The sequence below is a fragment of the Boleophthalmus pectinirostris genome, unplaced genomic scaffold (assembly GCF_026225935.1).
Source record: "Boleophthalmus pectinirostris isolate CB_2022bp ecotype Guang Dong unplaced genomic scaffold, ASM2622593v1 HiC_scaffold_5, whole genome shotgun sequence".
NCBI classification, from domain to species: domain Eukaryota; kingdom Metazoa; phylum Chordata; class Actinopteri; order Gobiiformes; family Gobiidae; genus Boleophthalmus; species Boleophthalmus pectinirostris.
This window is the reverse complement of record NW_026571404.1, coordinates 31,838,496-31,982,674: the sequence shown is the minus strand read 5'-3', so window position 1 is coordinate 31,982,674 and position 144,179 is coordinate 31,838,496. Positions and strand designations below refer to the sequence as shown.

Below are 144,179 nucleotides of genomic sequence, written 5' to 3'. Positions count from 1 at the left end.
CAGGGAGACTGGGGAGGGGGGTCTATTATTGGATCTGAGCTCAAAGGTCTGGACCGGAGACAGGGACAGGGAGGAGACACGGGGAGGAAATGACTTTTACACTGCTTAAATAGACTACGAGCAATGGTGGGGATTATCTTTCATTATCTCTTGTGAAACGAAATGGGAGTGTTTTCTGTCGACAAAATGTGCATAAAAGACCAAAGTTTTCAATCCCATGTGCAAATAAGTGTTTATAAGTGTTTCAAAATTACACTTAAACGTCCAAAATTGACTCTTGTGAGCTTTGAGCCATGTTAGAATGTTGTTACTTCATCAAAAACTTGGAGTTGCGTTTTGTTTCATTCATCTGTGTTTCAGTAATCCTAGCTACTGTTTACCTTCAGTTCAGTGAAAATGGGAAATTCCAGCGCTGAAAATGATCCAAATAATTCTAGAGAAGCTGTACGGAGTTTAAAAAACACAGTGGAGCACTCAAGATTTTTTTTTTTCTCCATGTATTTGTGTAAAGTTTGTCAAAGCAGCTCTGTGTACTTTCTGCATCTGATCATGAAGCCTTTTATTTTTTGGTCCAATAATCAGGAAGTACATAGTTAGCATGCTAGTTGTTGTGTCTTTTATTTATTTTTACTTTTTTTTTTTATTATTGTTATTCTGTGTTTTTTGCTCTTATTTTAATTTACTGGGTTTATTGTTTTAAGACTTATGCACTGCAAATTTCTCTGATCTGGTGAAGATTTTAAAACGTATATCAGGTTATTCATCTTGTTTTCAGATTTATTATCTACTTACTAGTTCTGTGACTGCTTCATTCTAGTCTAGAGGTAGTTTATTTTAAGATAAGTCATCAAGTAAAATGATCTGTCCCTGCAGCAAGATCATTTCACTATTTTTAAGTCATTTTCTGATAGATTTAAATGTTTATATCTTACGATTTTTTGCAGTGTATGATTACATTTGAGCGTTTATTTTTTCATTTTATTATAATTGTTGTTATTACTTTGTGTTTGTACAGCACTGTGGAAATGGTTTGTTAATGAAATGTGCTATAGAAATAAAGTTGATTGGACAGTGGGGACAAAAGTCTAGCCTGACTCATCAGCCGGTTTCACTTCGTGGAAACCATCTGACCACGCAGCATTAGAATTCATTCTCTCAACAGTAGGTGGGTACTTTTTTTATTTAACCAATCGCTGCTATGCGATGTGTATGTAATGCGCCAAATTCCGTAGGAAGAAGGCCAGTTATGTCTTTCCCCTTGATAAAATTCACCAAACATTCTCTTTGTTCCCGCTTTAAATCCTCGATCTCAGGAACTGTTGCCAACACAGAATGTCTGGCTTCGTCTACATCCATCTCAACCATTTTGTTTACTGTTGTGCTGTACCAAAAAAGGGACCCAGACAGATTCTTAAGTTTGATGTCATGGCTTCACAGCTCTTCGCTGATTGGCTCGTGAGCGGTCTACAACTTCCGACTAGTGTATTCTGATTCCTGACCTAGTCGTTGGAGAGAAATTAAATTGAGTGGAGGCACTTGGTGGACTTTGGACTTTGGACCACTGCAAACTGTTTAAAATGAAGAATTTCTGTTTTTCATGTATTTAAGTCAGTAGAAACCAGGTACAGTGCATTAAAAAGACTTATGCTATTTTCTGATTTATGTTATAATGTTATCTCCTCTAAAACATAGACTTGTGTTTTCTTTCATTCACACATGTTTAACATGCTCCACTGAAGAAAAAGGGAGGAATATTCAAGTGGTGGTCAGATGCAGGTAAGGAAAATGTTACTAAAGACTGATCCTAAAATAGTGGTAGTGCTTTCTCCCATTGAGTAAGTGAGATTTTTGGATACATACATCCATACACCTTCACCAGAAGCATTTGGATGGTTTCAGGCCTGGATTTTCCCGTCTCTACTGAAAGAAGATCTCGACAGACTAAGAGAGTAACTAAGGGTTACTCAAACATGTGTGAATGAAACAACCCCAACTCCTGGTCTGTTTTTGAGGAGGTAACAACATTATAACATGGCTTAAAGCTCACAAGAATACATTTTGCATAATGTAGGACCTTCACATCTGAAAACACCTCAGTATTGCATGGAAAAAATTACAAATGTTGACAAAAATTTCTGAATGAACTGTTGTATGTCAGTAGAAGATTATGTCAGGTACATAAAGATCACATAGAGAGTGAAATAGAAGCCAGCGTTGCATTAGCACTGTCCTGGACTCAGAATCACCAAACTCAAACTCAAATAAACCCGAAACGAAATAACAGTAAACTAAAATAAAGCGAAACTAAAAGAGGAGCGGGGGCTGTGGCGTGTGTCTGTGCTCTCAGACAGATGCTCGGGCAGATGGTGAGAATTAACCGAAGATGGAGACGAAGAAATGAGAACGGCTCAAACGGGCCCACGGAGGACTCACTAGGAACTGTGTGAATGTGTGTGTGTGTGTTTAAGTGTGTGTGTGAGAAGATAGAGAGGGGGAAGTGTGAAAGAAAGCAGGAGAGAAGTGAGAGTGAGAGAAAAAGAGAAAGCGAGGCGAGAGAAAGGGTAAGTGATGGGAGACCATAGACTGTATAAAGAAGTGGACTAAAAGAATTTGGCATCAGCATAGTGTTCAGCTCCAGTCAAATGAAGCTCATTGAGGCCCCAATTATAGAGGTTAATTTGGAGCTGAGTTTCATATTACCATACCAACTTTATTTATAAAGCACTTTAAAAACTTTACAGCTGACCAAAGTGCTGTAGACAGGCTGGCACCACCTAGTGCCTCCGTTCAATTTCATTTCTGTTCAGCATCTAGATCAGGAATCAAAATACACTAGACAGTTTGTAAAAACCCCAGAAGTGCAAGTTCGAGCACCAGCCAATCAACAAAGAATGATATATTCAGTGTTGTCAACAATTCCAGAGATAGAGGATTTACAGATGCAACAAAGAGAATGTTTGCTGAATTTTATCAAGGGGAAATTATTGTCCTTCTTCCTACGGGATTTAGGAAGAGCTTAATATAGCAGTTAACCCTGTTAGCGGTGCATTACATACGTCACAACCAAATAGCAGCGATTGGTTAAATGAAAAAAAGTACCCGCCTACCATCGAGCAAATGAAATCTAATGCTGTGAAAGTGTCAAGTGAAACGAAGTCAAACCGGCTGATGAATCAGGCTAAGTGCTGTACACTAACACAGAACAGAAAAGGACAATCGCAGTACAACACTATACACCAGGGGTCTCCAAACTTTTTCCTCCAGTGAGCTACTTTTACAAAATGAAACTGCCAAATAGCTTCTAGTTTTAGCAGTAACAAGAAACTGTGCATACATAAGAGCAACAGCGAGCCTTAGTTGAGGTACAGTTAGGCTGCGTTCAGACTGCAGCCTGAAGTGACCCAAATCCAATTTTTTGGCCCCTATGTGACCTGTAACTGATCTTTTAATGACAGTCTGACCGACACAGAGCCGATTTTTTCAAATGCAACCCAGGACACTTGGATATGTGCTCCTGAAACCGATACATATCCAATCTTTTGACATGCGACTTCAGTCTGAACGGTCAAAGCGCATGAATCCGACCCACACGTTATCAACAAGCCACAAACATCACTATTCTGCGCTGAAGTAGGCGAAAATTGTTAATGAACTCCGTGTCACTGAAGCGAAGCACATCACCACTCACCACTCTTGGCTACGTCTCCACATCCACACGTTCCTTTCAACAGACGTCGCTGCCGCTGCCCCACAAAACACCACAACCAAAAACCTCGTCCTTCTCCTTCTCAATCTCCTCCTTAAAACAAGTAAGTTGTTCATTTTCTGGCTCCGGTACGAGATAAACTTTAAAATCTCCAGGTGCTCAATGCTCACATCCATGTCTGGACAACTTCCGTAAACACAGAGCACGCTCGCTGTGGATGACGTCATCGTGTCCTCCAGTGTGCATGCGGGACACTTTCGGGCCATTTACCGTTCATACTGGAGTCACATACAAGTCGCATTTAATTGGAAATGTGAACCACCTAAAAACGACCAAAGAACGACCAAAAACATCGGATTTCACAAAAGAATTGGAATTGAGCATTAAAGGTTGTATAGAGGATTTTCCAAGGGACGAGAAATCCAGCGATTTGTCCTTTTTCAAATGTTGTGCATGCGTGAAACCACCCCCCCTCCCCCACAGCTCCTACGTAGAAACGCCTCCTCCCGCCTCCTCCTTACGCCAGAAACAGGTTTGTTTACAGCCGGTGCGCTGCACATGACTTGTAAACAACTAACTACAGTGTTGGTTAGGCAAGACGGAGAAGTGAGGAGCGGGTGTGCGGACATTTCGTGCTCGGACGAGAAGTGAGGAGCAGGAGAAGAGCGGAGCAGGGAGCAGGGAGAGGCGAGAGGAGAGGGGAGCGGTGCGCGGAGATTCCGTGCCCGGAGAAGTGAGGAGCAGGGGGAAGAGCGGAACGGGCAGCGGGGACAGGAGTAGGAAAGGGGAGCAGAGAAGTTTGCGCGGAGATTCAGTGTGAATGAACTAGCTACAACACGCAGCAGCAAGTGGACTCTTTCTTTGCCTTGAAAATTAGTTTTCAGACATAGGATATCGCTTTCGTGTCCTGAAAAACGTTTGTCTCGCTCTTGGAAATAAAGTACGTTTTCATAATAAGCAGAAGTGACCTGTCCAGGAGTAATTTGGCGACCACTGCGTCAGTCTTTAGACCCTGCGTCTGCTTCAGTTGCACCATCGCTGGAATGAATCTACAAGAATCACCTTAGTTTGGCTTCGCTGCTTTTCCCCTTGTCTTCTTCTTTCAGCAATCTCAAAAATGGACTTTCTTTTGGGGCTAACTGCTCCTGGATTCTTGTCGCCATTGCAACAAACTTTGTGCTAACTGCGAGGAAGATATAGGTCAAAAAAAGCTGCTAAGAACTGTTGCGTTGGTGGAGTAAACAGCGTCTGTGCGGCTTGCGTCTGTGGACTGCGTGACAGGCGTACGTAAACCACGTACCGGCGGCGTGCAGGCAAGTCAGTTACGCTAGAAACGTAGGGAGTTTGATTGACAGCCTGTCAGCTCACAGATAACGAGGCAGTGTCGTTATCTATTGGCAAATGTTTAGCCCCACCACGTCCAGAGTTGATGAATTTTTATTCTCTTTTTTTTGGTCATCATAACTACAAGGCTGCTGCACCTCTATAATGCTATCACTGACAATTTGAAACAAAAAAAATCCTCCATACAACCTTTAAGCCCTGCAGTCTGAACATAGCCTTAGATGCCTATAAAACATCAACCATTATCCATTTATTAGTGCACAAAGTTGGGCATCAAAATGATACATGTACAATGGTAAAAGGCATTTAATCCATAAAATTTTACTTATTCAGCACAATACGTGTAATTCAGAAATCGCTTGGTGAGCTACTTGGAAGGGGGTGGAGAGCGACTACTGCTACTGCAATACACAATACAAACACAATATAACTACTAAAAACATGGAAAACATTAAGATACTCAACAACAACAAATTCACCTGTTAAAAGCCAGTGAAAAAGGTGCATTTTAAGCAAACCAAAATAGGTAGAGATTTTGCCTGTCTAATCTCTAATGGCAACTGGTTCTACGGTCATGGGGCGGCAACAGAAAACACACGGTCCCCACAAAGCTCAAGTTTAGTCTCTGGGACGGTGAGCTAGAGCTGGTGTGCTGACCTGAGAGTGTAAGACGAGGCATGAGGGTGGATCAGGTCAGCGAGGTAGGAGGGCACTATACTGTACAAACACTTAAACTAAAACTCTAAAACACAAGAGCCAATGGAGAGAGTGTAAAATAGGTGAGATTCTCTCGTGTTTCCGGCTCCTATATGAGGAGTAGGAATTGATTTACAGACACAATATTGAAATAAAAACACCAGGCTCATGTAGAGTGGGTTCATATGAACATTTTAAAACGGAAATGAGGAGCCTGACAGAAGAAGTTACAGAGAGAGGAGCGACGTTTTTTTAATACAAAGTGAGTTGAAGCCAGAAACGATGGAGACAAGATCACAACCATTATCACTTCCTATTTGAAACACTACAGCAGGTTGGCAATATCCATTTATAAATACAGTCGAATGGGAGAGACAGATTGAAAGATAAAAAGGGGGTGAGAGAAAGAGGAGAGAGAAAAGGGGGAAAAGAGAGAGTGGAGATATAGAGATAGAGAGAGAGAGAGAGACATCGAGAGACAAAGTGGAGGGGGGGGGGGGGGATGAAGGGGGAGAGAGAAACATAGAGAGAGAAAGAGAAGGAGAGAAAGAAATAAAAAGTTGATGAAAGGAGAGACAGAGAGAGAGAGAGACAGTGAGAGAAAGGGAGAGAGAGGAAGGTGATGAAGAGAGAGAGAGAAAGAAAGAAAAAGTTGATGAAAGGAGAGAGAGAAACACAGCAAGAGAAAGAGGGGGAGAGAGAGAAGGATGAGGAAGAGAGACATAGAGAGAGAAAGAGGAGGGGAGAAAGGAAGAAAAAGTTGATGAAAGGAGAGAGAGAGAAAGCGAGAGAAAGAGGAAGGGAGAGAGAGAGAGAAAGATGACGAAGAGAGAAAGAGAGACATAGAGAGAGAAAGAGGAGGGGAGAAAGAGATTTTTAAAAAAGTTGATAAAGGGAGAGAGAGAGAGATCGCAAGAGAAAGAGGAAGTAAGAGAGAAAGAAAGATGATGAACGGAGAGAGACATAAAGAGAGACGGAGGAGGGGAGACAGAGAGAAAAGCTGATGAAAGGAGAGATGGAGACAGAGAGAGAAAGAGGAGAGGAGACAGAGGGAAAGATGATGAAGGGCAAGAGAGAGACATAGAGAGAAAGAGGACAGGAGAGAAAGAAAGAAAGAAAGAAAGAAAGAGGAGAGAGATAGAGGAGGGGAGACAGAGAGAGAGGGAAAGATGATGAAGGGAGAGAGACACAGAGAGAGGAAGAGGAGGGGAGAAAAAAAGAAAAAGTTGATGAAATGTGAGAGAAAGAGACAGTGAGAGAAAGAGGAAGGGAGCGTGAGAGGGTGAGAGAGAGAGACTTAGAGAGAGATAGAAAGAGAAAGATGATGAAGGGAGAGAGAAGGTCATAGAGAGAGAAAGAGGAGGGGAGAAAGAGAGAAAAAAGTTGATGAAAGCAGAGAGAAAAAAGAGATAGCGAGAGAAGGAGGAAGGGAGAGAGAGAAAGATGATGAAAGGTGAGAGAGAGAGAGACATAGAGAGGGAGAGAGAAAGATGATGAAGGGAGAGAGAGACATAGAGAGGGAAAGAGGAGGGGAGAAAAAAAGAAAGTTAATGAAAGGAGAGAGAAACAGTGAGAGAAAGAGGAAGGGAGAGAGAGAAAGAAAAAGTTGATGAAAGGAGAGAGAAAGAGACAGCGAGAGAAGGAGGAAGGGAGAGAGAGAAAGATGATGAAAGGAGAGAGAGAGAGACATAGAGAGGGAGAGAGAAAGATGATGAAGGGAGAGAGAGACATAGAGAGGGAAAGAGGAGGGGAGAAAAAAAGAAAGTTAATGAAAGGAGAGAGAAACAGTGAGAGAAGGAGGAAGGGGTAGAGAGAGAAAGATGATGAAGGGAGAGAGAAAGCCATAGAGAGGGGGAGAGAGAGAAAGATGATGAACAGAGAAAGAGAGAGAGACATACAGAGAGATAGAGGAGGAGAGAAAGAAAGAAAAAGTTGAGGAAAGGAGAGAGAGAGAGAGAGACAGAGAGAGAGAGAAAGATGATGAAGGGAAAGAGAAGAGAGAGAAACAGAGAGTATAAGAGCAAGGGAGAGAGAAGAGAAAGGGAGACATAAAAAAAGAAAGATGGAGAGAGAGACATAAAGAGAAATGACGGGAAAGAGAGAAGAGAGGGAGAGATAGAAAGAGAAAGACGAGGAGAGAGAGAGAGAGAGAAAAGGAGAAAGGAGGAGAGCTCGGTCCAGGCGCTCACCCCCTCAGCTGGGAGGACTAAAGAGGATGGGTGGAGGGCGGCTCTCGGAGATGGAGCTCGCGATAATAATCACAGGCGTGAAATTACAACGCTGATATTTGTAGCACCCATGGGTGTGGTGTGGGTGGGGCCAGAGCTCGCCCGGTCCACACATCACCACAGGCCTGAGATATGTTTCAGTAAGAGGCAGACAAGCAAACACATCTGCAAATACTAATAATATTACAATGAGAAATGGGGAAATCTACAATGGATTAATCGATTTTATTTATGCAGTTGCGCCCTTGGGTCCTTCAGAAGTTGGTCAAGAGTATTTAGTTCATGGAGATCAGAGCACCCATAAGAAACACTGCACCCAAGGGCCCAAGGATGAAGGCGGTAGAGCAGTTTCCATTAGTTTGCTTTAAATATTCCACAATACAGAATTAAACTTAACTTAAATCTGTCATATATTTGGTCATTATAAGTGTTTATTTGCTCTTCAGAAACACAGTCAAAAGCATGAATTGTTACATTAAGAGAGGGCTCGCCTGTCCACAGATCTGACCTGTAACTTTGTGTAATGGCATCACCTGCTTGTCACCATGGATATGTACATTTAATGCCAGTGGTGTAGTGGGGATTTTTTTCAGAATCACCTACAGAACGTAAATCACAGACTACAACACATGAACCAGGACTGAACTAGTACTAAACCAGGACTAAACCAGAACTGAACCAGGACTGAACCAGAACTGAACCAGGACTAAACCAGGACTGAACCAGGACTGAACTAGTACTAAACCAGGAGTAAACCAGGACTGAACCAAGACTGAACCAGGATTAAACCAGGAGTAAACCAGGACTGAACCAAGACTGAACCAGGACTAAAACAGGACTGAACCAAGACTGAACCAGGATTAAACCAGGACTAAACCAGGACTGAACCAAGACTGAACCAGGACTAAACCAGGACTGAACCAGGTCTAAACCAGGACTAAAACAAGACTAAACCAGGTCTAAACCAGGACTGAACCAAGACTGAACCAGGACTAAACCAAGACTGAACCAGGACTAAACCAGGACTGAACCAGGTCTAAACCAGGACTAAAACAAGACTAAACCAGGACTAAACTACGACTAAACCAAGACTGAACCAGGACTAAACCACGACTAAACCACGACTAAACCAAGACTGAACAAGGACTAAACCATGACTAAACCACGACTAAACCAAGACTGAACAAGGACTAAACCACGACTAAACCAAGACTGAACCAGGACTAAACCAGGACTAAATCAGGTCTAAACCAGGTGTAATTCATGACTAAACCAGAACGGAACCAGGACTGAACCAGGTCTAAACCAGGACTAAAACAAGACTAAACCAGGTCTAAACCGGGACTGAACAGGGACTACACCCACACCCACTACACCCCTGTTTAATGCCCTACTGTGGAATATTCCAGACAAAGCAATAACATTTGTTGACAAGTAAGTGCCAGACTCTAGTAGAAAAACTACAAACTGCACCTTTAAATCTAATAATTTCATTAAGATCTCATATCAGATTAACTGATACTAGATACGTTTGTTTAATGCCACACTTTGGAACATTCCAGACACACTTGTTCTTGCATATCGGTGTGGACTTCGTGACAGGCAGTTGGACAGTGACACCACACGTCCACTGTGCTCTGGTGAAAGCAGCTCATTTTCATGTCCATCATCTGCCCGGGCCTCTGAAGACCCCAGCGCCCTCTCTTCTTTTCCCTTCCTCCTCCTCCTCTTCCTCACCGCTGTGGGACCAAAGTGAAAAGTCGGAGTGTTGTCAGGCCCAGTTGAGAATGGCCACTGAGTGATCCCAATTGCTCTGTTTTCAGTTCCTGTACCCCCCTCTTTCTCTTTCTCTCGCTCTTTCTCTATCTCCACTTCTCTCTCACCCCTTCATATCGGCCTCACTGGAGCCCACTGACAGTCCGGACAGAGGAAAGTGCAGAGGATTGTCATATGAAGGTTCATGACATGGCAGTGTGGTACAGAGACTTTTTATGCATTTATCAGAAAGTTGGAACCCAAAATTACGACAAAATGGCCTTAATTTTAGAAAAGCAGCTGTATTCTCAATGGTACCAGGACTTTTTCACCAGTCAAAAGTGGGATATGTGGTTTTAAATACTTCATTGTCATGGCAAAGGTTCTTTTTTATATCCCATGACAATGTTCAGTCCTATTTGCCCTGTTTGGCTTTATTAGACACGAAATTAAAACACAAGGTCTAAACTAGGACTGAACCAGGACTAAAACATTAAACCAGGTCTAAACCAGAACTGAACCAGGTCTAAACCAGGACTAAAACACTAAACCAGAACTGAACCAGGTCTAAACCAGAACTGAACCAGGTCTAAACCAGGACTGAACCAGGTCTAAACCAGGACTAAACCAGGTCTAAACCAGGACTAAAACACTAAACCAGAACTGAACCAAGGTCTAAACCAGAACTGAACCAGGTCTAAACCAGGACTGAACCAGGTCTAAACCAGAACTGAACCAGGTCTAAACCAGGACTAAAAACTAAACCAGAGCTGAACCAGGTCTAAACAAGAACTGAACCAGGACTAAATCTGGACTAAACCAGGTGTAATTCAGGACTAAACAAGAACTGAACCAGGACTGAACCAGGACTACGCCCACACCCACTACACCCCTGTTCAATGTCATACTGTGGAATATTCCAGACAAAGCAATAACATTTGTTAAATTAAATAATTATTAATAATTATTATTAATTTGTTAAATGAAAGCACAAACTGTAGCTGTTAATGTCATGTTTTGTGTGAGAAAGGTGGTTTGTTCCAGCCAGGCTGGTCCCACCTAGTGCCTCTGCTCAAGTTCATTTCTCTCCAGCGACTAGGTCAGGAATCAGAATAAACTAAACGGTTTGCAACAGTGAAAGTGCGGAACACAGAGAATGTTTGGTGAATTTAATCCCTACGGGATTTGGGAAAAGCTTAATATACCAGTTACATATGTCACGACCAAAGAGCAGCGATTGGTCAAACAAAAAAGTACCCACCTACCATCGAGCGAATGAATTCTAATGCTGTGAGGTCAGACAGTTTCCACAAAGTGAAACCGGCTGATGAATCAGGTTTGGACAGAGGACCCTTGGCAGAGACTTATTAAATTTAAGCTTATTTTTATACCTTGTCTTTGCCTTTCTGTTTGGTCCACTTCAGAGTTCATGACATGGCAGTGTGGTATGGAGACTTTTTATGCATTTATCAGAAATTAGGCTGTTTTCTTACTAATATTGTCAAGTTGGAACCCAAAAGTACTACAAAATGCCCTTTAATTTTAGAAAAATAACTGTATTCTGAGTACTATCAAGACTTTTCACCAGTCAGAAGTCAGGATATTTTGTTTTAAATTGTTAATTGTCTTATTTGTCTTTATTTTTTTCTTATTGTTGGCTTTATTAGACAGGAAATTAAAACACAAACTATATCTGTTTAGTCATGTTTTGCATGAGAAAGGTGGTTTGCTTCAATTCAAATCAAATAAATAAAGAAAGAAAAAAATTAAGTTAAATACAAATAAAATAAAAATAAATGTATTATATATAAATACATCTGAATAAAGATTAGTGATTAAAGGTGCACTTATTCACCTGCTTGTTTCTATGGATATGTCATTGCTCTGCCTGAAATGTTCCACAGTGTGACATTAAACAGCTCTACTATACATTTATTCAGTTTATAGCTCAAAAACACCTCATAAAAACAGCCATTTAGATTTTTTTGCCACATTATTAGAACTCCAAAAGTGATCAAACAGAATTTATATGGACAGATTTAAAAAAAAAATTTTTTTTTATTATGTACCAGTCCGCAGAACTTCAGTCCAAAACATGACACATTTATCCACGAAAAACACAAGATAACAAAAAAACGCTACTATTTTCCTCCTATGACCTCATCCTTTTGCATGTATCATTCGAAAAACTGAGCTCATTCTATTGGCAACACTTCACTAACATCACTTCAGATTCTCTTTACTCCCTTTTCTACTACTTTATTCTTCTGTTATGGATTCCTAACAGTAATGAGAAAGTACCGCAGTGTAGCAGAGTGGTTATCATCTGACACTGGCCGGTTTCACTGAGGTATAATGAGTGAGGGACAGCTCCAGTCAACGCCAACGGGGCAAAGTGAAGGTCGTCGGAATGTCACGGAGAGTTTGAGCGCCGGTCTGGAAGTTCTGTGAGGGGAGGAGAGGAGCGAGAGGTGGAGGGGGAGAGGAAAAAGGAGGGGACGGGTGGGGGGGCGTGTTGACAGATAGGAAGGAGGAGGAGGGAGGTAAAGTTAGAAAGTTATTGGATTTGTCCCATAAAAGAGAATTCAGTAGATAAAATTGTATTAAAATGGGAGTGAGTACAAGCTATGGAATTCCACTTTTGTTTTGATTCTGAGTGAATAGAATGACTAAATAGTTTTTGTACAGTTGAAATATGGCGTACATAAAAAAATAAAAATAAAAAAATCACTTCAAATTCACACAATGTATACTTGGTCAGAAATGGGACAATTACTAGATTTTCATAACAACACTAAGCCAATTGTAACGTTGATCTTATTTTCTAGATTTTCGTCCAATTTAAGTTAACTTAAAGCCCAACCGTGTAACTTTTTTTGATTTTGTTTGTTTTTAATAGCACTGGTAAACATAAACATTAAAAAAAAACAAAAAAAAAAACAGGCATCCTCACTTTAATCTGGCTTGCATCTCCACAATCGTAACTCTTATTTGACTTGGAGAAGGGCTTTCTTTTGCTTGTCTCCATGGGAATTTGATTACTTTGGATAAAATGTTCCACAGTATATGGTTTGAAACCCTTTCTATCTCCATGGAGAATGTCCCCAAGTGTGGTCTGAACTTTCTGTTTCCATTAAAGACCCATTTGTCCCATGCTTTTGGGCTGAATATGTCACACTCCAGTACAGATATATTGCATAAGCATTTGTTGAGGTCAGAATAAGTCAGCTGCGTACTGCCTACATCTTATTATAAAGTGTTTTGTTATCCGATAATCAGGAAGTGCGAGTTAGCATGCTAGATTTATGTTATTAGGATCTTTTTTCAAACCAAAGCTTTGTTTTCATACCTGACAGTTTCGACTGCTCACTAGTAGCTCATTATCAGAAGACTAAATGAACCTCATCGGACGAGCACGCTAGATGTTGTTAGTTTTACTGTTAACCTCCGCTCTGGTCTCTTAAAGTTGTGAAAAGTGCTTATAAACTCATCACTATGAATAATTAGGATGCTCTGAGTGCTCTGAGGAACTAGTTCTGTTTTTCACACTTTTAAGACAGTAAAAATCAGGTACAGCACTTTTAACTAGCCTCATTTCATCGGGGCCTAATAATATTAATAAAGTAAACAAGATTTATTTTTCACATACAGTGCAAATATAGGGTGTCCCAAAAAATCTGATGTGATTTCACAAGCCAATAATTTTTGAAATTCTTGTTAAAATAACCTCAAATTTTCATGGAATGCGTGGAGACAGATCAAGATTTTATATTTGTTCTGTTTTCAGGTTGAGTCATTCCGTTCACTCCCAAAGAGAAGTCATTTTGCATCTTGGAATCTGCTCGCACACAGTCACCCAAGACTGTGCAGCCTTCTATGCAAAAACTTCATCAACTGGCAAACAAATTTGGACTTGGTGCCAAAAATATAAAGAGGAAGGCTTGCAGGGCTAAAGAACTTGGTAGACCATCATCAACATCAGAAGAGAAGGTCAAGCAAGTTCCTGAAAAAGCTTTTGCAAAGCCCCAAGAAGACAAGTTAAGGAAAACAAGTCTGGAAACCCAGATTCCTCCAATGACGGTTTGGTATAGCAAATCCTTTAGCCCTGCATAAGCAATCTTCTTCTTTAAATTTTTGGTACCAAGTCCAAGTTAGTGACGTTTTTCTAAATTTTCCAAAAAGGCTGCATATTCTTGGGTGACTGTGTGTGAGCAAATTCCAAGACGCAAAATGACTTCTCTTCAGTAGTGAACAACATGGACCTAGATAACCTGAAACCAGAACAAAAACTAGAAAAGCACTCAGAGAGCGCAGACCTCCGCCAAGGACTACCCCCATTTTTTATATAAATTGCGATAAAATCAGTCTTCTGGATCAGATCCGGATCAGCCTTTGGAATATGAAAGAGGATCCCATTGTCCATCCCTGAGTCAAATTTCATGGGGTTTGGTCAATAATTAACCGAGATATTGAGAAACAAAATTTTTGGCCCCATTTACCACAATGTTAACTAAAATTTTCAAAGTGATCCAGAATCCAGGATTTCTTCCGGATCAAACCCAAAATGAAATCAGTTCTTCCTTTTAACATTTCCAACAAATCCTGAAAATTTCATCAAAATCGGTCCATAACTTTTTGAGTTATGTTGCTAACAGACAAACAAACAAACAAACAAACAAACAAACAAACAGACAAATGCCGGCAAAAACATAACCTCCTTGGCGGAGGTAATAAAACATTAAATCTAAAATCTTGATATGTTTCTATACATTCTGTGACAATTTGAGGTTATTTCAACAAGAATTGCCAAAATTACTGGCTTTCGAAATGATGTAAATTTTTTGGGACACCCTGTATATAGCACCAAAATAGTAAGAGTTAGTTTGGGTGCCATTTTTTAGTGAAGAGCACTCCACCGTACAAAACTTACCAAAACATCCAAGAATAAAACATAAATCACAGAAAACATATGCGCAACTGCCATCCAAGAGGGCGCTATGGCAACCGAAATCACCTCATGTGTAAAAAATAAAGCCGTATTACGTCGCTTACGCACAAATATCCCACAATATGTTTCTCTACAGCGCATAATACATCTGCTGCCTGTTAGCTTCCCCATAGAGACGCAATGGTAAAGACAGGAATATATCTCAGATGCTGGCCCCCATCCCCACGGACTCCCCGCTCGGAAATTGCAGTTTTTACATTCCGCCATTGTTCTCCCAAAAGGAATACAGATAACAAATGAAATATTCAAGCCCTATTGTCTGATTTATTCTTTTTATTATGTACAAATTTGGGAAGGAAAAGGGGAAGGCAGCACCCAAGGGACCCTGACAGCCTATCAAACCGTCGCCGGGGTAAACAGGTTAGGATCAGAGCGGCGTTCACATGTGCTATAAACACAAATCGAAAATTACTGGAGAAAAACGTCCCAGTGGTGTATGTACGGAGAGGAGGAGAGGGGCATGTCTGTGAGCGCGATTCTGGAAATGTTGGTGCCGTGTGTGAAATGTGATTCGTTAAAGACGGGGTATTACTGCGGTGGGGTAATAATTGCAAACACGTAACATATTTAGGTCACCATGTTGGCTTTTGTTTTGCTGTATTCATTGAAAACAACGTATTAAATTGCATTTAATACGTTTAGTTTAGTTTTTGAGTCCTCGTTCTATTTGCTCTCAATGTTAAGTCACTCCCCCTTCAGAGCTCTATCATCATTACAATCAGCATGCATCCCGCTGATAAAACTACTGAAACACATCGCGTCGGGTTTGTGAAGTTGTAATGTATTGTTTTGTATTGTTTCATGCTTTTGTCAGCTAACTGTAAAGAAGGTTCAAATAGAAAGAGATCGCTAAATTACTCAAAAACGCATGAATGACATATATGACCCCACTCACCTCTCCACAGATCTGACCTGTAAATGTCATCTATTTGTCTCTGAATATAGAGAAGTGTAAAGACTTACTGTAGAACATTCATGGACAAAGTCATAGACTCTTCACAGAGACTTGCAGGTGGTGGACCTTCATCAGAAATGTTACACAATGCACCTTTAAATCCCCACTGCATAACTTTAGAGCCTAAAGACAGACTTAAATAAAAGTATATATTTTTATTAAGGATGGTTCACATACAATTTGTTCTTTTGAATTTCAATCAGGAATGAAAATCAATAAAATGAGAAAACAGTTAATTTCATTAATCTGTGTTAGTGTCAAAAAAAAAAAAAAAAAACAGATTTCCAATATTTAATTTAAAGGTTATTTCAAATAATACCAATCAAAAAACAGTTTTGATATTTTATTCTCTCTGGTTTATTTGCCCCAGATGTTCTGCCGCTTAGAGTGCCACGTGTGAATTCAGAATCTACTGAACAAAGGAGAGTTTATCGCTGCTACCTGTTTCTCATCATGGAGTTCAACAATTACTTTGTAAAACACAAAAGTATGTTTGTCCAAAAAATGAACCCATTACAGCTTTTTCCACTCTGCATCGGTAACAAATCCTTTGTGTCTTACACTGTATTTTCCACAAAATCTTCAAATACTCATTTCTGAGAACATTCTAATTCCATTTTGCTTCAGTGTGGCGAAAATGTCCACATGTGTCTTGCCTGCTCCAAACACTCTGTGATGTATTTAGTATGATGGCAGCCATGGCCTATAACATCCACTGACACAGACTGATGCATCCAAAAACTTACAAATACTCACTAGGCAGCATAGCAGAATCAAAACTGAAATAGGCACAATGACTGATGATGATGATGATGTTTTTAAATAAACTTTAAATTAAATTTTGGAAATAGAACTTTTTTGTTTGACACTAAAACAGAATAATAAAATAACAAATAGTTTTCCCATGTTATTGTTTTTTTAATGGTACGAATGATACACGGACCATGGACATTTTTCATGCACATAAAAAACACTAGAAAGACTTGTGTTCTTACTGTGAGTGGGCTTGCAGCTCCACAAACTTAAACCTGGCCTGGAAGAGGGCCTCCACCTGCTCGTTGCCATGGAAACTGAATTGTCTTTGGGTTCCAAAATGCATAAAACATAAGTATCTCTATGGAGAACATTCTGTTTTGAACATTATTTTCTCATTGAAAAGTTACAAAATAGATTATTTCCTGTAATTTTTAATCAAATTTGTAGTCACAAAGTCAAGTCATAATGAATAGATATTTTCTTATTGAAATATGATTTATAACTGATATTCTTTCATACACTTTACTTCTATAAGTAAATGTACATTTACTTCGTACAAAGATGAGTCATTCCAAACACCAGAAATCCCTCAGATATTTGTTCTACTACTACATACTTTTCATGACCATTTCCAGACCATCATATTGTGTTCCATTCACATCCAAATTGCTCTTTCCTTTCAGAATTGTCCGTAAAATAAAGAGACTTCACCCACATTATCCGCACAAAAGACTAAATTAGCATGTGATTTCAGACACACATGTGCTAGCTAGCCGCCATTTGTTTGCGTCCCTCCAAACGCCAGAGTCACAGATGCCCATTTACGGCGACCCTGGCCCCAAAATGAGCTCCATCACATATTAGTAATTGACCATTAATGAAGTAGCCATAATAGCCCACTGAGGAATTGGCACCCGGGGGACTATATAGCATTAGCATTAGCATAGTCCCAGAGCTACAAGAGCCTTTTCAATGGCCAATCAATAAAGAGCATTAGTTGGTGATGGCCTCCCAGGGACCCCGAGGTGTCTGCTGTGTGTGTATTCAGGGGCCGGACAAAGGGCCCCGCGGTGATCCTGTGCATAATGAATGTGAGAGCACAAACATAAGCTCAAGAGTCTGTCTGTCAATGAGCTGTTTGTCATATGGAACAATACAGGGTTTAACATGGAGAGGTGTGAGGGGGTGAGGACGGACGAGCCAGGGCCCGGGGCAAGGGTTTATACAGATTTATTTACTGCAAAATTGTGAGACATATTCATTCCAGATTTAGAGGATAAACATTTGACAAGAAAATGCAGTTTTCAGAATTGCGTGTCCTGTAGAATGAAATTTATGGCCTTTAGATTTTAAGTTTAAAGCTCCACCGTGGAATATTTTACCCCCAAAATAGACTACATTTAAAGCAGGTTTTTATTATTATCATCATTACTTTTATTATTATCAGAGGCGGTGCTACCATTAGGCAACAGTAAGCAGCCGTCTAGGGCCCCCAAACCTGGAGGGGCCCCTAATTTTCTCTCAATATGACTTAAATGAGAGTAGTTAACTTAAAAAAAAAAAAAAAAAAAAAAAAAACACCATTAAAATAGTGTCTGACTGTCAAATGTATTTTAACTGTCAAAGCATTCCCACTTGATTATTTAGTAGACTGCCTAAATAATAAGTTTCTAATCTACCCTATTTCAAATAGAGACATGCGTGTCTCAAGAAGAATGGGGGAAAACAGACAATAAATATTAAAAAAAAAAAAAAAAAAAAAGCAGAACATTATAATGAGGGCCCCAAAGTCAAGTTCGCCTAGGGCCCCCAAATTGCTAACTCCACCACAGCAGTAGTGTAAGTCCTTATTGTGAGTGGGCTTGCATCTCTATAAACCTGACTCTTATTTGATGACCCTTCCTGTTTGTCTCCATACAAATGTGAATTTGGCTATAATATTCCACAGTATGGCATAACACGTATCTATGTCCATGGAGTATGTCAAGAAGTATGTTTTTTTTATATCCATAGAATCATGCAGGTGACACACCATCTCCACAAACTTTATGTAACTTTTTAGTGGAGGGTTCACCAACTGCTTGTCTCCATAGAGTTGTTATCGCATTGCCTGTATTAGAATGTTCCACAGTATGGCATTAGACATACCTGTGTTTATGGAGACAAGCAGATTACACTGCAGGTATAGATTGTTTGTTTATTAAAAAAAAAAATGAAAAATCACTTTCAGTACAAACAAAGGTGCCATCCCAATAAAAATCATTAATTCTTGTTATCATTATGTCATGTTATCATCATACAGAATCATGTTATTAACATTAACGCTGTTAATCACTTACAGAACATAAATCATAGACCACAACACATGAACCAGGACTGAACCAAGGACTAAACTAGGACTAAACCAAGACTAAACTAGGACTAAACCAGGTCTAAATCAGGACTAATCTTAGACTTGAGACTTAAGAGAGAGAGAACTCCGAGGCCATGGATCAGGGTGTCCGCAAAATGCATTCGGTCAACGGCTGCACTTAGCTCCGTGGGGTGTGGAGCTCTGCACTGGTCCTTTCGCCTGTGGTCACCCGACGGTCTATACGGGCCTGTCCCGACACTCAGTCCTGTTTCAGTCCTGTTTTAGTCCTGGTCCCTCATGTCTCAGGTCACTATAGGACAGTAGTGCAGATATCATGCGCCTATGCAGGTTGTTTTCATCATTGCCAATAGCTCATGTTTCACATTTAAGTTGTAGCTATTTTATATTTGTTTATTGGTTTTTGTTTTTATATATCTCACATCGTGGACAGGTGGATGGTGTACCCCCACGTACCACACCCACTACACCCTTGATTGTGACCCATTTTAGTTTGGTTTAAACTACCCACAGCCTCAGACAACAGAAAACTCACACAAGCTGAAAATATGTCAATAAAAGAAGTAAGCGCTTTTTTCTTATCCCAAGAACGTTGTTGATTTCAAATTGTATTTTTATAGATGTTCCTAATAAACCCCAAATTTTTTAATATTCCATTTACACCACAACTACTTTGTTAAAACTTGGTGAAAGGCCCTGGTTTCTCAGTTCAATTAACCAACAAAATCATAACTTAAAATTGGTCAAATGCAAGGACACATGTCTCTATAATAGTTTCATTTTTCCACTCGCAAATCACCGTTCAGCTTTCACTTCAATGCCAGTTTTTGTTTTATTCTCCTATCCTTGAATTCACCCTTCACTTTGCTCGTAGTCAAACAGTCCTGTAGCTTTACATATATTAAAACCGATTTCAAAAAACCTCTCTTGTAGTTTGGAATCCAAGTCAACATTTTAAGCGCCTGTATAAAACCAAGGACATCACAAATATCAGCTGACATTTACTGTACGTATTCTATTAGCCCGCTCTGAATGCGGCCCCTACCTGCGCATACCCTTAATTTTCTCATTTGCGTTATACGGCCCCAATGAAACGGATATCATTACATAGAATAGCACTATCATACAAATACCGCAACCGAGTGTCCTTGAAAGCAACGTAATAAATGATTCATCGTGGAGAAACCAAATGGCAATGTGAATTTATGGCACTGATACCCCCCTCATCATCGCCGCAAAGTACTCGGTAAAATTTCATTGTAACTTGGGTAGAAATAAATAAATTTGGCCCCCCGACCTTGAGTGGTAGTCACCCCTCCTCCTCCTCTTCTCGTGTTCCTCTCGTAGTTATGTCTTTCCTGGTGTGTAAGCTAAAGATAGAAGGTGGAGATGGTTCTATTGTGATTTGTGCTTCTTTGGGGGGTCCGTGGAGACGAGGGGTCCCAGAAGAGAGAGGGAGGAAGACATGAAATGAAGAAGAGGTGTACAGGTGCGAAGGAGAAATCGTGAATGAATAAAATGAAATGAATTTTGGGGTTAAAGAAGAGCAATGCGTATATAAAATGTAGTTACAACACAGATTTGTTTCATGGACGAGCCCCCTAATGTGTTAGTGGCGCAGTTGGTTGAGTGTTTACCCACCAGCCAGAGGAACACGGGTTCGAAAGATCTATCCTTGGTCAATTAGACATTTTACCCACCTTAGAAAAGAGTTGAAAAACTGTACAACTCACCCTTATGTAATATAATACTCCCTACAACTGTACAACTCACCCTCATGTAATATAATACTCCCTAAAACTGTACAACAACTCACCCTTATGTAATATAATACTCCATACAGCTGTACATTTCACCATTATGTAAAACTTAATCTTATGTAATATAATACTCTGTAACAACTTATGAACTACTCCTACAACTCACATGTAATACATACAACTCACCCCATACAACGATAATACTCCCTACAACTGTACAATAACTCACCCTTATGTAATATAATACTCCATACAACTGCACATCTCAACCTTATGTAATATAATACTCCCTACAACTCTACAACAACTCACCATTATGTAAACGATAATACTCCCTACAACAACTCACTCTTATGCAACAGATAATACTTCTTACAACTGCATAACAACTCACCCTTATGTAATATAATACTCCCTACAACTGTACAACAACTCAATCTTATTCAATATAATACTCCCTACAATTGTACAACTCAATCTAATGTAATATAATGCTCCTTACAACTGTACAACAACTCGCCCTTATGTAACAAATAATACTCCCTACAACTGTACAAGAACTCACCCTTATGTAACAGATAATACTCCCTACAACTGTACAACAACTCACCCTTATGTAACAGATAATACTCCCTACAACTGTACAAGCAACTCACCCTTATGTAACAGATAATACTCCCTACAACTGTACAACAACTCACCCTTATGTAACAGATAATACTCCCTACAACTGTACAACAACTCACCCTTATGTAACAGATAATACTCCCTACAACTGTACAACAACTCACCCTTATGTAACAGATAATACTCCCTACAACTGTACAACAACTCACCCTTATGTAACAGATAATACTCCCTACAACTGTACAACAACACCCTTATGTAACAGATAATACTCCCTACAACTGTACAACAACTCACCCTTATGTAACAGATAATACTCCCTACAACTGTACAACAACTCACCCTTATGTAAACAGATAATACTCCCTACAACTGTACAACAACTCATCCTTATGCAACAGAGAACCCTATGTCCTGTCCATCATCATATCATCTTTATTTCTATATTTTATTTTATTTATTTTTTATGTATAATTATGCCTTATTGAATCCAGTCTCTTGCTATTTTTTGCTACTTATTTAGAATTGATTATCATACATATATTTTTTGTTCTTTGTTATTATATTTACTGTGATGTGTGAGCTACTGTGTCCAAGTCATTTCCCTTGTGGGTCAATAAAGTTTGTCTGAGTCTAAGTAATAGAGAGCGCTCATATATGGATGTTAGCAGTGTCTAACAGATACCCAGCCTGTGTGAAGTGTTGTCAGCGGCCGATATCTCCTCTGCTAATCTTCCCCGCCATAAAATTAGAATAGCAAATACCTGAGTGACAGAGATGCATGTCCTCTCTCTCCCGTGCCCCCCATAAAAACTCCGCGAACTTCAATTTAAATTTACTGCGCTGCAAAAGGAGAAGTGATATGCATTCAAAAATTTTAATAACCTATTACGTTATGACTTCAATTTCCTTTTATGAATATTTTCCTTGGGGAGAGCAGCCATCAGCGGAGAGAGACAGAAAGTTAAAAAAGATAAATAGTCCCATTAATCTATAACATTTCGCTGCCATAATTCCCCAGAATGAGAAGTTATTTTTGCTCAGATCGTCACATAATTAGCTCCTTACAGTCGACTCACGGGCCAGAAAATCGCTACAGAACAATGCGAGCTCTGTCATGTGGCGGAGACTAAAAATCATCATTTGTCTTAATAGGTTTCCGCGGTGACAAGCCGTATTTGAAGTTGATTAGGTTTCAGTGGCTTTATTAATAACAATTGGTACATTAGAGCGACTGGTGGAGGGGCTGAATCGAGCACGTGGCAGTGGTCAGTCAGGACTCAGGGGAAAGGTATAGTAACAGATACAGTTATTGTACTTGTTATACTGCGTACAAGTGGTACATGTTCACAAATGGAGATTATTACTAAAGGCTTTCTCAGTCTGTTGAAAGTATAAAAAGTTTAGACTACTAATACTAAATAGATGAATGTTCAAACTGTCAGAAAGAAGTGTCTCTTGCACTTATATAGTCCCTAAATTTTGTCTGGGTTGAGAAGTATTCCATTTCAGAACCCAGCACTACTTTCTGTATTTTTGTACTTTTCTTTTCAACTTTTTTTTACTACAAACTGCAACTTAACTGATCTTAAGTCCCTATATTGGAGGTGCCAAAGGGAAGAGCACCCTGCAGACACTAAACAATACACACTGGAGGCACCAAACTATGCCAGTGTGGACGCAATGCAGGATACTGAAGTGGAGATATAGAAGGTACTAGAGGATATCGAATCTGAGACACCACAGGTACCAGACATACAGAGGGAGAGACATGGACATGGACACTAGATGCGTCAAGAGGTGAATGTTTAAAACGAGAATATTTATCTGTGGAAACTACTATTTTACTTACTATAGAACATACAGAGCACAACATATCCCAAAAGAGATAAATGCAAACAGGAACATATATCTGTGAAATCTATGAGCACAAGAAAGTAATTCCATAATGCAATATATCACAAAGGGTAAGAATTAGGGCTGCAAGACTAATCTCAAGTGAACTGAAATTGCAATTTGAATATTCATAATTAACAAATTGAAAAGATTGCAATTGTGCAAGTAACAAATTTCTCTGCAAACAAAAATATCCTGTCTTACTATGCAAGTAAATTCAGACCTCTGTTAATGCTCCTGGACGTCTTTAAAATGTGAACTTTGAACAGAATCCTGTTATCTCAACATAAATTGCAAATTGAACTGTAATTACAATGCTTGTCAGAAAAAGCTTGAGTGTCTGATAATGTCGTCTCTTTATGTTTTATATTATCACTTATCATGGCCTTGATTACACTAAAAAATACATTAGAAAATATTTCAACTTTACCACATGAAATATTGTATGTTATACTTTGGTAAAGTTTTTGTTTTTTGTGTGTTACATTCTCTTTATAATTTCTTGATATTGATTGATTGAATTATAAAGTTGACTGTGAAATAATTAGTAAGTAAGTAATGATAAAAATAGATAAATAAATAGACAAATGTTTGAACTGCCAGACAGGTACCAGATAATACAGGGGGACAGACACTACAGGTACCATGAGATATTGAAGGTGGAAGTTGAAGGTCTAAAGTTTTGTCTAAAGTCTTAAGATGAAGGTCCAAAGTTCTGTACGATTTATGAAAATCTATAAATAAAATTAGGGGGGAAAAAAGAATATACTGAGGTGGAGACAACGGAGGTACCAAACTACTATATCAAATAGATAAGATTTTTTTTTAATTGTTAACGTAAGAGGTTTGTATCTCGGACATTTTCCAACTATGGCCATGTGTAAAAAAAATAAATAAATAAAATCTTTCTCAACTTTCTCCAAAGATAACTAAAGGCAACATTTGAACAACAGGATACTGAGAAAGAGACACCGCAGATACCACAGAGGACCAAAAAGACACAGCAGGTAAGAGACAATACCAGTGTGCAAGGTTCAGAACTAGACAAGAGAGACTTCCGTTTCCAATGGTTACCAAAGTAGAGACACCACAGGTACTAAAAAACTGATTATGATTTGATAACTGTACAACAACTCACCCTTATGTAACAGATAATACTCCTTACAACTGTACAACTACTCTCCCTTATGTAACGAAAGATACTCCCTACAACTGCACAACAATTCAACCTTGTGTAACAGATAATACTCCCTACAACCATACAACAACTCATCCTTATGTAAACTAATACTCCATACAACTGTACAGCAACTCACCCTTATTTAACAGATAATACTCCCTACAAGTGCACAACAACTCACCCTTATGTAACAGATAATACTCCCTACAACTGCACAACAACTCACACTTATGTAACAGATAACACTCCCTACAAGTGTACAGCAACTTACCTTTATGTAACAGATAATACTCCCTACAATTGTACAACTCACACTTATGTAACACTCCCTTCAACTGTACAACAACTCACCCTTATGTAAACTAATACTCGATAAAACTGTACAACAGCTCACTCTTATGTAACAGATAATACTCCCTACAACTGTACAACAATTCATCCTTTTTTGTTACTTATTTAGAATTTATTATTACCATTTCTAGATATTTTTTTCTTTTTGTTATTATAATATATTGTAATGTGTGAGCTTCTGTGTCCAAATCATTTCTCTTGTCGGTCAATAAAGTTTGTCTAAATCTAAGTTGTCTCAGACTTGTGTTTTGTTTGAGTATCCAATAATTGTGCGATAAATAGAGCAGAAACCAAAAATTCCTCTCTAAATACATAAACAGACTGGTGTGTTATAGCATTTATTTTTAACACTCATCATATTAAGAAAGCACCGTGTATTTTTAAACGCACAAACACCACTATAGCGTACAGCCTGTCCCAGTCCCGGGCCTTACTGTACCATCCATCCCCAGCCTCCATTAGCAGCTCCCTCGCTCAGAGCCTAACAGGTTTTGCGGCACCAAACTATTACCCCAAGTCATCACAAGTGCACTTCGGCGAGGCTGGATGTGCCAGTGCAGCGGGCCATAATGGCTTTAATCTGCCTGTTGTTTGTCTCATGGGCATTAAACACCATCTTGATATGAGCCAGACTACAGTGCACCCATCGGGGGGCCCTCATAATATTTAATAGGTCATCAAAGAGAATGGGGGGTAGACCGCTGACATTCGCCTGGATAGTTAGAAGAAAACCCCAGGAGTTGTCAGATGACTCATTACTAGAGCACACTCCACTTGGTTGCATCATCGTTCAAAAAACTGTCTGATGAAAAAAAAAAAAAATTATAATAATGAAATAAAATAATTCTAGGGCGATCCGTGCCGCAATAGCCCCATTAAACTGGCATGAGATTTTGATTTCCGAAAATACAGGCTAATCAGTTAATAAAGTCTATTAGCACCACTGTGAATGAGATTGTGGCAGCCATTATGGAGAAAATGATATGGATTGGAAGGGAGTCAAGGCGGTTTAAATGGAGGGCCAAAAATACAAAGGAAGATGGATGACAGCTTGTGATATTTAAGCGTCTCAGCATCACTAGCCAGTACTGTTCAAAGACTGTAACTGCAGCTAATAGTTTTTTCATAAAGAGAAAAATATGGGTAAATTGTTGGATCTGTGTGTGTGTGTTACGTGTTGTTCCAAAGCATTTTAAAGGTTCTATATTACACAAAATGGACTCTTATGAGATTTAAGACATGTTATAATGTGAATACCTCATCAAAAACACACCCGGAGTTGTGTTTTGTTTCATTCATAAATGTGATGTCAAGAAGTGGAATAAAAAATGAAGACGCGATGCCACTTTTGCATCTTCTGTTCCGACCGTCATCATATAAACGTGGCCTACAAACACAATGGAGCACTTCCAGTATAACTACATGACATCACAATGTGGAACGGATTGTTTTTGAGTGAAGAACTCTGTTGCTGTTACGAAACAAGTTAGCTCCATCAGAACAAAAAATAAAAAGATAAAACATAAAAAAATAATCTTTAAGGCTGTATATATATATATATATATATATATATAGGAAATAGGCAGTATGGGCACGATTTGGCTCCACTGACTCTAGATCTAATTGACTTTACATTGAAAAATTGGCACCTCTCTCTCTGGAACTGCTGCAGTGAGCCTCATTATTTTGGTCTTAAAATTTTTGTATTCAACCACTCTACATGATCCTGGTGTTTTTATTTAGCTTTTTAACCCTCTCCAGGCAGGCGTTGCAGATTTGCAACAGCTAAATTCCAATTACCTACTTACTCCACATCCATATTATATGAGCTTTTTTTACTCAGGAGCCTTTTTTCCCATCCATGCTGATAAACGTGGGCGATGCAGACTGTGCAAGAATGGACTATACGCAAACGGCCTGCCAGAAGTGCAAAATACTTTTTTTGTTTACAAAGGATAAAAAAGTCTGAATTGTATATTACTAACCCATATTATAATTTTCCCCAAATATCAGATTTTTCCTGATACTAAAAATGTATTTGAGCCTGAGAGGGATAATAAATTCCTTATAAGTTCTATTCACTCTTACATCACAAACCAGGGAAACGTTTGGGAAGATGCGATCACAACTTCCCAGGCCCAATTTTCTTCATCTATGGGCCTGTTTACACGAGAACGGTTACGGGTAAAAACGACAGATTATCATAAGTGGATTTCGTTTAGACGGTGACGGCGTTTTGGGGCTTAAAAACGCAAAAATCTGAAACCACCCTCCAGAGTGGAAAAGTTGAATACTCTCCACTGTAGTGTTTCCGTCTACACTGTCCAAGACGCAAAACTCTGGTCAGATCTGCTCACGTCACGTACGTGTTTACATCGCATACACACAGTACACAGAAACAAATGTCCTAACAAATGTACAGAATATGCAGAGATACTATTAGTGAACAGAGAAGGATCTGCAATCACCTCTTTCAAATTCTGGATGCACCAGTTCGTCGCAGGTGAGCCAGACGCTATGGCCAAGACCTGGGAGAACCAGTCGATGGTGGGAAAACTTTGTGGAAGGAGGAGCTGATGAAAATGCGTGGTGTGAAAACTTCTGTATGTCCAAAGATGCCCTTGTTGCTTTAAGTGAATACTGCCTGGCATGCATACACAATTAAATTCCACACACTTTTGAGTCACAATATGCATGCAGATTTCCTTCTGAAAATGCTCGTCTAAACGCGGAATAAAAACTGAAGACGCAACGCCACTTTTGCATCTTCAATCAACAATTACAACCATACCTCGGTTTTTATAATTTCCCAACTGACGCATAACTCCAAGAGCACTGGGTACATGCGATTAGAAGAGATGAGAGCGTCAAATTCAAGATGATTCCAAACAGAACATACATATGCAGTCTTCATTTTACAGCTGATCACATTTACTTTCATAGTCGGTCGGTGATCCCAGTGTCGGTAACTACACCAGAAGTTGTAATCGCATCTTTCGAAACATCTTCTTGGTTTGTGACGTAAAGAAAGTGGAGCCTTTATGAAACTCAGATCAAAATTCATCCCTGTAACTGCATGCCTCAGTGAGCTTCATTTGACTGGAGCCAAACTACAGCCTATGAGTACTAAACAAGATAGTTCCACAGACAAGGACACGGTAAAATAAATGTACTTCATAATTTGGTCTGCCAAGCGTTTTCACTCAGTCCGAATGTCGAGGGCCACTTTTTTTTACGAAGATGATTTCATCGGTCCATTATATCTTCTCTTATTTCCTCCCCAAAATAGCCTGACATTTCAAAAACCCACGATTTCTGCTGTCAAAAATCTGTCCCCTCAACTTTTAGACAACTCCCAGCGCCCTCTTCTCTTCTCCCTCCTCCTCTTCCTCCTCCTCCTCTTCCTCCAAACACAACAAAAACACTGGTGCTCTTCCATGCCCCTCTCACATTGATTCCCATCCCGAGGGCCCCAACCAATTTCTCTTGTTTTGCGCGTGCCTTTTCTGTGAAGCTTGAACCTGCAGTGGCCATCTCAGACATCCATCCAAGGGCCCGCCTGACTATGACTGATCTGAGCAACAAACGATCAATTTGTATCTCTCTCTCCTCCCCTCTTCATCTTTCTCTGTCTCTCTCCGCCGTTGCCCCCCCCTTCTGGTCTTCACCCCGTACCCGCCGTTGTTTTGTTGATGTGCAGAATATGATGAAAAAGTGACTGTGTGGGTCACTTTGACACTGGGAGTAACAATGCAATCGCTACTTGACCTTGGGAGGGGGCCTAATTCATATGTTCATCTATCTATATTCTTGACAGGTATAACATTTTATTCGAGCGCGTTGGAGGTCCACAAATCATTCACAGAAAACAGACAATGATAATTCTTTACCCACCGAGTTCGATCCATTTTGATCTTTGACTTACAGAAGGGATGTTGGCGAAACGTGAGTTACGATGGAAAAGAATGTGTTTGGAATTGTTGAATCTCTGAATATAGCTAATTAGAAATGTTTGGAAGTGGAACCTGATATCATCTCGGCTTTATTATTTGGTTGATTTATTGACTATTTTTAAAAAATGTATTATTTAATTGTTTATACAGGGGACATCCTTAAGAACAGGCGCTCATTTGCAAGCTCGCCCTGTTAACATAAAGAAATACAAGATAAGACAAGATACAAAGATGCACAAGGATTAAACAAAAGCTCTTCTACTTGTCAGGAGCAAAACAGTAGAAGGTCTAGAACATCTTTCCAATCTCCCAGTCTAATCTGCATTTGTGGGCGAGTCTGATAGTTCATACATTTAACATTAACGATTAGGGGTGTAATGATATCCAAGTGTCATAATATGATATTGTCACGGTATGAACCTCACAGTACGATATTTATTGCGATGTCATGGGAAAGCTCACGATATGGTGTGGAGGCTCACGATTAGGGATGTAACAATATCCAAATTCCTCGGTACGATATTTTCACGATATACATCTCACTGTACGATATTTATTGTCTTAAAATGCCTTGACAAAACTTAATCTAAAGAACTAAGACTTAAAAGTGCTTAAAACTGTTATTTCTTCATGTAGTCTGCACAGAAATGGAGCAAAGGATCATGGTCTGTGTAGTTTTCTCTCTGTCTTTTTTGAGCTCTTGCTGCACTATAACTCTTAATTTAAGCAAAGAGACTTGTAATTCGATATATTGTGATGGTCCATGATATTATTGTGAGAACTTTGTGATTACAATATCACCATATTTTGGTTATTGTTACAACCGTAGTAATGATAAATAAAACAAGTTTAGAGACGTTTACCACATAAGGCAGTATAAATAAACAAAACCCAGTGTTGTTCTCTGCAAACTGCTAAAAATGGCCAGTCAACGTTCTGATACAGAATATTGATAATACTACATGATAACGACTGAGATTATAAAGTGCAGAGAAACGTAAATGAGAAGCTTTTAAGTGTAGAGGAACTACTGTATGTAAATGACTCTATAATCAAATATGGACATAATCAATGACTGCACAAAATACGTCCTACTACAGTATGAAAGGGAAAACATATCTATAAAAAAAACTGATAATTATAAAAAAAAAAAAAAAGAAGGATTTCATTTGACTAACACAATATGGAGGGAGGAGTTTAATGCCATATTCTAGAACATTCCAAGCAAAACAAAGATATGAAGACAAGCAGATGAGAAAGGTTACACACTTTTAAATCCTAAATGTTTGTTTTTTTTTTTTTTTTTTAGATGAAGACGAGGTAGAGCACTTCACTGGGTCATAAAACGTCAAAAGCAGCAGTGCAAGTGTTCTATGAGGGTTAACTTGAAATATTAACAAAACGTAGCCCTTACTAAAAAATGTAAAAGTGGGCAAAGTACAAACCCGAGGCACACCGACTGAATATATTAAAAGTCCTTTATTGCATGGAGGGACACCCTGCGTTTGTACCTTACCCACTTTTACATTTTTTAGTAAGATCTTCATTTTGTTTTTTAAAATCAAGACATGTGTTAATATTTGATTTTTGACCCAAAGGCCTAATATTTTCTTATTAGGGTTACAGCTCTAAATCAGTTTGTACTGTTTTACACTTTTACAACATCATGGGACAATAAAGGTAATAAAAGATCATTGTACTTTTGAATTGTCTTAAACATTGCAAATCATATTTCGAATAACATTTTTTTTCTGTTTTGTTTTTAGTTTTTTTCACACTGGATACTGAATTCCAAAGAGTTTTCAAAAGAACTTTATTTGACTGTATTAAAAAGCAGACCAAAAAATGCATCAATTGTCACACTTAATTTGCCTTTCCCCTCAAGACCAAATCTATTTCAATCCAGCCCATATCTCACGAGTTTATTTTCTGTCTTTAATTGAATTCTCTATTTGAATCTTTCACCATTATCCCACATTTAGCACAATCCCAAACTCCTCTCCGGTCTCTGCTGTACTCACTCCTCACGCTCTTCATTCATTAAACTATAATTGGACATAATTCTCTTTGCAGTGAAAAAACCCAACCTCAGATTCCTCCAAGGCATCCGCGGTGATCATGACGCCATGTTTGGGAGCGCGCCGTTAATCGTTCTTGTAATTCCGTGGCGAGCAGACGGCTGGGTGGCCCGTGTCTGTGAGGGAGGGGAAAAAAAGCAACAAAAAAAAAAAGAAACATTCGTCACCAGGAACAATAGAAGACGTAATTTATTTGGGTACGGACACCTTTGCCGCACATATGCTCTCTTTTGTAAACGGAGTCAATAGCCTATGTGGGGTGCAGCGGCGTCGCGTTCGCTTGCACGTGGGGGGGTTGTACTTCGAGCTATTCAGAGACAATTTGTAAGGCCGGCTGTTAAATCTGAAAAGCTCGCGGAACAGCTGGAGCCGACCCAATGATTGATAAACGTGTAGAAAAAGAGAGAGAGAGAAACGGAGAACTTTCGACGACGCGCCCCCCACACCTGCCCCTCCACGCCGCACCGCCCCCCCACACCTGCCCCTCCACAGCAGTTCCCCCGTCACAACCGCCCTCTTCACCACCGGCCCCACAACCGTTCACCACACAACCGGCCCCCACAGCCATACCCCATGTAACCAGCTCCTTCACAACCAGTTCCCACCACCGTTCCCCACACAACCGTCTCTTTCACAACTGTTTCCCACAACCATTCCCCATGCAACCGGCCCCTTTACAACCGGCCCCCTCACAGCCGGCCCCCACAACCATTCTCCAAACAACTGGCCCCTTCACAACCAGCTCCTACAACCATTCCCCACACAACTGGCTCCCACAACCGTTCCCCACACAACTGGCCCCACAACCATTTTCCACACAACCGGGTCCCACAACCGTTCCCCACACAACCGGCCCCCTCACAGCCGGCCCCCACAACCATTCTCCAAACTGGCCCCTTCACAACCAGCTCCTACAACCATTCCCCACACAACTGGCCCCCACAACCATTCCCCACACAACCGGGTCCCACAACCATTCCCCACACAACTGGCTCCCACAACCATTCCCCACACAACCAGGTCCCACAACCGTTCCCCACACAACTGGGTCCCACAACCATTCCCCACACAACCGGGTCCCACAACCATTCCCCACACAACCGGGTACCACAACCATTCCCCACACAACCGGCCCCCACAACCATTCCCCATGAAACAGGCTCCTTCACAACCGGTTCCCACAACCGTTCCCCACACAACTGGCCCCTTCACAACCAGCCCCCACAACCATTCCTCATACAACCGGCTCCTTCACAACCGGCAATCACAACCGTTCACCACACAACCAGCCCCTCACAAACGGCTTCCACAACCGCTCCCCAAACAATCAGTCCCTACAACCATTCCCCAAACAACCGGCTCCTTCACAACCGGCCCCACAACCATTCCCCGCACCCGTTCGCCACACAACCGGCCCCCACAATAGCTCCCCAAATAATCAGCCCCTACAACCATTCCCCACACAACCGGCCCCCACAACCTCTCCCCAAACAATCGGCCCCTACAACCAGTCTCCACACAAACGGCCCCCAAAGCCGTTCCTCACACAAACGGCCCAAAACACAACCAGCCCCTTCATAATCGTTCCCCACACAACCAGCCCCTTCACAACCGCCCCCCACAACCATTCCCCACAACTGACTCATACAAGTGACCCCCACAACCAACCCCATCTTAGTAGCACTAGTAAAGACAACAGTCCCCCCACAGCTGACCCCCATAACTGATATGTCATTGCTCTGCCTATAGCTCAAAATATCTTTTAAAAATAGATTTTTTAAAAAACCAATACAGACTGAGGGGGGTTGTCTCTCCCCAGATCTGACCTGTAACTTGGCCTGGTTTGGTCTCGGTGAAGATTCTGACATGTCATTTCATTTATTTATGTATGTATTTATTTCAGGATGTATGCGTGTATCTAGCACACTTAATGTACATTTCATATACATATTTATAGTGTTTTCATATCACGTAACATGATTTGGAGGGTTGTTAGCCTTTCTCTAATTCCCTGGCTCTTTGGGAATCTGCAAATCTGCTAAACTATAAATGGAATATTTCTGGATACATTCTTTAATAAATGAAAACTGAAAATCAAAATCAGGTTTATTTTTGGTCAAGTTACAATTTGATAGAAGACTCAGCAAATTCAAAATACTAATATTTTTTACTTAGCCTATCTGGGTTTAATTTTTTGTTATATCCATATTAGATTTCATGGAGAAAAGCATTTGAGGGACTCTATTCTGGAAAAGTTACAGAATGCACCTATACGACACAACCGCCACTACAACTGTCCCCCACAACCGATCCCGTCCTACTACAGCGACCAAGAATGAAGACAAAAGCCCTTACAGACGCGAGGGCCAAGCGTGGGGTGTAGGGGAAGTGTGCCGTGGAGCTCAGCTGGGGGAGCAGAGGTGCCAGGAGGGAGGTCAGGACCCAGACTAATTAGCATTTTATGACAAAACGGCGCTTTTGTGGTCGTTATATAATTGATTTACCTTTCACGGGGAGATCATTATGAAGTGGCTCTGGGAGACTGGGATTAGACAGAGGGCTAAAGGGATCAGTTTCACTTGTACATGTGCTGAGGGAGATGCTAGCAGGGGTAAAAATAGGCGATCACAGCAGACAGCGTCAATGCTAATCTTACATGTTGGGTTATTAGCGTTGTTGTGATGGATGTGTGGCTAATAGGCTGGGTTTATGTTGTAGAATTGAGTTATTGGATTATAATTAAAACTTTAGATTCAAGATATGGGCCTGTTTATGAGCGGTGCAGTTTCATACGAGAGAAATTTGCAGTTTCGAACCTCATTTTTATTAGTGATTTAGTACAAAAACTCACTATACTGTATGAATTTTGTATGTTAAAAAGCAGTTAAAGATCCACAATTGAATAATATGTCCACTTTCAGACACTGTGGTGAAAAATATATATATTTAAAAGACATATTAAATGCAGGTATCTGATTGTAACCTAAAAGTATAGTTCATTTTAACTGTCAAATGTATTCCTTACTTTGTTAATGCATTCCTATAGCATACAAATTACTCACAGCTTTGAGTTTATAAGTGCTTTTTTAAGAACTTTCAGTGTCACGCCAATGCTGACAAGCACTAGCATGCAAACAGTGCACCAGCCATACTTCACGGAGAATAAAAGTGCTTTAAAATTTAAATTATTCACAGAGCGGTCAGATTTTTTGAAGAGCCGCTCATATATCATATATCTGTGGGGCTAAACAAATGTACTTTATTATATGAAAAGAAATCAGGTTTAAACTTTATATTTAAAAAAAATTCTCATATGGATATAACAAAAAATGAAACCCAGATAGGCCAAGTAAAAAATATTTGCATTTTGAATTTGCTGAGTTTTCTATCAAATTGTAACTTGACCAAAAATAAACCTGAATTTTGATTTTCAGTTTTCATTTATTAAAGAATGTATCCAATTATATTCCATTTATAGTTTGGTGCAGATTCGCAAAGAGCTAAGGAATCAGAAAATGGTGAAGTTGACTGAGCTAACAACCCTCCAACGTGATATAAACTATAAATATGTATATGAAATGTACATTAAGTGTGCTAGATACACGCATACATCTTGAAATGAATACATAAATAAATAAATGAAATGACATGTCAGAATCGCCACAGAAAATCTATACTCTTGTAACTCGGTGGACGTTCCCATTGGTGTGAGGAGAAGGTGGAGGAGGAGGAAGGGGGGCTGCCCTGACGATGAGGACCACTGGAAATAGGGCTAAGTGTGGGGTCATGCATTCCTCTTCCAACATACCTGCCCCACTGATCCATGAAGACCTTTATGGACGAAGCCGTGCCAATCAAAAGCATTAACTGTGCATAAGAACCACTCTGGAATCCACTGTGTTACGGCAACATTTTATACTTTCACATTTATGTAAAGAAAAATTTGGATGACGAGACCCAAAATTACAACTTTTAAATGAACAGTTGGTATATAGGTTAGAGATCGAGCTGTATGTTTTGTTTTGTTTGTTTGTTTTTATGGCCAATGCCGAAACCAGTTATTCGATTATTTCAATATTAATTTTTGTAACTTTTTGGTTGGGGGTCCATCACCTACTTGTTTCTATAGATGTGTCATTGCTTTGTCTGGAATGTTCCACAGTATGACATTAAACAGCTCTAACTTACATTTATTCAACTACTTATGGTTTTACTGCTCAAAAATACCTAGAAAAATAGACATTCTGATTGTGAGAGGGATTGCCTGTCCACAGATCTGACCTGTAACTTGGTCTGGTTTGGTTTCCATGAAGATAGAAAGGTTTAATGCCATACTGTGAAACATTCCAGACAAAAGCAATAACGTCTCTGTGGACAAAAACATTTGACGGACCCTCCATCAGAAAATGTACACAATGCACCTTTAAGGCCAAATGATTTGCTAAAAAGTGCAAATATATATCTCTAATATTGGTAACACAAATTACAATAAAATATCAACATTATTTCTATAACATGTTCTCTTCTATGAGCATTTAATCAACAAATGTAACTGTAACTGAGACAGATATAAGGCAGAGGTCTCAGAAGCTCCCTGAAGAGAACTGAAGAAGCTGCTTGGATGAGCGGTGTCGTGGTTTACTGAGCTGTTTACAAAATGTCTTCACTCTAAAACTTTTGCCCACTTCACACAATTGAACTGTTCTTTTGCTTTGTAATTAAGATGATAAAAAATAACCCTAAATCAAAAACAGAGAAATTCATAGGCTACTATAGGACTGGTTCAGTGTGGTAACTTTGTTCGGTCTGGTGGGATTTTGAAGATTTGAAATATGGACTTCCACAATTTATTATGATTTTTTATTTTTTTTTAATGTAGATGTGTATTCATTGTTATAATATTAAAAAAAAATTAAAAATTACGAATAAAAAACATCAAGGACTCAAACGCAAAGACACAAACTTAAACAGTTGCACACACAAAAAATTATATATGCCACTGTCCGATCACAAATATATTTCTGTTTAATATACTTGATGGATTAGCCCTTAAAGGTGCACCTTCTAGTCAAAAGTTCACACCCGCTTGTCTCTATGCATTTATAATTGCTTTGCCTGGAATGTTCCACAGTATGGAATTAAGTGTATTGTTTTTGCATTTACTCACTTGTCGGATTTTATTGTTTATTGTTGTACTGTATTATATTATTTTATTGTAAATGAGATTCACCACTCCACAGATCTGACCTGTAACTTGGGCTGGTTGCGTCACCAGCTTGTCGACATGGAGACTGATGTTTAAAACTGTACTGCGGAACATTTCAGGCAAAGCAGCCACACCTCCACAGAGACAAGGAATTGCATGTATAAGAGCTAATTTAAAGCAATAAAAATACAATTAAATTACATTAATAACACAACAATAACAAATCAATATTCAATCAAAAAGATGTTTATGGTTGAGCAGTGGCATATTTTTGGTAAGTTTTTGTTTTTAAGTCTTTGCTTTTGAGTTCTTTGTCCTCATTATTTTTATTTTTATTTCATGGTATTATCAAAATTAAGCATTTAATTAACAAAAATGTAAAAAATTTTGAAAGTCTTTACCACCCCTTTCGAATCTTCAAACTCCCACCAGCTTACCCTGCATCAGTCGCTCATGAGCCAACATAAACGCTGTGGTGTCGTATTGATCCTGAACATATCACTATATTTACCGGCTGTGTGGGGTTAACAAAGAGGCGTTCAAGGGTCCGCTGCTTCCTTGTCATAAACTTGAGTCTAGTTTGTGACCCATGCCGGACCAGGTCACTGATTCATTTTAGGACCAGCTTTGTCACAGTCACACGGAGCTATAATCGCCAGAGCGGTGGCCAGGAAGCACCCAACCAAGGCCTCCACAGCACCGGGACCGACCGACGAAGGGTCCAAGGGGATGCGCCCAGATCCAATAGTTAATGTGATGTTACTGATTGTGTTTGCGCAAATGTCAATATTGTTTTTTCATGTTGAATTTATCATGTGTTTACTGTGTACAGAGTAGATCGCAATTGTTTTTAGATTACTGAACGTGACGATGGCCTAGTCACAGATTGTGTCTAGAAAAAATACTGTCAGATATCGAGATGCAACATATTCATTTGCTCCAACATGTTTTATTTCAATCATATTTTGGCCAAGATTACAATTTCCACATGTTTTGACTATATTTAAAGGGCCCATATGACGCTATTTTCTGATCTACTAGTTGGGCTGAGTATCATTAAGAAGTTGCCGATGCGATACATACCTCGATACATAGGCCACGATATGATACATATTTCGATACAGTGCACCTTTGATTCGATATAATCTTTTTCAAATCAATTCAATATGGTTCAATAAAAAATATTGGCTAAATGTACATGGCTGTGATACTAAAAGTCTTTGTTAAACCACTTCTTGTGCAAAGTTCATATGAAACGCAAACATTTTAATCGTCAAAACAGTGAAAATGTCAAATGTGTCGCATAAACGAGTTTTCTTTGACTAAACAAACAACGAAACTGTAGCACTGTAATGTAATGTAAAAGAATAATCCATCTCTCTGTAAAGCGTCTTTGTGACATATGTCTGTGAAAATATAAATAAAGACTTACTTACACTGTAACAAAATGATTGAGTAAAATATGCCAAAAAAAAATACTCTTGGCGATATATTGATACAGCAGCTCACAATATCAATACTGTATCATCACATTAAACGATACGATGCATCAATATTTTTGGACACCTCTGTCTACTAGTATGTTATCATTTCTTCATTACAAACATACCTGGAGTTGTGTTTTGTTTCATTCACACATTTAACATACAAACCTGCATATTTAGGCTACGTTCTTCTCTCAAACAAAAACACCGTTCCACCTTGTGATGTCATGTGGAAGTGCATGGAAGTGTCTCTAAACTCTTTGCACGTTGAATTACTTTGTGTACGAATTGTGCTATACAAATAAACTTGCCTTGCCTTGCCTACACATTTACTAATTATTTGGATGATTTCAGCTTTGGAATTGCCCATGTCTACAAAGCTAAAGGTAGTTGTTAACATGAAAACATGACATCACAAAGTGGAACAGAGCTTTTGGAGCTGTAGACAGACATAATGCAGGATTACTCAAACGTGTGAATGAAGCAAAACACAACTCCGGGTATGTTTTTTAAGGAGGTAACAATATTCTAACCCGCCTTAAAGCTCATAAGAGTCAATTTTGTGTAATATACAGTAGGACCTTTAAAATCAGCACACATTTGTTTAACTGATTGGTTATTAAGTCTTATTCACTGATGTTTTCTCTCCAAATAAAGTACACTATGACATCACATGCCTCGACTTTCCTTATAAGGTCATTTACACTTTAAACTATCCTCACTGTTAAAAACAATTACCCCCTCTGATTACACGTGCTCCTGTGTGGAGCTCACTGCAGCCTGCACACATCCATCCTTGACCTATTTAATGGCTGGGTTTGTTGAGGACACGGCGCACAAATTGAAAAGTTTTCAGTCGCTAAGTGAAATGTATGACTCTGCCTCCACTCTCGGATAGAAAAAAACCCACATTGTTCTATTTTAATTCCCGTTCCAGACAACCCCGCGTACGACAAAGTGAATTCTAACCTCATCTATTGCCGGGTAGATTCAAGCTGCCAAAACCTACGATGAATGAGTGAATATTGATGAAGACCAAAGATGAATTTACACCATTTTTTTGCGTTATTGTCAAGTGGAGGTGGGGGAGACAGCAGGCGCCCCACAGGTCCCCGGGGAGTGCGCTAGCCCCCTTCATATTCTCAATATTCCCAGTGAAGTTCAGAAAAAGATATCAATCTCACTTTGAGTCTACGCGCCGTCATTTGTTTGTGAGAGCTGCTGCGCGCTGCTTAGATGACTGTGCCAATTCTTCAAATCCCACTTACAGTATACAAGGCGCGCATCTGCCACTTTGCCCGGGCCTGCGAGTGAGTATGTGTGTGCGCGGTGGGAGGAGGAGGTGGAGGAGTCGGCTAGGGGAGAGGGAAGCCAGCTCTTGATTGAGGAAGCTGTGTCGCGGCGCGGAGTTAGGAATAAAAAATCTGGTCGGTGCGCTTGTTTGGGCAGGAGCTGAGTGGAGATGGGGTAAAGGGGGTAGTTTTTCAAAGTCCTGTTGCCTGCTCGGAGAACGTGCAGGTGTGTGGATGGAACAGTGAGGCGGATAAGTCAATCAAGGCAAACCCGCCCTATGTGCTTCTAACAGAGATAAGCTGTACTCACTTTTACATCAAATTGTACTTTTCACACACAGTACTTTTACTTCTGCTTGAGTATTAGCTTTTAAAGTGTAACAAGATAGAAAGGGGCACAAAGTTATCTGGACAGCTTTTGAAATCAAGATGTTTTTTCTCTGTTTGGGAGCAGGACTTACTGAACTCAGAGCAGTAGAAGTGCCTCAAACCAGTATTGAAAACAGCTTCTGGATGGGAGATGAAACTCTTGATTTCAAAAACAGTCTTGATGACCTCTGAAACCTTTTCTGCCCTGGAACCCTATTGAATGGATGAGGGCTCACACTGTCTTGTTTATAGTGGAACTGTACTCTTAAGCGTCGAAAAACGTGCTGGACGCTTCTAGTTGGACGTCTTTGCATTTGAGTTCAGACGCCTCCGAGGAGCATCAGAGAAAAATACTCGACACCTGTTCGGGGGCGTCCGTGGCGGTCAGCGAGTGTCTTATTGTCCCGGTCTCTTTGTGAAGATGATAAAGCAGGAGAGAGAGCGGCTTTAGCGTATTTATAACATGAATCCTTCAGCGGAGGCGATCGCAGTACATATATATATATATATATTTATACTCCTCTAATGACACTGCGTAGATTTTCTTGTTATGGTGTTTGTGCCTTCCAGATCTTTCTCTTTCTTCTCCTTCTTCCCGATAATAACGTCTCTACGCCACCGGAGAGTGATCCCTGATAGGCTGACGCATTGCCTGAAGTGCTGCAAAAACGTAGGACGGCCCAGATGCATGTCTACATAGAATTCGCACATAAACTGGACTCCCTGACCGTGCAAGTCTGAACGCAGTTTTGCTTGAGTAAATGTGGCAACAGTGGCTCAGCGGTTAGAGCAGTCGTCTTTAGGCAAGACACTTCATCCATGTTGCCTAGTGATATTGGTGTGCGTGTGTGTGTGTGTGTGTGTGTGTGTTGGCTGGAGGGAACGACGGCGTATATTGGCAGCCTCACCCTAGGGCAGCTGTGGCTACAATAGTAACAGCATGGGTGAATAAATTTACTAAGCTGTGGTGCATAATAGTGAAGATTTCTATTTGCACTTGATGGTATTGATTGTGACTAAATAGAATTGTACTGATTTGAAATGTTTTAAAGTAACTACCAGTGTTGATATATTGTCTGGAAAAGGGAAAAGGAGGCAGATAACATAAGATGACTCTTCTTTCAGCTCCTTTTCATTCATTTCTTGTGTGTTTAATGTTGTGACACTGTTAATGTCTTTTTATACTTTATGAATGAAATAAATAAACAAATCAATAAATCGAAAGTACTGCTCTGTAAATGTAAACGCTTTGAGTGTCTTGAAATGCACAATATAAATCCAATGCATTTATTACTATTATTATTAAATGTTTTGGTTATTCTGCACACTATCTCAGTTCAATGCACCTTGGTAACCCACAACAAATAAGAAAAACAAGCAGACTGTGAAAGCGGAAATATCCAGGATGTTCCGAATAGTAAGTTGGATAATAGTGAGCTTTGTATTGCAGATTTTCTAGCGGCATCACCTGTGTCTCGTGCCCACAGGTTAGCCCTTGTATGGGACTGTGTATTTACCCCCTTGCCCCCCTCCTGCAGCCTGCGCCGTCTCGGTCCGGCCTGGCCCAGTCTGCTTTGGTCAGCCAATGGTCCATGCAGGCCTCTCCTCCTCTGTGGGCCCCTGCTTTACCCACACTATTGATGGCCGCTGATGTTCTGGAGAGAGTCCAGCTGACCTCGGTGGAGAGCGAGATGCATCATTGTCCAGAGAGGAACCTCAGGAGAGCGCACAGGAGCTAAGCACAACCTGACATGGTCCAACCTCACATCTGTCAACACGCGCCAGCCTCATTAGCATACACCTGATAGCAACACGGTCCCAACAGGAAGCACATGGACGAGAGGATACGGCCATTTAGACTGTCTGATGATCAGGGCTGAAAGGTGGGATGTTCTGGTGTATTCTGGTTTGGGACACGTTTGTATTTTGCTTTTTCTATTTTAAAATCACGCATAACAATTTTTTAATGTTTTTCCTGCTTTTTGAAAACTTCATTATGAGAAGTTTAATGTTTTGTGTTTTTTAGCAACTGCAGAAAATTAAGTGTGCTGAAATGGAAATTATGTTAGCAGATTATTTTTTCATTTTACGATTTTTTTATTTTTAATTTTTTTTCAGAAAAGTGTGCCGCTATCTTCTCTTGTTTCAAGTATTGTGGCACACGCATCTCTGTGATCTGGATTATCACAGATTTAAGGCTGGTTAGGTTATTTACCGTATTTTTCGGACTATAAGGTGCACCTGACTATAAGGCGCAATATCAATAATGTTGAATTCTCTCGTCTATTTTCATCCATAAGATGCACCGGGTTATAAGGTGCATTAAGCAAAACAAACGGACGACACTTGAGACTGATCCCTTAGTCCAGGTATCCACGATCCATTGGCAGATCGTGGCGTAATTTGCCCACCGTTGCCTCCCTGTCTCAGTGAATGTGGATTATGAATGTGAATGTGGGATGGATCATTTAAGTTTGTTTTTTTATTTCCTTCAAGGAGAACTCAAATATACATTGATAATAATGCGTTTAATGGAGGTTTGCGCACATTTGTTTATGTTTTACAGAAACTAAACTTAAAACCACATGGCTAATTTGCATAAACTATAATCTCACTCCTTGTGCACTGTGGTCAGCTTTTGTCAGACTAAAGAACACGACTAAGTGGAATATATGTAAAAACTGGTTCAAGATCAGTAAGCACAACCACAATTACTACATAAGGCGCACTGGATTATAAGGCATACTATCAATTTGTGAGAAAATTAAGGGATTTTAAGTGCGCCTTATAGTCCAAAAAATAAAGCACTTATATTAAAGTTCCTATAATATACAAAATTCACTCTTGAGAAGTATACGCCATTTTAGAATGTTGTAACCTCATCAAAAGCCAAAATACCTGGAGTTGTGTTTTGATTCATTCACACATTTTAGCGCAATCCTGCATTCTGTTTACATCCCCAAAGCTCAAAATGCTCTGTTCCACTTTGTGATGTCATGAAATGGTAGTTTTCAAGTTAACAGCTACCTTTTAACTTTTGTTCAGTGGAGATAGGTCATTTTAGGGCAGAAATTATCGAAATGATTCTATTGATGGTGTATGGAGTTTAAAAACACAGTGGAGCAGGGTGGCATAGGCTTCTGGAAAGAGCACTGGAGCATCTTAGAGCTAATCGTGGTTGAAATCAGGCCTGGGAGAGATCGCTAAATTACTGAAACATGCATGGATGACATCTCAAACCTCTTTGGGGATGTTTTTGATGATGGAACAAGGTTATAATTTTATTTTGCAAAGTGCCGCCTCTTTAAAGCTCCAGTATAGACCATGAATCTTGTGGTATTACGTCCTGTACTGTAATAAACTCTTTAACAAGACACCCAAAGTGAGAGTGAAGGAAGATCTATGGGAGGGGCCGAGTCGCTTGGCAGATTGAATTAATTACGCCATATTAAAATGTTTGTTTACAGAAGTGAGCAGCTACAAGAGGTCCCATGTTAATTAATTTAAGGCGTACTTCCCCGGCTTCAGCCATGTGTCACGAGTCGAACGTGCAGAAGAAGAAACTGCTCACTCTCATTGGATATCGCTCAGAGGCTCGGAGGTGTGAGAGAGCACAGGAGACGCACAAATCACAGCCACTGTTAACATCACGGTGCATTAGGGTCTGTATAATTATCAGAGGTGGGATAGGAAGGAGTTATATTTGCCAGAGCAACTTTTTTGAGGGTACTTTTAATTGTATTTGAGTTGCAGAAGTTTGAAGTAGTCAGAAGACTTAGGTGTTGTGAGTAATAAAAATCTGGTATAAATTGATACTAAAACCAGAATCAAAACTAAATATTAATTTGTACAAGTATTGATACTTTGCATAAATTTCATAAATAGGACAGCATTTTCCATAACAGTTTAAGAATGAAGGATGAAGTGTTATCAGAACTAGTAAAGATCACATAGTGACATAAAGAAAGTACAATTATTTCTTATCAATATAGTTTATTGTCCAAAAATACTGGTTTGTGGTGTCAAAATTGGTATTGAGTCTATTTGGTAGTATTGAAATCTAGTTTGAAATTTTTGAATTGTGAAAACACTAGTTTGTGTTCTCACATATCCTGGTTTGGTCTTGGTTTGGTCCTGTTTTCGTCTTGCTGTAGACTTGATTTGGTCGTGTCCTAGTCCTGGTCTAGTCAAGTTTCGTCCCAATTTTAATGTGGTAAATGTGAACACTAGCCGGGCTGGCGCCGCCTAGTGCCTCCATTCAATTTCATTTCTCTCCAGCAACTAGGTCAGGAATCGGAATACGCTAGATGGTTTGCAAGAACTCTGGAAGTTGTAAACCGCGCACTGGCCAATCAGCGAAGAGCTGTGACGCCATGATGTCAAACTCAAGCATCTGTCTGGGTCCCTTTTGTGGTCCAGCACAACAGTAAACAAAGGGGTCGAGATGGATGTAGACAAAGCCAGACATTCTGTGTTTGCAACGATTTCCGAGATCGAGGATTTAAAGCCGGAACAAAGAGAATGTTTGGTGAATTGTATCAACAGAAAAAACGTTATTGCCCTTCTTCCTACGGGATTTGGGAAAAGCTTAATATATCAATTAGCCCTGTTAGCGGCGCAATACATACATCACGACCAAATAGCAGTGATTGGTTATATTTAAAAAAGTACCCACATACCGTCGAGGAAAGGAATCCTAATGCTGCAAGGTCAGACGGTTTCCACGAAATGAAACCAGCTGATGAATCAGGCTATGTGAACACAAGCTTGGGACAAAATCTTAATGCTGCTTATAATATAGGAAGTAAGTAAAATATTTTTACTTCAAAGAGTTATCTGGTCTAGAAATTTGTCAAATAACTTGAAAAATATCGCTCCATGACATCACAAGGTGCAACAGAGCATTTTGAGTTTTGGAGATGTGACAGTAATAATAAAGGGTTACTCAAACATGTGTGAATGAAACAAAACACAACTCCAGGTAAATTTCTGAGGAGGTAACAGTATTATAACACGGCTTAAAGCTCACAAGAGTTATGTTTGTGTAATGTAGCACCTCTAAATCTAAATAGTTGAAAGTTTTCCTGTTCTTTCTTCACCCTGAGCTGTACTTTCCTCTCTCAGCGTGTCTATAATGGACAGGAGTGCTCAGGTAATGCGCCTCTTAAACCTCAGCCTCTCTCCGCTTCACTGTGTCATATTATAATCCTTGTAGCTCCTTTTTGACAAGACAAGAAGCATGACAGGCCCCCGAATCCAGCTCACACGCACACGCTGAAAGATGTAAGGAGCAAATGTTAGTTGGCACTTGTGAGGAATGGACCAATAAATCTTACATTGCACCAGTCCTGCCCCTTTAATAGCTTCTGGGTTGTGGCTGTGAGAGAACAAAAAGAGACCCGGGCCTCCTGGGCGTCATGAGCTACTGCAATGAATAATGTTTGCTCTGACAGATAGTCGGCAGAGTGTGTTTGTGACACCCAATATACTGGACTGGTCCTCCAACTGTGTCTCACTCTAAAACCCCACTCTACAGCCCACTCCACAGCTCACTCTACAGCCCACTCCACAGCTCACTCTACAACTCACTCTACAGCCCACTCCACAGCTCACTCTACAGCCCACTCCACAGCTCACTCTACAGCCCACTCCAAAACACACTCTACAACTCACTCCACAACACACTCCACAGCTCACTCTACAGCCCACTCCAAAACACACTCTACAACTCACTCCACAACACACTACACAGCCCACTCTACAGCCCACGCCACAGCTCACTCTACAACTCACTCCAAAACACACTCTACAGCTCACTCCACAACACACTACACAGCCCACTACACAGCTCACTCTGCATCTCACTCTACAACACACTACACAGTCCACTCTACAGCCCACTCCAAAACACACTCCACAGCTCACTCTACATCTCACTCTACAACACACTACACAGTCCACTCTACAGCCCACTCCGTAACACACTCTACAGCTCACTCTACATCTCACTCTACAACACACTACACAGTCCACTCTACAGCCCACTCCGTAACACACTCTACAGCTCACTCTACAACTCACTCTACAACACACTACACAGTCCACTCTACAGCTCACTCCACAGCTCACTAAAGAGCTCACTCCATAGCTTGCTTCAAAATACACTCCACAACACACTCTACAGCTCGCTCCACAACTCACTTCACAAGTTACTCCACAACACACTACACAGCCCACTCTACAGCTCACTCCACAGCTCACTCCATAGCTTGCTTCAAAACACACTCAACTCACTCTACAGCTCACTCCACAGCTCACTCCATAGCTTGCTTCAAAACACACTCAACTCACTCTACAGCTCACTCCACAACTCACTCCACCGCTTACTCTAAAGTCCTCTCTAAAACACACTCCAAAACACACTCCACTGCTCACTCCACAACTCACTCCACAACACACTACACAGCTCACTCCACAGCCCACTCCACAGCGCACTTCAAACCGCAATCCACGGCCCACTCCAAAACTCACTCCAAACCACAATCCACAACTCACTACACAACACACTCTACAGCTCACATTACAACTCACTCTACAGCCCACTCCACAGCTTACACCAAACCACACTCCACGGCCCACTCCACAACATACTACACAGCCCACTCCACAGCTCACTCCACAACTCACTTCACAACACACTTCACAACACACTCCGCCGCTCACTGCACCGCTTACTCTAAAGCCCACTCTAAAACACACTCCGCAACTCACTCTACAACTCACTCGACAACACACTGTACAGCCCACTCCACTGCTCACTCCAAACCACCACCTTTACATCTCACTCCAAAGCACAACTCACTCCAAAACACACTTCACAACTCACTCCACAACACATTCCACAACTCACTTCACAACTCACTGCACAGCTCACTGCTAAACCTCACTTCACAGCTCACTCTACAACTCACTTTACATCTCACTCCAAAACACAACTCACTCCAAAACTCTCTTCACAACCCACTCCAAAACACACTCCTCAACATACTCCACAGCCTACACTGCAACCCACCACAACGTGACAAGCTTTAGACTAAGTTGTGGACTGGGTCTGGGTCTGGAACACAGAGGAGAAGAAAGAAGGAAAGAGCAAAATGAACAAAATAAATTATGTGTCTGTTATTATCCTGATGAGAATATTCAGATGATGATATGGAAGTAAATGGTAATGGTAAATGGTCACATTTTTCTATAGCGCTTTTCCACCTTCAAGGCACTCAAAGTCTGTGCTAAAACATGCCGGTAAATGTTTTGATTGAGGTTCAAGTATATTGAGTAACCAACATAAAACAAGTGCAGAAATATCACAGTAGACCCTTCTTTGAAAGACTGCACAGCATGATTTTGTTATTTTTGAAAGCCATTTTGTCTATAGTTATATAGGCAAATTTGTTGTCAGTGGGGGTCCCATTTCCAGATTTACAAACACGGTGAAAAACATGCACACCGCCACTGTGCAAATGTTCTGTAGTGTACATAGTGTCTGTGCTCCATGTGAACAGTCACGCAAAACAACACATTTAGGAATGCACCGATCCGATACTGCGATCAGATATTGGTGCCGATATTGAAAAATTAGCTGTATCTGTATTCAAATATTAGTTGGTTGGACATATAAACAAATGTACTGGCCATAGTCGACCAGAAATTCTCAAAATGTTTGAATTTTTATTTATACAAAGTTGTTTTGTGGTTACTTCCAGATTAATAACACATTTGGATCAATTTTGTCTTTCTTTATTTTTATTTTAATGAAATAAATTCTGTTTCCTGTCTCTGCACTGGTATCGGTTGATATGGGTATCGACTTATACTTAAAGCTATAGTATTGGAATTGGTATCGGAACTGAAAAAGCTGGATTTGTGCATAATTGTAATAACAATTTTCTGATTTTGATGAATTCCTCACAAACGTTAAGGAGCGAACGAAAGTAAAACAAAAGCAAAACCTACACTGATGTATTTGTCTTACAGAGATCTTCAAAGACACTGGTGATGGAGAAGAGGAGACGCTGAAGAGGCTGATCCAAACTCATCAGCCTGACGCTTTTAAAAACAGATTAACAAAGTAGAGCTTAAATAAAAGTCTATAAAACAAAAACACTCATTCTCTGTGGATGGCTACATTAGACTAGCCCTGCTCCAAATGGATTAAAATTATTTGGCAAGATTTCACTTCCCAGATTTCCAAAACACGTGCCTGTAAATCCCTTTAAATTATCTACAGTGGCTAGTTTTGCATTTCTAAAAAATAAAAAAAAATAAAAAAAAAGTAGGACAGTGGGATTTTTGTAGTTTATGGAAAGATGACGGGAGAGAAGAGAGAGAGAAACAGGGAGAGATTTCCAAAACACTTGCCTGTAAATCCCTTTAAATTATCTACAGTGGCTAGTTTTTGCATTTCTAAAAAAAAAAAAGAAAAAAGAAAAAAACAGAATAGAGAATGGAGGACAGATTTTTGTAGTTTATGTAAATTCGCCTCTGCTGGGACCGGGGCTGCCTCCTCAAGGGGCATCAGTGCACAGGTAAGCTGCTTTGGAGGGGCTCATGTAAATCCTATAGTCCAAAAAGTCAATTACGGGGCCATGTCAAGCGTGCGTTAACCAAAAACTCTTGATGTTTTATTGAAGAGAGGCCTTTTAATTCTGCGGCGGACGAGCTCGGGTCCCTTTCATTCGGGAGAGGAGGAGGAGGGAGGGAGAGGAGGAGAGGAGAGGAGGAAAAGGAGGAGGGAGGAGGGGGGTCAGTGTCATGTTTCAGAGGCGTAGATGGCGAGAGGGAGACGGGGAGATAAAGGGAGAGAAGGAGAGGGAACGGTAGAAAAGCTGAGAGGGAGAAAGGGAAAAGAGACTGGGGGTTGAGAGGAGAGAGAAAGGGGGAGGAAGATGGGAAGACGGAGAGATAGAGGGAGATGAAGAAAGGGGGAAAACAGAGAGATTGAGAGAGAGAGGGGGACATAAAGAAAGGAGGAGAGAGGTAGATGGAGAAACGGAGAAAGAGAGGGAGGAAGAGGACGAAAGAGAGGGGGAGAAAAAAAAGGAAGAGAGAGTGAAAGAGGGGAGATGAGGGAGAGATGAAAAAAAGGGGAGATATAATGGGAGAAAAAGGGAGATGAAGAAAGGGAGAGAGTGAGAACACAATACAAAGAGAGGGGAGAGAGAGAGGGGGGGAAGAGGGCGAAAGCGAGAGGGGGAAGAGAGGGAGAGAAAAGGAAGAGAGAGTGAAAGAGAGGAGGTGAGGCAAAGAGAAGAAGGAAGGAGAAAGGGAGAGATGATGAAAGGGGAGATATAATGGGAGAGAAAGAGAGAGAGATGAAGAAGGGGGGAGAGAGAGGGAGAGAGCGAGAACAAGGGAGAAAGAGAGAGGGGAAGAGGGTGAAAGGGGGAGGGAAAAGGAAGAGAGAGTGAAAGAAAGGAGGTCAGGCAAAAAGAGAGAGGAAGAAGGAGAAAGGGAGAGATGATGAAAGGGGAGATATAATGGGACAGAAAGAGAGAGAGAGAGAGAGAGAGGAAGATAAAGAAAGGCAGGGAGAGAGGAAGAAGGAGGGAGGGAGAGATGAAAAAAGGGGAGAGAGAGGGAGATGGAGAAAGAACGAGAACAAGGGAGGAAGAGAGGGAGAGAGAGGAAGAGGGTGAAAGCAAGTGGGGGAAAGGGAGGGAGAGAGATAAAGAAAGGTAGAGAAAGAGAGAGGAGGAGAGGCAAAGAGAGATGGAGAAACGGAGAGAGCGAGAATAAGGGAGAAAGAGGGGGGAGAGAGAGGAAGAGGGCGAAAGTGAGAGGGGGAAAGGGAGTGAGAGAAAAAAAGAAAGGTAGAGAAAGAGAGGAGGAGAGGCGAAGAAAGAGGAAGAAGGAGAAAAGGAGGGAGATGAAGAAAGGGGAAAGAAGAGAGAGACGGAAATGAGGAAAGGCTGAGAGAGAGGGAGATGGAGAAAGGGAGAGAGAGGAGAGAGAAAGCAATAGGGGGAAATAGAGGGAGAGTAAAGAAAGAGAGAATGAAAGAGAGGAGGTGAGGCAAAGAGAGAGGAAGAAGGAGAAAGGGAGGGAGGTGAAGAAAGGGGGAGAGAGAAGGAGATGAGAAAGGCGGAGAGGAAGAAGGCGAAAGCAGGAGGGAGAGAGAAAAGAAGGTAGGCAAAGAGAGAGGAAGAAGGAGAGATGAAGAAAGGGGAGAGAGATAACATGAGCGAGAGAGAGAGAAAGAAAGGGAGAGAGGGAGGACGAGGAAGAAAGGGACAGAGGGAAGGGGAGAGGGAGCGGGCGGGCGGACGGGTGGACGGACGGGGAGTTGGGGGGTGCACTAATGCCCAAAAACAACTCTCAGGTGGTCCTCTCCAGTCGAGTGCCCACACCATTACCCCTCCACACTGACAGGGCCGCGCTCTCGGACCACACAGGCTCAGTCCACACACACACACACGCACACACGCACACACACACACACACACACACACACACTGCTTCATTCTACTGCTGGAGCCTCACATGTGTCTATTAGAAGCATAAAGACTGTTCCCTTGGTGTTTCGCATTGAGGAGTTGTTGTGAAGAATGTTGTGTCCTTATTCTACTTTTTACAGTGGGAATGGTGCGGGGGGCTTTAAAGGGCAGGTAATGTGTGAAATGGACATTTATACGTTTTTAACCATGTTGTAACAGTGTCCCCCCTTTCGACTGATTGATTCCTGCGAGTTTGAGCGATCCCGTGTATTACATTTGAGGCTAGAGTGCTCAGAAAATAGCCGTTTTCATCTACCCCCTAGCTCCACCTACAGCTCTATATTATTTAAAAGGAAAAAAAAAAACTCAAACATAACGCATTCCAGGCACTCCAAACAAGTAGAAAAAGTTAACACATCGCACGAGGAAAAAGGCCTTTATTTGAATGGCCAAAACCGACATGTTTCGACCTTAACTGAAAAAAAATAAACTTTGGCTGTGTTTGAATGTCCACCATTGTCCCTAACCCGTCATTCACTCCATAGTCCTTTCACTTTCACTCTTTCTCATTTACAGAGAGATTCGGACTTGATTCTGGCATCTGTGTAAATAAAACCTGATTTCTGTCTTAAATAATGATGAGATCAGAGTGGCACACAAGTGTTCATGGACTAATAATAATCATTCAAGATTTTGTCAAGCTGGGTTTAACGTAAACGAACTGGAGTATTTGCTTTTTGTCAGAGATATGGAAATGATCGATCTTTAAAAAGCTTGATTTAAGGTCTAATGCTCGCACCTTTACACCATTGTTTCACAAAGACTGGGTCACGATCCTCAGAGATTTTTTGGGGTTGCCTTGTCACGATCTGCATGTAGATCTGCAATACACAGTTCTGACACTGATACGTGTGTTGCTCTCTCCTCCTGGACTGGAACACAGTACAAAAACGCAGACAGGCCCACCTATCTCATTAGAAAAGGTGAAATATTAAGACATGTTTTGTAAAATTTCTAATCTTTTTGTAATTATTTTATTGACTATTTTGTTCCAATATTGCTGGTTTAATTGAATGTTGAAAATAAAAAGAAATGGGCTACATTTAATGTCCAAATAGGCGACTTATGGATCCTTTTATTGCTGCTTCAATCACTGTTTTTCATTGTTTAAACCTCACTAACTATTCAGAGACATGATCACTCAGTCAACAATAAAATATCCTCATTAATGTTCAGTAATGCTCAAATCTTCCATTATTTTGTGATTTGCGAATAATATCTATTGACTTGGGTCACGAAGGTTTGTGACTTTTAAAATATGGGTCCCAAGAAACACAACCTTTACACCATAATGCTTTATTTAAGAGTGTTTTATTCAGATTCAAAATAAAGAGTGCAATAAACCAGCTCTTCTATCTGCTTGTGTCCAGTTAAAGACCTGTCGCTGTCCACTGTTGTTTTCCCGACACTTGCAGTGCATTGTGGTCTACACTGACCGATCTAGTGACCACTGGTGCTCACTAATTTTCAAGGTGCATTGTGGGAAATTTTGAATAGACTACATTTTCACTCGCAGGACATTCGGACACCAAAAAAATGGTGTGAGCCCTAAATAGTTATCCTGATTCATCAGCCGGTTTCACTTTGTGGAAACTGTCTGACCTCACAGCATTAGGATTCATTTGCTCGACGGTAGACTTTTTTATCACTGCTATTCAGCTTTAAATCTTCGATATCGGGAATCGTTGCAGAATGTCTGGCTTCGTCTACATCCATCTCGACCTCTTTGTTTACTTGTGTTGTACCACAAAGGGACCCAGACAGACGCTTGAGTTTGACGTCATGGCTTCACAGCTCTTCTCTGATTGGCCGGTGCGCAGTCTACAATTTCCGGGGTTCTTGCAAACCGTCTAGTGTATTCTGATTTCTGACCAAGTCACTGGAGAGAAATTAAATTGAATGGAGGCACTAGGTGGCACCAGCCTGGCTACTAAATAGTGCCTTAAGTGCAGAATAGTGTGAACATTTGGACACAGCTGTCGATTTTACATGAAGGGTTCAAAAATGTCACCTGAAGAGGCAGGGTTGATCATTTCTGCAGTTTTGAACAGAAAGTCAATGGTTCTGATTCTGTTTTTGAGTCCTTTTAGATCAAAAATATAAAATAATGATGTGCATGTATTTAGAATGTGTATCATTTTTGTATTGAAAAAAAGCGAGTTTGTAAATCAGTGTTAATCTCCTCCAAACTAAACGAACGCATTTTGGGAGGGAATAGTTTCTCATTGCACTTTCTTACACTAACTCCAAGTGTAACTCAGAATTAACTAGACACATATCTATGGAGCTGTGAGGGCCCATTTGTTCTCATGTGTCAGATAATAAAAACAATGTGCATGCTCAGTGTGAGGGGTGAGCACGTCTCCTCAGAGCAGCTGTTATTAGCACAGAGGAGGCTTCAGCGCTGGAGTGTCACGTCGTCTCTGACTCCTTCTCTCTTTTCTCTCTCCGCACGCTCATTTGCCCCGATCTGAAGTGGAGGGGAAGAAAGAAGGGGGGCTGTGCAGTCATTTCCTGTCTGATGATCACGGGAAACGGGCAAACTAACAGGGCAACATCACAGGGGCAGGTGGGGGGCGGGTTGTGGCAGGGTGGGGCAGGTTGGACTCTGTGGGATGGGGTGGGTGGTGATGGTGCCTGTGCGTTTGGACCAAGCGTGCAGCAAAACTACACACAAAAACTAAAACATAAACAACTCAACTCAAACAGAAACTCACACAAACTACACACAAAACAAACAACAGACAAAAAAGTACAAACTAACTAAACGCAAACATTCAAACTACACGCAAACAACTCAAAAACTAAATAAACTATGTACAAACTTGTACAAAACAAACACACATATTCATATAAACCAGCGGTCCTCAATTTTTTCTCTTGTAAAGATTGATAATAGTTGTAAAAAAAAATTTCAGGGACTGGTGGAGGAAGGCAAGGCAAGTAATAACAGCTCAAAATGCATAAAACTCGAAACCATAATTTGAAAAAAGTCTAAACACTCATGTCTGCTATTTATGTAAATTTGTATGATATTTGGTGGTAGACAAAAAAAGAAGAAGTAAAAAGTAAAGCTAGTTTTTTTGTTTTTTTTTTTTGGGTGGGCCCCAACCACTGGGCTAATATAAACAAAATAAAACAAGGGCTGGTAGTGTTGAGACACTGTATTTTTCAAACTATAAGTTGGACATTTTTTTGATGCGATGCCACTTATATCTTAAAATTTTCACACTGACCACCACGAGAGGCTCTAGGCTTGCGTACTCCTGTCCTGTCACTTCACACTTTACTGCGCATGTCGGCTGCAGAATAAAGAGAAAGAGCCTCTGTCCTGTCTGCATCATATCAGTCGATCGCACCATTACTTCTGTATTACTGACAATTTAAAATTTAAGACAACTGAAACCATCCTGTCGAGATTCAGAAAAGCCGGAATAATTCTAACTGGAACTGATTCTGAGTTTGACGACAGCTACACAGAAGAGGAAGTGGCGCTCCGTTTACCTCTGGAGGTCGTGGAGTTGCTCAGAAGTGACACCGAGGATGAAGACTTCAATGGATTTAATGATTTGGAGTGAGATGGAGAGTTTGGTAAACTTGTTCTGTTCTGTTGTTTATGTTATAGTTATCTGAAGAACTGTTCATATGTGATGTTAACAGCCTGTTGTTCTCTGTTCTGTTTTTGCTATAACTTGCCTTTCAAGATGAAATGTCAGTTCCTAGTATCTGATTTTATAAAATAAATTTCCCAAAAAAGTGTGACTTATAGTCCGGTGTGACTTATATGTTTTTGTCTTCTTCATTAGGCATTTTTTGGCTGATGTGACTTATACTCCGGAGCGACTTATAGTCCGAAAAATACAGTACACAAAACTACACACACACCTCTTAAAAACCAAATAAATTACACACAAATTACACACTCATTAAAAAAAAAAAAAATAAAAATAAAAAATACTCCAACTTCCTATGAAACAGTCAGACTAGGGCTGATGATGCAGACGCTTTCAATGTGGTTACACCAAGAATGTGGGACAAAACTATACACAAATGACTCAAAAACGAAATAAACTACACACAAACTAAACAAACTACTCACAAAATAAACTACACACTCATAAACTACCAAAACTATTTCCTCCAACTTTCAGCCTAAGAAACAGTCAAACCGTTTCTATGTGGTTAGCCCAAGAGCATGGTACTACACAAAACTACTCCAAAACTAAAAAACTACACCAAACTATACATAAAGTAAAAAACACACACAAAACAAAGTCCACGCTCATATGAACTACAACAACAACAACAAAATCCTTGAACTTTCCACCTATGGAACCGAGACGGACCCAACTTTCCTCTAACAAATGGTCAAACAAGGTCAAACTAAACAAACTACCCACAAAATAAACTACGCACTCATATAAACTACCAAAAAAATCTTCCAACTTTCCCCCTAAGAAAGTTGGAGTGAAACAAGGTCTGGTGGTGCGACCAATTTCTATGTGGTTAGCCCAAGAGTGTGGCACTGGTACTCCAATCCTAAATAAACTACACACAAACTATACATGAACTAAACAAACTACACACAAAGCAAACTTTTGAACTTTTCTCCTAAGAAACGGTCAAATGGTTTCTATGTGGTTAGGCCAAGAGTGTGGCACTTACACAAAACTACTGAAAAAATAAATAAACTACACACAAAACAAACTACACACTCAAATAAACTACAAAAAAAAAAAAGAAATCCTTGAACCAAGACGGACCAAGAATGTGGGGCTTATACTTTCCTCCAACTTTCCTCTAACAAATGGTCAAACAAGGTCAAACTAAACAAACTACTTACGAAATAAACTACGCACTCATATAAACTACCCAAAAAAACTTCCTCCAACTTTCTCCCTAAGAAACAGTCAAACGAGGCCTGGTGGTGCGTTCAGTTTCTAAGAGTGTGGCACTTACACAAAACTACTCCAAAACTAAATAAACTACGTGCAAACTATACACAAAGTAAACAAACTACACACAAAGCAAACTACACGCTCATATGAACTACAACAACAACAACAAAATCCTCCTACGGAACCAAGACGGACCAAAAATGTGGGACTTATACTTTCCCCCAACTTTCCTCTAACAAATGGTTAAACGAGGTCAAACTAAACAAACTACTCATAAAATAAACTACACACTACCAAACTACTATACTCCCAAAGTTCTACCAAACTACTACTACTATAAACTACTACTACTTTCCTCCTACAGAACCAAGAAGAACCAAGAATGTGGGATTTATACTTTCCCCAACTTTCCTCTAACGAACAATCAAACGAGGTCAAACTAAACAAACTACTCACAATATAAACTACACAGTCATATAAACTACCAAAAAAAATTCCTCTAACTTTCCACCTAAGAAACGGTCCAATAAGGCCTGGTGGTGTGATCAGTTTCTATGTGGTTAGCCCAAGAGTGCACACAAAACTACTCTAAAACAAAATAAACTACACGCAAACTATACATGAACTAAACAAATTACACACTTATATAAACGTCCTCGAACTTTCCTCCTGAGGAACCAAGAAGGACCAAGAATTGTAAAGGACCAAGACTTATACTTTCCCCCAACTTTCCTCTCTAAGAAACGGTCAAACGAGGCCTGTTGGTGCCGATGTTTTCCGTGTGGTTAGCCCAGGCTTCCGGCGCACACACACAAATGGAAATGTGCTCCGTCCCTCTCTCTTTTTCTCTCTCTCTCCCGCTCTCCTCCTCCCATCTGTCAAGACAATACATCTGAATCTTTAATCCATGAGCAGCCATTGAGTACGAGCGAATTGGCGATTACAGATGTTTTAGTGTGTTTTGTGTGTCTGTCTCTGTTTGGGCCCTTCAGCTACCTGCTCTATCTCTCCCCCTACTCCCTCGCCCCTCGCTCGCCCTCTCTCTCTTTCTCTCTCTCTCTCTCTCTCTCTCCGCCCTGTGCCATCGTGCCACCATATGACACTGGCATCATTTTCTACACCTACTGGCCTGTAAAATTACTGTGTGTATTTAACGTCTACAATCTTATCTTTTGTTAACTTTTGGATAATGTGCCAGTTTTGTGCCATGTAAGGTGAGCCTCGTTAATATTACGTTTATCTCTATATTCCAGCGTCTTTTCCTCAATGCTGACACGCGAAATAACTCAATAACTGGGGCAAAAACTACGTGCGTAAAAGTTTTATCCGGATTTCCAAAGTCTCAAAAACACTGCAAAACATCACTTGTATATTAGCTGCTATTTAGTGCCTGGAAATCCTTAAAGGGACAGTCTGGAATTTTGGACATAGGACCTCATTTCCTAGTGAACCAGAGTGTTGGAGACGTGTGGAGACGCTTTTTTAAATATTCCATCCAGTCCTTGTATTTGCAGAGGTCACTGGTGCTAGGCTAGTGCATGTCAATGGCCATAGTTATCCTGCCACTAAAAACAGTCTTACCCACTCCACAAAACAGCCAAAACAAAACAATTATTAGGACAGACTATTAATGTAAATGTTTTTGTTGATAGAATAATGTTTGAATCGCCTAATCATTGCATGTTGAGGAACTATTTTCTCAGCAGCAACGGAATTTTACTTTGCCGGTAAGATATGTGCTAGGTGATATCAGAGCCTATTTACACGAGAATGCTTGCGGGTGAAACTGACAAAATATTTTAAGTGCCTTTTGTTTAGACAGTGATGGAGTTTTTGGGCTTAAAAACACAAAAATCTGAAACCACCCTGCAGAGTGGGAAAGTTGAATACGCTCCGTAGTAGCTTTTCTGTCTACACTGCCCAAGACGCAAAACTCTGGTTAGATCTGCTCACGTCACGTACACATTTACGTCACATACATCACTACCTAGGCGCCTGGCATGTATACCCAGTCAAATTCCACACACTTTTGCGTCACCGTCTTCACGCAGATTTCCTCCCTCGTCTGAAGTGAAGTGAAGACGCGACGGCCACTTTTGTGTCTTTTGTTCAGACCGTCATCATATAAACGTTGCCTCAGTCCACCGCTGCCAAGCTTTCTATCAGGAAGTACAACTCGCTGCTGCTCAGACATAAATCCTTCAAATGCAAGGATGGCTTTACTTCTAAAATTATCTTATCTATACAGACATTTACATCAATAATCTGGCGTAACAATAGATTTTCTTCGGGTGTTTTGTGGAGTGGGTAAGCCTGTTTTTAGTGGCAGGCTAACTATGGCCATTGACATGCACTAGCCTAGCACCAGCAAACTCTGCAAATACAAGGACTGGATGAAATATTTAAAACAATGTCTCCACACGTCTCCAACACTCTGGCTCACTAGGAAATGAGGTCCTATGTCCAAAATTCCGGAGTGTCTTTTTAAGGTTTTCTATCTTCATGGAGACCAAACCAGACCAAGTTACAGGTCAGATCTGTAAAGAGATTTTTTTTTTTTTTTTTTAGATATTTTTGAGCTAAATGTAAGATAGAGCTGTTTAAAGTCATACTGTGGAACATTCCGGGCAGAGCAATGACATATCCAAAGAAACAAGCAGGTGATGGACCGCCACCAAAAACTTGAATAGCGCACCTTTAACTTCCTACATCTTTTATGCTTTTACTCTTTTCTTCTTTGATTTTTCACCTTTTTTCTTTTTTTAACTCTTTATCACTGCCTAGTTCATTGCTCTCTCTCTTCCTCCCTGCTCCCTCCCTCTCTCCCCCACACTCCCTCCCTCCGCCCAACAAACAAGCGGCACAGCTCTCGACACAGCGCGTTCTGTGCCATCATGCCACCATATGACACTGCCATCATTTGGTAATTAAACCCTCGCTGGCTTTAAATATGAAAAGCTGGCACGAGCTGATGATGATGATACTGGCTGTCGCTCAGACTGGGCCCGCGCGCCACACACGGGCACCAGCATATTGTGCACTTCTGCTCCGCTATGGACAGACGCACCATCACAAATACACACAAATCACACATGCAAACTGTTTTTAGTCAACTACACAAGCGCTCACAAATTACGCCCAAATTCACCACAAATAAAGTATGAACTAAATTCACACAACCTCTCACAAACTGTACACAAACTCAACAAAACAAAACACATGCTTTTACTTTTTTAACATTTTTTTTGACATACATTCATTCAACATACTATTTTGTGTGTCATTAGTATTATCATTAGTCCGAGTTTGTATGACCATAAATGAAAAAATAAATAAATAAATAAAAAAACTGGCATCTTTAAAAAATAAAGATAAGAACTTAGAAAAAAAAGTGATTGTATTTCTATTCGAGGGGGTAGCATATGGAACAATCTGAGTGATGATTTAAAGAAGAAAGTCTAACACAGTAGAAGCCTTTAAAAAAAAAGAGTATAAAGAATTATGTTTTTTAAAGATATAGAGCTCCGGAATGAAAGAATTATGCATTCAGTTTTGTTTGTTTTAATTTATATTTTGTCTCTTATATACAATAAGTTGTAAGTGAAATTGTAAATGGAAACTTTTTGTTCATACGCCATTTTCTTTCTTGGAATTCTGTTATTGTTTAATAGGGTTACAAGGCGTTACAAGTACTTTTTACTTCAGGGTTGTAGTCCATGTTTTGTTTTGTAGTGCTGCAAAATGACTGAATAAACTACTACTACTACTACTACTACTACTACTACTACTACTACTACTACTACTACTACTACTACTACTACTACTACTACTACTACTATTACTACTACTACTACATCAAAACCTACTACTTATTATGCAAAATAATACTATATAATAATCATTAAAAATATACATGTGCTTTATTTATTTATTAGTTGATTTAACATGGACCATGTAAATTAATAAACATTTCTGTAAATGTTCCAAAATTTGTTTAAATGGTTATTTTCATCATCACCATCACCACTGGACAGTGTTTAAAAGTTGCCCTGAAACTAAAGATAATTTTAAAATGCATACAATATAAACAGAAATACAGATATTAAGATATTAAAGATTTTTAAAATAAACATTTTTTAAAAACATAATAGGGCAAACATGGCACAAATACATTACCTGGAATGCTGACAGGTTTGGTTATTAAAACTCTACTTCCTGAGGTGTACTTGTGCCATATGTGGCCACCTCCCTGATGATCACAAGTACAGAGTGTCACTTTCGGTGTCACTCTCACTGTGATAGGTTTCATTCACATATGTTTCAGTAATCCTTTATTATTAGTCTGTCTACATCTCCAAAGCTCAAAAAACCTCCACAGCTCTGTTCCAAAGAGGTAACGAAGAGGTAGTTTTCAAGATAACAGCTCCTTTTACCTTCTATTCTAGAAGAGATTGGCATTTACAGGGTTGATGGTCCAAATAATTCAAGTGAAGGTGTATGGAATTTAAAAACACAGTGAACACACTCGTCAAATCACACATCAAAAACAAAATCTACTACTACTGCTACTCGTAAACTCAAGAAAATACACATAACATGGCACAAACTTTGATTAAAATACACACTAACTAAACACAAACAGACTCACTCACATGTACCATGCACAAAGGAATTAACTAAACTATTACCAAACTCACACTCACACAAACGAAATACAATGCACATTAACTACTCAAAAAACAAAATACAATCAACTTACTTACAACACAAACAACACACCATCTAAACAAACTACAGAACAACCACAGACTATACTGGGAATTGGTGGTAATGGGACTCAGCATCAAATTCTCCCCTATAATTGGCAGCCTCAATGAGCTTCATTTGACTGGAGCCAAAAGCTATGAGTGACGTCAAAACCTTTAGTCCACTTCTTTATGCAGTCACAAACTAAACAAAACAAAGTAGAAACAAACTACTCACAAACTACACATAAAACAGACCCTACAACTTTTAACCAGAGGACCGGTCAAACACAAAAGTAAAGCATCTCCAGCTCAGGCGGATTTGTTTCTCATCCATAAACGTGTGACCTTGGGCAGAGCTGGGTGTTGGCTGTGAGAGGAGCTTGTTTTTGCCAGATCTGAACTGGAGTTTATGATCCAACATGACATAATGTATTAATAATAAACATGCCTCTATTTTCCACTCATGAAATTCAACATGATTTACGCCTTCCAACTGTACCACAGCACTGTATTCTGATTAATAGAGACAGGTTAAATTACTAAGTCTTGCAAAGATGATCTAAAACATGACTTACTGTTTTTTTTATTTTTTTTATTTATAACAGATTAACAAACTTTTTATCTTGTTTAGTTTACTCAGATAGAGTGTTACTTTTGTTTTCTCATTTTGTTAAGTTAACCTACTTCAAAATGCAAAATGTGTGAAGCAATGTCTTAGTTCATGGTCTCTGTTTTGCATAGGCTCTATTCACACTTACGTCACAAACCAAGAAGACATTTGGAAACATGTGATGACAACTTCCAGTGGGACCTGCTCACAGTAGTAAGTAGTAGTAGTAAATGAGAAAATGGCCCAGTTTTCTTCATCTGCATGTCACTGTAGATTCAAGATGATTCCAAACAGTCACATGCAGTCTTGCTTACTGTTGATCGCATTTACTTCAGTGGGTTTTATCACAGTCGGTCGGTGAGCCCAGTGTCGGGAACTGCAATGGAAGTAGTCATTGCATGTTTCCAAACATCTTCTTGGTTTGTGACGTAATTGGGAATAGAGCCTATTGTGTTTGTTCAAGGTCCTATATTATACAAAATTGACTTTTGTGAGATTTTAGTCACTTTAGAATGGTGTTACCTCTTCAAAAACATACCTTAGGGTTCCCACGGTCATGGAAATCCTGGAAAAGTAATGGAATGTAATTTTCCAGGCATGAAAAAGTCAAGGAAGTTTGAAAGTTTTGGAAAAGTCATGCATTTTTAGTATCTCTTTCACGCAACTACAGCGTTCTGTTAAGTTATCATTAGACTATTATGATTATTTCCAAATGTATGTGCCTTTTGTTTAAAAAAGATGCCAATAAATGCACTGACAGTATTTTGAATGTTAAACTAAAACACCAAACCATAAGGTGAGTGGAAAGGATTTCATATTTAGCCCTAAAAGTATTTTCAATTCTATACATGTAAGGTGTAGTAAAGTCACAGCAAATTCACTTTAGGTCATGAAAAAGTTATAGAAATGTTTGGTAGTTTTTAAAAAGAGTGGGAATCCTGATACCTGGAGTTGTGTTTTGTTTCATTCACGCATGTTTGAGTAATCTTACATTAATATATGTCTGCATTTCCAAAGCTCAAAAAGTTCTGTTCCATTTTGTGATGTCATGTAGTGGTTGTTTTCAAGGTAACAGCTACTTTTTTACCCTTTAGTTGAGTGGAGATTGGCAATTCAGGATCTGAAATTATCCAAATGATTCTAGTGAAGGTGTATGGAGTTTAATAACACAGTGGAGCACTTGCTGTATTACCACACAAGATCACAAATGGTGTTTTCTGTTTTAGAGAAGAACTCAGCCAAAATATGCAGGATTTGTGTGTTAAACATGTGTAAATGAAACAAAACACAACTCCAGGTCTGTTTGTGATGAAGAAACAACATTATAACATAGGGTAGATCAGAAAATAGCAAAATATTGGCCTTTTACCGTAGACTTCCAACAACATTTGCATGAGCCTAATTATCCTGTGCTACTTTGATAAATGACAACACATCCAGTGGCCTGCCCGGAAGAACAGAGCAGGCCAAAATAGACTCAGCGAAAGATAGAGAGAACGGGGGAAAGAGAGAAAGAGGGGATGAGGATGGGGGTTGGTGGGTCATGGGAGGAGGGGAGCGGCCCGGGACACTCGGAGGGACAGGGGAGGTGTACTTAATGTTCACTCCATGAGCAAGTAGGGCACTATTTTTACTGAGGGCCTGGATGGAAGGGCAGGTGAAAAGTTAGCGTTGGCGTAGCAGCAGGGGAGGCGGCCGGTTCGGATACCTCAACCTTTATCCCACCCAGCCCCCGGCAATATCTGGTAACCATGGTGACCAATCTAATGGAAAAAACAATGATAAAAAGGGTAGACCATAATTGTTTGTGGGACATTTTAAATAATCGTGATAATTGCCAACAAAGATTACCAACACAAATAAAAAAATAAAAAAAAAACATTATCTATGATTTTCTCTTCTGTGTCATTATTGTTTTCACATATAAGAAAATACTATATTCTAACAGTTCAAATATGGAACCTATTCATAACATTTAAAATTATTCATATCCCTAACATTTTTGAAACTATTAGCAACTTTAACCTTTGTGCACTCCCTTAAAATTTTTTGCAGGACAGATTTTTGTCCTCCTTTTTTATATCAATGTTTTATTTATTTATTCCTGCCCAAATCATACATTCTAAATAATTCTAAATAAAAAATATATTTTTCTATATCTTTCAAGTAATTTTTACTTTCTTTGTGTTGGGATTATCAGAGGCTGGGGGCTCCTCTAGAATGCACCCATATTATTTTAACCTCAAATATCTACATCTGTGGACTTCAGGCTGGACTCAAATGTACAAATGTCTTTCTATTGATATAACCTTATAATGGAACATCCACAGTAAAAAGAAAAACATCAAAAAAATTCAAAAAGAGACTAAAACTAAATAATTTTAAGGGTTTTTAACGACAAAGAATGAAAAATAAATCCAAAAGTAATGCCAGTGAAAAAGCCATTTTGAATGGAAGTCAATGGGACAAAAATGTATCTAAGGACCACAGGTGTGAGTATTTTGATTATAGATCGTTCAATTAATGTGATTTTGAAAAAACAAAACAAAAAAAGAAACACAGAAATTAAAAATACATCACAAAATACACAAACTGGCCAAATTGTGCAATTTGGTGCAATATAGCCAAAGTTATGCAGAAAAGAAAAGTTGAGATGAACAAAAATGTACCTAGGGGTGTAGGAGGGTTAATAATTATCGTAATATAATCGTTAATCGTAATTATTTTGGCCATTATAATCAATATTGTCCCATACTATTACTGTAGGCCATAACTAGAACTCTCTCTCTTTCCTCTCCTCTTTTCTGTTCACTAAATCTTTTCATTTTCCCCTCCCCACATAAACGTGCAGTGTGGAGCGTTAGCCACCATTAGCGCTAGCCCCACACAGGTTTATGGGCGTTTAAGCTGCAGTGTTTGGGCTCCTCCCGTTAGGATGTGATGGGTGATGTATTCGTGTAGACAGAAGGAGATAAGATAAAACTTATATTTGCAGCATAAAAATAAAATTAAGATTGGAGATTTTTTTGAACACTGTAAAGGTTTTGGTTTGTGGGGCCAATTTGTGGTGAGGCGGAAAATTATAATGGGTCACGATTGGGGGTATGAATGAATACAGTAGTTGATAGTGGTGTACTAGTAGACAGAAGAGACAAAAAGCAAAAGTATGCATTTGTAACATGATTCATTAATGAAAAAGAAAATATTTGTGAACATGAATATTGTGAAGGTGAGGCCATAAAATATAATGGGTCTCTATTGGAGGTATGAATGAATTAAGTAGTTGATAGTGGTGCAAACAGAATGGACAAAAATAAAAGTATGTATTTGTGACATAGTTCATAAATAAAACTGTAAGTGAATATTTGTGAACATGAATATTAAGGTATTTTCATCCCTTTGTGAAAGTGAATCCATAAATTGTAATGGGTCACTACAGGGGGAATGAATGATTGAATAAAGTTAATTATAGATAGAACGGGCAAAAATAAAAGAATGCATTTGTAGGATGATTCATAAATAAAAATAAAACTGTGAATAGAGATTTGTGAACATGAATATTAAGGTATTTTCATCTCTTTGTGAAAGTGAAGCCATAAATTTTAATGGGTCACTATTGGGGATATGATATGAATAAAGTAGTTGATAGTGGTGTACTAGCAGACAGAAGGGACAAAAACAAAAAAAAATGTATTTGTAACATAATTGATACATAAAAATAAAACTGTGAATGGGGATTTGTGAACATGAATACTAAGGTATTGTCTTTCCTTTGTGAAGGTGAGACCATAAATTATAATGGGTCACAATTGGGGATTTGAATTTAAAAAGTACTTAATAGTGGTGTACTAGTAGACAAAAAGGGCAAAAATAAAAATATGTATTTGTAACCTGATTCTTAAATTTAAAAAAATAAAACTGTGAATGGAGACTGAACAGGTATTTTCATCCTTTTATGAAGGTGAGGACCATAAAATAATGGGTCACTATTGGGGTAATGAATGAATGAATAAAGTTAATCGTAGATAGAAGGGGCAAAAATAAAAGTATGCATTTGATTCATTAATAAAAATAAAACTGTGACTGGAGATTTGTGAGCATGAACATTAATGTATTTTCATCCCTTTGTGAAAGTGAAACCATGAATTATAATAAATCACAACTGGGGGAATGACTGAATAAGGCAATTGATAGTGGTGTAGATGTGTAACATAATTCATTAATAAAAATAAAAATGTGAATGCAGATTTTTGGTATTTTCATCCCTTTGTGAAAGTGAAGCCATAATTTATAATGGGTCACTATTATTACGCAATTGAGTGAGATTTTAGTCACGTTAGTCAAAACATACACTCAAAAACATACTTGGAGTTGTGTTTTGTTTCATTCACATAAGTTTAAGTAACTCTGCATTATTATATGTCTACATCTCCAAAGCTCAAAATGTTCTGTTCCATTCAATAAAAATAAAAGAATGAATGCAGATTTGTGGTATTTTTATCCCTTTGTAAAAGTGAAGCCATGAATTATAATGGGTCACTGTGGGGGGATATGGATGAATAAGCCTAAGTTAATAGATATAAAAATCCTTTAAAATTGAAATTGAAATACAGTGGACAAAATTCAAAAACAAATATCTTTTTTTTGTTTTGTTTTTGTTTTTGTTTTGTTTTTTACCATTCAGCTGCAACAAAGCAATGCAAATGTGAGGTTGAATTTACAGGTTTTAACTCTTTATTTTGATCATCTGAGTCTCTCAAAAAGCCATGTGGGTATTTATTTATTATTATTTTTTTTTTTTTTATAGAAAATCATTGTTTTTAGTAAAAGTTATCAAAGAGATCATACAGATTACCGTTCTATGTGCAGTTACAATGCAAGGCAGTAGTAGAGCAATATTTTGGAGGTCACTGGGTTCAAGCAGCCTTTTCTATTGTATATCTTTTGCCGTTGAAAGAAGTTATTTAAGATAAGAGATAATGAAATAAAAACATTTTGACACAGTGTTACATTTTGTGGTGAAAGACCTCAGCTGATGTTCAGTACGTTTGCAAAAATGTCATGTGTTTTTAATTTAAAGGCTATTTTTGGATTTGTTTACTTACATCGTACAAGTAAAATACATTATTTCATTAGTTAACGTTCATGTAGTTTCCCGTGTTCATGTGGTGCAGTTTTTTATGTATATATTTTGTCTCTGTAGTGACTTCACCCATTATAAAGTTAATGGGTTATTAAAATACATTCAAATCGCATATAGTAAGCACATACGTTTTTCTTGTGTTTATTTATTTATTTTTCTTTAAACAGCATTTAAAAACACATTGAACATTATACCAGGCTAAAAAAAAAAAACAGAAGGAAACCACATTTTCAAAATTTACCAGCACGCACCACCGAGACAGCCCAAAATCAGCTCATTTTCACTGGCTCTTCATCACTGTCACCGGAAATTACCATAAATTAACATTGTAAGAAACCCTTCAGATAGGACCCATATGTAACTATTTATCCAAACACACATTTCCCGTCATCTTTTTTTTATTTTTTTAACTCCTGCTTTAACTTTAACTTTAGATACCCAACCACGCCACATAAACCCACAAATGCCCCGACATAAAGGCAGAATATTAACATAGTGTCCACCAATAGAAAGCTTCATCCTGGGACATTTTTTCCCTATCAAATCCATTATGGTCTTTGGTCCAGTGATGGTCTTATAGCCGAAGTCGTCACACTGTAAAACACTTCTAATGCCAAATGTTTGTTAAATTGCCGATAGAGAAGCTATAATATTTTAATGTTGGACTTTATAGCTTGGGTACGCTCGGGTGTGCTAGTGGATATTGTAACATTGCATTTTTACTGGTTATTCGTCTGTTAATGTTCCAGTAGCTAACTTTAATACTCTCCGAGATTTTTTTCTTTCTCGTTTTTGGTGTATTCTCGCACTCAGTTAAACACATTCAAAGTTGGGGTCCAGAAGTTCAAGAATAGTGGCTTGCTATAGGGTCTGGAGTTATTGCTGTGTAAGATGGTTTATGGGGAATTACTGAATCATAATCATGCTTAAAATGATGGTAATAGGCCAGAATTGTGGTACTGGTTAATTTTATGGAGTTGTCTCATTTTGGGGGCCGGCCAATCAGATTAAGTGGATCGTTGGAGATTTTATTTGGATTTCCATGCCAAAAATTGTGTAATTCGTAACATATCTAAGCACACATTTTGGTTAATATCGCTGGACGGCATTTTTGTGTTTGTTTAACTTGACATTTTATTTTGCGTAAACATAAATAATTTCATAAAACGCAAGCTCATGCATGTATTTGCAATTATATGTGTATTTTGTAAAAAATAAACTGCCAGAGTTAACTAAATATTTTCGTTTTGTTTTTCATCATTATGGATGAAGTTGGCTTTTGTAGCACTTAAAACTAAATTAAGAATAATCAGATAATAAAAGCCAGTTCACAATTATACGAGAGTCCAAGTAGTATAGTGAAATATGAGGTCTCCAAACAGCACCAAAATATGACATAAAATTAGGCGTAATTGTTTGATCACATTTCTAATTTCAATTTTTTTATTCCTCTGTTATTAGTTTACATGTTTCCTTTAACCTCCAATGTTATTTTTATACGTTAGTCAAAACATACACTCAAAAACATACTTGGAGTTGTGTTTTGTTTCATTCACACGTTTGAGTAACCCTGCATTATATATGTCTACATGTCCAAAGCTCAAAATGTTCTGTTCCATTCAATAAAAATAAAAGTGTGAATGCAGATTTTTGGTATTTTTATCCCTTTGTGAAAGTGAAGCCATGAATTATAATGGGTGAATAAGCCTAAGTAATATATAAAGACATAAAAAATCTATAAATCTTTATTCATAATTAAGCGTAACCGTTTGATCACATTTCTAATTTTTTATTCCTCTTTATTCCTCTGTTATTACTTTATATGTTTCCTTTAAACTCAAATGTTATTTTTCCAGCTCAAATTTTTAAATCCCAGTAGAAGTCCAATTTTTACACCCACTGGCCTGTAAAATGTGTATATTTAAACATGTAAACAACTGCATATCTTCTGTTAACTTTTGGGTAATGTGCCAGTTTTGTCCCGTTTGAGTCTCATTAATATTTATACAGTGACACATCTTTATATTTTAAGTTTTGGGCATATAGTTTGGCGATAGGATCTCCAAATACACCCCTTCATGTCTTTTATGTATTAATTTCTGTGTATATTTCTAATTCATATAACCACAAAACTGTATTTGTGTTGTTTATTTGTTGTGTAATTATTTATTTATGTTTACTTGAATCCTCTCTCCAATTCAAATACCATATTCCCTAAACCAGTCCCATTTCTACACCTACTGGACTGTAAAATTACTGTGTATTTAACATCTAAAATCTTATCTTTTGTTAACTTTTGGATAATGTGCCAATTTTGTGCCATATAAGGTGAGCCTCATGAATATTTATACAATGCACTAACCCTATCATCTATCTCTATTTTCCAGCGTCTCTTCCTCAAACCTGACACCCAGAATAACTCAATAATTGGAGCAAAAACTGCGTGCGTAAAAGTTGTATCCAAATCTCCAAGGCCTCCAAAACACTGCAAAACACAGCTTGTATTTTAGCTGCTATTTAGTGACTGGAAAACCTCAACTTAAGTAACTTCCCACCTCTCTTACGCACCACGCTTTTACGCTTTTCTGCTTTGATTTTTCACCTTTTTTTTTTTTTTTTTACTCTTTATCAATGCCTAGTTCATTGGAGCACGCTTGCTTCTTCCTCTTCTTGTTGTCGCCCTAAACCGTTTAGTTTTGGATGGGCGCTCCGAGTTGTCGCACTAGCAGCGGCAGCAGCGGAGGGAGCCAGGCGGGCGAGGGAGCAGGGAGGCAGGGAGGCAGGGAGGACGGCCAGCCGGGGAGGGCGCGCAGGAGGCCGGACACATCTAGTGGGCTGCATCGGGGTGCGGGGGGGAGGAGGAAGATGCACCATTAGCCAGGACGCTTTGGACATGGCTCAAAGCGCTGCTCCGCCAGGTAAGGACCCCCCTCTCCACGAAAAAGAAAAAAAAAAAAGTCGGAAATGTCAATGTTTATTTGCACTTGACAAAACTGAGAAATCCCGTCTTTATAGCTCTGTGGGAAAGCCAAGGTTTTACGCACACGAGTCCCGCTTGCAGTTGCTATTAAAACACAAGAGTATACCGAATATTTGTACTTAAAAGTAAAAGTACAGTTACATGAATACTACATGAGCATTAAAATGTACTCAATACTCAATCAGTATAACTGCTGCCAAAATTGTAGGCTACATAAATAAAAAATAAAAATTACACTGGATAAAAAATACTTCAAAGTGCCAGTCAGAACTTTCAAAACTATTTTAACTAATTACAATTACATGTTTAGAATTACTGTCACTTACAAGTAGCTGCCAACATTGTACTTAAGTAAAAGTAACATGAAAATACTCAAAGCAGCTACTACAGTGATCTTTTAACGACTAGCCTAATTATAATTACATGGATAGAATTATACTCAATTATCTAAGTATCAAGTACAATGCGTGTTTAAAAATCTACTTTAAAAAGTAGACTACAATTTGATCAGCCCAAAATATCTACTCAAGTACTGCAACTTATGTGTACTTTCCAGCCATTAGGCCTATTATTATGTTATGACTTAATACTATCCCTATACACCGCACTAATTGAAAACACAACCCGCAGTGCAATTCACCTCCAGTTTGGGGCCGAGATGGGAAGAAGATCAATGCGAAACAGTTGTAATGATCTAATTAATTATGGCGAAATTAAAAGCAAGTACAAAATCAATCTGCGCCAGTGTCGGGTATATCGACTCAAATTGATACCCATCTGCGCGCGGGTGGAGAGCGGAGACGCACAAATGCAGCTGATGTCCTCGCGCAGTTGTGCCATGGCCCTGCGCATATGGCAGCGGGTGTCACGAGGGCCCCACGGCGTCACGGAGGGGCGCGGAGGGGCGAGGGGGGGGGGGGTCCACGTGCAGGCTGCAGCTCATCATAAGTGGACTAATAGGGATGGAGTGGGTCCAAGGACAGGATAGGGAATTATTATTGTAAGTGCTAAACGTGGTAAATTGAGTGAAATAAACAGAAAGAGACGGTATTTATTTTATTCATGGATCAAAGGCCCTGTTTCATATGACCAAAAATACGCTGGTTATTAAATATGTCTCGTGCAGCCATTACGCATTACTTTTACGCACGCAAATTGGGTTGTGCCAAATAGTGCCAGAGCTTCTAATGTGACAGTGTATTAAAATAGAACAAGCAAGGCAGTGGAGCTAGGAACAAGACACAAGGAACAACAAAAAATCGATATTTGACGTGAACGCGCATTACAGCCCATATGTCTCAGCCAGAAAAAAATCACTTTCTATTTAATGCCATTTATCACCCCCTCCACGAAATCTTCTTATAATATGCACTATGTTTTACTACTATGATGTACTATTAGTTATATTATTAGCAGTTGAACTATGTATATGTGGCGTGGATGTGTTTTTAAATTATAAACATGTTTCCATCTTTATTGGTGTTTGACCAGGGAGCAGCTAAAATGTATTTTTTTTAACCTGACAATAATAATAAATCCTTTTAAAAAATCTTCTAAATTCTAAATCTGGTAATATTTAAATTAAACAAGAAGTATCCCTCTTGAGTGTATTGAAATCTTAAATTTTGCATTTTTACATTTATGCCAAAAATTTGAATACATCATTTTCACTAATTGTAAGGTTTTTGGTTTTCAGAATTAGTCGATTAATAACTCACCAAATGACTTGTAAATCAGGCGTTTATTGTGTCAACAGGAGTAGGTTTAATTGCTTATAAATTGCTGCTTAAAACAGGCATCATCTTTTGTAAGTGTAAAAAAAAGTAGTCTAAATATAGTGAAAATTAAAAATTGAGTTTGGCATGTGTTAAAAAAGAACAGAAATATAATTCATGGGGTCAAAAAACAAAGCAGAAAACCAGACGCCTTTAAAGCAGCGTAAGAAGCCTACCCTTTGCTCTCAGGACTAAACCCTGGCACTTTGTTAATCATCGCGTTTTGTTTTGCTGTCGCGGTGACACGGGCACGTCAGCGGTACACAGCGCACAGCCGAGCGCGCTCCGAGGAGGCGCGCGGGGGGCAGATCGGCGGGGCTGTGGTTGTGTGTGTGGGGGAAATAGCAGCAGCTTTAGGGCAAAAGTGCACCGACGTGTGAAATTACTGCCCATGGTGCTACATATTGTACCAGAAGCTCCCAGCCCCAAAAAAGTCACGCACAAAAAGAGGGATCGTCCTCAAAGTTGTCCAGAGGCAAGTGGACCAACACACGGTCATTATTATTATTATTATTATTATTATTATTATTATTATTATTATTATTATTATTATTATTATTATTATTATTATTATTATTAGAAATTGTGTGTGTGAATTTTTCTTATCCAATACTTGAGCTTTTGCCCACTCTTTGAAAAGCACATTACGCACGACATTTTAGTATCATTGTACAAATTGTTGGCTCTTTTTCTCAATATAAAAAATATAAAAAGTAAATTATAATTATAAAACAATTTAACTTAATTGGATTTCGTTTAACCAAATCCAGCTCAAGTTCCAATAGTCAGATCACACGTCGAAAAGGCAAACACTTTCCCTTTTCCCAGACACAAAGCATTGACTTTTGAAAATCCTGTTAGACCCGAGCTTTTCTCTCTTTGTTTCGCTTTGGATTGAGTCCCAGCGGAAGAGATTAAGCCGCCATAATTCAGCTACAGTAGGCTTACGGGCCGACCTCTGACCCGGCCGGAGCGCGGTAGAAACAGCGGCGGTAGTGGTGGTGGTTTGGAGAGGCTGAGGAGTGGATGAAAGAGTGGAGTGGACGTGGTCCCGCTGTGCGTAAAAGCTTCTGTGTGAGCGCCATCTACAGAGCGCGCGCGGACAGTGGTGGTGGTGATGATGAAGAGGAGGAGGATGAGTGCACCTTACACCTGCTCCTGACCGTGCGTGCACAACGTGCACACTCACAAGCACGCAAACCACTCTTGACTTTTTAGTGAGGAACATGTTTTTAGTTATTTTCTGATTTGTCACTAAATCTCATCATTCAAAACAAACATTAAAGTGTCTACTTTCCTCAGAACTGTCTCGTTATTTTATTTTATTTTATGAGCAGTAAATATTTTTAAATAATCCTTATTGTTCAAATGGAAGCACACTGACAGGCCCGAAGGCCATTATTTTACTCACAGTTATCTAATTGTTTAAACGGATACTTGTGTCCTTTGTCTTGTCGTGTCTGGTTTGGACACCTTAAAGCTCACTTAGATGATGATATTGTGAGAGTAAAAACGTGTGGGGTCAGTCTCTTGACTCGAGAGTCCAAAGACAACAGCTCCAAAGCGCCTCTTCTTAAACACCGCGCGCGTTGACAGTAGCGTCCCTCACTTCTACCCCCTGCCTTTAATTTCCTTGATTCTTCACCCTAAAGTCTCATCATTTCCCATTTCGTCTCCCTCCCCTTCCTGGCTGTCGGATGCAGGGACCTCCTCATTTGAGCTGCAGTTTTTTTTACGTGGGCGAATCACAAAGTGTTGGAATCTATTGCCTTTGTCTGACAAGTCATCCATCTCTATGCGCGCGGATCTGTGGGCTGGAGGAGAGGGGAGGGGGATCTGTGACTGCAGCTTTTACAAACAGACACACAGCGCAGCCTTTCATTCTCAGCCAAAGCTCCGCTCAGCACAGCCCACTGTGAGAGAGGGAGAGAGAGAGAGAGAGGGGATCCTGTGCCCGGCCGCTCCGCTCTCAGCCCGCCCGTGTGTGATACGCTCCGCTCCGGATACTCCGCTCCAGCCGCAGGATTCACAGTGCTTTTCCTCACGGTCACGATGTGCTGGAGACACGAGCTGTGAGCCGCTCGGAGCCCATGTTGTTGCCGCTGTTGGCGCGCTGTGCACACGCGTGGGTCATGCTCTGCACCTGACACTCTCACTCCTGACTCCAGACTCTGACAGGAGCACAGAGAAGTCCGCCTGGCGCAGACAACTTGTGGACCGCTCCACACGGACTGTGTGACCGATACCGTCGAGGCTCCCTTTTTTACGCGTATTCAAGCTGCACCATCGAGGCGAGACGGCGACCTCAGTCGATTACCTTTCTTTCCTCTGCTATCCCATGGATATTCACTGCAAAGCAGACCCCTTCTCGGCGATGCACCGTGAGTATTCTCCAGTAGTTTGCAGCAAAATGTTCAAGCAATCACCGTGCTGTTTTATCGGGGCTTTTCCGGTAAAACTGAGAAAGGAGGATCTTTTCTTTTCAGTTCTAACAAACATAATTATGATTATAATTTCATTATTTTAAAACGTTAAAGTTGTAACCTTTTCAATCGAGGAAATAAAAGCAAAACATACTTCATATTTTCGTTATTTTAGTAAAAATATTGTGCGTAAAATAGGTTATATATTTTTAATACTAAAATACTCTTTGTGTTATTTTAAAATTGGCCTCACTCGGAACCACGTGTCTTTTGGAGAGTTGTTTATATTTTTAATTCGGCAGTAATTGTATTTTATTAATATTGTTTAGTTTTTGTAAGTAAAATGATGTTATCATGAGTGTTTTCGTAGGCGTGTAATACAAATGTACGTTGTTATTAACATCTTTGTCACCTCGGCAGTGACAGTGTCTGTGGACACAGAAGGTCGTTGTGTGTAAATGAGCCTGACTATATTCAAACGTATAAAATGTGTTCGTCTAAAACCGAAACTAAAATGAAAATAAAAATAAGGCAGCGTCCCCTGTGCGTCTTTATTATGGCCATGTTTTGCTCCATACGATATGGGTGAAGAAGAGGACCCGGGCGCATTATGCATTATTGATTCGTTCCTCATTCGCACCATTCGCGTTTGTAATATGAGTTATCAAAGCTCATTTTAATTATTTACAATTATTGTGCGAGGAAAATTAAACAGGTTGAAACGTAATATGAGCGACATGTGTTAGGCTGCAATGGGGCAGTGACGAGAGGGGAGCTGGAAACACTCCGAGCAGCCTGATCACTGTACTAACCAGGGCACAAACAACACCAGCGTTTTATTATACTCATTTAGATCTATTATTTCACACGAAAGATATTTATACGTGGTTATTTGTAATTATTCAAAAAGAACTCATGCGTGCAATTAATTGTCTGGCGGTTTAATGTTTTTTATTATTAATAATAAACAAGCGGTTTCATTGTTCCTTTTATGTGTTTTAGTGCATTTCATTATGGGGCTGTTTATTACACTTTTAATACATAAAAAACGCAGATATATTTTTCATAGTTAAATATATTGCAGGCTACTTTTTTTTACTAACTGTATGCAAATGCAAATGAAAGAATAGTAGGAAAAGTTAACGCGCGTAAAAGTGTGCGTAAAAGCGCAGGTCGGTGGATAAAATATAACGCTTTGTGTTAAAAGTTTCAAACTAAGTACCACCTCATAAAAGATTTAATTTTCCATGAATCACAAGGGCTTGACTAAGACTAAAAGAGATTTTAACTGGAGCCAAATAACTTCACGTAAATCCGTATCGCGTGTGTGTTGTGTGTGTGGCTCTGTGAACAATGGTCCCGTGCGCGCCGCCTCTGCAGGTATGTAATGTTATGCTCCCCTGTGTTGCTGTTGTATCCCACGCAGGGCACGGCGGTGTGAACCAGCTCGGCGGGGTGTTTGTGAACGGCAGACCCCTCCCGGACGTGGTGAGGCAGCGGATAGTGGAGCTGGCCCATCAAGGCGTGCGGCCCTGCGACATCTCCCGACAGCTCCGGGTCAGCCACGGCTGCGTCAGCAAAATCCTCGGCAGGTAAAAGGGTTCCAGTCCGAATGTGTGTGTGAGAGAGGACCGTGTCAGGCATCAATCTTACGCGCACGCCTCGCTCTCTCACCGCAGCACACAGCGGTTACACCAGGCACATTTTAGATGGCTCCTCGCCTTCCATTTACGTCCCATCACAAAACGCCTTTGAGGAAAAAAATGAGATAAAAATTTACAGCTAAACATTAAGTGTAAAATGAGCTGTATTAATAGCAGAATGAAACTAAAGTCGTTTTTGGGTGTATATGGACCGTGAGGCCGTGACTTCTTAAAGATAGAAACATATTATAATTGCTGTCATTTTCACAATTATTATTTTGTTAGCCCATAAGGCGTTTTATAATTTATGCAAAACATTTTGAACACACAAACATAATTTTTACATTTATTTTGAACAATTAAAGTAAATTATAAAGTGTATTTGTTATCTTAGAAATGACCAGCATGAACGCACCATTCACATGAGACTTTAGCGTTAAGTGTAGGACGCTCGTTCTGATCCCAAATGTTGAGAGTAATTTCTCTACATATATTTCTCCCTAGCTATCAGAAGTCATTTCAGAGGTACTCTTTCCACACACTAAATGTTGACATTGTGTAGCTACACTGTAGGAGACACGGTGGCATGTGCTGCATGCTGCTTCAGAAGCCCCAACTCCTCTGTGGCCTTTGTTCTGTGCGTCTCACTGTTTGAATAAATAAGTAAACCAGCCTTAAGAGCACTATTAGGCACAAGCACACACTCCACTTTCCAGCCGCTCACTCCGGTAAACTGTCCTCTTCTCCTCCGCGCAGGTACTACGAAACCGGCAGTATTAAACCCGGGGTCATAGGTGGCTCCAAACCAAAGGTGGCGACTCCCAAAGTGGTGGATAAAATAGCCGAATATAAACGACAGAACCCGACAATGTTCGCGTGGGAGATCCGAGACCGGCTATTGGCTGAGGGCGTATGCGACAACGACACTGTGCCCAGCGTGTCATCCATCAACAGGTAGGTCCACAGTGCCATTAAAGTCCACCTCAAAAATGTTAAGAGGATAGACGGGCTACTTTTCTGTCGGCTCTCTTACTCACGCACCATATTATTTACTGATAATATGCTGCGGTTATCATGGTGCCAAGAAGCTGGGGTGGTCTCCCCCAAGTGCAATTCAATCCCCACTGCGGCCCTCCACGAGCGCAGCGCGCACGCCGAGCGCCGAGGAGAGATCACATCTGTCTCGATAAAAACCGATCGATAGCGCGTAACCAGATCCAGAGGCACAGGGAAATACCCAACAAAGCCGTTCAATACGCGGACCACACTGCGACACGACAGCGCTCCACTCACCAGCAGCCTCCTAACTGCCCTGTATCCCCGCCAACTCCAAAAAAGTGCCGCGTAATGGCCTGGTTTCGCTTTTACGCATATTAACATACAAAGTAAAATACTAAGATCGGACAATAAGGGTTAAGTGACATTTTGGGTATTATTTGAGTTATATAGGCCTATCAAACAGAAGCAAATTAGGAGAAATTATGACAAAAATTATAATAAAAAATCAGCAGAGGCATTATAAAACACTAGACACGTTTAAACAGCTGAAACCAAAAAGACTTATTTTTACACAAAAGCAGAAATACATCATATTAATTTATACGCCTTCCTTCTGTTAAAATTGAGATTTGATTCTAAGAAGTTATTTTTAGACCAGTAAGTTCTGTTGTCATTGTGTCTTTCGCGCCCTTTTGCCTCTTAATCAACGGCAGGCTCGAAATATTTGAATTTTGGTTGTGAAAAAGTAACTTGTGGGTCTACACGATTTGGAGTTGATAAGTAGACACCTCTTGTTCCCTGTAGAAGCCACACAGAGCAGAGAAAGCCCGGAGCATGTGGAGTGAGAGAAAGAGAGGGAGAGAGGGAGGGAGAGAGAGAGAGAAAGAGAGAGAGGGAGAGAGCAAAAGAGAGAGAGGAAGGCTGGAAAACGCCAAAGCCCCATAGTGCACAGCGCGAGTGATGAACTTTGCTTAGGAGGCACTGTTCCAGAGAGTTGGTCATCGGCATTACATTTTAATGAGGCCAACCCGAGTCTCATAACACGTCCAGCTAAACGCGGCGGGCGCGAGGATGGCGGGGGAAAGGCGCGGATTTGACACGTTATTACGAGAATGAGGCCGTTCTAATGGATTCGTGGCGCTGCGTCTGCTTTTCACCTGTTGTTCGTGAACTAATCACTCATCACGGCGACACGTCACACCGAGAAACGGCATTAGCGCGCTCTGACGTCCCGCTGTCATGTGTTTGTTGTCTCTGGATCATTATGAGAGAATATGGAATGGCTTATATCATTTAAAATGTTATTATTACTGTAAGGCTGCGCGTTACGATATATTATAGGCCTAGAAGCGCATTAATTATGAAAAAATGATTGGTGTTTTCATAAACGCAAAAAATTGTACTAAAATCTGTAGGTGTGAGTATAACATGCATTTTGCTTTATATAAAGAAATGTATAATATAATAATTTAAATAAGTATATTTTCCTAAACAAATTAGCAAATATTTGAATCAATATTTTCTTTAATAAACCGTGTATGTAATGTATATTGTATCTTTATTATTATCATTATTGACAAGTTTAACATTGGCTACACTTTGCTTAAAGTCATATACAATATTGTCCAGTCTATTGATAAAAGTAAGTTATATTATGTGTATTAATGTATAAATAGCTGAAGCAAAACCATAAAATATTTGATGTGTTTTTCTTCCTGCTGCATTCTTGTGGAAAAAAAAAATATATATATAGTTTTGGTTTTTTTTTGCATCATTTTAATATTTTTATCTTAACTTTTCTCGCAGTTGCATGTATATGGTTCCAAATTGCATAGGCCTATCCACATTTTTGCAATGTTTAACCTCGCATATAACTTTAAACATACCGCCACGTACTTTGTTGTTGCACCAATTCTTAAACAAATTATTACAAAAGTCCGTCTGTCCATATATTTACCAATCATCAAACAGTACGTTACATAAGACTGTAAAATCAAAGCTCTAAATATGTATATATATGTAGTGCCTGGGATAAGGATCCATGTCCAGTCTGGTGGTGGTCTGTGCGGTTAGTGGTTAGCTCCTGCCCTCTGCTCCCTGCACTAAAGAGGATGTCCTGGCCTTAAACACATTTTTCCTGCATGCATTATTAAAGATTACACACAGGCTGGGTTGCACGTCGCTCTGTTGCAGCTTGACCAGAGTGGAGTTACTACCAACCACCTCCCTAAGCTGCCTCTCAATCATATCGATCTCCATTTTAATATTTCTTTGGGGGTATTTCCTCTCTCTCTCTCTCCCTCTCTCTATCCCTCCCTCCGTTCTCTCTTTCTCTCCCTCCCTACCCCATAGTCGTTAATTCAAGCTCTCCACAATTGCTTATTCAATATCACCAACATACACTTGGAAACAAAGTCCTTGGATTTACGCCTCGTGAGGTCGAATAACTGTTGTGAAGCCATGTTAGAAATTCAAATAAAATATTGACGAGGAGAGCTTATAGTACAGGACTGCTATGCGTATTTGACCCCGGGGACATTAACCCGTAGTTGTCCGGGTAGGCAGGTGTCATTTCTCATTGGGCGGGTGCTACGTGTTGTTCACCTGTCAGTCAAATGTACAGTATAATGTGATGATATGAAGTCCCAGTGGTGTATAAAAGCCACTGTGGAATAACTTTGAATTGTAAAGAATCTAAAATATGGTTGGGATGTTGAAAACTGAGTTGCTTTTTTGTTAAATTAGTGATTTTTTTTTTTTTTTTTTTGGTGTACCATATGGCAAAGGATTATCGTCATTATGGAAATTGGAGTGTACTTTAAAAAGAGTTGTGCTTTCCTGATGTTCGAGAAAAGGAGCTGTTCTTTTTTGCAGTATTTGCTAAATTTGTTTGAATAGTTTTTAGTAACATCATGGCAAAATTTAAAAAAACTAACGGTTTCGTAAAAGGACTTGAAGTAACATTATAGAAGTTGTAATAATATAAACCAAGATAGGACACTTAAGTTATCCTTTCATTGCAATTTGCTAATTCAGAATTTAATGTTACGATTAAGATTTGTGTTTGAATATTTTTTAAAATAATATCATCATAAATAAAAAACAGTTTCGTAAAAGGACTTGAAGTAACATTATAGAAGTTGTAATAATATAAGCCAAGATCTTTTCATTGCAATTTGCGGATTCACAATTTAATGTTACGATTAAGATTTGTTTAATATATACTTAAGCTGTACTGTAGGTATATTTTTTTATTTAAATATCGCAATTTTAATGCCAAGTTTTTATTCAGTGTATGAATGAATGTAACATGTTGTTGTTGTAAGATCACAACTTGTGGGTATGTACAAAAAAATTTACGGTAATTTATCCATATTGAAAATGATAACAGTAGACGTCACTGTATGTTTTGTGTACTTATAATAATAATAATAATATGTAGTACAGGGCAGTAGTATTTAAGTTAGTCATGCGTATATGGAAAGGTTGCTTCTATAGTTCTTTATTGAGATTTGTTAAAAACAATATACAAATATATAATTGTATCAGTGAATTTGTTTATTTCGGTGATACATTTTCCATTTTTATTACAAGTTCTCCCAGTCGAAACCCCTGCTTCTGAAATCACCGCATTATATTCTGTTACTTACAACTCCTCTCTCGGCGTTTGCATCCACACACTGCAATCCATCCTTTAACTTTTCTCTGGCCTGAGTCCTGATCAATACTGTGATCCACCATGAGCCCGGAGGGGTGGTCTACGCTCTTCTATATAACAGCCTACCTGCTACGACTCCCCCCGCTTCACCCCTCCCTCCATCCCTCCCTCCCTCCGCTATCCCACACAGCGAGAACGAGAAAGAGAGAGAGAGAGAGAGAGGAGACGGAGGAGAGGAAAAATGAACTAAAGCTAAGATGAGCTGTGAAAGAGTTTTATTGTGGGCTGGACAGCGAGGAGGAGAGGGAGAGAGAGGTTGGAAGGGGACTCGCGGCCAGGAAAGAGAAAGAGGAGGAGGGAGGGAGTGGGGTGGGAGGGGGGGGTGGGGTGGGGGCTCAAGGGGGGTGTAGAGGAGAGCAGATTATTAGACTTGGCCAGGTAGAGCCACTGAAGCCCATCATTGAGGGTGAATTGATGCGATTTCATGCTTTGTTTGCGAGATCATTCCGAGCAAAGTGCAATGAAGACTTTCCCCCCGCCACTTCACATCTTACTGTGAGAGCCGTGCAGACTTTATCATATTTTCTAACCCCAAACGCCAGATTGAATCCAGCGGAGATTGGCCCCTAAAGCTCAGAGATTGGTGATTCGGTGACAAGGGAGGTCCCCAAGTGCAAGGATAGGGCCCTTAGTAGTACACGCGCATAAGGGAATCCCAAAGTGTGCGTTGAGGAGTATTGATTGATTCTGGTTTGTTGTGCACTTTTCCAGGATTATCCGCACCAAAGTCCAGCAGCAGTTTCACCCGTCGCCCGATGGATCCGTGACACCGCTGTCCACGCCGGGCCACACTATAGGTGAGATCGAATTAGTCAAATGGAAACAAAATCATGTCTTGAATATACAAAATTGTTAATTATAGTTGATAAAATTCATAAAAATCTTAATTGGAGGTTAAAGATGCAATGTTGGTCTTTTGGAGTTCTAATGATAAAAGGGGGCGGGGCTAGACTGTGCAGGGTTCTGATTGGTTACTTGGGACTTTGGAAACAAAATAGGACGAAACTTAAAAACAAAAAGATCATTATTGAATTTTAAAATAAACAAATTCAACTTTATTATAACAGGACTTTTTTATTTAATTTTATTTATTAAATTTTATTTTTTTCATTTAAAAATATTTCTTGTAAAATTTCTTGTAATATATTAAAAATCTTTTTGAGTCAATTTATATTTCGCATTGGAAACAACTGCGATTACACTTGGATAAGCTTATGAATAAATCGGTGCTCTATTTTACAATTTTGGTATTAATTATTACAAATTATAGTACTATACTGCTACTACTGCTACTACTACTACTACTACTACTACTACTACTACTACTACTTCTACTTCTACTACTCATATCAAAGTGCACTGGGTTTCTTTGGCTCCCCATTTCAATGCCATGGCACACTAAACTAAACTAACATTCCCAAACTTGAAACTTACACTTTTAATATCCGCTATAACTTTCTAACTCTTCTCCTCTTTCCTCTTTCCACAGTCCCTAGCACGGCCTCCCCTCCGGTGACCAGCGCCTCCAATGACCCCGTGGGCTCCTACTCCATCAACGGCATCCTGGGCATCCCCCGCTCCAACGGCGAGAAGAGGAAAAGGGATGATGGTAAGACGAAAAAAAAAAAAGAAAAAAAAAGACACCATTTTGTTTCACTTTTTTAATTCACGCCTCCTACATTTGTGGAGGATGGCATTTATGACAGCACGCCAGGCCAAGTGGATATATTTTTTTCTCCATCCTGTGTCTCTGGTGACTTGTTATGTTGTGTAGCAGTCAGGGGGAGCGCTGGGAGTCTGTTGCGATTCAATCAGTTTTTTTTTTTTTTTTTGATACCCAAACGTTTTACCATACGCCTTACACTAGACGAGATCTCAATTTGAAGCTAGAGGATTCCATATAGCTGTCATAGATCGTAATCCCACGCAGGCGGAGCTCAGGGGGTGTTCGGTAACAACAAAACAGCATGCCCATCCCAATATGGCTCCATCAGTAGGATTAGCTAGATATAAGTATAGATGTTTTCCCCTCTTCTAGAAAATTCTGAATACAAATGAAACAGATATGTAACGCTGAGTGTCCGTTAAGATCGCACCGCAAACAGTAAACGAAATATAGTCTTGCAAAAACTGAAATGGAATACCGTTAATGCCTTCCATGTTACAGAAACTTACAGAGCCAAAAATTTGAATATTTTGTGATTACGCAAAAAAATGATGTTCGTGAATCGGACTAATTTGAAAAACATTAATCGGATAACATGTTTTAGAAAGAAATAATGTAATATGTCCTAGGGCAGAGGTGTCAAACTCAAATTCACAGAGGGTCAAAATTAAAAACTGGGACTAAGTCGTGGACCAAACTAAATATTTATTGAAAGATTTCAACAATGTCTGCATGTTTTCTCTTCTTTCGAGATATGTAATGCTAAACTTTTTCTTTTTAAAATAAATGTTTAATAATAGTTTTGCTTAAACATTGAATCTAGAACAAAATATAAAATAATAATGTGAATTTTAAATAAATAATGTCTCTATAGCCTATCTGTATCAAGCGGGCCAGCTCTAATACATATTTGATTTGATCTCGCGGGCCAAATATAATTATATCGCGGGCCAAATTTGGACCCTGGGCCTGAGTTTGACATGTATGTACTAGGGTCTTCTGTTTACTTATGTCGATTCATGGGGACAGAATGATTAAAAAAAAACATGCTTGACTGTTGCCATGATGATTAACAATTAAAAATGAAATATAATAGCTTTTGAAATGCCTCAAAATGTTGCATAATTATGGTAATATAATATGCATTCTAAAGCATATAAGTACGGTGTTAATTACAGTTTTTGGAAGCGATAAGAAATAACTTCAGACACTTTCGACTGACTTTACTTCCTCTTATTAAGTTACAGTTAAAACATGCAAAAACATATAAAAATACAAGATAATAATAAGTCATCTGTAGTGTAAAGCGCAGACAGTAAAACACTATGTTGTGGCTGTATCTCCGCTCACAGATTCTATCCGGGCTGAGTTTCTCATTCAGCGTCGAGGCGAGAAAGTGGACACACTGCCTCAGGGCTAATAGATTATCGGTTGTGCAAACAATTGGCTTTTTTAATGCCTCTGAATTAACATGTCCCTGGTGGAGGGCTGAACAGGTGTAGGAACAGACCGGGGCAGGCGGGGAGGGGCCATGTGCGTCTATGTGCGGGCGCGTACTCATCACAATGTGGGGACTCAAATCTGTACACGCTCTAACGTCATGCGGACCTGCCTTCCTTATGGAGACAAAAATCAGGTTGTTATTATTAGATCAACAGCATGGTTAAAACGTTCAAGACAAGTAGGGACTATGATTAAAGGAGGTAAAATGTGAAAAACATTTAAAAACTAGTGTGTTTTAAACTGTCTGCAGTGGTCCAAAGTTACTCTTCACTCCCCTTACGCATTCCAAGCATCCTAATTATTCACCACAATGAGTTTAAATGTGCTTTTTAACTACTTTTATAGACCAGAGCAGAGTTTGCGTCGCAGTAACGCTTACAACAAGCATGCAAACACGCACTTCCCGACAATATAACGCTTTATTATTAAATCCAGAGTGTTCACAGCGAAATTATTTGGATGTCAATAGATGCTTATACGACATATCTGCAAATTTCCTGAAAAACATGGAATAAAAAATAGTATAGGCCCTTTAAGATTAGAATCCGTCTCCAGGAAGCCAATGTAAGTGAATGTAATGTCCCAAAGAAGCATGGAAAGCCAACATGTGTGTACGTCTCTATGTATGTGTGTGTGTTTATGATGGGATGTTGTGGTTGAAAATGATCTCAAAGAGCATTCATCAAAACAGGCCCCTTCTCCTTTATGTTTCTGTCTCTGTAGTTCTCTGGAGTGGCAACCACTTGGATGGGAGGAAAATAGGACATTGTAAGTGCCAGTTAGACACCCTTCTCTTTTGCTTTGGTCACTATCACTATCTCTGTCTTCTGTCTACTACTGCTGCTACTATTGCTGCTGATTCCATGCTGTTCCGGCGTATTACAGGGTTTTCCAATACATCATATCCAGAGAAATTAAATACATTACGAAAGAATGACTGGAAAATCATGTTTTCCGTGTAATGGCATGCAGGTCAATACACAGTCATGCACAGTGTGTTCAATTTAGAGCCCTGTGTCAGATTTACAGCTAAGGCCAGCTTCTAAAAGGTTTGATCAAATTGAATTGAACTCACCTTTCTGACTGCTTTATTACATTAGTCATGTTATTCTTTTCATCATTTTGGGCGTATTCGGCAGAACAAGCTTTTAAAATACTAAACCTACATACAGAAAATGAATGAAAAGTGTAAAATGATGCACACATTAAAAGCAAAGTAGTCAATAATCTTTACAGTAACGTCACAATATCACTGCCAGTTCCTTATTGTAAAATTGACAACAAAATGTAAACAAAAACTCCAAAAATCTTTGCACCATTTGAGAATTGTCATTAGATTAAAAGTTATTTATGAAGCCTGATTAATTATTCTGAAGGCCCTCACAATATACAAATCCTGTTTTTGCTCCTACTTCTACTTCTTTAACTACACAAATTGCGGTTTATGCTATGTTAAGTACGTTTTTTTATTGTGTCGCACTTGCATTTTATAATATTTAGTTACAGAATACTGAATACTGTATTAAACGTGTACTGTTACATGATCCAGTACTGCATTCTGAACTCTTAAAATACTTTCACATCAAGTTGCATTGTATTTTAGTGTCAAAATGCGACATAATGCAACACAGCTTTATTTTTGTTGCATTTATTTATCACAAATAATATCAGAAATATCGCAAATGGACACAATACCAGAGCTATATTTTGTTATTTATCTTAAAAATACCATGTGCATCAAAGTATATCTGTAGTCGAATACAGTTAATCCAAAGTATTCTGAATTTTATTGACTTTCCAACACTGTTTTTCACCATTTCTTATAACACATGTATCTCTTTTGCATGGCTGTTTCACATTGTCTGGTTTTCTGATTTCTTACTGTATGTTATTGCTGTTTTGTTGCTGTTTTGGCTGGTGGTGGGGACGGCGGCGGGTGGGGTGGTTGTGGCTGCCCTTTGCTCAGGCTGAGGTCCCATTATCGGGCGGTAGTAGAGATAATCTAGTGTGACATGCGTTATGTACACCAGCTCTGCGAATCGGCGCCGCTCAGGGACAGCGCTGCCATCGGAGCCATTCATCCGGCCTTGTCATGTCCGCCGCAAATTAAAAGTATGTTACCGTGGACGCGGGGACAGGAAGGGGCGGGGCTGGAGTACAGCAGGGGAGGAGCTAAAGAAGAGTAAACAGAGACTAAACAGGAAGTTGTTGTATAAAGGGTTGGCTTGATTTGATTGTGGCGATTGAGTTTTAGAATATATTGTTGTTGTTTCATAGTTTGTTACACTGGATTTGGGAAAGGAAGGGGCGGGGCTAGAGTAAAGCAGGGGCGGGGCTAAACAAGAGTAAACAGGAAGTTGTTTTATAAAGAGTTAGCTTGATTATGGCGCTCTTTGAGAATGTATTGAATCATTTACAGTTTTTTCAATCAGTTTATTATCATTTTGCTGCTTGAATTGAACATTTTCTGTGTTGTATTGGGCTATAATTTATTGGTAATATTTATAGCTTGTTACCCTAGAAACAGAAGAGGAAGGGGTGGAGCTAGAATAAAGCAGGGGAGGAGCTAAAAAAAGACTAAATGGGAAGTTGTTGTGTAAGGGCTTAGCTTGATTATGACGAATTTTGGAATATAGTTTCTAATAATTGTGTTCACCATTGTAAACTGTCTTGCTGTGTGAATTTTTTTATATGTATTGGGCAATGTAATATCTTTTTTATATCTTTTACGCAGCTATTATGAACTAGCAGTGGTGACCTACATTATTTGTATTATAGTCAGTGGCAGAGTTGGCAATTTGGGGGCCCTAGCTGAACTTGAGTTTGAGGCCCCTCACTATAATGCACCATTTTTTTGTTTTGTTTTGTTTTTTTAATATATTTATTGCCTGTTTTTCCCCATTATTCTTGACTCATGCACACCTCCATTTATTTGAAGTATGGTGGAATTAGAAACTTATATTATTAGTTTGGTAGTCTACTAGAAAACCAGAACTGAAAGTAGTTTTAATTTTTTGCTAGTACAATTATATTTTGGTTTACATCCATTACATATGATTATTATTAGTAAACTACTCTTATTTAATGACACACTTAGAGAAAATCAAATTGCTCTTGGTTGGGGGCCCTTCTAGGTTTGGGGGCCCTAAGCAGCCGCCTACTTTTGCCTTATGGTAGCACCGCCTCTGACTATATAATATTGTTGGTATCATAAATTGAATTGGCAAGTGACATTGTTAAGTAGTTAATTGGTTATTTGTGGAGATTTCAGTTATGTGGAAGGGCATCTGGTGTAAAAATCCATGTGAGCGTAATATAAAAGCTGGAACAGGAAGAAAACAGGCCTCTGATTTACTGCATTTCTCATTTTGTTTAATGTTTATTATTATGAAGTATACATTTTGCATACTTGATTGCTTTTTATATATATCTATGTGTCTTAAGATTGTGCAGGTCTAAACTGTGGCTTCACACGCTTCCACTGACATTTTGAACCACTTACAATTCTACAGGGGAAAGCTATTAATTCACAAATTAACACCCTCCCCATACCCATACATCGTACATTCTACCCAAGATGCGGGAGCCATCGGAAAGACAAAAGAAATAGCCTTAAGGGGGGAAAGGAGAGAGTCTGCTTGGAGATTGGTTTGCATGTCTTCGAGCACCCATACCAATTATACAATCGCTGAAGAGAACGTGTCTCCAGTGCACACCCCCACCCGCCCGCCGCCCGCCCGCATCCCACAGCCCTGAGTCTACCCATAGCCAGATTTATTTGTGTATCTCATTACAGGAAATGGAATGTTGTCCCTGCCAAATGCATTAATAGCGAGGTGAAGAAATTAGCCTGTTTTGTACGGCAGGCCAAGCGCAGTCAGTTTATACCTATATGGAAGGAGTGGGAGCCAGGGGGAGACAGGGCCTGGTGACGGGAGCTGGCGGTGGCCTATGCAAGAAAGAAACTGTAGTGCGTTAAAATACACTTAAATTAGCCTTAATAAAGTATGGACAAAGGTTTAATATAATGAACATTTACAGAATACAATAAACACTTCATTAAAATCCTCACCTGAACTCTTGGATATCTTAACTATAAGGGATGCCACGGTGAAGTTACAGGGTAATCTTTAAGCCAGATGCCCTGTCCGTTGCCATGTTAGTATAGCGGGAGTGTAGATGCCGCACTACATGTTCAGGCAAGGTTTGAACTCGGCCTTTCTTGAGACTTTCGCTAATATGTAACTTTATATTGGTTACTCAGTGGGCTTGGAATTTTCAAGTCTAGTAGCGTCAGTGATTTATTTTAAGCAGTTTGTAACATCCAAATAATAGGCCTAACACTCTAAATAGGCCATGCTGTATACTAGGGCTGCCGGATTGGACAGAATATGTTGTTTTTGGTAAAGGATTCAGGTATTTGCGTCATTTGAAAATGATGATGACTCAAATTGTGATTACGATGCAATTGCGCACTCAACAAGTCAGGTGTCAATTTGTCATGCAGTTTCTATAGAGCTTGTCCTGATTTGATCTTAGAAAATGGTAAAAACATTGCTGAGTTTTGAGTGGCTCCATAATTACAACAGCATTAGTAAAAGGGATGGGACAAGATCTCGTGCCACAAGATCTCGCGAGACAAAATTGCCACAAGATCGTGCACGCTCCTCCTGAATTTACCTTTGGCTTTCTACAGAAAAAGAGTTAAGAGTTCATACAATTTAAGAAGCTGTAGTTCTAAAAAGCAGTATACAATGACCACTAAAGTATTACATAAAATAAGTAAAAATAGTGAAGCCAAAATCTCGTCTTGTACCGTTCTCTTGGACCCAGTTTAGTGTCTACTAAACTCATCTTGTGAAAATTATGTCTCGCCACATGCCTAACTAGCAGGGTTTAAATTACTAATATTTCAGAAAACAGTCAGTCTCAGCTACATTTAGACATTTTTGCAGTATTTCCGCTGATTGCGACGGCCCTGCCCGTGACCTCCGGCAGGTTGGTGTGACCTTAGCCGTGGTTTGTGGAGGGCTCTGGGGAGGACAGGCCAGAATGGGGAGCTGTGGTGATGAATTAGCCCAGGAACGCCAAAGGTCATGAGCAGTGATTGTAGCGTGGGCGTGGGATGGACCAGCAGATGAGTACAACCAAATCTCCAGCCAAGACAGGTTCTCAACGCATTTTCGGTAGCTTCATTTAATCCACTTTAATATCAGGCCTTTTTAAATGTTGAATTATGTCGCACAAGTTTTTACCTGAAGCAGAGACTTGTTTTATTGCGTATTTTGTTTTTTTGAAGTTGTCTCAGTTTTGAAGTCTTTCTCTATGTCCAGTCACATCCCATGAACATTTTTTTGGTAATTTCAGAGCGTAAATTTATCTGTTAGGTTAAGATTACAAGATTGTCCGTGTATCCAGTTCAATCCAGCTTTATTTGTTTAGCACATTTTACCAACACAAAGTCTCCAAAGTGCTTCACAGAGTATAGACACAATATCAGTTTAACAAAATCACGCATAAAAAATACGTGAGCCAATTTAAAAAACATTTAAAAAAATACTCAAAATAGCAATAGAAAAATAAAGGGGAAAACAAAATTCGCATGCCGAGTTAAAAGCCAGTGAGTAAAAGTGTGTTTTTAAACAAGACTTACTCGTAAAAGCATTAACTGAAGGAATGTTTTATGAAAATTGGTCATGTGCATTTGACCCATCCATGTCCAGATCTTGAGCTAGCCTTCGTCAGGACTAGTTTAGCTGGAAGATGTTACTATTGCACATTTTTTGGGTTCACGAGGAAACAGAAGTGTCCTGAGGAAACCCTTCCAAAATCCGCAATGTTGCAAGTCACAGGCCTGAGTCACTTAATCCGAGTGTTCAAATGCAAAGAGGAAAAGAAAGTGAAAGGCAAATTGAAGCACCAGAACATTTTTCCATAGCTGATATTTGAATTAAATAAACACCTAAACTAAATTATTTACAAGAAGAAAAGACATACAAAAAAAGCCTGCTTGATATGTCCCTTTTTATAAGTGATAAGTGAAAGCCCAGCGCCTATCTCTTACCACATATAACCCAGTGGACGCTGAGCTAAGTGTATGGATTTGAACCTTTGCTTGACCAGCCAAGCCCGACCACCACAATGAGTCAATAGAGGATGACTTATAGAAAATAAATGCATCCAGGGAGGGGCGCGTAATGACGAGAGCTATGATGGCCGCCGCGATGGGCTGTGCCGGAGAAAAGCCCGGGTTTGAGAGGGACCACCGAGCGGAACATGGACACAAGGAGCTGTTAGGGGCCCCAACAAAAGGGCCCCCTCCTCCTCACATACACTCTTCCCGTACCTTGATCTCCAGGCTTATTTGAGCTAATTTGGATCAACAATATCTTTGCAACTCAGTCAAGCGTTTACTTAATAAGAAGGAGGTTTAAGAATAGTTTCCTTTCATGGTTATTTCTATGCTTTTATGTAGTTGTGTCTGGAAGCTGCTGTTCATTTTTGTTATATTCAATGTTGGCTATTTGAATTCTACTAGTCGTACATTTTTTCATATAACTCATGTTTAAACTACCCTGAATGATATAGCACAAATTCTGTCTGTGTTTTAAGTCAGTAAATACAGAATTACTTGTTCAGTTGTTTGTTTATGGCCTTAACTTGTCCTTTAGCTATAGTTGAGTGCATATTTTTTAATAGCTTTTTTCATGGCCCATTCTTATTTTAGAATGTGTTTATTTTTAGTTTTAGGAAGCTATTCATCCATTATTATTCGCTAGTGATGGGCAGGTCCGTTGCCATATATCAATGTTGGCTGAAATATGGAAAAGTATGTCACTTAAAATTTGTTAAAAATTTACAGTTTTTAAAGAATTTTGTCATTATTTTGTTTATATTTTAATGCATCTGGGTTGAGACATGATAATGATGTGAAGTAAATTTTTGTAGTGAAGGAGTTCCTCTGCATTTTAATACAAAACACAACACAAATACTTATACACAATCCAAAACACTGGTATTGTTTCGTATATAACAATATTATGATACTTTCCATAGTATTACTCGGTATCAAATCAACACAAAACTCACTGGTGTCGCCCATCACTATTATTCACAACAGAGGAATTTTATCACAAATCAAATAATTACTTTTCCTTCAACAGTAAATTCCTGTTCCATCTTATATGTACTTTTCTCCATTTGCATGCAGCCCCATTCGTCCGCACTCCCTTGTAAACAGTGCACAATGAGACCCGTCACCCAAAATATAAGGAGCCGGGAATTCACTCAATGGAGAGGGAATCATGTCAGAGAAAAGTCAATTATGGCTCTGATGGCAGGAATTAATGGACCGCTGCATTACTCAGCTCCAGAAGGAGGCAGAGGAACAGGAGAGCGAAGGGGAAAAAAAGAACGAAAAAAAAAAAAATAAAAAAATAGGGGACTCTTTAATTGCATTTCCGCAAATAGTCTCCCGCACGCACACACCCGGGACACCGCTAAGCGACATCGGTCCGAAGATATTACAAACTCAAATACTTGTAGTGACGAAGGGCCTTGGCGTTTGCACGGGATATCAAATCAGCTGGCAGTCAGTACACTAGTCGGCCAGCGCTAAATCGAATTAATAAAGCTCTTAAACACGCCACAACATAACATGATCTTAACAGCCACCGCTCTCTCTCTCTTCCCCCTCTTTCGCTTTCTCTTCCTCTCTCTCCTCCTTTCATCCCCCACCCTTCCACCTCTCTCCTTTCCGCTTCACGGCTTTCATAAATATAGCTAGCTTACAGCCTAGGAGTGCTCACCCGCGAGGTATATACCAGTCTGTTTATGATTATTATTTTCCTTAAGCCCGCGTGCATATTTTAAAATTGGCAAATAATATGCGATTTGTGCGCGGTATCGTTTCATTTCAAGGATGGTCAGGAAAAATGTTGTACCTTAGATAGAGATAGAGATAGAGCTATGTCATTGATTCGCCGTGGTAAAGGTTGATTTGCCTTTCAATGTACGCCCCCGCTCACACCCTCCTCCCCATTGGCTCCTTCTCTGTCTCGTCCTCAGTTATCTTATCAGAGGAACAGGGGAGATGAAAGGAGGACATGAGACGCCACAAAAGGACGTTAGCATACCCCACGGAGACAAAGCAAAACAGAACAAGCCTGCGTTTTTGATGGCACCTTTGGTCACTGTAGTCACTGTGTGCGTATGGAGAGGAGGGGACGGGGGGGAGGACGAGGAGAGGAGGGGGGACAGAGAGGGACTAAGTGATCATTTTCAGATGGAACAAGGGTTAAATGGTGCAATATTGAAACTGATTTGACTGATGTAGAGGGTTCAGATCATGCATATGAAGACACTCCCTATGCATATGGACATCTTGTATCATTATAATACAGCCAGTGAGAAAACTACCATTATAATTAGCTTTACATGTGAGACATTCTAGTGTATCAACCTTCTTTGATCAAATAAAACTCATTTACTTACTTAAATAACCAGTTTAACAGATTTGTGTATTACCTCTGATCTAAGAGAGGGTCTATTTAGCCTATTGTACAATTGTCCTATCAAATAAATAAACACATCTTAACATTATTTCAGATGCCAAAGAACTATGTATAGACTGCACTACAACTGTATGTTAATTTTGTTCTATTATGTTGTAAAAATAACAACAAAAATACTGATTCAAAACTAGAAAAGTAGCCCAAACACGCATCCCCTTTAAACCCACACGTAAACAATACTGTACAAAAACTATAGGTGCTATAATGAGCTCAAAGACCCCAATATATAGTATATACAGCCTGGTATGTCTCCCACTTCCCTATATAAACCTCATTTGTTCCCAACACCAAGGATAAGGATAGCCTTGTTGTTTTTATCTCTTCACACTTTGGTGTTAAAACCCAGATACAAAGTTGTATGGTGATAGCGGGACTACCTGCCGTGCGCCCCACCACGCAAAGGGCCTGAAATCCACACACATTTCCAATATACACAAATACATATACACACAAATGTATCTGACAGCCAGGCTTCACACTCCACTGACACCCTCACTGTCAAAAAGGAGAGGGCTGATTTATTACAGCCCGCCGCGTGATATATGTCAAACATGAACGTCCTAATGGTGAATTTTCAAAAATAAGTGATTTACTGTTATTTCCGTCCAAAGGCTGAGTCAGTAGAGCATAAATCTCGATATAGATTTTATAGGTCATTGTGTTGACGTTGTTGAAAAGTACAGGGAGAATTTGTGCTCTGTTAGCAAAATTGGTGGTTTTTATAATAAGAAATGAAGAAACTTTAAAGTGGAAAATAGTTGGAATTCAATCAAAGTTTTAACTGAAATTCTTTTATGAAGTCATATTGTTCAAATAATAAAAGCATTCATGCAGCTATTTTTGCTATTAGTAAACCATAATTGAAGAAGACCAATAACTTAAAATATCAGTTTTTCTTCTTTTTAAATTTACGTTTTTATCGTTACATTTTTGTTTTTGTTTGATATGGGTGATATTTTTTCTGCTTACTACAAGAATCAAAACCAGCATTAGGCAGACATATTGGAGCATATACAGGGTGGTCGCAATATCTCAGTGTAATATGAATGCATGTACATACTTTTACTTTGTTGAATTAACATACTAATTAATATATCAATATAATGTGATATAGTTGTACATATTTTTATTGAACATCGGTAATTATTTTAATCTACTATTATTGCTGGCAATGCAAAAAATGGAGACCCCTCCACAGTGAATGACAAACCCATTGTATTGATCGAGCGTGTTCTCAGATCAGCTGATACCTCATAATTAACTCTGTTTTGTTCCATACCACAGACAACAATTGACTTCCATACATCAACACTGCTGTGCCAGGCAAGCACAACCCCCAATCCTAGTGCAGGAGACAGAAAAAAATCTTTGTTAAAATGTTCCGTTATCTGGAAATAAAACATGTGACAAAAACAGTGCGAGAAGTAAGAAAAAACTCATTCCGCCGTAAATGTTCCACGTAGCTAAAGTCAATACATTTTAGCACTGACACCTACCCCCCTTCTCCTTAACCACCCCCAGACCCAATTGCACTCCTCTATTCCATTCTCTCCATGGATCTATTTCGCGGTGCAAGTCAGGTTCATCCTCTGGCTTCAGCCATTGAAAAAAGGTCAAGCAGCCTAGCAGAATGGCAATAACGCCCCTGAAATGGTACCATCAGTGGAACATGATTGATCAATTGAATTCCATAGCACAGAAAAATGTGGGATTAAGTAGAGTATTATACGCACAATGAGTTGAGGCATGATGTTCATTCCAAGTTCATTTCGCCTCCCTCCTCTGCCGCCGGATCGGGCAATCAATAGCGGCCTTGCATATCATATATCACCGCCGGCTCGCCCAGGAGAGAACATAATCTGCTGCAAATTTAGAATGACAGATTTGTACGGCTACGAGCTAAAGCCCTCATCCGCTGTCGGCGCGGTTAACGGGAGCAAGAGAACGGGGAAGGAGGGGGCGGCGGTGGCTGGAGGTGGGGTCTAGGAGGGGTAAGGGACATTTTCAGGAGGCCCAGGGTTTTCCGAGGGGCTTTTGTAGGACAGTATGAGTAATGCTGAAGAGAGGATAACTTTAGTACTATGAATAAAGACATAAATTGTACTGTAAATATGTTACGGTTTGTAGTATTATACTGTAAATAGTAGTAATAAAATGTAGACCTATGCTTCCTTTGCTAAATGACGTACATTGTTGAATACCAAATTTCAATTTTGATAATTGATTACAAAAGTTTCAGGATATATCATCTTATATACTATTTCTCTACCGAAAGTGCATGTGGTGTTATTGCCCCAGTACTAACAGTAGTATAATATTGTAAAAGCAGCTCTTAAAAGACTGAGCAGTCTGCAACTAACAAAGCATTTATCATCAGAGAATCAGGAAGTAGCACTGGTGCACTGTTATTAAGCTAGTTGTTTTTAGCATTGGCATGACCGCAAAACGCTGAAATGTGCTAATAAACTCATTGCAGTGAATAAACACAACGATAGGAACGCTTATAAAAAGTGAGGAATAAGTTTGGCCCACTGCAAACAGTTTAAAATGAACTACTACAACGTTTTTCAGTTTTTTAAGGACTTTAACTCCAAGTGATTCAATCCGCCGTACAAGGAAGGATGTCTTTTAGATAGTCTCTTTGTGTCCTGACTCCCTTTTTGTATGTATCTCCAAAGAAATTCCATAAAGCTCTTATTGAAAACACCTAAAAAAGATTGTACCTTAAGCTACCACAGATTTCTATTCTAGCAAGCAGAGCCAGAGCAGCAGTGGCGCTTTGCAGGTAGGCTGGAGTTGATAGGGTCAAGGATCAGCTGCACACGGCGGACACAGGCTCATTTGTTTATATAGAGTGTGAGCGAGTGAGGAAATGCATACGTTTGCCCCTGATGGCCCTTCCTCATCGGGCCTTTAGTAGCATCCCTGTACACTCCATTCTGTTCCCCAGCAGACAGGCAATATATGGGGGGATGGAGGGTAATACGGAGGAGGAAATGGTACAGTTAAATAATGGCACTCCGCTGGCAGAATGAGAGCCTTCTAGACGTAATCGCCAGTCCCCGCTTTCCTCACAGCTCTTCTTTTACAAGTATATATTTGCAGCCGAGGTAATCCATCAATTACCATAGGCCTATCACATGATGAGGGGGCTGATGGCGGGCCGTGAGGAGAGGTGCATCATGGGAGTGCTGGCAGGAGACACTCGAGATCAAAAGACTGAGAAGCGGCTCGGTTCCAGTGAATCGAGTCTGTGTTTTGCGGCGACTAAAAAATGGCGGTTGCTATCGAGTAAGGCTTTTAATGGAAGTCGACTACTAATTAAATACAGGGATAATTGATGTATGGTGATAAAGATTGTTTTGCAGGGAGGTATTTTGGGTCACGTTTTGTGAGTTGGGTGATGTTCTCTTTTTATTCAAATGACTGCTTACCTGCATGCATTTTAGGTAGTTCATCTATCGCAATTTCCTATTCATGGTGCTATTCTCGGGTATCAAATAGTGTTGGTTAAGACAGAGTGTGCTACTGTAGCCCCCAATGTTCTTTGAGACCGAGGGCCTGTTTACACGAGAAAACTTGCGGGAAAAAATGACAAAATATTTTACTGTAAGTGCATTTCGTTTAGATGGTGACAGCGTTTTTGGGGCTTAAAAATGCAAAATTCTGAAACCACCCTTCAAAGTGGAAAAGTTGAATATGCTCTGCCGTAGAGCTTCCATCTATACTGTCCAAGATGCAAAACTCCGGTCAGATCTGCTCACATCATGTACACGTTTATGTCACATACATCACCACCTAATGCCACCACATAGCTGCCTGGCATGCATATCGAATCCAATCGAATTCCACACTTTTGCGTCACCATATGCAGGCAGATTTCCTCCCGAAAACGCTTGTCTAAACACGGAATAAAACGTGAAGACGCGACGCCACTTTTGCATCTTCTGTTCAGACCGTCATCATATAAACGCAGCCTTACAGAGTTGAATATTTAGACACCATTCTGTTAGCTGAACATTTTTAGTTCTCGTTCGAAGCAATAAAACATGTGCCATAAACACTTTTTGCTATACTAACCTTTTTCTTCTATTCTATTCATCTTTCAATTCCAGTTTCTGTCCTGTCCCTATGTAATTTATTGTATTAGTAGCTGACTGCCTCCTGAAAGTAGAAACTAGAGCTTTAGTGTTAACTTTTCTGGTGGAGGGTCTGCGAACTGCTTTAAGTTATCTATTTCTATGAGTACAAGCAAGCAGGTGATGCCACTATGCCAAGTTACAGGTCAGATCTGTGAAGAGGCAAACCCACTCACAGTAAGAATGGATTTTTCAGAGTTGTATTATTTAATATTAATGCAAAGGCCCATAACTGAACGAATGCAAGATTAATCCATATAATGTCATACTGTTGAACACTGAAGACAACCAAGTGACAGACCGTCCTCCAGAAAAAGTACACAGTCCACAGAAGTAGCAGTCCCCTTTAAATCCTCACATTTGGAAAACAGCATATTTCATTGTCAACAGTCTGGACCCATGCCCTAAAATGTTCACCTCTTCCACCTCTCCTCCGCTCCCCCTCCCTCCTTCCTTGTCTCCTTCGTTGCCTGCTCCCGTAGATGGCTCGGATGGCTCAGGTCCAGGCAGTGATTCGCAGGGCAGTGTGGAGAGTCTAAGGAAGCACCTGAGAGCGGACGCCTTCACTCAACAGCAGCTGGAGGCCCTAGACCGGGTCTTTGAGCGGCCATCTTACCCCGATGTCTTCCCCACCTCAGAGCACATCAAGCCCGAGCAGGTGAGACACAAACTTCTTATCATGCAGCTCTTATACAGTGCCAAGTTGGTGCAGGGATGGCAGTCTTTTCCACCCATTTCCAGAACTAATATGGGGTAAACAAAAACTAGGGCTGCACGATAAGAGAAAATTATGATATTTGATAACGATATTTCTATTGTGATAGCAATATTATTAGGGACCTTTAATATACTTTTTGGCACAATAAGTTGAGCTAAATGAAAACAAAAAAATGCACATGCTTTCATTTACTTGTCAAACTGGGTCAAATTAAAAACTTAGCAAAGACTAAATCAAGACCGATCCAAGTCTAATATAGTCATGAATAAAATTTGCTTTAAATTTTCCTTTTTAGTTTCCAAAAACAGTTCATTTCTGTTAAGTGCTGCACAATGAAAGGAATCAAGAGTGGCTAGGTTGTGTTTTAAGTTTACCTAATTTAACTTGCATAATATAAAAGCCAATGTGACCTAACAAACTGCTATCCAAACCAGGCTTCTTCAGTGGACACTTATTTTATTTTACTGTTTAAGTGTAGTAAAATCACCCAATTTGCATTACACGTTATTTTAATGAAAGCATCCAATAGGCAATAAACGTAACCAACTAACTAACTGAAAGGAGGTTCAAATGACCCCTTTCTAGTGTTAAGCGGGAAGAGGACATAGAGAGACACAATGAGGTAAATTAGACCAACCGCAAAGCAGAATGAATGTCCTCACATCCATCAGCATTGGAGTCTTGATAGAAGACAACACTTTCAATGATTGATGTGTGATAGTAACTTATGAGAAACAGATAAACACAAGTTCATCTGCCTGGTCCCATGCTCCAGCTCAAGGCCTATAAGCTCCTACAGCGGATAACCTTTATTTACATTCATTAGACTGTTAAACAACAAGAGACTATTAATTCTTCCATTGAAACTCTATGTGGGTGCCGGTGGAGCCTTAGCTGTGGCCTAATTGAGTTCATTTTCATCTCTGCGCGATCGCGGCGAATTACAGCGGCGATAAATCAGGGGGACAGCCCCTCAGCCTGCTATACAGCCCCTAATGCAGCTAATTACCAAAGTGATTTCTACGGCAAGATCAATACCAAAACGAATTGGAAATGACTTGCAATCACAAAGAGTGCAGGAGAAGGTATTAAAAAGGCAAGACGAAGGTGGGGGGAGGGAGAGAAAAATGGCGTCGGAATGGTCCAGAAAAATCAGTTTTAATTTAATGTAATATTAATCAGGCCGCTTTGCCCCGCGCACCGCCTTCCCTCTCGCTGTTTCCAGCACCCCCCCTCCTTTTCTTAAACTGGTGAAAAGGTGGGATATTAGGCTATTAGGGGCTTGTCTGGTGTCTGCATCAAGGCATTAAAAAGCCATTTTGAAGAGGCCAAGCTGAATAGGCCTCATCCCTCCCACACTTCTGGCAGCCATGTGGTCAGGTCATTCAGGCCCCAGTGTGCTGCGCCACTCGCCCCCTTCTGCCCCCCTCCTGCCCCCTCCTACCCGCCCCAGCTCGCTCCATCCCTGTCCCGCGCCGAACCTGGCCCTGCCCACAAGCCCATCTGCATGACAAAAAATCACCCAGCGGAATAGAGAGGAACATCCAGCCTAGTGCCAGGGAACAGTTGTAAGCAGACAATTAGAGTTTATCTGGGATAGAGGCAGACAAGGCCGGGGTCAGCAGCCAGCCCCCAGTGGGACAACCCATTGGCCCATTGAGACAAACAGATGCACCCTGGCACAAACAGCGGGCGACACAAGCGCGCTTAGAGGGGTCAAGAAGTCCCATCCCATTACCAAACAGGATTTATCACATCTGCTAACACTGCGCCGACCGGAGATGAAAGAGCAGGGCACAAAGGACAGCCTTGTCTTGACCCCTCTTCAAGTTTCGAGTACAATACAATGAAGTCCCAGATCAGGAAGTACACACATGGACTGCGGGTTTTTTTAGCTTGCAAATAAATGATCAAAAATGTAAGTAAGTGTATATCCAGTTTGGAAAATATATCAATTTCTCTTTTTCGCTTGTTCTTTCGCAAGTTATTGAACCCTAAATCCAATAGGCTGCTGTACCATTAGTGAAATTAAGCAAATCTTCATATTGCTGTAGGGGCGATTTGAAGCTGTATCTGCAATCTTTAGAGGTTGGCATCACATAAATAGAATAGATTATACTGCCTTGTAAGTCTTAAGAGTTTAGGCCAGAATCCAAGCATGTTTATTGCAGAGTAGTGCATGTTCTACAGCTACAAAATCCTTATATAAATGCAAATCAAACAGAAATATTTTCTCATAATAAAATTATATTTCTCTGGGCAGATATGAACTATTAGCTATTTAGGCCAAGGTAATAATACATTGAAAAAAACAAATGAAAGAAAATGACTCAATATTTTTTGTTGTTATAGTTACAAGTTGGTACAAGATAGAACTGTGTAAATGTAATCCTTTATACATTTAAGAACATCACATTTAAGAGTAAGACAATATAGTAAAGCTAAAATGCTGATGGACCTTTTAAAATGGATAAACAAAACAAAGATATCCAATCGTTCACCCTTATTTCCGCCTTAAACCATACAACCCACCATGACGGAATCTCCCCCAGCCACATTACACTATACCAACCATTATACATAGAACTACATTTATGGATCTCTCCTGGCTTGCACAAAGGTTGATTTGGAGGTTGTTCTTTGCTGCTGAAAAAAACCCACAGCACCACATGTCTCTCCTGTAACAAAGCCCTGAATGTCTCCTCCCTTGACTGGTCACAGGGATGACTGCAGTGGAGCACAAAGAGCCAGCTGACACCCCGTCCTTTTCACGGCGCTCCCAATCCCGCTCTCATCCTCACCGCTTTTCTTTACCCCCTTTTCTGCGCCACACAAACCCTAATGCATGCATACATCACAGGTCCGGCTAAAGCACAGGAAGCCCAGACAACGGCCCGGAATATTCAGCAGGAAGTACTTTGTAGACTGAATGGATCATAAACAGCTTTCCGAGAGTCACCAGGGGCCGGGCTATAGATGTGCTTTATCCCTATAGTCGGAGAAAGTCCAGCACCAGACAATGAATGAAACTGTTGGGAGATGGTGGAATATCATTATTGTGCTGGGAGGAAAAAGTAATTACATGTTGCAGACTGAAGCACCCATCTTTTTATGTAGTTAATACATTTAGAATTTTTTTTTTTTTTTTGTGGACATTGCATAAATAACGTGGATTGCTTTTGGATTTTGACGATCTTTTTTTTGTTTGGGGTTGCTGCAGCAAACAAGTCGTATCTAGTAGCTTTTTTAGACCTTTTTTTTTAGACCTTCCTGACAATTGAAACGGCTAATGTACTTTCAGTGCCAATTTCCACTTTCCTCAGACACTTAGAGAAACTTTATTGATCCACAAGGAAATTATTTGGACACAGCAGGTCACACATCACAATAAATTATAATAACAAAGGAAAAACATATAAATGGTAATGATAAATTCTAAATAAGCAGCAAAAATACAGCATTAAGGTCAAAAGTTAGACTGTGCGTTAAACATTTCCGGTCTTTATCAGTAGAGGGAGTAATGCGTGCTACATTGGTGAAAATCTGGTCAAAGAAACCTAAAATATTCCTTAAGTGCAACCTTTGGTCTTGGCTTTTTTTTGTACCCTACTGACACATTTCTGACTGTTGTCTTGTAACAGGCCAACGAATACTCCCTGCCCTCTCTGAACGCCGGGCTGGAGGACGTGAAACCCAGCCTCCCCACCAGCGCCAGCTCCGAACTGGCCTCCAGCGTGTCCCAGAGCTACTCGGTGGTGACAGGTACAAGCCCTCACACACGCGCACACATACTGGAGCACAGCAGGGCATGGACATCTGCAGCCGAGTGGAGAGGCCGCTACATGGGCCCGGCCTGCACTCATGTGGCACACTTCCAAAGACTGGTTTTTATCATGCTTTAGATGGTAAAAAAGTGTGGTTGTGTTGGACGTAGATCATGCACTTACTACGATGGTTTTGGTTGTTTTGAAGTTGTTGGATAGGGTGGTGTCATACTCTCAGATATGAGTTACGAGCTGCTATTTTTGTATTACTATATAGTATTATTATCTGTGTAATCCCTTAATCGTCCAGGTAGGATCTATAGCAAAAGAAATATTAACTTTCGTCGAGTTGACTGAATTATATGGTATTGTTATAAGAAAGTTACTACGTTATGTTATGAGATTCTTATTAGTGAAGTCAATTCCACTGCTATCCATGATGTTTTGGTGTGATACAAAATTTACACCATTGCCATAGTAATTAACCATTCAAAACAAATATCTTCTGAGTGATGAAAAGTCCTCATAATGCCATCTACTAAAGGAAAGTCCTGACAGTTGTACTGAAACTGAAACCTACGAAATTATTTATTATTTATGACTTTACCCAATCCTAAAATAAACTATATTGTCATTTTATAGTTACATTATTATTCCACAAGCATCTTTACAATGCAACTCAGTGCTCCCTATGTAATATTGGGTTGTATAGGATGTGCTATCTTTATTCATGTCTAACAAAAAACCTGCAACTTCAATATGGCACTGAATACATTTTATATATCTGTTTTGGATGTGTTGGCAGTACGAATTGACAGTTATGAATGTGAAAAAGTACAACAAATAGGATTGTAGGATTGCTTAAAATCTATTACTAGAACTGTTACAGATTTGCCTGTCAGGCTTTTGTCAGTCACATGTTTGCATACAAAAGAGTTGGATCTTATTGGGTGATGTACATTGAAAATTTCTCGTCTACTATTTATTTTAGTTTTATTCCATTTTATTTTTCAAAACTCTTTCAAAACGAGTTATGATGATGTACTTCACTTAGAGACTTTTTAGTACCCTACATTCAGCTTTCACATTTTCCGAGGAATTTTTTAGAATTCCCAACAGACACATCAAAACATCGTCCGACCAAATGAAAACCTCTTCCAAGTCACTTTGTGTTTATTTCTGAGGGGACCTGGGGAGAGGCCATATATCATGAGAGCCCATTAAATGGTACAGGCCCTTCACACGCGGCACAGCTCCTAACTGGCTATTGTGTTAGTCCGAATTGGCCCGCTAACAGATTGACTGGGAGCACTTCTCGTAAGCGACAGCTGCTGTTCTCGCCATGACACCGCGTTGTCATCAAAGCCTATGATAGTCCACTGATTGACACAGGCTGCAATAGCGCCGAGTCTGGCTGGCTGCCTTTAGCTGGGGAGGGAAAAAAAAGCGAAGTGAGTGAAATTCGACTTTTCGCTCCAACTTATGAAATGGCGTTCCAATTGGTAATAGCAGGTGCGGAGTATTGGGTATCGCGAAGTGTCTGTATCACATATCGGGTTGTAGTTGCCTTTTTGTACGCTGTCAGGCTTGATGGCTGTCTTGTTAATTGAAATATTGCTTCATTGTAGCGGTCTTCTTTTTCCCAGGGGAGGTTAGGTTTACTGGTGGTCACGGAATAATAATATGCCAGGCTTTTAATAAAAACTCCCATAATTATGCGCGGGCTATCAAAGTCAATGAGTCCACTATGTGTGTGTGAGAGAGAGAGGGGAGTAGGAGGAGGAGGAGAGAGTGATTGAAAAAGTGCAGTGGTCAAATGATCCCTATAGTTTAGCGCTATGGGAAAAGAATGGGGCTCTTTTAACCGCGGGGTATGTGGGAGGTAGATTTGCCCCAGAAAGTTGGGCCTCCGGAGAAGAAAGGTGTGTTTTTGTCTTTGAGCGGGCCCGGGCTCCTCCCATGAAAGCAGGTCTCGGTCCAGGGAGCACAGTCATAGCAGGTGGCCTCCACACAGCCACCTGGGGGCCAAGCAAGGGGCCCACCCTCCTCAAGTGATACAGCAGGGGCCACGGATACAGGAAGGTGCACAGAGCGAGATTATGACAACAAACTTTTGTGCTGTTGTTAAGAGTGTGTTTACTGGAGTATTTGTTGTTGCCATGGAGAATATTAATGTTGTAGTCCTTTTACAGAGGAGTTAGTGATGCAACTAGTAGTTTTTTGGTTTTTTTTGTTTTGTTTTTTTGTGTCTAATTTTCTCAATATATTAGTCAACCAATCAAAACCATTTATCAATAAAAGGGGTGGGATCTATTTAAGACAGCTTTTCCCCAGTAGATTGCACAATGTTTTTATATATTGATTTTAGATTTTCTACAAATTTGGACCAGTTTTGTTTAGTGTTTTTCATTACAAAAAAGAAAATAAATACTTTTTTTTTTTTTAAATAAAAATTGGGAGAAAAGTAAAAATATGTTAACCTCAAAACTGATTAAAAAAAACCTTGCCGTTTTTAAACAGATCTTGGGTTACCACTTTTAAGACCGATTCATAAACTGGTATTTCAAATTCGATGGCATGATACTGTTACCATGTCTCATAAACACCAAACAAGCTCACGCCAATGACTGAAGATCCAAAAAGACATCTCTTGGATTAAAACACACTTGCCATCATTCTAAACGTGTCCAAGAATCATAAATTAGCCTGATATAATTTCCCCACTAAACTTTTATGATCTCATTTGACGTAGAATAACTCATAAGAAATTTCATTGTGGCACTGCATAATAGGACTTTTCTGCCATTAAGCCAACCCTGTAAATAGGATTGTGCGCCAAGTTCGAAAAAAAGCACCAAATTATCTCCTTCACTTAGGCTGGCATCCAATTATCAATAAATTATGCTCTCATATCGAAGGGAGCAATGAGATTAAATTCATTCTTGCAATGTTTTTCGGCTCCCAATTAAAATTCATACAGTTATTGATCTTGTTGATTTTTATGCCGGCGAATTTGCATAATCTATTAAAGACGAATGATTAATGAACTACTTTGCTTTCGAGGGCGCCATAGCGAGTAGCAATGTCGGATATATTTGCGTGTCCTCTAATATGGCGAAGATACCGTTACCTAGGAACGGGGGTGGCAACGCTGGCACCAAAATGCAACAATAGAGATTAGCAAGAGAACCTGGCATTTACAAATGGCCCCACACTAGCGCAGACAATAGCAATAGAGCAATAAAAATACAGTAATGAAGCAGTTTAGCAAGAAGACAATGCGCAATATTTCTTTATGCGTTACCATTTATTTTACCCCCTAAAGAGCCGCGCGACAAAGTTAGCTTCCTAACGATGTGCTGATTATGGTAAATTGTTCAGTGTATATTTTAGGAGGGAAAAATCCATTGTGTTTCAGTAGCAGTGAAATGGCATTTGGATACAGAGGTTAGCACTGGGCCTAGTTTCGCAGTTTTCTGTCTTCACTAGCCCCAGGCATCGACGCAACAGCTAAAACTGCCTGAAGATTAAAGGTGCTTGATGTAACTTTTTGGTTGAGGAGTCTGTCAACTGCTTGTTTCTATGGATATGTCATTGGTCTACCAGGAATGTTCCACAGCACGACAAAATACGTAGAAAACAGGTATTCTGAATATGAGCAGGGTTGCCTCTCCACAGACCTTGCCTATAACTTGGTCTGGTTTGGAAGATAGAAATGCAGAGGCGGCGCTACCATTAGGCAACAGTAGGCAGCCCCCTAGGGCCCCCAAACCTGGTGGGGCCCCCAACCAATTTCCCTCAGAATCACTAACGGCCAAGGCCTCAGACCAATTAGATTTTCTCTCAGTATCACATTAAATGAGAGTACTAGCAAAAATATACAACTACTTTCAGCTCTGGTTATCTAGTAGGCTACATAACTTGTAAGACAAGTTTCCAGTCCACCTAAATTCAAATAAGTATGTGCGTGTCTCATGAACAGTGGGGAAAAACAGACAATAAATATTGCCCCCAAATTGCTAATTCCGCCACTGTAGAAATGTTTAATCCCATACTGCGAAACACTCCAGACAAAACAGTAACATCTCCATGGAGTAAACAATTTGGCAGAAAAGTTACACAATGCACATTTAAAATTCGAATTCTTGACAAATATGCAAATGTATGTACACAACTATAGAAAAGGCCTGAAATGCAAATTCAGAATCTGTTGAGTATAACAAAATAGATACGCAATAGTTCGAAATGTTCAATCAAATTCATTCATGCAATGGCCGGTAGTTTGTCATTGTTCAAAAGGCCGCTGTTATTTCTTTTTTTTTTAGGCAAAGAGGGTTACGTAGAAATTAGTCAACCAATCAAAATGATTTTTCAAAAAAGGGGTGGACTTTTTTTACACAGCTTTTCTCCAATTGGGTGTTCAATGTTTTTAGATAGCATGCATTTATATATTTTCTGTTCTATTGCTTTCAGAATTGTCTTACTTGTTCCACACTGTGAAACACAATATCTATGACTCAAATTAAGAACATTTTACTTTTATTTGAGTAGATTCAACTTCTAAATATGTATAAGTAAAATGATCTACGAGCAGAATAAGTGTATTTTTCTTAATACAAGCAACATTATTCTTTCGCCAAGAGTTGTTGTTTTTCTTATCTTAAGTGTAAAAAGATGTATTTTCACATTTTCAGTACAAAAAGTCTTGTTCCATGGATAGATAATTTTTCTTGTCAAGTGAATTTCACTCAAATCATGATAAAACTTAATTCAATTCTTAATTCAAGTGTTCTTAACTTGGCTAGATTTTAGTTTTTGCAGTGCATCCAGTTCAAAGATATTTGTATCGACTAACCGGGCATTATTTTAATCTACACATCAGTTTTATCTTGTAGTGGGGGCTGGGTGTCGACTACTGCCCCCCCTCTGCTGACCAACTAACCTACTTCCGTTCCATATCTCCTTTAAAGGTCCATTGTGTAACTTTTCTGGTGGAGGGTCCGCCGAATGCCTTTCTCCGTGTCATAGCTTTGTCTGAAATGTTTTAGAGTATGGCATTCTATCTTCATGGAGATCAAACCAAACCAAGTTACAAGTCAGATCTGTGGAGATGCAACCCTGCTCACAGTCAGAACGCTTGTTTTTTAGGTATTTTTGAACTGTAAACCCACTCGTAATTCAATAAATGTAAGACAGAGCTGTTTAATGTCATACTGCGAAATCCATATCCATAGAAACAAGCAGATAATGGACCGGCCCCTCCGCCACAAAGTTACACAATGCACCTTTAACATTGCTAACAGCATCAGCACCACCACACCCCAGTCTTAGCCAGCATCACAGCATTAGCCCCTCGCCTGTGCTCTCTCTTGGGCCTCTGCAGCCTCCTAACCCGCAGTGCCTTCTCGCTGTGAGGGCTGTGACAAACGGCGTGTCTCAGCTCTGTTAACGCCGCCAGCCTCCAGCTCGGAAATTAATGTTTATATCACCCCCCACAATAGCACACTAACCTTTGAGCACACATTTGATAATGAATGGCTTTAAACCTGCGCATGGGGGGTAGCTGTAGCCGTGGTGGCAGCACTGTGAGATTTGAGCAATTTGGACCCCGCAAATATTCTTTACCGACTCGCCAATTCGATGGCGCGTGATTGTTCTTTTGTTCCTTTCCCCGTTGTAAGTGGATATAAATTACCCCTCTGACAATGCAGAGGGGGGTAGAGACAAAGATTTAACCGGGCGGGCACTTGTAGCGAGCGCCAATGTGTCCCTGCCAAGGTAAAATGAATTCCCGATAGATTCCGGTGATGACTTTGCCCTAGCTGCGCGAAAGGAGAAGAAGAGAAAAGTTCACGGTAAATTGAATGGCAGTGCTGCAAAACAAGACAGTAGCTTAGATGCTTAGTGTATGTTTGAAAGAGATATGCTCACTGGAAAGAGGGATTTGTGCCTTATCTGTTTGTTTAAAGAATGAGCCTTTTTGAAAGTGTTGGCGGTGGTTAGCTCCTCCTGTAGCCGCAGATGTCATTAACATCCGGAATTCATAAGAAAGAAGATAAATTATTATAAGAGTGGATTCTGTGCACTTGCAAAGACCAATGGGTAGCCTTAAATAAACAAATAAACAAAAGCTCATGACTCCCCCCTGCTGGTAAATGTACATATATTTATTTATATTTATATGTTTTTCTGCAAAACTAAAATAAATTCTTGACCATTGTTGTAGCAGGCCACCCTTGAGACTGTAGCTTTGAGCAAACTTCCCAGTAAATTGAATAGCACCACTGCAAAACAAGACAGCCCTGCCGACAGTACTTTACCAAGATTCCTCGGTGTACGTTTAGACGCAAAATGCTCACTTGAGAAAAGGGTGATGTAGCTATATTGGTTGGCATCAGTCAGGAGGGCGCTGTAGGTTGCTAACAGTCCATTTCTATGCTTGATGGGATCTGTAGACATCGGTATCCACGCTGGAGACAGATGTTTTGAGAAGTCTATAGCTTCTTGCACTCTTCGCGAGATATGTTTGCCGGAGGAGGAGAGTCCCCAAGGACCTTGAGTTTATCTTTCATCTCCATCATCAGGGCCTGGCTGCTCTGACAGGCTCTCCCTTTAGCCGAGCTCCAGCCGCACCGCCGTCTCTGGGACAATAAGCAGCACCATGTCTGATTAGTTTCAGAGTTCAGTGGGCCTGAACGCAGCGCTGGTATCGGTTGTTGTTGTTGTTGTTGTGTTGTTGTAGTAGACACCCTCACTCCCCCACTCCATCCTGGTGTGTTTGACAACGGTTGCTGAGGCGATGGAGAAACAGAAGCGTACAGTATCCTGGCAGGCGCACGTTTAGGTCAGTGTTAGGAGTTTAAGTATGTGTTGATGACTGAAACAGGCGTTATGCACTGTTGAGACTGATCATTCAAAAATGTCACAAAGAAAATTATTGTGGAAATATATGAACAATGGAACTTTGGCTTTTGTTGTTGTTTTACCAAAGTGAGTGTTGTGCTCATTTAGATGATATACGTAACACACATACTGCTAACATTAAAATTAAGATATTTGGAGTGATCTGTAGATAACCACATTTGTGATCTCTAAATACTATTCTACGGTGTCCTAAATCAGTGCAGCCCATTGTGTCCCTGTGATGTGCAGCTTCACTTTAAGACATTGCAATGCCCTGCTTTGTTGCTTTGTGTGGTCAAAGGGAGGACAGCATTTGTGTAATTGCACTATCTCTGTCTAAATCTACATTAACAGCTCCCAGTGACAGGGAAAAAGCGTTCTCAAGGTGGAGGTCTCTCTGGGAAACAGGCAGTTCCATGAGCTGTGGCAGGAGGTCCATAGGGCTGACAGGAGTGCACCCCCTTCTATAGAGCCGGCCTTATCTTAATGAGGAATCGCAACACACAGTGCTGTTGTAAAACAACAATGATGTGGGAAGCAGCTAATGAGGCTATCATGGTGTCGGGAAAGAGCCATCTCTCCCCACAGGGCCCCGCGACCCCTGGTGCACAGGGCCCACAGAGCTGGCATTGACTGCACAGGTTGGACATTCACACAGGCTAAAATGAGAGATGCCAGCGCTCATCAGCAGAATCAGATCACAGCGCGGCGTTCTGAAGTGTCTCCGGGACAATTGTTCTCCTATTTGTGGGAGTGATCGTGTTGTGAGAAAGCAGCCGTGAGATGATGTTGTTTGTTTTCCAAAACCTTGGGGAAATTCTTTATGCGTTTGAGCTTGATTGATCAGGCGCGATGTGTTGCTGCAACATTTCACCGGTGTATGTTTCCACTTATACGAATGAGTTACTGCTGGCTGCATATGAGATTATTATTACAAGCTATGTAAATGAACAAATCAACTGTGTATCTGCTTAGAATTCATATACAACACAATCAACACTTAGCTATAGTTAAGAGCACAAACTTACGCCGTACAACTTCTAGAACTCTGTGAAAGATTGTCCAACGCTTTCCCTTAATTTCACACCAAAGGCCCGGGGCTAGCCTTAATTCATGTCACAAATCTGCAAAGCATTTGGTGCCCGTCTCCGTCTGATTTATTGCGCCGTAGTGTGTACTCAGCTCTGTGCTTGACGAATGTGCAAACTTTCTTTTTCTCTGGCGGTTGGGGGAGATTTGTCAGCGAGCAGCCTCTCCCTCTTGACCATTTGCTCCCATTCATCTCATCTCATCTGAGTAAATGACTTGAGAGGTCCGTGATTGAGTGCATGTCTACATCACTTTTCCTTTTTTTTTTTTTTTTGTTTTGTTCTTGGACTGTGGACTTCCAGACCCTCACCCATCCCGTGCGTCTTCCATGTGTGCAAAGCGCGAGCCCCACGAAGCCTCCTTTGCCCCCTACACCCCCTCCTCGCTGGGGGAATCGGCCCTAGCTGACGTCATCATGCCCCAGCAGTCCAGCCTGTGTGTAGAAGCCCGTACTCCCAGCTACCATGGTTCCTGCTACGGCCAGTATGCCAGCCAGCACTTTATAGCAGGTACTATCCCAAATTAGGCCCCGTAATGAACTATGTACAATGCTCTTACTGACCAAAGTGGAAGACATTTTGGTAGTATCTGGTCTCAAGGATTAATTTTTGCTTGTATATCCATATTTTAGAAAGAAGGTTTTTGCAATCTGGGGCAAATCTAAACTACAGTATATCAACTGAACATTTTACTTTATACTTTTATAGGAATGTTTAATTATTCTTAAGAGATTTTTTGGGTTCGCTTAGGTGCTGACCAGTCATAGTAATCAAGGCAATTACTACCGTGTTATGGTTCAGTATAGTAGTTAAAGGTCTTCCAACAAAGGACTATTTCTATTGACTGAAATATCTTTCAACCTGCTCTCAAAGTGAATGTCCTTGCTGGCTTGCCATTTTGATATCAAAATTCCCCCTCAGTAGCAACAAATCTAAAATTGACACTAAAAAAGAACTAAAACACGTATTTGCACGCCATTTCTCCATACTCATTCTGTCATTTCCTATCTTTTTACTGAACTTTACGATTTCCAGGAACATATTTTCCTACAGGCTTACCATACCAAATATAAAAACTTCACTTGATAGCAACAAAACGCTTTCCATTTTTCTTTCTTATTCTATTTTTCCCATCCCTTCTTTGTTATTCATACACTAAACTCTAGGATTTCCAGTCGCATTCAGTAAGAGCCTGATTGACAATAGCTGTGTGGTTCTTGGGTCAGTACAGCCTCGTGACAGCCCTGAGGTGTGGGTGCCACCGTTGGCTTGGCGCACACAGACCATATAGGGTGCTGGTCCTGTCCTGGGTGCCCCTTCGGTCCGAGGCGGGCCAGAGCTGTCACTGTTAATTAGAGAGCTGAATGAGGAGCGCTGGGCAAAGAGGTCCTCCATAGTCCTGATGCTCCTGTCAGGATTTAAGAATAGAACAGCGATTGTGACACAGGCAGTATGTACTTTAGAAAGCTGATGGTTGGTTTTCTCTTCCAGTGTGCCTCTTTTGACAGAATCTTTTTGCGAAATATATGATTCCAACTTCTTTTATTGTATACACTTTTAACAGAACAACGGAAAAGTTTGCTGCTTTAGGCTAGAGAACAATTCCTTACAATTTATTTAGTTTCAGGGCCACAGGTTTACCAGATTGGTCAGATTGGATTGCATTTTGCCTTTGGGTCATAGTAGAACTGTGTGTAGGGTGACCAGATGTCCCTATTTACCCAGGACAGTCCCAGTTTTGAGCCCTGTGTCCCCTGTCCCCACAGATTTATCCAAAACTATTGATTTGTCCCAGGTTTATACAAGAAATGTCCCTGGTGTCCCTATTTTTGACTAATTTGATCCCTGCCAACAGTAAAGAGAGGCATAAATTGTAATTTGTTTAGGTAAAATACAAAAAAGCTGCTTAAAAACGACCAAAACACAAAGAAAATGTGACTATACTGAGTCATGTTAGTCATGAATGGTCTCTGCAGAACAATTTTCCTTAGTTCCGCACTCGTTTCACAATTTTATTTTCGCCAACCTCCAAAAACCTGGGGATATCCCAGTTTTTTATCTTGAAATGCTGGTCAGCTGTAACTGTGTGGTTTGTTGCAACATTTGTCATTGTTCGAAAAAGAAATGTGTCCACAAAATAGACAATTTGTTGTTTTCAGATTCATACTCCCAGATTGGGTATTGTATTGTACTTTCATGAGAAATATCTATAACGAAAATTCACAAATGTTGAACCTGATCGTTTATGTTAGTGGTTAGACTAGGGTGACCAGAATTTCAAAATAAAAAACTGGGATATCTCCGTTTTTTTTGATGGTTGGTAATAATAAAATTGTGAAACAAGGAAAATTGTTCTGCAGAGACCATTCAAAACTAACATGTGAGTCAGTATAGTCACATTTTCTTTTTGTTTTGGTCATTTTTAAGCAGCTTTTCTGTATTTTGCCTAAACAGATGACACTTTATGCCTCTGTTTACTCTTGGCAGGTATCAAATTGGTTGAAAATAGGGACACCTGGGACATTTCTTGTACAAAATTGGGACAAATCAGTGGTTTTGTATAAATCTGCGGGGACAAGGGACACAAGGCTCAAAACTGGGACTGTCCCGGGTAAATAGGGACATCTGGTCACCCCAAGCTAGACTCTATACTGTATTATTTTTATCTGTATCTGTATTAAATATTATTGGCCTACAGAATCCTGTGACGTCATCTGAAACCAACCACTGTGCTAACTTCGTGGTCACTCATGTAAAGAGAAATTGAAAAATGGCAAGCTTGCATTTTGAATCCTAAGTGTAAGTTTTCCATTTCTTTCTGTGTCTTCCAGGTCGTGACATGGCGAGCACAACCTTACCTGGCTACCCTCCCCATGTGCCCCCCACAGGACAAGGCAGCTACCCCACCTCCACGCTCGCCGGAATGGTCCCTGGTAGGTGTCCCTTACTCTTTTTACGACGCCATTAATTATCGCTTTACCACTTTTATTATGAGCAGAAAGTCCCCTTCAGTTAAAAATCTTAAGGTCAACTGCGCGCTAAATATCTCACCTGCTATTCACGATGCATAATCAGGAAAAAGCAGCGGTTCGGTTGGGGGTACGGCTGCGGCTTCGTTAGCTGCTAGCTTCGTGTGGTTAGCGTGCGGTTAGGCGGACATTAGCCCAACTCGATAAAGGAGATCACCGCAATCAGTGGCCGTGAGATAGGACAGTTCCTCTCAGTTACACTCCAGCTCCCAGCGCTTATTAGCTTCCGCCGTGTCCACATGTCCACATACGCGCACCGCTAGCTAGCGCACCAGCCCCGTCAATAAACACTGGTGCTGGTCCGCGCGGCTCTCCCCGGACACCCAGGCCTGCCCGAGCGTATCTCTTTCCCCTCTACTTAACCTGCAGTTCAGGTTCACAGCAAACAGTTAAGGGTCAAAACACAGAGGCGTGGAGGGCCTGTAAATATTTAAATCACTATCTCTCGAAGGGATGAGCTCCAGTTACAGCATCGGCACACGGCGAGGATGCTGCAGCTGCTGCCCGACCGAGGACACATGTCACAACTGAAAAAAATGTTGTTGAAATCACGAAGGGACAAAGGACATTGAGTTGTAATCGTAGCGAGAAAAGGTGTTTGACAAGGGGACGTGTTGAGTTTGCTTTAGCGTAGCAGTGTTGTTGTGTAGCATAGAGAAGTACTTTTAGGTGGTTTTAACAAACAGCATCAGTTCTTCCAATCACAGTAGTTTATAGTTTTGTTTTTTTTACTCGTGTTAGGATTTAAAACGCTGTTGCTGTATAAGAAATGCAGTAACTTACCATAACACTGTAGAGAAAAGTACTTAAAATACTGCAATGCACAAAGTGACCTTTCTGTACTCATTTAACTATTTAACTGCTAACATCATTTCTGTATGATGAACAGTCACCACCAGCCGTATAAGCCAGGGGCGTCAAACTCAAATTCACAGAGGGCCAAAATTAAAAGCTGGGACTAAGTCATGGGCCAAACTAACTATTTATTGAAAAATTTCAACAACATCTGCATGTTTTCTCTTCTTTAGAAATATGTATTGTTAAACCTTTTCTTATTAAAATAAATGTTTAATAATAGTTTTACTTAAACATTGAATCCAGAACAAACAGAATATAAAATAATAACAACATTTTAAATAAATAATGTCTCTATCTGTAGCCAGCTCCAATATATATTTGATATGATCTCACGGGCCAAATATAATTATATCGCAGCCCAAATTTGGCCTCTGGGCCTGAGTTTGACATGTCTGGTATAAGCTATAGTTTAATACTTAAAATACTGCAAAGTACTGCAAAATACAAATAGGCTACCACAAGATTTTAAGCGCACAGCATCAGGCCTTCAAGTTATACAGTTAGAGTAGTTTACTCTTTTTTCTTACTGTTTTAAGCTTTCAAATATCATTGCTACATGAAGTACAGTAACTTACCGTAAAAAATAGTACTCGCAAATAATACTTGAAATATTAGAATGTGCAAAGTTTTGTTTTTGTTTTGTTTTTTCAAAAGTGACAAGGATTATGTCTGTACTGTGCGAATACAGATCGCACTGCATACATTTACTGTGAGAAGAAGCAACTCACTGAAAATGTGTGTGTTATTCAAAGTCTTACAACTTAGACTTATCTGTTTTTGTAGATATGCTGAAGGCCTATATGCTTCTCTTCTCAATATGAAATTACTTTGTTGGGCCTACAGCTGTATTAGCGCACATATTACCAGTAGATATGAATATTTATGTGACTGGATTCAGATTCTGAAGTACAACCCTGTGCTACACAACAAAATTAACGCAATTTAAATCCACAATATCCTTTATATTCAATTACTACAGTAGTGGCACAACTACATCAATACTAAACCTTTTTATCTTCATGAAGACCAAAGCAGACCAAGTTACAGGTCAGATCTGTGGAGTGCAATGCCGCTCACAGTCAGAATGCATGTTTTTTCAGCATTTCTGAGCTATAAAACCACCTGTAATTTAATAAATGTAATGTATTTAATAAATATAATGTAGAGATGTTTTAAGTCAAACTGTGGAATATTCCAAGCAGAGCAATGACATATCCATAGAAACAAGCAGGTGACGGACCCCAAACCAAAAAGCTACACAGTGCACCTTTAAATCCACAATATCCTCTACATTCTTTTACCACTTCCCTTTTTTTTTACGGTAGAGGGACAAATACATTAAACACCTCCTAATTATGAGGACAGAGCTGATAGCAAACAGTGAGGCAGAACACTAAGCAGCTCTTATCCGCTAGTGCTGGATTCCCTTTTCATCTCCTGTCCAACTACTTCGATTTACCGTGCGGCCCCCAAACACTGTTAAAGCAAAGGCCATTCTTCAGCCGACCCATATAAAACCTGGCCTTTATAGTCTCGTAAAAGAATGAAACGTGTGGACCCACAGCACTGCGCCTCCTCCTGCCCCTCTTCTAATGTGCACAGAGCTGGGTTAAGACTAGCAAACAAGATCTGGAGAAAATATGACAGTGTTTTCATGTTGAAGTTCATTACGGTAAAAGGATGCATAGGTTCAGGTTTGGTATCAATACGCACAAAGACAATACGTAATCAAACATTCAAACATCACTACTCAGATCATTGCTGTTTTGTTCCGGCGATTGGAATTACAGTTCAGAATTTATTGTAAAATTCTTCGGTTTTAAATGTTTTCAAATGCAGCATAGGATCGTGGTCATGCTTGTGTTTCAAACTTGATTTTAATACTAAGGAATTGACTCAGTACTGGACGTCAATTACAATATCAATTGAAGATGAAAAATTTTACTTTTTAAATAATATCATAACAATTTTCTACACAAAATTAAGTTATTATGAGGTCTTGTATCCGTTCCGATAACCCTCAAATGCACACTAAAACAGTTCAGGATAGATAAAATTTTGTCTTGTAAATGTCATTTTTTTGTAGTGTCAAGACTTACTCAAATTAATATTTAGTTTTATTCCTGATAATTTGCCAACCCGAGATCATGTATTTAATTTCACTGTAACAAGACACTGTATTTCACCTTAATATCTTAACACTTGTGAGACTTGGATTATACAATAGTACAGTTTTGCCTATATATAATTGTACAGAGACACAAAAGAGATATTATTACTGACAAGGATTTTTTTTCTTTCAGTGTTGAAGAACTGACATAAGGCAGAGTTATATGAACTTGTTATTTAGAAATGCCTTATTTATAATGGCCCTGTTTGTGTGTGTCTTCCAGGAGGAGATTTTTCTGGAAACCCTTACTCTCATCCGCAGTACACCACATACAATGAAGCATGGCGGTTCAGCAATCCAGCATTACTAAGTAAGTGGAAATAAACTTCTATGTAATGCAGTGTTAGCTTCTGTTAGTGTCCAAATGTTAAGCATTGTTAACAATTTAGAATTTTTACTATAAAAGACATAGCATTCAGAAATAATAAAACATGTGTCCAAGTTGTTTTACTGGTCAAAGCAGTATAATTCTGGACATGCTCCTTTGTTTAGATGATATTTTTGATCACTTACATATATGTATAAAGTAAAATTTTAAAACACTCTATATTTGACTAACCCCAGCTAAAGGTGTCTTCTCAGAGCAGGAGCTGTGTTGATTCTATGTCTGACCTCATGGATTCCAACGGCTCGTTCTTCTGTTAACTTTCAGGTTCCCCTTATTATTATAGTGCCGCATCCCGTGGCTCCGCCCCTCCCACTGCTGCCACTGCCTACGACCGCCACTAGTTACCACGGCGACCAGCTCAAACTGCAGGGCCACGGCTTGGGCCTCCATATTGTCCCCGTCTGAGCAACACTTGAGGTCAAAGGGAGGCAGAGGAGCGGAACGCATTCACGGACGCAGTGGTCATGTGACTGGCAATGAGGAAGGAGGAAGGAGGACCAGATCAGCGGCGCCTAATTCACACTTTGGGTCTAAATTAAAGGGGAACTGCAAGTGACCAGACCTCATCGCTCTCTCAAAGGCCCGAACATTTCCAAGAATGACTTTAAGAGATTATATAAATATATATATTATAAAATATTAATTGAAGACAAACAGTGTGAAGAATACCATGTGGAAAAATGTTGTGGGTTTTTATTTTTGTTTCTTTGTTGCTGTTGTTGTTGTTGTTATTTTATTCATAGTTCTTCACATTCCTGTACACAATTAAGCACAGGCTGTATCTGAAACTGCTGCATAGTCACCATATGTTGCTTTAGGGTAGTTATACCACTTTATAACTACAATCATTTGGAGCGAGCTTTGCTACTGTGACCAAGAATCATACAGTAGCACTCAAATTACTTAAACAGAATTTGTAAAAGCGTAAAATCAGTGTATTAAAATTAATTTATAGCTGGAAATACTGCTTTACCTACCTCTGGCCTATTGAATATTAGCTCATCGAAACTATCCAATCCACTACATCTTTCAGTAGTTGATCAAAATAGTTTACAGCTAAAATGTATGTCACAAAAGTCGAAAAACCGAATCTCAACCAGAACTTCTAACTATACAGATTTCTTAATGTTTACCTTACGTTAACAAAGGACCTCCCTTTTTAGCAGTGTGTTAGTGACTCTGGAGTGGTTTCAAACACAGCCTGAATAATTTTGTGCTCAAATGCGAGAGATGTCCAAGGGAGATGGTTCCATTGATCAAACTTGAACCAATGTTGTGGATTCCCAATATTACAATAATAATTAACCAACGCCAGCCATAGCCAGCCCCATTGGCTCTTCTGGTGCATTGACTAGCCTACATCTGCTCTCATTCCACACCTGGCATGTCCAACGGCAGCAGCATCCTCCCTGTGGCAAAAACAATCACGTGTAAAAATGTAATGTATCATTGTCGAAAACCACCGTAGTTTTCCCAGAGTTTAAATTATTTTTGTCATGTAAAGATGTCTGAACTTTTCCTTCTCATTCCATCCATGCATGATTTTTTTGCACTATAACTTCTGTTTTTTTTATACATTCACACACATTTACCTCTCTAGCTAATTTGGAAAGTTGCATCAGGCTTGATTACGTCAAACTGGACCTTTTTGGACATAACATTTCTTAGCTGACAAATTTTAATCTAATTCATTAAACAACAAAGTCATACCACTAGATGCCTACACAGTTAAAGGTGCACTGTGTAACTTCTAAGGTGGAGGCTCTGCTACGTGCTTGTTTCCATGGAGATGTTATTGCTTTGCCTGGAATGTTCCACAGTAGGGTATTAAACATATCTACCTTGCATTTGTTCAATTACAGGTTTTCTAGCTCAAGAATATCTTAAAAAAAACATCAATTCTAACCATGTGTAGGCTTGCTTCTCCATAGATCTTCTCCATAGGTCTGAAACAGTAATATCTCCATGGTGACAAGCAGGTGGCGGACTCTGTACCGGAAAAGTTACACAGTGCACCTTTAAACAAGCTTCTACAATTGCCTTACAAACCCAATTTCTTGCCTGTTTAATTAGTTCAATTCCGTATTTGCCACCTCCCTACGCAACACTTTCTCCTTTGTTTGTTATTATTTGTTGTGAATGTACTTTTACTACATTTGCCAAAGACTTAGTTTGATATTTAATATTTTATTTACAGTATATGTATGCATAAATAAAGCAGTATTATCTTTTAAAATACGTAGTCAAACACTGAACTTCGAAAACACCACTTTTTTGACTGAAACGCTAGCGTCACTTACTGTACCATCCGATGCTGCTTTGTAGATTGATTTTGTGAATAATGTGAAGACAATTTCTTTTTTTCTGTGTAAATAATTCCACCACTACAGTATCACGATGTACTGGCTCCCTTTGTAGATAAAACTCACTGAAAAAACATGCATTACTTGTGTCTCAATGTTCTAAGGTATACAGTCCGTGCTAGCAGGGGCTGTCCATTTGTTGTCCATTTGATTTGAATGTCATAATGATGTTTTATGTCACTATGCAATGAGTTTAATGGCTTTCTGTATCATTGTTTGTGGTTGGGCTCAGAAATAACAGAAATATTCCCCAAGGTTTTTTTTTTTTTTTTTTTGTGGAGGAGTTTATAAAATGCGCAATGTGCAAAATGTCTATTCTCCGCTTCAGTTTGTCCCTCAAGTCAGACGAGAGCATGGCCACATTCACATAGACTGTAATGGTTGCTTATAATACTGTATTTGTGTTGAAGATGGAGTAGGAGTTCTGTTTTTAAAAAGCCATAATTGTAAAAGGGCCAACCCTACTCGTCATTACGGAACACGGTAGCACAGTAACTTTGAGAAAATTCTTGTAGCAACACAGAAGTTTGTCCACTTTGGGCACCAGTAGAAACAAAACAATGCAATTCTATTTGTCTCGCCATTTTGCTAGACAGATTTTCTTTCAGCAACAACAAAAAAGCCTACTCCAGCTTTAACCTATGATGAGCAGTGATCTGTGCTTCCATGTAAATTAAGACTATCCCATTCAAGACCCATTTTCTTGTCAATTTTCTCCGGCTCCCATCAGCTAAAACAATTAGCATTAGCATTAGCATTAGCATTAGCAAGTCCAAGCTCCATTCCACACACGTGATTCCAGGGTTAACCAGTTATCCGTCCACAGTCGCCCCAAGAAATTCCATCCTCTCCAGAATTTCACTTGGGATTCGCCTATTTCTGTCCACACGCAGCTCAGCAAACCTGGAAACGAAGAGCTCTGCCGTCATTCAAAGCGAAAGTGGAGCACCTCTGAAGGAATCCGGCGGTTGTAAAGATGATACAGGAGATGTGTCACGGACGTGAAAAGGATTTCTGATGAAAATCTGTACGGAAAGCCTCATGGCCTCAATCATTGTTCTCTTTTCTGTTCCAATTCCTTTTGTGCACATGAGAAATAAAATCTTTTATATGTCAGTCGTTGACTTTGTGTGCTCTCATTATTAACCCCATAACAAAATGATATAAGGTTCAAGGATCCTGGGAGTGAGACGAGGATCTGGGAGGGAGATGGATAGATGGAGTATTGATGCTGCGTTTTATGAACAAGATGTGCAGGTTATGGTTTTCAAATATGGAACATAACATAACAGGGTGTAACGTGAAGGCATGTTGGACACACTACATTTTGACAGTGTTTTCAGAGGGTTCAGACTAGTGGTGTAAGAAAAAAAAAACGATTCAGAGATAGTATATCGTGATACTTCATTGCACAATTCTCAAATCAATTCAAAATGCATTCAAAATGATTTTTATAATATTTTCACAAAAATTCAGTAGTCACATTCACTGTTCTCATGATTTAAAAATGTAATAAGTTATATTTCATACTGTTTTGTTCTCATGAAGGTGTAGTTGACTATAGTATTAGAATATTAATAAATTGCAATATACTGTATCATCCATTGTATTACTATCGGGACATTGTTTTATTTATGCGTTTAATACAAATAAGGACAGAAACAAAGGTGAATCTCCACAGCCTGGAAACAGATTTAAACAGGTCTATATCATGTATTTTAACATTTAGGTATTACAATGTGATGTTGAGAAATAGTTGTCTGTGTCTTGTCCTTTCATTTTTTGTTTTATTGTTTTTAATGTTTTCATTTAATTATGTTCTGTAGCACCTTGGTCAATCTGTGTTGTTTTTAAAGTCCGTTATAAACAAAATTGCAGTTGCAGTGGCATTTAACACAAGTATTAAATAATAAAAATTAAACATGATTTTTAAGTTTTTGTGTATATTATCATTAATTCATTCTGCTATTCTGGGCCAACGGTCTCTTGGACCACCACTAACTCATTCAGAGATGTGGAAGTTTCTCAAATCCAAGTTCTTGCCATCAAAAAAAAAAAAAAAAAAGACATGAAAGAGATGGAGATGTTAAGTAAAGCAAAGGGTAATAATATTGTATGTATATGTTTAATAGAAGAATAATGTAAAAGAAAACAAACAAAAAAAAGTGAATTTTACATATCTTGATGAAATGGGGGTTTCTCTTTTTTGAACATGTATATAATTCCTTGTATATATGAATTACGACTCCTCATTATTGGTTGGTTTTCTTTTGCTTTTTGTTATGTTTTGATACTGTTTTTTTTTTTCTATGCATGTTTGATTTTCGCCTGTATTTGCAATTATTTGTTGTGACTGTACTTTTACTACACTTACTACACTTATTACTGGTTTGATATTTAACACAACAAAACAAAAATATTGCACACTGTTATCTGGAAGTGAACCACAAAGTCTGTCTGCAAAAAGTCATATCTAGACAAGCTAAAATTACTTCAGTGACTTTTTACTTTATTTGAGTAGATTCAACTTGATGACTAAAATGATCTAGCAATGGAATAAGTGTGTTTTTCTTAATTCAAGCAACATTATATTCTGTTTCTTATTTCAAGTGCAAAGAGTTGTTGTTTTTCTTTTCTTAAGTGAAGCAAAGATGTATTTTCATATTTTAACTACAAAAAGTCTTGTTCCATTGGTAGATCATTTTACTTGTCAAGTGAAATTTACTCAAGTCATTATAAAACTTTCTTAATTTGGCAAGATTTAAGTTTTTGCAGTGTTGTCTCTTGTTTGGTTTCTAGGAGGTGGAATGTATGAATTCTGAATATTCAATTGGCTAAACATTTAACCAATCAGAAAACAGGTTAGAGCACATTTGAACCTATTTATATCATAGATGTTTTTAAAGATGATGTCCCAGAACTTTTCTCCTTCTACACACTACACTAAAAAACTAAAATCTAGCCAGTTAAGATGACTTGAATTAACAGTTTTATCATGCTTTGAGTACATTTCACTTGACAAGTAAAATGATCTACCAATGGAACAAGACTTTTTGTACTTAAAATATGAAAATACATCCTACTACACATAAGATAAGAAAAATAACAACTCTTAAGAAACTAAATCTAATGTTGCTTGAATTAAAGGTATACTTCACAACTTTTCTGGTATGACATTAACCATATTCATCTATCATTTATTCATTACGGGAGTTTCTTTTGCTCAAAAATACATTTGTTTCTTCTGCGAATGGTGCGACTCTCCACAGATGTGAATCATAATGGTGCGTAGTGCTGTAACCTGCTTGTCTCCTTCATGATAGATAGGTTTAATTTATACTGTGGAACATTCTAGACAAAGCAAAAACACTTCCATGGAAACAAGCAGCTGGCAGACCCTCCTCTAGAAATGTTACACAGTGCACCTTTAAGAATTAAGAAGACTGGTAGATCATTTTGCTTGTCAAGTTGAATCGACGCAAAAAGTGAAATGTTTTTAATTGAAGTAATTTTAACTTACGTCGACATTGCTTTTTTCAGTGTATTGTAGTTTTGTTTTAAAAGGTGACACCCCAGAACCTTTTCCTTTTGCTAAATAAACCAACCTACACCACCTCTATACAGTACGATGATATTGTCTCAGTATAAATCTATCACAGGATAATTGCAGTAGCATTGGAGCACTTGTTTTCAAAGCTGCACAGAGGGGGAATAGAAAAGTATTGGAAACCAGGCGAGCGTTGCCCCAGCTTCTGACTCCAGTATATTTAATGATGCATTGGTTTCATCCTGCTACACCACTCTACAGCCCCAACCCTCTCCACGCACACAATCCCACCGAGTTGTAATTCCATTTTCTCTCTGCTTCCTCTGCCTATTGTTTATTTCATAGATCCCCTGTGAAGCATCAAAAGCTGGTGTTTCTGTCAACCCCCTAACTGTCCTATGTGTTTGTCATTCAGGCCTTGTTAAAAGCTAAAAAAAAGAATCCGCAATCGCACATAGACACCAGCCGAAACGCGCTCTCCTCTCCCAGCTGAGAATTCCCAGTGGTAAAATTATTCCATTTAGATAGGAACTTTTTTTGTCACTACCCTGTCTAAATTGGCATATCTGGCTCTCTCGTAGAAACCAATAAACTGTGAACTCCGGATGCGTCTGTCAGTCAAGCTTCTTCTTTACTTTAGCGGGCCAGATGACAACAACAGGAGAAGAGACACACGCCAGTAAGAATGGGCTGCACTGATTGGCTCTCATCAGTTAGGCATTACGGAAAGCACCTGTCATCCTTTTGGGCTAGACACAACGGCGCACACACACACACACATACATACATATACGCACACACACAAGGGGAGAATATGAGGGGCCCTGCCATGGGGGCCAACAGCGCGCCTACAGGATTTACTCAAACGCTGATTGTAGACTTGGCCCCAGAGCTAGAGGCCTATTTGGCATGATTCATGTCTGTCACCGCTAATGTATACAGTGGTATGAGCCCGTCCTGAAGAGACAGCTCAGGGACGCTTAACCCGGAGCTGGGCAAAACTATAAAATTGTGTTTACTATATGGTATTGTGTGTTTTACTGTACTTTTCTGGCATTGACAAGTTGAGTTATATATTTTTTAGATTAAACTGATATATGTTATTGCTTCTCGCTGTCAAGTAAATAAGAATTTGTTGGCTATGTTTTCAGTCAAAGGTGCATTGTGTAGCTTTTCTGCCGGAAGGTCTGTCAAAAGCTTTTCTCCCTGGAGATGTTATTGCTTTGTCTGGAATGTTTCACAGTATGACATTAAAGCTTTCTGACTTCATGGAGACCAAATCAGACCAAGTTTCAGGTCAGATCTCTGGAGAGGCAACCCTGCTCACAGTCAGAATGCCTGTTTTTTAGTTATTTTTGAGCTATAAAACAACCTGTAATTGAATAAATGTAAGGTAGAGCTGTTTAATGTCATACTGTGGAATATTCCAAGCAAAGCATAAGTCAAGGGAATGTGCAATTAAAACTGCACATAGGTCAAGGGATTGTGCAATGAAAACTGCACATGGGTCAGGGAAATGTGCAATCAAAACTGCACATGGGTCAGGGGAATGTGCAATCAAAACTGCACATGGGTCAGGGGAATGTGCAATCAAAACTGCACATGGGTCAGGGGAATGTGCAATCAAAACTGCACATAGGTCAAGGGATTGTGCAATGAAAACTGCACATAGGTCAAGAGAATGTGCAATGAAAACTGCACATGGGTCAGGGGAATGTGCAATCAAAACTGCACATGGGTCAGGGGAATGTGCAATCAAAACTGCACATGGGTCAGGGGAATGTGCAATCAAAACTGCACATGGGTCAGGGAAATGTGCAATCAAAACTGCACAAAGGTCAGGGGATTGTGTAATCAAAACTGCACATGGGTCAGGGGAATGTGCAATCAAAACTGCACATGGGTCAGGGGAATGTGCAATCAAAACTGCACCTAAGTCAAGGGAATGTGTAATCAAAACTGCACATAGGTCAAGGGATTGTGCAATGAAAACTGCACATAGGTCAAGAGAATGTGCAATCAAAACTGAACATGGGTCAGGGGAATGTGTAATCAAAACTGCACATGGGTCAGGGGAATGTGCAATCAAATCTGCAAATGGGTCAGGGGAATGTGCAATCAAAACTGCACATGGGTCAATGGAATGTGCAATCAAAACTGCACATTGGTCAGGGGAATGTGCAATCAAAAGTGCACATAGACTTAGGGAGTGGGCAATTATTAATAGAATACAAGATTGCGAAGGGTTTGCCTGTAAAGAGTGACTTAAAGGTCCTGTTGGTGTACTCACTCATGGTCATAATTGCCTTGGTCCCTTATTTATTTATGTTCTTTGGTGGATGTTTGTATCAAGCGTTTGGTGTTGTGTTGTTCTGTCTTTTGATAAAGCCTGTGATCTCCTGTCCCAAGACATATTTCTCCCATGGGAGGCAATAAAGGATTATCTTATCTTATACAGTATCTATGAAGAAAAGCATTTGACAGACCCTCCACCAGTGCCCCTTTAAATGAAGCTAAAATTACTCCTGTTCGTTACAATTTAGTCATACCTTTTTCTGTGGAGCTTTCATGCTAGTTTTCTTTTTCGAAGCCACTCCTCGACATAGGTCCACCTGGCTTAAGGGTTGTCCATTTTTCTGGACAGGCTCCCTCCCATAGAATTGAATTCGTCCAGGAGTGGTCCATGGTAGGAGAGGTTTCAAAGGCAATGATCTGGACAAGACAAGACAAGATTGACCACCATCCATAAGTCATTTTCATTCTGAAGGTACCAGTCTGAGGAGCTAAAATGTATATACTACCTTGAGTTACATAGAGTTGAGTTATAGTTTGAAACCTGCTTGGGAATGGTCTGGAATTTGTTTAGTGGCAAGATTAGGAAAGTTTCTATCTTGTCAGGCCAGTACCATCAGATTGAAAATGACTTCCAGGCTGAAAGTCAAGGCATTTTTATCTACAAACAGCATGCAAGGGATAATCTTTGAGTACATTCAGTTTTCCTACTCAATGGTGAGTATGAGTTTTTATAATCAAATGCTTCCATCAACCTAAATCAATCTTTAATTGCTCTTCGTACTTGATGACAGTTGGTCAACCAGCATGCCCAATGATCATTTTAGCAACTACATTCATTTTCACCACCAAAAAGTAAAAACTCCTGACAAAGAGCCTGGCTCAAGATCTAGAGAAGACTTCTTGGGTGCTACAAGTTGGCACTGCTTCTGACAGGTGGACCCAGTGAAATTGAAGAATGGCTCAAAAAAGGACAACTTTACCAACTATCACAATCAGTTTGAGCATGTACACAACAGTACTGTGCTCACTCTTCCTTGTGGCTGGTGGGTGATCTTCAAAGCCCAAACGCAACCATTTATTGTACAACTAGTAGAGATGGGATAAGATGTAATTCCCATGAGATCTGTTTAATTTCATAATTTCATAACATAATTTCTAAAATATACATGACTCAATCTAAATTATGTGATTGAGTTCTGAACTTTGGACTTTAGTCATTTTAGCACTTTTGGTAAATGGTTATGTTTTTATGTAGCATTTTTCTACCATCAAGATTTTTCCACCATCAAGGCACTCAAAGCTAACCTGATTCATCAGCTGGTTTTACTTCGCAGCATTAGAATTCTTTTGCTCGACGGTAGGCAGGTACATTTTTTATTTAACCAATCACTGCTATTTGGTTGTGATGTATGCAATGCTTCAAATCCTGTAGGAAGAAGGGGAATACTGTCTTTCCCCTTGATAAAATTCACCAAACATTCTCTTTGTTGCAGCTTTAAATCCTTGATCTCGGGAATTGTTGCCAACACAGAATGTCTGGCTTCATCTACATCAATCTCGACCGCTTTGTTTACTATTATGCTGTACCACAAAAGGGACCCAGACATGCACTTGAGTTTGACGTCATGGCTTCACAGCTCTTCGCTGATTGGCTGATGTGCAGTCTAGAACTTCTGGGGTTCTTGCAAAGCGTCTAGTGTATTCCGATTCCTGACCTAGTCGCTGGAGAGAAATTAAATTGAGTGGAGGCACTAGGTGACGCCAGCCTGGCTAACTCAAAGCCAGTGTACACAGACACAGAGAAATGAAATGTCTTGCCCCAGGACACAATGACAGCATTCATCTGAGAGAGCTGGAACCACACTGCCAACTTGTGGGTCACCCTTCACCCTTTTTGTCCAATCCAATCAAAATGTAACCACACACACAAATCTCACAAGTGTTATGAGATCTTCACCCTTCTCCGAGAACCAGCATCACGATTCTCCACTATCACCTCCTAACACCTCTTAGCTTTAACACGACTTGACCACGACTAAGACTTTCCCCCGTTGTCCCTCCTGTTTTGAGTGGTGTAGCCTCGGTGGTCTGTGTGGTGATGGGGCTGTCATGTGTACGGCGTGGGGGTCTGCCGTCAGCCCCATCATGTGGCTGTCAGGGCTGATGGTGACGAGGGGAGAGGCCAGCGCTTCAATGTCAATCAAGCAGCCCTCATTAGAAAGGCCTTTAATTAGTGGCGCTGTTTTGTTCACTGCAGTGTCTTCGTTAACTCCACTAATCCCAAATGAGTTGCTGTGGGGACTGGGGTACAGGCTTCTCTTCTTATGGTATGGTATGGCGACGGGTAGTGGGGTTGTATGTATCGCTGGCAGATATGAAGGGAATTGACAGTTGTTTAAGTGAGATGCAAATTAGGTGGGATGATGTGAGAGTCTGTAAAATAGGCCTACTAACCACTCTGCAAAAAATGGAAAAGATAGTTGAGCAGCACTTTTAGTCAAAATAACACAAGAAAACTTCTAAATGCTCAACCCTGTCCCAACACATTAAAGGGCTCATATTACACTATTTTCTGATCTGTTATAATATTACTTCCTCAACACAAACATATTTGGAGCTGTGTTTTGTTTTATTCATACATTTAATACCTAAATCCTGCATATAGTTTTTCTCTCACACAGAAACCACTCTGTTCCACTTTCTGATGTCATGTGGTGATACAGGAAGTGCTCCACTGTGTTTTTTAACTCTATACACCTTCACTAGAATCATTTGATCATTTCAGACCTGGAACTGCCAATCTCTATTGAACAAAAGGTAAAAGGTAGCTGGGTCATTCCACGCCAAATCCCCACTCGATCATCTCAGATTTGACTGCAAAAGTTCACACACTTTCCACTAGGAAAAGTCCCAAATTTTAGCTCCCAACAAAAATTTAGGACTTTTCTTATTGGAAAGTGTAATATAGTTTTGTAATTATTAATTAAAAATTATTGTATCAGCTACCTCCTGACCTGTATCTATAGATACAGCAATCTGAAATTGGAAAAACTCTGCTCAAAACAGGTCAGGTGTAGTTAACAAAATATTTTTTTGTAATGACAAAACTATAAGGAGTTATGCTAATGTTTGGGACTTTTCCTATTGGAAAGTGTGTGAACCTCCTAAAAATTTTCTGTCAAATCTGAGATGGTCGAGCGGGGGCATTCGGAGATGTGGCATGGAATGACCCAGCTGTTAACTTGAAAATTACTGCTTCATGACATCACAAGGTGGAACAGATCATTTTGAGCTTTGGAGATTTAAACAAACTAATAATAAAAGGTTACTCAAAGATGTGTGAATAAAACAAAACACAAATAAACAACATTATCACATGGCTTAAAGCTCACAAGAGTCAATTTTGTGTAATAAAGAGCCTTGAGAATCCCAATCCTAACCCTAACCTTAACATAAATGTGAAAACTATTACAAAATCAATTTGAAAGCATATCACAAATACAAAAGTTTGCTCTTTCTGGCATAACTCCATTGTCCGAAAATTGTATATCTTGGACAGAAAACTGAACTTAAACCAGGACTAGAAAAGCACCAAACCACATCAAGACAGACTGACAAACCAAGTGTAAATGAGAGTGAACACAGCTTCATTGTTACCATGGACATTAAGTAATCCAGCAGATAGTAGGCTATACAGGAAACATTAGCAAGCTTTTCAGTAATTTAGTTAAACTAACCAAGAAATGTAGTTAGCAATTGAGAGCATTAGCTAGTTTCACAATATCTCAGAAAATCACACAAGACCAACCAAGTGTGTGCAGACTCTGAGTGCGTAACTATTAGCCAGAGCTTCTGTCATTTGTGTTCATGTGCAGCAGTTAAGATAACACATCCAGTTGGTGTGTTGTCTCTAACTGTACTCTATATGAAAAGAAAAAAAATACGAGATGATTTGAGTCATGCTTGCACATTATTTTCCGATTCAAATACAATACAGTGACTTCACATTATGTAATTGCACTCTTGTATTATTTAGCATGGAGTTGGCGATTTATGTTTTAATAATATGATGCCTTTGAAAGTTCACTTTTTAAACACCGAAGAACTGACAGAAATATGAACTAACAGATTTGTTTTTTCAGATCTAAGCTACCGGGTAAGCAGTTTTATGCACAATAAGGCAGGATATTTTCTTCTTTATGGGGAATATTATTGTACTTGTACGAAATTTGCAGCCTTTGCGATTTGCTCATTGTGTCCATTTCATTTGAGATTTAATTTTGATGTATGGCATTAAACCTTTTTATCTTCATGGAGACCAAACCAGACTAAGTTAAAGGTCATATCTGTGGAGAAGCAACCCCGCTCACAGTCAAAAAGCCTGTTTTTCTAGGTATTTTTGAGCTATACAATAACCTGTAATTTAATAAATATAAGGTAAAGCTGTTTAATGTCATGCTGTGGAACATTCCAGGCAGAGTCATGACATCTCCATAGAAACAAGAAGGTGACAAATCCGCAAAAACAAACCAGCAGTATATGACATAGCAATAATCAGTATGCGATTACTCCAGTATAGCAGGGCAGGGAGGGAAGGGAGGGGGTTCGAATGTGCTTTGTGACAATTGGGACCCTGACAGAGGCGAGATTATGAGACCGGGACCATCCAGGCGACAAGAACAGCACTTTGTAATGTTTGTAATGAGTGAGCATTGATTGACTCCGCGCCAGCCTAAAGACCTCCTCCGCCATGTTGGAGACCGGAGAGCCCAAATAGTTCACAATTAGAATAATGAACAGCGGGGAAGAGCTGTCTACTTAGGGCCAGTGCTTCTCCAGTCAGTCCTCATCTGCTAAATATGCGCTAAAATGCCATCACCATCGCGGTTAGATCAGTCATTTAGCCTCCAGGAACGGGATTACGCTCTTGAATTGCTATTGTGAGAGACAAGTAAGTAATTAAGCGCTAAATATGCTACCTGATTATGTCATTCTACAAAAGAGGCTAGATTTCGTGAAGGCGTTTGGGAGGGGTTTAGAAGCAAGATTGGAATCCTTGACAACCAGATTGTAGCTTTTATTTGGGGTTTTTGGGGAGAAAATGCACTGGGTAACTTTTTTGGCGTGGGTGACTATCTTGTGTCCATAGAGATGTTATTGCTTTGCCTTGAATGTTCCGCAGTATGGCACAAAATGTATCTAAAAAGACCCCCGTGCCAAGTTAGAGGTCAAATCTGTGAACCCTCTTACAATAAGAATGCCTAGTCTTTCAAGGTATTTTTTGGCCTGTGATTAAATAAATGCTTGCTTGATATATTTATGCCATACTGTGGAACATTCCAGGCATCGTAATAACATCTCCATGGCGACAAACACAAGTGTAGATGGTTGCCTAGCATAGATGAAACACATGAAATACAGGGGAGATTGATTTTATATTATTATGGTTACAAAAATATCAGAAAATTTAACTTTCAAAACTTTCAAATTAAAGATGGATGATGTAAGTTTTCTAGTGTTTCTTGCTGGTGTTTTTTTTTTCATTGCATGGCATTAAACTCCATCTAGACAAGAAAGTGAAAAGGCAGAGTCAAGTTACAGGTCAGATCTGTGGAAAAACACTAATAAACTACCATAAAAGTAGAAACAAGGTTAAATAACTTAAACATGTTTCAAATACTATACTACTACCTTACTATTTACTGCACTAAATATAACATAGACTGAATGCACAATAAATCCAGAGTCTTTCATATTGTCTGTAACATACAATAGAGAGGTGAGTTGTGAATGACTTCGGCCTGAGGAGGAAGTGTGTGTGAGGCACCAACAAAAGGCCCTGACCTGTGCCCCTGTCAAACTGTGTCTGACAGGCTCACCCTGCATCTGTGTGACTGTTCCACCACGCAACAAGACAGCAGCCACGCTTAAAGAGGAAGAGGAGAGGAAGAGGAGGAGAAGAGGAGAGGAAGAGGAAAGCAACCCCCCTGCAGCACCTCTGACTGGCTCCCCACGCTGGCGCCCCCGCCCCTCCCCTCCCCACACCCAGTCACTGTCAGGCCAAACACATGATGAATTGCCCTGTCAACAGAATTCATTCAGGGACCAATTAATTCAGCAGAAATGAACTAGAGCCATCAGTCGCTGAAAAACTCAGTGCAAAGAGAGCAAAGTAGCCCACTTCAGAAAAACGAGGGAAGGCATGGAGAGAGAGGAGGAGAGAGAGAGAGAGACGGGGGCGCAGAGCACGAGGGGAGAAAGAAAGGGAAGAGGAGAGGGAGCGCGCTGGAAGTTAGTCTGACAGAAATTGGTCATTTAATGCTTTAGCGCACTGGAGACAGCCCCTGTCATAGACGGAGGCCTGGCAGGGGCTCCCCTGGTATTTTATTTATTAATTATCCTATGCAGCAAGGGGCTTTTAACTGTCTGGTCCGGCCCGTCAGCACGGCTCCCTGTCATTTTCTCTCTACAAACAGATCCTTTAACACCGTCACCAGGTTAATGGAGACAAAGCCAATATCCATGCGCCCCCCTTTTCTCTCCCCCCTCCCAAACACTGTATCATCTGTACCTTATCCAGGTAATTACGGCTCAGGCCATCTCCTAAATATGTCGTTGGGATGCTAATAAAGCCTGTTTGCAGTCGGCACACAGAACACGTCTGACCTTTTCCACTGCTGCTTCATGCTGCTACACCTACTCAGGAGGCCACAGCGTATTTACATCACACTATGAGCTCCAGTGTGGACTCACCACTGTCCTGTGGATTTAATCAGAGACGCACAAATTAACAGCAGAACACGACGAGGTTAAAGATGTGCTCATGTATTTGTGGAAGCGTCAGGCAGCCCTCCTGTAGGTCACACGGAGGTCTCTGTCACAAACACATGCTCTGTGTTTCTCTGAGGAATTCTGAAGATTGAGGACCAAAACACAGTCAGAGTTTTAACACTGAAGATGTACGTCTCCACTGGGACCAATGTTGTTAAGGCAAGACAAAAATGTCAGACAATATTTTAGTTCAAAGTTCAGTCAGATCAGAAGAAATACAAGATCTAGTAATGGTCTGTTGCTTTTAATTAGAAAACAACACTGAACCTCAGAGTTATAGATGTAGTAGTTACAGTTAGTTTACAATAGCCTAACGTATGGTTAGTATGGATGTAACAATATCCAAATCTCACAGTACAATATTTTCACGATATACATCTCACGGTACAATATTTATTGCAATATTTTGTGGAGACTAACAAAATTGTGAAAATGTTACTTTTTCCTCTTAAAATGCCTTGACAAGTCTTAATTTAAAGTACTAAGATTTAAAAATGCATAGAACTGCTATTTCTTCATGTATGTTGCACCAAAACAAAGCAAAGAATCATGATTGATGTAGTTCGCTCTGTTGTTTTACATATTGCTGCACCATAACAATGAATTTAAGCAAAGAAACTTGTAATTCGATATATTCTGATGGCCCATGACATTATTGAGAGACTTTTGACGATAGGATATCATGATATTTTGGTTATTGTTATACCGCTAATGGTTACAGTGTGTATTCATTTACCTTCAATACTGGATGCTAGTTTTTTTATGTGCTCAAAAGTAAAATTAGATAATCAGAAAATCAGATACTAATCAAAACTAAAACTAGTATCAAAACTAGATGCTTATTTGAGCAAGTATCAATACTAAAAAGTCACATTCACAGGACAGAAATTAAACTTTCCTGAATAGCTTTAAAATATACACCCATGGACCACCACATGGTAATATAAAGAAAGCATGATGACTTAATGTTGAAAATCACATTCTATTGTCTAAAGAAAGAGTATTGTTTATGATTATGGTATCAGAATATTGAATATCGAGTCTTCCTTAATATTAAAATTGAGTTTGACATTTTATTATCGTGACAGCACTGCAGTAGTGCTTATGCAGTTTTAAGTGTTTCCCCTTTTACTGAACCCTTTAAGGATTGTGTCCACAATATAGAGTAGACTGAAATTCAAAAACTATACTTGAAGAAGCTGTATTTAGTTGCAGCTATAAATATACTGATGCAAAATAATTTCCTGTCTTCGTGAATGAGATTCCCATGCGTTTCCTTATTAATTAGCATATGGGGGTATCGATTTTTGTTGACACTCTTCACACTTCCTGTTCCTTCCTCTTCTTCTATCTTCTCCATTTGCCAGGAGTCGTTTTGCTAGCGGTGACAAATTAGCGCTGGTGAAGGGCGATATCAGCAGCAGCTAATTAAGGTGTCGTGTGATTTTGGGCTCGGGATCAAGAATGTGCTGAATCATCCCACTGGTGATTATAGCCTCCATATGGTCAACGTACAGGCTGTGCGGTGCATGGAAACACTAGCAGGGCCTGGCGCCGCTAGCTCTGCCAAAAGTTTGATCTGGTTCTTTGTCCCGGCGTTGGGTGGTGTGCACTGGGCTGCTGAATTATTGAGCGCATCTTTTCTGTGAGCAGGCCCGGGGAAGAGAGAGAGAGGGAGGGAGGAGGAGAGGAGGGTGCCCGGGTGGGGGGCAGATGGGAGGCTCCATGTTGTTGGTATCAGGAAGTGAAACCTGAAGCTGTTTCCACTGGTGATATGCACCTTGGATGCCCCCACACTTGCTTGTTTGGGAGGTGTGAGTGTACGACGTTATGAAAGTCTGTCATGAGATATTCCCTTACGTCCTGGATTTGAAGCATGTTTACGTGACTGTTATGTTTTAGGGAACTTATTCTGAATGGGCATCGGAAGTTTATTTTTTACACTACCTGCCCCATTCCTGTGTTTACGCTGACGCAAAAAAAATTGCAACCCAAAAAATGCACAGTAAAATCCTCCAGGTAAGGTAGTCCTGACCAAGCAACGCTCAAGATCTGGAGATGATCCCCTGATGTGGCACTGTGCACTCACTGCTCCTGACAGGTTACCCCAGAGTCCTGCATGGGTCCATTTTTGGAGACCTGCACCCACGCAGTACAGCACCACACCTGCCCATTAATCTGTGATTATATCAAAGTTAAATCTGCTCCCGCCCGGACCCATTAACATTCCACCCGTTACTCGCCCATGCCCCTGATAAATCGGGGTCGGCCCATTAGCCCGACAGTCCAATAGACCAGGACTAAACCAGGACTGAACCTATGCTGTGTCATTAGCGGATTATAAATATATACATGCTGCAAATGCCAAGGCAATCACCAGGACTATACCAGGACTGGGCCAGGTCTACACCAGAAATGAACCAGGACTGAACCAGGACTAAACCAGGTCTAAATCAGGACTTAACTAGGTCTAAACCAGGACTAAACCAGTGTCATTAGCATAACTATATACAAGCTGCAACCACCGAACCGATTGCCAGGACTGGACTAGGTCTAAACCAGGACTAAACCAGGACTAAACCAGGACTGAACCAGGAATTAACCAGGTCTAACCCAGGAGTGCAGCCGCCAAGCTGATCACCTTCGCTGAGGGTTTTATGTAATAAATACACTAAAGTCTCTCTCAGCCTGGTCTGCCATCGTTCTGGGAAAAGACCAGGAAATGGCACTTTTTTCCCATGGCAACGGACGTCCTGGATGCGCATCAAGTATTTTTCTTCCGTTCGTTATTCATTTGATTCACCTGACCTGCCCGTGTTTAATCACTACCCGCCTGCATACCCATTAAAACCCGCCCGTTTCAGCAACTACTTGCAGGTACCTGACCCCGTGCAGGACTCTACCCCAGTAGCACTAAAAGACGGGTCAAATGCACAGGACAAGTGTACCTTAAAGGTCCCATATTACGTAAAATTGACTTTTGTGAGCTTTAAGCCACGTTTGAACCTTGTTACCTCATCAAAAACATATGTGGAGTTGTGTTTCGTTTCATTCACACATGTTTAAGTAATCCTGCATTATTAGTCTACAACTCCAAAACTCAAAATGCTCTGTTCTACCGTGTTAGTTAACAGCTATCTTTTACCTTTGGTTCAGTAAAGACCGGCAATTCCACGGGTCAGTAATTTTAGTAAAGGTGTATGGAGTTTAAAAACACAGTGGAGGACGTCCTGTATTGCCACATGATCTCACAAGGTGAAACAGAGTGATTTCTGTTTGAGAGATGGTTAAGATCTCAGCCTAAATAAGCAGTGTCTGTGAGTTAGACATGCATGAATGAAACAAAAAACAACTCCAGGTATGTTTGTGATGAGGAAACAATATTACAACATAGATCAGAAAATTGTGGAATATGGGAACTTTAAACACACATAAAATCACAAAGGCTTTTCCTTGACTTAAAATGATGCTTTATCCCAATCTCCCACCCCGCCCAGACACCCACTTACAAAACAATTAGATCTTTGACCAGTGCACTTTGAGTTTATATAGTGGCTGAACGGTGAGTAATTACCAGACTCCATTTCTCTCTCCCTCTTTCTTTCTTTCTTTCTTTCTATCTCATTCTCCCCCAATCTGGGCCTATATACTGTAGCACTAAGCACAGTGCAAACAGCCCTAATAGACAACACTGGCACGGCAGCAGAGTGGAGCTGACAAATGGAACAGAAAGCCTAACGCAGAAGAAAGAGGTGCTTAGACCCACTGTCACAGCTAAAGTGCTAGCCTGATTTCTGTTTACTTACCAACGCCGTAGACTTGACTTGTTTTCCTCCAGCTCACTCGGGTTTGTCTCTGAGTCAGCACGCACACTATGAGCTCACATAGAACTGGTCTGTGGCGTATACTGGAGTGAGATGTAAAAGGTGAAAGGTATGTTCAAAATGCCATGGATATTGTTGGGTTAGAGTTGTACTTTAAACTTGCCTGACCAGCCAATTCCTTCTACACAGTCCTGGACAAAAGAGCGTGAAAATCCTTCATCCAAACTTGAGATGGTCCAGCAACAGCTAATTTCTAGTGGCATGGGTCTCTCAAATGTGGCAGATATATCCTCTTCAATTTGTGGAGTGCTGGAGTGAGATGTAAAAGGTGAAAGGTACAGTATTTGAAAAAAATGACATGGAGATTTGTACTTTATATTTGCCTGACCAGCTAGTCGCTTCTACATTCTGTTCACATCCAGAAGGGTCTGGAACTGGACCACAGAGGGTGAAAATCCTTTGTCCAAACGTGTGACAGTCCAACCACAGATGCTAATTTGTTGCATGTGTCTCTCGAATGCAGAGTCTACTGGAGTGAGATGTAAAAGGTGAAAGGTATGTTCAAAATGCCATGGATATTGTTGGGTTAGATTGGTACTTTATAATTGCCTGACCAGCCAGACCCTTCTACATTCCGTTTCAATCTAGAAGGGACTGGAACTGAACCACAGAGTGTGAAAAACCAAAAGACAGTCCAACCACAGCTGTGAATTTGTAGCACGTGTCTCTCAAAAGACCTCTCTTCAAATTCTTGTGTCATTCAGAACAAAATATATAACTTCTTTCACCTGATTTAAGTAATAGTTTCGTGCTTCGATTGTTGATTCTGCAAAAATCAGCAATTTTTCTCTCTTCTTTATCTTGTATTTTTTCTTTTATGTGTAAGCAGACTTCTTTTTGACATAAACGGGCCATGCTTCTCTCTGATTGGTTAATCCACCTTTCAATCAGTCCTTTTGAAATCAGGGAAACAGGATATGGCTCCAGATCTGCTCATCTTTGTAAAGTTTGGATTTTTGAAATTGAATAATTGTAGGGTTTTGGTTGGAACTCCGTTTTGTGTTTTGTACTGATGTAGTCTTGACTTGGTCCTGTTTTAGTCTATAGTATTGTGGTAAAAAAAAAAAAAAAAAAAAAAAACTGTCAATTGAAAATGAAATTCCTTCTATTGTTTTAACACAATGGTGTAGCAGGGGTTTGCTCGCACATGTAAAGCCCCACTGTGTAACTTTTTCAGCAAAAACAGACTAAAATAAAAGCTTGATTGTGTTGCCTGTCTCCATGGAAATACTGTTCCTTTGGCTCTAATATCACAAACTATGGTATAAAACTTGGGGTATATTCCGAAGTATGGTTTAAACTATTCTATTTCCAGCATGCGACCACCTGAAAGTTACACTGTGTTGCTTTGAAGACCTTGTATTATACTATACGTATGACCTTGAGCTTTTAGTGAAAACATAGTGATGATTTAATGTTGTTTCTTCATCAAAAATTACCTGGAGTTTTGACTTTGAATAATCTTGCATATTTTTATACTGTCTTCCTATCCAGAGCTTAAAATGCTCAGTTCCACCTTATGATGTCACTGGTATCCAGGAAATTACTTCAGAGCTCAGAGGCAACACACCATCAAAGTATAGAGAACTGGACGGAGACGGGGGGAGGTGAAATCTGGATATTTTTTTTTCTCGAATGAAAGACTATACAAGATAACTTAAACGTGCATGAATCAATTGAAATAGAACTCTAAGAAAGTTACAAATGAGGGAACTTTGTTATAACATGATTAAAGCTCATGAAAGTCAATTTTACATAATTGCCCCTAAAATCTAAAATGTTAAAGGTCATGTATTATGCAAAATTGACACTTGAGCTTTAAGCCATGTTATAATGTTGTTATCTCCTCAAAAACATACCTGGAATTGTGTTTTGTTTCATTCACATGTGTCATGTTTGAGTAACCCTTTATTATTAGTCTGTCTACATCTCTAACCCTCAACTGCTCTGTCTCACCTTGTGACGTCATCTAGTCTTAGTTTTTCAAGTTAACAGCTACCTATTACTTTTAGTTCAATAGAGATTGGTAATTCCAGGTCTGAAATTATCCAAATGATTCTAGTGAAGGTGCATACGTACAGTATGTGCTGTTTGGATTCATCTTGAATTTGGTGCCTCATTTCTTCTAGTCGCATGTACATGTACTGCGCTCAAGTTGTGTGTCAGTGGGAAATTTATGAAAACTGAGGTATGGTTGTAATTGTTGATTAGCCAAACATAACAGAATGCTACAATGACATGTAGATGAAGAAAACTGGGCCGTTTTCTCATTTTTCCTAGATTTTATCAGACTTCCAACCGCAAACAGAGAAGTTGTCATTACATGTTTCAAAACGTCTTCTTGGTTTGTGACGCAAGCATGAATAGAATCTATTGCTTGGGGGAAAAAAACAGTCTTTCCACAGACTTGACACATCTTCATAGAGATAGATGATTTTAATATCTATGTGGCAGCAAATATGGCAGCGTGGCAGCAAATGTGGCAGAAGACCTTCCAGAGGAAATACTCCAAGACACTTTGAGGGAATGAACCAACCAAAACACCAGAGCAGAATGAGAACGAGGCCTTTTCTCTTATGTACACCTGTCTTCCCCCGACACCGCAAAGAAAAGTGATAACATCTCCATGGAGACAGGTGAGCCTCCCTTAGCCTCCCTCAAAAAAGTTGCATTACCTATTAGTTTTAGTGCAGTAGAGATTGGTAATTCCAGGGATAAAATCAACAAAATGATTCTAGTGAAGGAGTGTATGGAGTTAAAAAACACAGTGGCGCACTTCCTGTGTTACCACATTATGTCACAAGGTAGAAGTGAGTCAGTTTTTTTCTGTTTGAGAAGAACTCAGCCTAAATATTCAAGGTCTGAGTATTAAACATGCGTGAACGAAACAAAACACAACTCCAGGTATGTTTTTGACAAGGAAACAACATTATGACGTACTATAGATCATAAAATAGCATAATATGAGCTCCTTAAATGACATCCAAGGTGTACAAAAGAGTTCATAAACTCTCACAAATAAGTTCATGATTACTTTGTAGGGCAAAAGTTTACCTGCTCCAACCCGGGGGACAGCCTATTAGTAGAAACTGCTCCTCCATAAAACCACTATGCAAACCACTGCTAAATATACTTACCCTTTTTTATATCGAAATGCATTAAAACCATTACGTCTGAAATATGACGCCATTCGCACAACAGCCAGTGGATGTGTAGCTGCGGCGGAATATAATTAATTAAATGAGACTAATTAGGAGACACAGGAGCAGGTGCCAGGCTAGGAGCTGACAGGGAAGACAGCGAGACAACATGCCAGCGCAAAAACAAGAGAAGAAGTCACACACACATACACACACACGCACAGATATACTACACATCTGCGGTTAGGAGGAGCGCGGTGGTGACAGGAGCGGGGACACAACAACTTTGGGTGTTTTTGTCATGTGAAAGCCCGGAGGAATACTACTGACAGGAAGCAGAGACCCAAGCATCGCGGGGGTCTCCTGGCTTTGTCTCCCTTCAGCACACACACACACATACACATACGCACATACACACACACAAGCAGTATAGGGCTTTATTATTTTGTTCTGCAATGGTGGAAGGAAGTTTGCACAAGCCACGGATTTCTCCCTTTCGCCCTAATTATTTCAGCACATTCACACTTTGGGTAGTTTTTCTTGGATGGGAGCGTTTAAGAAAGTGGACGTACTGGAAAGTGCATTGGAGAATTGTTAAAGAGGAAAAAATATTGGTTAAAAATTGAACATAAAAATTGTGTGCATTGAAATTAGAGCTATGCTGGATCAATAATTTAGCTTCTAATAATAATTTATCTTCTAATAGGCTGTCCAGATAAGTAATCACAAACCTAAGAAATGTACTTGAACTTGAAATGTTTTGAACTGTTGGAAAGTATTAAATAATGCTGCTATGAATTCCTTATTGAAATCTACACACTTCACTCTGAGTTTATTATGTGAAGTATTTTAGAAATGTACTTTTTGAAGGTTTTCACTATGTTATAAAGTTGTTCCTTCACTAAAGATGCACTCTGTAACATTTGAGATTGGGCATTTGACACCTGTTTATCATGTATGTTATGTTGCTTTGTCCAAAATGTTCCACAGTATGGCATTAAACTTATCTTACATTAATCCTATTGTTTCTATTGCTTAAACATAAACAAATTTTCAAACTTACGTCACAAACCAGGAAGACGTTTGGAAATGCAATGACAGCTTCCAGTGTAGTTACCGACACTGGGCTCACCGACCGACTGTGATAAAACCCATTGAAGTAAATGTGATCAGCGGAATAATGAAGGCTGCATATGTGTTTGCTGTTTGGAATCATCTTGAATTTGGTGCCTTATCTCTTCTAATCGCATGTACGCAGTGTGCTCAGAGTTGTGTGTCAATGGGGAAATGATGAAAACTCAGGTACGGTTGTAATTGTTGATTAGCCGAACATAACGGAACACTACAATGACATGTAGATGAAGAAAACTGGGCCATTTCCTAATTTTTCCTAGATTTTGTCAGACTTACTACTACGAACAGAACCCGCCGAAGTTGTTTTTGCATGTTTCCAAATGTTTCCCTGGTTTGTGACGTAACCGTGAATAGAGCTTGTTGCTTGGGCAAAAAATGCATTTCCACAGACCTGACCCGTCTTCATGGAGATAGATGATTTTAATGTTTATGTGGCAACAAACTAGCCAGGCTGGTGCCACCTATTGTCGCCGCTCAAGTTAATTTCTCTCCAGCAACTATGTCAAGAATCAAAATACATTAGACGGTTTGCAGAAACCCCACAAGTGCGAGTTCAGGTACCAGCCAATCAGCGAAGAGCCATATTCAGTGTTGTCAACAATTCCCGAGATCGAGGATTTAAAGCCGGAATAAAGAGAATGTTTGGTGAATTTCATTCAAGGGGAAAGACGTTATTGCCCTTCTTCCTACGGGATTTGGGAAAAGCTTAATATACCAGTTTGCTCCTTTAGCAGCCATTATATACATGACTACCAAATAGCCGTCGAGTGAACGAATTCTAACACTGTGAGGTCAGACGGTTTCTACGAAGTGAAACCGGCTGATGAATCAGGCTAGCAGAGGAAATACTCCCAGACTTTCCAGAGAAACACTTTGAGGGAATGAACCAACCAAAACACCAGCGTAGAATGAGAACGAGGCTTTTCCTGTTTAGTTTGCCTTCCCTTGACACCGCAAAGAAAAGTGATAACATCTCCATGGAGACAGGTGAGCCTCCCTTAACCCCCCTCAAAAAAGCTGCATTTTCCACCTTTAAAACGCATTGTTACATACAAAACTGCTTTAATCACTGTTGTTTTAATTCTGTAAGCTTAATCTATTGTCACCTATTCTTTAACCCCCTCCTACTTTTTCTATGTTATGTAATATCTATCCGCAATATATTTTGATGCCCAAACATTTGGCATCACAGTTAACCCAAAAGTTGATCTTGTTTGCCCACCCTTTCACATCCAACCAGCTTCCAAGGTGGACTGATATTTCCAAACGACTCCTGACAACAGTTTGCTCACAAAGTACAACCCAGCAAACTCCCTACCCTGCCTGCACTGTAAGTATTCACAGCTCAGTCGCTAAAGCATGACATTACATCGGATACCCACAAATTTTAGCAGCTACAATCAAAAATCAGACCTGCTCGCATTATCGCATTCTCTTTCCACGCTACTTGGACTTTGTTTTGGCCCATTATCCAAGCCAATGCCTCTGACTGTCACTTAGCCACACATCCAGGTATAGAACGCCCTGCCCTCCTTTGCCAGTTCTTGATTAAAATGTTGACTTTTTGCTGGGTAATAAGCTGATTAATGTAATTGAATGTAAAAGGGCGTAGCTCAGCAGCCCTGTTGATCAGCTGAGATGGATTAGGAGAGAAGGCTTTCAAATTGAGTACAGTTCTTCCACCTCAGCCTGTTAATTGTGCCGTTTACCACTACCTGAGTCGGTGACCAGTGCTATTTAGTCTCCCTAATGATGATGCACAGTCCGACCCAACCACAGATAATTAAAAAAGCTCTCAGCGCCCCGCACCCACCTCCATCTCTCTGCTCCTGTCTGCGCCGTGCATTGACAGGGAGCCGTGAGGGCAGGTGTATTGAGCTGTCCGCCACTGGTGGAATCAAAGAGCTCCACCATGTCCAAATGCAGACGTGGAGGTTTGATATTTAAAAGGACAGAGGAGCCAGAGATGAGAAAGACTGAGATGTGATGAGACAGGACAAAACTATTGATAATGAAATTTGGTAGGTAAAGTGTCTTGCTAAGGGGCACAAGATAGTATGCACAACTGGAGCTGGAATCAAACTGGCAACCTCAGGATGGGGCAGCTAATACTTCCAGAGGTCTTCTTCTGATCATCCAAAACCTATTCAGGAATACCTCCCTAGTAGCTGGTTTTAGGTTGAGGTTGAGGAAAGCCTTTTTGCTCATTGCTGCATGGTTATAGACTGTATGTAAGTGAACTAAGCAAGTGTGCCATCACCCATAGTGTTCAGCACCACTCAAATGAAGCTCGCGATGCTAACGGTTACAAGGGCGGATTTGGAACCAGGCTCTATATTACAAATAGGACATTTTGACGGAAAAATTGCGAGAAAAAAAAGAGGATCATGTAGAGCGGGTTAATACGAACCTTTTGAGACCAAAATGACAAGGCTCACTGCAGCAATTACAGAAAGAGGGATGACAATATTCCAATGTAAGTCAAAGGGAGCCAGGGTCAGAAGGAGCCAGAAGAGCCGCATGCAAACTTCCTATTTGGAACACGGCAAGTAGTGTGTCAACTATGTCCACTTATATATACAGTCTATGTGCACTGTGAAGTGTGAAGTCTGATAGCAATGCTTGTCAAATCAAAATGTTCTGGCGAAGCTGCTGAGGTTTTAAAAACTTAACATTGTCATGGTCATCTAAAATTTAATGCCTGGGGATAAAAATAAGTGCCCAGCCCTGTGAAAAACTATAAAGTATCACTAATGAAAAAAAGCTAAAATCACATAACCATATTGGACCATTCCTGAATAGTTTCAGAATGATCTTCGTCTATATCAGAACTTGTGTTAGACCAAATGGGAACACTGAAGTCTCATTTTGTGTGTTTATTAACATTGTTAATAAACAAATATTGAGTATCAAACCTTGAAATTTCAGTATAGTGACAACAGGCCTAACAAACTCAACTAAAAAGCTTGAGCAAAGAGGCTGATTTTTGGTTGACTAAACTGTTGACAGTGAAACAACATGAGATACTGTGCTTGTATTAAAGGTCCGATATTACCCAAAATTGACTATTGTGATCGTTAAGCCATGTTATGTTTATACCTCATCAAAAACATAGCTGTTGTGTTTTGTTTCATTCACACGTTTGAGTAATCCTTTATTATCATTCGGTCCACACCACCAAAGCTCAAAATTCTCTGTTCCACCCTGTGATGCAATGAAGTGGTAGTTTTCAAATTAACAGCTACCTTTTACCTTTTGTTCAGTTGAGATGAGCAATTCCAGAGCTGGAATTACCCAAATAATTCTACTGAAGGTGTATGGAGTTTAAAAACACTGTGGAGCACTTTCTGTATTACCACATGCCATCAAAAAGTGGAACAGAGTTTCTGCTTGAGAGAAGAAGCCAGCCCAAATATGCAGATTTGTGTGTGAAACAATACATAACTTAAGGTATGTTTTTGGTGAGAAAACAACATCATAACATAGATCAGAGAATAGTGCAATATGGGCCCTTTAAAAGTCATGTGAAAGTTGGTAAAGCTCCATTCTGGCTTGCATCCTGTCTCCACAGAAATAGTTTTTTATGTGCTTACCTTACAAGCGCTGGTGTTGCTGACTGATTGCTGACTGCACAGCCAAAGTGAAGCTAATTTACAAGAACCTCTGGCTAAGCAGTAGTTCCTCACCCACTTTCTTCCACTAACAGGGAAAAAAAATCAATTCTCAGGCATCTATGACAGTCCAAAGATGTCCGATTCAGTTATTTTAGCATTTCTCTGAGCAGGTTTTGCATTTTTGTCTAGTTGTGAGTCATGCAAGCCAGGTCTATGGGATTGCGCGTTGATTAATGGAGGGAAATTGGTGTTGTCCAGCGCATAATGAGAGAAGACAGAGGTGAGAACAGCTCAATACAACAGATAACCACTCTTTGATCCAAACGGTCATGCACAACTTGTTCTGCTGGATGGCCAGAAAGTGCGCTGTCAAACTACTCGTCTTCTCATAAAGTTTCAACAACAACTACTTCAATAGACATTTGGTGATTTCTTTTATATGACAAAAAATTTGAAAATCCTCTTACATAAAAATGTATGTGTATCATTATGAAATTGCATAAATCTATTCAGTTCACATTTCATAAACAGACAGAATTTCACCAAAATATGGTAGAATGATGTGACCACTGTTAAGAACCCGATTTCTTATTTGTTTTTCAAGATTTTAAATAGTGTCCATGACACTACAATGTGCAATATGTGTCCGCCACATAGACTGTATAAAGAAGTGGACTAAGTGAGTGTGACGTCACCCATAGTGTTCGGCTCCAGTCAAACGAAGCTCACTGAGACTTACAGTTATAAGAGAGAATTTGGAGCAGAGTTTCATATTAGGAATAATATCGGGATTTTAGGCTGAGGTTGAGAGAAACCTTATGGCTCATTGCTGCAGTGTGAAATGTGAAGTCTGATAGCAATGCTTGTCAAATTAAAAATTTCTGGCAAAGCTGCTGAGGTTTTAAAAAATTAACATTGTCATGGTCATCTAAAATTTAATGCCTGGGGAAAAAAAGAAGTGCCCAGCCCCGTGAAAAACCATTAAGTATCACTACTAAAAAAAAACTTAAATATTGGACCATTCCTGAATAGTTTTAGAATGGTCTCTGTCTATATCAGAAGCTGTCAGACCACATGGGAACACTGAAATCTTTGTGGGGGTTTTTTTATGGACAAAAGTGAAATGAAAACACAGGATCATGTTGAGCAGGTTAATACAAACATTTTAAGACCAAAATGACGAGGCTCACTGCAGCAATTACAGAAAGAGAGGTGACTTAACGTATAGGAGCACAAAGTAGGCTAGCACATTAATGTTATTCATGTCGGAAAAATGGAATGTTTGAATAATAGTAAAGTGCCGCTACTCCGACAATGAAAAAAAAAAAAAAGTAGTGGGACGTTTGAAAAATTATGTTTATGCCGCTTCTCTGACAGTTACACGTCAATGTCTAAATAGTGGCATGTTGGAATAGCAGCATGTAACCAAATAGGTGAATTTTTGTGTTTACATTTTTTGCCATAGATTTATTTGTGCAATGCAGGCAGCTGGGAAGGAGGACAGTCAGACTCAAAGATGCAAGAAATGATCAAACTGTGATGCATATGCTCTTCAGCCATAGACTATATATATGTATAACTGAACGTAGCTAACCGGCTAGCCGCCACGTTCCAAATAGAAAGTGAGCTTCTGGCTCCATAGACTGACTCCAATTGACTTTACATTGAAAAATGTAAGTGCTTCAGTGAGCCTCATCATTTTGGTTTATATTAACCCACTCTATATGATCCTGGGGTTTTTATTTCACTATTTTGTCCATAAATAAATTCCTATTACTAATAAGTAACTCAGCTCCAAATTTGCTCCCATAACTGCTAACCCCGGTGAGCTACATTCGACTGGAGCTAAATGCTACGGGTGGAGTCACATTCCCTGGCTTCAGTGCAACCACTGAACCACCCAGATTTCAACAAAGAATATAATAATTGTGTGCTTATACCCTATTACACTAAATCAAAAATAATAGCGTCATCTTTAGCAAATGATCAAAACATTAGCCCGTCTTAAAACGCCATTTTCGACACTAACTGGATCCATCTGAACTTGAGACGCCTTGTTAAATTGAGACCTTGTTCCCCAGTGGACTAGAGTGTAGAACACATCCCCAGCCCTTGACAAGCAATGTTAATCCATTTAGTGTAACGAACTAACATGTCCCTAATTAAAATATGCCTTTTAATGATACGTCCTGACATCCCGCAAAACACTGTCACGCTCCCCTCCGTTAATACAGGAATATGCTAATTGGTTGAGTAACGCCAGTGTTCAAATCCCAGAGCTCCATCCACATCCTCAGGGAGCGGCGGTCTGTTGGAACCCCCCGAAAGAGTGACTTTAATGGGGCTTCTCTTCTTTGAGATGTGTTTGTAGGCCGGAAAGGTGAGGCACGTTTATTCAAGACATTTAGAGATATTTCAGTTTGATTTGGGATCTTTAATTTGTTACACAAGGAACTGAAAAATTTGTATGTGAATCTTTTCTTCTGTTTTTTGGTATTATGTATTCACTATGTAATACATGTTACATACATGTACAATGTTCTGGTGGAGGGTTCAACACCTGCTTGTCTCCATGGAAATGATCATTGCTTAGATTGGAACGCTCCAAGGTATAGCATTGAGCCTGAATCTTATGGAAATCCATGGAAACAAGCAGGTGAGACCATTGAGAAGAACGCATTTCTTAACACTAACAGTGGAATAAATTCTATGGAGAAAATGAAGGTCCTACAGTGGAACATTATAGTGTGACAAACAAGGCTAGACTGTGGTTTACTGTCTGACGGTCTAAACAGAAGACACAAAAGTGGCGTCACGTCTTCACGTTTTCTTCCGAGGTTAGACAAGCGCTTTCAGGAGAAATGCAAAAATGTGTGGAATTCGACTGGGTATGCATGCCAGATTTCTGTGTACAGTGTGTGATGTAAAGCATATGCAACATGAGCAAATCTGACCAGAGTTTTGCATCTTGGGCAGGGTAGACAGAAGCCCTACGGCGGAGCGTATTCAGCTTTTCCACTCTGGAGGGTGGTTTCAGATTTTTGTGTGTTAAGCCCCAAAAATGCTGTCACCGTCTAAACGAAAGGCACTTCTGATAAAATATTTTGGCGTTTTTACCCGCAAGCATTCACGTGTAAACAGGCCCTTAGTAAAATGGTAATATTATAACCTGAATGGTTTGAGCGTATCTGTCCACTGCACACTGCATTTGTGTCACTGGGCAAGACACATCACACTTTAGTATGAATGCACGTCACTGTAACTAACTGATGTACATTACATTTCTGTGCTGCGCAAGCCCCAAATTAACAGCTCAATCTTGTCATCAGAGGTATAGTACTCCCTACAACAGAAGCATAGTTAGACTGGACTGTACTAGACTGGAATGGACAACACTATTACAATGTCTTGAGGGCTTGTTTATTTGTGTTCTGGATCCCATACTGATGGTTAATAAAATTCTTCCTCTTTCTGGCTACTTAAACTTATTCTACAACACTAACCCTGTACCCTACACCCACTATGTATGGAGGCTGATTGTGTACTGCAGTGTAAAACAACTGATATGGAGGCATTTTGACATTGCTTTTTAATATTGTTGGTGGCAATAGCTCAGTTGGCAAGAGCGTTTGTCAACTGATCTGAAGGTTGGCAGTTCAAATCCCATTCTTGACATAAATACCATTGGTTGAGTGGTCAGATCCACTGACCCACAGGTTGGTGGTGTGATTTCATCTCCCACAGATAAATGCTGTCGTTGTGTCTGTGTACACTGGTGTGTGAATGGGTGAGTGGTTTCTTGTTGTAAAGTGCTTTGAGTGCCTTGAAGGTGTAAAAGTGCTATATTAAAATTTGACCATTTACTATCTAGGCCCCGAAAAGGACTGCACCACCTGCAGTTTTTTTTTTTCTTCTATCACTTGGGGGAGGGGGGGTTAAAATAACTCTTACTTCTTCTGACTCCATTTTGAACATCAATATGAGCTAATTTTAGATTTCTCTGAACCACTTTCTGTTTGCTTTGCCATGACATCGCTCGAAATAAATATGTGATACCACTAATGTTT

The 144,179-nt window shown here is 39.8% G+C and overlaps 1 protein-coding gene across 1 annotated transcript; it reads left to right on the top strand.

The window, feature by feature from the left end:
* Nucleotides 1-71,918: 71,918 nt before the first annotated feature.
* pax2a (paired box 2a) lies at nucleotides 71,919-114,058 on the top strand. Its single transcript, XM_055162620.1, has 11 exons — nucleotides 71,919-72,103; nucleotides 73,572-73,737; nucleotides 74,545-74,742; nucleotides 79,217-79,302; nucleotides 79,995-80,114; nucleotides 82,398-82,442; nucleotides 94,869-95,044; nucleotides 98,746-98,866; nucleotides 109,691-109,792; nucleotides 113,140-113,226; nucleotides 113,588-114,058. The coding sequence occupies exons 1-11, from the start codon at nucleotides 72,061-72,063 to the stop codon at nucleotides 113,707-113,709; spliced, it is 1,266 nt and encodes a 421-aa protein (XP_055018595.1). The 5' UTR covers nucleotides 71,919-72,060; the 3' UTR covers nucleotides 113,710-114,058.
* Nucleotides 114,059-144,179: the final 30,121 nt, after the last annotated feature.

Coding starts and splice junctions, on each gene's coding strand:
- pax2a (XM_055162620.1), top strand. CDS start 72,061: ATGGATATTCACTGCAAAGCAGACCCCTTCTCGGCGATGCACC. Junction 74,743..79,216: donor AGCGTGTCATCCATCAACAG/GTAGGTCCACAG, acceptor GCACTTTTCCAG/GATTATCCGCACCAAAGTCC. Junction 79,303..79,994: donor CACGCCGGGCCACACTATAG/GTGAGATCGAAT, acceptor CTCTTTCCACAG/TCCCTAGCACGGCCTCCCCT.